General features: G+C 42.1%; 1 protein-coding gene across 2 annotated transcripts; it reads right to left on the bottom strand.

Annotated features, from left to right (window-relative positions):
* Nucleotides 1-41,895: 41,895 nt before the first annotated feature.
* ntrk3b (neurotrophic tyrosine kinase, receptor, type 3b) lies at nt 41,896-121,622 on the bottom strand. Of its 2 annotated transcripts, none has more exons than XM_067248934.1 (16): nt 121,378-121,622; nt 107,103-107,177; nt 104,581-104,652; nt 87,982-88,050; nt 83,118-83,272; nt 82,809-82,951; nt 82,308-82,449; nt 78,995-79,306; nt 77,609-77,664; nt 77,232-77,334; nt 58,760-58,948; nt 52,222-52,352; nt 49,708-49,880; nt 48,172-48,415; nt 43,165-43,323; nt 41,896-42,400 (listed from the first exon to the last, which is right to left on the bottom strand). In XM_067248934.1, exons 1-16 carry the CDS (start codon nt 121,620-121,622, stop codon nt 42,215-42,217), a joined length of 2,454 nt encoding a protein of 817 aa, XP_067105035.1. In that variant the 3' UTR covers nt 41,896-42,214. The 2 variants fall into 2 exon arrangements, with proteins under 2 accessions (XP_067105035.1, XP_067105036.1); XM_067248935.1 differs by having other exon boundaries at nt 79,001-79,306; nt 121,378-121,553.
* Nucleotides 121,623-140,318: the final 18,696 nt, after the last annotated feature.

Genomic DNA, 140,318 nt, shown 5'->3' with positions numbered 1-140,318 from the left:
ATTTTAGCACTGAGTATATGGCAAACACAATATGTTAAGTACTGAACCTCCCACCTCACAAAATTGTGTGCTACATTTCCCATTCCCCAGGGTTACAGTCAGATGTATTACAGCTTTGTTTGTGAAGGACTTTCAAATTGCAGCATTTCCTTTTATTTTGACACTGTCAACTACCTTATTTTTGCAAAGAGAAGGGTTTTTACAGAGTTCTGGTGGAGAGAGATAGAGTGGTAGTCACTGGACTTCTAGGGGGTCCTCATGGAATATGATGGTAATGATATACATCAACTGTCCTGTTTTTGTCTCTGTTATTGTTACCAGACAATGCTGCTAGCCATCAAATCTAATACATTTTGTGTACTTGTTCACTACAAGTGTACTTACTGTAAGTCGCTCTGGATAACAGCGTCTGCTAAATGACTAAATGTAATGTCTAAATGTAGAGTAAACAAGAAAAATAATAATACTGTAGAAAAAGAGAAAGAGATAGCCAATGAAAGATCTGTTCTTCCAAAAATGATCAGGAAAATGTAATATATGGGGAAGCAGGAAACCTGGTCTTGAAATCTATACTACACATACAATATTGCTGAATCCAGCTATTTACTAACCTTGACACCCTCAGACTAACAGCACTTCCTGTAAATGCCTTGCAGGCACATAGTACAAGACTGTCTTCCTCCTAGTCTACGTAATCACTTCTAAGACAAATGGTTGGCATTGAGACATTTTAGCTCCCTCATTAATTAAAAGACCCACTCTTATCCTGCTACAATAATTCAAGATGGGCGACAGGCAGTGTCTGGCTGAGCTTCTGGTCATCAAACTTAGTATGGTTTGTGAATTTCTTCATAGAAAAGTATTCAGAAATTCAGAAATAATTTGGCTCCATTTGAATGTATTAACCCTAAACCATAACAAGGCTCTAAAAGAGAGTTGACTTTGTTAAATAACATTAACAAAGTTTACAGAAGTAGTCAGTAAAAAGTATTGTTATTTTAACTTTTGATTGCATGCTTCACACTATTTACTTACCTTGAAGCTCTGGTGGTTCTTTAACATAAGTAATGGAGAGTTTTCTGTAGTAATTGATACCATAACCTCTTACTTCATTGAACCCCAAAACTTTTCGAATACCACATTTCCAGTTCATGTGGACTGTTGTAAACCATTTACTTTTTTCTGTTGTTCAAAGTGCCCTCTTGACCTCACCTTCCAGCCTCTAAGAGACTGAGCCAATTAGGAGTAAAAACAAGGTTAATATTTCATGTCCAGTCCCTGATAGGAATCCTGAACACACACGAACATGGCTGAGAATGTTTTCGCCACAAGATTTGAAGAAATGTATTTTTGGTGTTAAAAACAACAAAAACCTACTGCCATGTCAATCAAAGACACATTTGAATTATATGTCAAATACCTTAAAGCCCTGAGATTTTACTGGTTGTAGCTATATATTTAGTATTAAATTCTAGCTAATATAGGCATCTCTACATCACTGTGCATCACCATTCAATACCAAGGAGTGAGAACGTGTAATTTCCCGATCTGCTGCAGTGCTACAGTACATAAGTTTCAGCAGTCATTTACTTTAAAGTAAAGTGATCATATCCAATTACAATCCTTTTTACCCAAATCTAAAACCCCACACAGATCACACTAATATCAGAACCCCTTCATCCTTTTATCACAATGGCTGCAGGCTTTATTGTGTCCCCACATTGTAAAATTGCTCCCATTAAACTCAAAACCGCTTTGAGTAAAATACATCGAAGTGAAGGTTTATGAAGCCTATCAGTGTGGAGGAGGGGAGGGGGGCTTGCGGAGAGGCGGGGGGGGGGGGGGGTGAGAGGAGGTAGGGATGAGAATCCAATAATGTTTTACTCCTCCTGTCTGTCTCACTATTTGCTTTGTCATGAGAGTCGCTGGGTTGCTGCATTCATCATGTTGTTATGTGGCATTGATTATACGCACCTAGTTTCAGCTGTAAGACTGGGGGAAGGGGGGTGCTGAGACATCACTGGTGGGACATCTCAGGGGAATGTCGGCCTTTGAAGGAATGTCCTATGCCCACCTAAAGTGCACACATCATGATCTGTCACTCAACCTCCTCATACAGTGGGGCTTGTCAGAAGTTTAAACACAGGTGATATGGGCTTCTGTATACCTGCCATACCTGATAATGGTTTGGTATTGATATTAGTGAGGACCAGCTTACACTGATCTACAGAAATATGTTTTAGAAGTCAAGCTACTGAAACTTTAAACAAATTACTTGTTACACAGTGCTCCAAACCACCCAAAAAATAAATTCATATTTTTATTTCACAAAGGTCTGTGGTTACCAAAATTGTGGTAATTAATGGTCAGCCAAACTCTGAATTCTTACATTCAACATTATTACAGTCACGATCCTAGTCTCTACTCAAGCATCATGTTTACAGTAAACATGACATGGCACATTATCTTTCAGAAACTTTAATGACCAATAGCCATCTTGTATTTGTCAGTATATCTTGTATAAAGCTACAGATTAGCTAGCTATGGGGAGTGTTGTTGCAGCATGTCTTGCTCTGGCATGTTTTTTGGTAGAAGACTGGAACCAGGTTAAAATGAAAGGAGGAGGACCCTGCGGACCCGGTGCTGCTACTGTGGAGCAGGCAGCTGCTACTGTGTCTCCTGTATCCCCAGAATGTGTGTGAGTGTGTCTGTGAGTGTGAGGATGGTCCCAGGCGCTGTTGTCTAAAGGCCCATGATGATGGATGTGAGAGGCCTGGGGAGGGGAGAGGAGGGGCACGCTGACCAAGCTGTTCCTGGGCACGGCTGTGTGTGTGTGTGGTGTTGAGAGGGTGAATGTGTGGGGGGTAGTTGTGTGTTTGTGTGTGTGTGTATGTGTGTGGGGGGGGGGGGGAGGTAGGCCATAGCACCCAGCTCCCATCCTCTTCATCAGGCTGATTAATACTGAGGGGAGCCAGCTGCCCCACTCTCCCACAAGAGAGTCTAGGCATATGGTGTACAGGGGGAGCAGAGCCCTGGAATTATCATATCAAACCTGGTTCCCCCTTTAACACTCTGGGGAACAAGCACTGCACCCAACGCTCCCCAAAAAAGGGCAACATTTTGATGATCAACGGCTCTGGAGGTCTCCGACAACCACGCTTAACTTTGAGAATACAGAGGTTTTCACAACCACCATTATGTCTTACAAAGCCTTTTATCTCTGTTCAGAGTCCAGATACTGTCTCAGCATGACTTACAGTTGGGGAATCTATTTATCCATTTTGTTTGCCTTTCTAACTAAGGAGTCAGGTGGCTGAGCGGTTAGGGAATTGGGCTAGTAATCCGAAGGTTGCTGGTTCAATTCCTGGCAGTGAAAAATAACGTTGTGTCCTTGGGCAAGGCACTTAACCCTACTTGCATCGGGGAGAATGTCTCTGTACTTACTGTAAGTCGCTCTGGATAAGAGCGTCGGCTTAATGACTAAATGTAAATGTAATCTATAATGTTCTACTACCACCTGTTTTAAAGGACATTATTAATAAATAAGTGCATTGATATATCCGATAATTCAGTCAAATTGTTGAGGTAGATGTTATTTATGAAAAGTTTATGAAGGGGGAAAAAGGAGGGTGTGTGTGAAATTCTAAAGGCTTATTTTTCGGGAATTAATCATTAATTACCAAATAAAACTGTTTATTTACCAAGTTTACAAGCAGAAGATCAACATGTACCAGACAGTCTACCCCAGTGGTATCCTCCACCTGATCTAATTTGTTCCTTGCAATATGGGGAGTCAGGTGGTTAGGGAATCGGGTTAGTAATCTGAAGGTTGCCAGTTTGATTCCCAGCTCTGCCAAAATGACATTGTGTCCTTGGGCAAGGCACTTCACCCTACTTTCCTCGGGGGAATGTCCCTGTACTTACTGTAAGTCGCTCTGGATAAGAGCGTCTGCTAAATGTAAATGTAATGTAATATCGCACCAGATTTTCCACAGTTACAAACTTGCCTTCGGACATTGTAAATTAATTAATGATCCAAAACTTTTATGAGCTTTCGCAAGGCACAAAATTCCTCTATAATCAGAGATGGAATCCTCTCAGTTGTGGTTGCTAATTACACTCTTTTTTTTTGCATTACTGGGAAGGGTTATGGCATCTGTGCCAGAAATTTCTTTTGACCTCTGGTCTCTGCTTTGGGGGAAGCAGACATTCCTGTTTGTATCAGTGTAATGACATGCATCTGATCAGGGACACTGTGCTTGTTAAACTGTTGTAGACTCTCCCTTTTCTTCTGCTTATTTCTGACAAGATAGGGCATTTGATCTGAGCAGAAAAAAGGGTGTGGGGGGGAGAGAAATACATGGAGATACATGGAACATGAGGATGAGAGAGGATAAAATCAGTCCAAGGTAGCTAGTCTAATCACAATGGCACTTGGGGGGGTATTTTTCGTTGTTCCTTGTTGGGAGAAACACACTTAATGTTTCAGTTTGTTTGGGCAGGTTTGTCCCTGGAGGTCCAATTTAGAATGAAGCATTCTGATTAGCTGAGCTCCCCGGGAGTAGCGTCCCTTGGGGTCTGAGGCCCAGGGCATTGCTTGAATTCTAATCAGACTATGCACAGTCCTTTCCTCTTACGAGGAGAAGAAGCTCAAAGATGTTTTCGTAATCTTGCATGCTTGCACCAGTTTCATAAATGCTGAAGTCCCTGCTACCACATAATCAGGCCCTGTATGCAGAGACATTATCATAACATAGTGATAGCACACAGTAGCATAGCATAACATGGCATAGCATTGCACACAGTAGCACAACACAACAGACTGTAATACAACATAATACAACAACTTGACTCAGTGTTTTGCATACCTGTGAAGACTATGACACTATTTTGACATTCACAATCCTACTTCTGACTTTGTCTGTAGTGTTCCAGAAACAACCAGCAACCCTTGATTTGAACCCCGAGGGCTATGGTATTATGTATTGGGTTGTTAGACCTCCAGTTTCTCGCTTGAAGTGTGACTAGATAAACTAGCTTGGCACAAACAGAATGGACAAAAGCAAGAGTATTTGTCTGACTAGATCATAGTTTGAACACCTTTCAAAGTTTCTGTAAAGTTTTCAAACATTTTCAGCTTTTAATCAATCTATTATTTTGTGACTGTCACTCCCAGGCAGACAAAGACTGACATGATGAAGTACTGTGTGAAGGTAGTGTGACATGTGGAATACAGGGTTGTCATTCATCATGGATCCCAATAATGATGTGTCTCATCAAAGCTGCACATCATATTGCAGAGTTTTTGTCTTGATGACAGAGTCTTTGTTTGTTTGCTATGCACTCGTAAACAGGAACTACACTGCTAGTGTGATATTTGTTTTGTTTCCTTATTTGGCATGTCAGTGTAAATCAGTTAACCGTGTAACAACTGTGTCTACAGCATGGATTGTGGTGCTGTGCATAGTGTCTTTAGATGCGCTCTCATGGTTTCCTTCTGTCTCCTGTGCTCACACACACACACACACACACACACACACACACACACACACACACACACACACATACACACACACACAAGCACACACTACCATCTTCACTTTTCCACCTGTGATTGGAATATAAATGATCAATTTTCCAAGCTCAAGTAGAAATACTCGTAGAGGAAAATTAAATCCCATGCCTGGGGCAGATGTGATATTTATCTCTCCCATTTGATCTGCTCCTCTCTTCTGCACCTTTTCCATCAGTCACTTTCTCCTTCAGTCAATTGCTCCATATGTACCCTGGCACAGATACTTCCCATCTTATTTCAAGGCAGAGGTTATAATTTGATAAATGCACTTTGGGACCAAAAGGGATAACCACAGTTTCACACATCTTTTTTTTTTTTCAGTGCTGAAAGCCTATATGGAACATGTACGCAAAGACATCATTTTCATACTGTGGTAAACACAGACGTGTCCAACCATAACTCTTCATTTGCTTGTGACACAACATGACTGGTGTACAAGTTCAAAGCGGGTAGACTGTTCCCATGATGCTGGTTCTTCTGAGACCTACCCTGCTCTACTTGCACTCTGCTCATGTCTAAAGCTAATCAATATCTGCCTGCCCCACTGTCATCCGCCCATCCTTTGTGTGTGATTGTACAGTGCCAAAGGAAAGCATGGAGTCAGGCCTCCATAAACTCTGCTGCTCTCTTTGTATCCTCAGTACAAGTCAAGTGGAGGGGGAACGGTCTAGTGGCTCGGGAACAGAGTCAGTCTCAATCCAGGAGAGACTGATTGTTTATTTTGAGAGGAGATAACTAGCACCCGTCAATACAGACAAGTCTCGACGGAGCACCAAAAACCTATTTCTCCCTCTTCCTCTTCCAAGCCTTCTGTCAATAATGAGCTGTATCGACAGCCTCCGGTTGTGTCAGGGAGAAACTGCGGTAGCCTGTGACTCAGGAGTGATAGTTGGATTCAGCACCGGGCGCACTTTCCACAGCCCTCTGATCTCGTCTGACAATTGGGCTGTCAGAAGACCGGAGCGGTGCTGGGCTGGTAATCAATGATACCCTAAGTGATGCATGACTCCTCAGGGGCAGCTCTCCTCAGGAATCACCTGCATCACCTGTTCTACAGTACATAGGTTACAGCTGTCATATATATATCTATATTTATAGTTTACATATATTATTTGTATTAAATAAATATAGTTTATTTTAGGTATGACGGCTTGTTTGATACTGTGAGAATGCATAACGTATCAATACATTCATGTTTAGCTTACAAGCTAAGGTGTTTAAAGGGTCTTAAAACTAATCGGATCAAACATTTTGGTTGGTATTTGCTTCAGTGGAAACTGTTAGTTAAATGATATTACCTGGAATCAAAAAAGGTTCTCACAATGATCTTAATGTCAGAACTTAAGGTTCTCCCACGTTCCCCTAACCCCTAATGATTAAGTACCACAGCAACAAATTGTAAAAAATAATTCTAACATGTTAACTTCAACAACCTTGGTGTTGGTGTTAAAAAGGCCTCAAAAAGGTAAATGAGAATAATAAGTTTAAAGTGATACCTTTTCAATTAAATTGTAAACGGAAACCCATATCCAAGAGCAAATGTATGAAAGTATGAAACAAATGTTTGCACCCCCTTTTATGTGATCCAGTCATTTGTGTGAATGTAAATATAACTCAAGTCAATCCAATCGTATTCTGGATCCCAAGAGATATTTGAAGTTCAAGAGGATTGTCCTTACAATATCCTTAGTGATCACTCAGGATGACAGTGAGTTTGCATGTCTGGACAATTGAATGGCAGAGCACAATTCTCTGTATTACGTTTGACCTAACAACCATTGATTCCAAGAACTTCACACCAGAGGTTGGATCTTTATATTCTTATTCATCTGTTTGCGAGGGAACACTAGCTTCTAATATCACTTTGATGCAATGCAACAAACAACAAGCTACCTTCTAGCTCAGCAAGCCACAACCAGCCATGGTCTCTACAATAATGCTCTGTGATCTGTACTCCCTGAGATAAACATAATGATCCAGTCAGTTCCAGAAGGTGTGTTCTGGCCTAACAAGTCAGTACTATGTCTCCCACTGTGCCCGGCCTCTTGGCCCTGGGAGGCCCTGCTAGTCTGCTGGTGTGGATTCACAAACCCTCCACCCATCTGCCTCCCAGATGCTGTGGTACAACTGATGCTGTGGTACAACTGATGTTGTGGTAACAGGGCTGGTCCTGAATCCCAGCAGCTCCACAAGGTGATAAAAAAAAGAAAAGAAATATATACATAATAATAAAAACTCTCACAAAGAAAACAAAGAGATTACCTGTATCTGTATGCGTAATGGCCCCCGGGGTCACTCAGAAACAGTGCTTTGATTATGTGGTCCAAAAACACAGTCCGAGTTTCCGTGACAAACTGAAAGTAGTGTAGCTTCCGTTAGTTTCTACAGCGCTTTTGCTCCTTAAACCCAAGAGACCTACAGTACTGACTGTTTCTGCGTTGATCATGTGCTTAACGACCTAGTGGGCGCAGACTAGTTTCCTTTGCCCTTGCTTCTGAGTGTAGGGATTAGAACGCCAGTCCATCCGCCATCTTGGCCTCTTAATAAACACATGCTGTGTCGCTGCAGTGAGTCAATGTGCTGGATCACTGTGTCCAATCTTGTACGAAATTGAATTCTATTAATATTCCATGGGCCGTTGTCAGAGAGTGATAATGCCCTTCATTTGTGTGTGTGTGTGTTTGTGTTTTTGGAAGGGTTGGGGGAATGATAGGTTTGTTGTTTCATTTACTGTAGCTGATGAAAAGCGTTGAAGGCACTTTATTGAAGTAAAGCAGTAAAGAGAAGTCTTGCTGATTGGATGGCCACAGGGACAACAGGTAGACGGTGTCTGGGGCTGTTTCTTAATCTGTCTTGTGGCTTGATATCTTGTTGACTCATTTTTTAAACTCTCCATCAGTCTGTGTAAGTGAAAGTGCCCACCCTTCAGCTGGAAATCATCAGCTGGCAGCCATCACACGTTTTTGTCTGCTTAACGCAACCTAAGAACACGTTGTCATAAAATCACATTCTTACTGAAGGCTAAAAAACCAGTGCAGGTGTTGAACATTGAGTCCAAAAGTCATCGTGACATTCAATGGGTGGAACTCAAAGAGAGGTATAATCTTACCTCTGTGCACTGAGTGAGTATGACAAGCATCTTGAAGCTTCAAAAAAAAAAACAAGAGCATTGTAGCCTTCCAGAAAAAAAGTTAAACTAGGATATGTTTTCTCTTTGCAGTTTATATTGTGGCATTAATGTTGACATTTCTATACCACCAATATACTAAATGATGGCTATGGTACATAGAGGTGTCGTAAGACAACGGGCCAGTTGAGTATAGCCTAAATGGACAAGCTGGCTTTCTCTGCTAAGTTCCAAGGCAACCTAGCTTCACAATTAAGGCATGCTGGAATCGTGAAAAATTTGTTCGTTTTAGTGCTTATGTATTTTATGATTGCAATCCCCAGATTTATGTTCATGACTTATCTTTAAGTGCTTGAGTGGCCGTGTTCTATTTTACTGTCATGAAAGGGATCATTGAGCTCATGAAATATAAAAATGGTCAAGAAGAGAAAAAGGCAACAAATTCGATTGATTTACAGTACCTTGAGACAAGCGTGGGCATAGTTGTATCCGGCCCGATCATAAGCTGTCAGTCGTTCAGCTTTTTATAAACTGGTTTGCAAAGTATTATTAAAGAAAAATACATTAAATCTTGGGCAAGTTAATCTTCTAAAGCATTCACGATGCTATGAAAAGAAGCAACTTTCTCGCTATTGATCGGAAGGAACACCGGACAAAAGGGCAAGGGCAACGATGCATGAAGAAGCAGGGTGAGCTCACAGTAACTATATGGAAACATTCTGTTCCATTCTCTACCATCTTGCATGCAACATTGACATATCGTGGCACTCCCTGTTGGCATCAGAATGGACACTTAGATGACAAACGGCCTAGTGTGTCGGACAACAGCTGTTATTTATCATCCGTGCTGGTCTGGCAGTGCCCGCTGCCAACCCCCCCTGCCGGGCCACTGCCTGGCACTGGCACAGGTGACTGCCTCCTTTAAAGACCCAGGCGGCACAGCTTACCCAGATGAAGAAGTAGGACCGATTAACAACTTCCTTTTATTACCTCTAACCTTCACCCCTGCCAGCACTCTTCAGAGTGTATCCCACAATTGATCACAACAATAATTTCTGAGCCTTATATTGAGGTAAAAGTTCATTAACAAATGGTCACAAGTGGAGTCATTTATGTTATTATAATTATGTTACCAAATCTTTCCCTAACTAAATGTTGGAATTGGGATTTGTTGATAGAAAGCTGTTCTATAAATGATCATAATAATGTTCTGGATAAGAGTGTCTGCTAAATGACACTTAAACACTTACAATTAAGTGTACAGGCTTAATGGAGCACAGATTTGAAATGCACTTGTGTTCCTCTCTGCCGGATGCCATTGGTGTGGATATGTTTACCAGAGAGCAGAGTTCCTCAAGGTCAAAAGGACTAGGTGTTTTGGTTTTCTTCCATACATTCAGTAATGTTTTGCAGTTGTGATGATTATTGATTGCGGAAAGCGGCAGAATGGGGATTGTTATCTGCAAAATCCATTCATTTCTAATGTTTTTATAATATTCTCAATGTTGTTATCTGGAAATCAGTTTTCCTTGGGCAGAATAGTGCACTGTACTGTAGAATAAAAAGACCTGTACAGAATGTAAATCCCAGACAATACACTTATTTCCTGAGCGACCTACTGTACAGTCTCAATGTAAAAAATCCTTGAAAATATCAAGTCTCTAATACTTAGAGGCTACAGGGGCTATTTTTTCCTATCAATGCTGGGTAATCATAGCAGCCCAACATGGATTGGAGCAGAGAGTTCCAGGGTATTAAGTTACATCCCAGCAAATCCCATGTGGGGTTATGGCCAGTGATCAGCTCACAGTTCTATCTGTCAGCCTGTCTGTTCTCTCACATTCCAGCAGAGGCGCAGCATAATGCTGCTTACCCATTTGTTGGAGCTGCAGCAGAAAGGATGCACCCCTACCTCCCTTTCTGTTCTCTCTCTCTCTCTCTCTCTCTCTCTCTCTCTCTCTCTCTCTCTCTCTCTCTCTCTCTCTCTCTCTCTCTCTCTCTCTCTCTCTGTGTTTGTCTCTCGCTCTCTCTCTCTCTCTGTGTTTCTCTCTCTCTCTCTGTTTCTCTCTCTGTTTCTGTGTATCTGTGCCTCTATCTCTCTGTCTACCCCTCGCTTTATCTTTCTCTCTCATCTTTTTCTCTCTATCTCTATCTATCTCTTTCTCTCTCTCTCACTGTCATTCTTCCTTTTACAAACGCAAACAGTATATGTGAACACACATATAAACAACATGTGCACACAGTGTGTGTGCTTATGCTTACACGTGGTCCCTTTCCCTCGTTCTCTGTCCCTCCTTGTCTCTCTCTATCTCTCTCTCTCTCTATGACACACACACACAAATACGCCCACACACACAAAACACACTGCCTGTCTGCCTGTAGTCATGTGGCGTGTCTTCTCCCATGGCCCCTTATCAGCCATGCTGCTGCAGCTGTGCTGATGAGCACCAAGCCCCCTGTGCCACACGTACATCTCTCTACGTCTCTCTCTCTCTCTCTCTCTCTCTCTCTCTCTCTCTCTCTCTCTCTCTCTCTCTCTCTCTCACACACACACACACACACCCATTCCAACACACACACACAGTCCAACACACACACACACTTATGGAGACATTGGCAAATGTAGTCATGCATACACACTTACACATAGACAAACACGTTCATTTTCTTGTATGCCTCAACCTGCCCATGCTGCCACCTCAGAGACACCACCCAGCATTTAGATGGGTCGAGAATTAATTGTATCATAAAGCCAATCTCTGTCAGTGAACTAGGGGACTCTGTGTCTTTCTCTCCTTCTCTCAATCCCTCTCTCTCTCTGCTTTTTACGTAATAAGTGATTTCTCAACGCAGTCCTAATTACAGATTTGATATGAGTAATTAAATGCTAGGCAAATCTCAGCTGACTGGGCTCCAGGGGTAGTGATGCACCTCACTTGTTATTGATATACTCAGCAGTACCACCAAGTAAAGTTCATGTCTTGCATATCAGAATTGTTTTCTACCTCCACTTATTATAATGGTTCATACATTTTATCTGTTTAGCGTGCATGTTTCACTTCTACCTTTTACCACTTGCCAGTACACTGCATGGGTAACCAAGTAGCACTGAAATGTTTGTGGTACATGTACATGAAATGTATGTACCTAATGAGACATCAGTCATGTAATAATAATGCTACGGTCACACCTCACAGACTCTGTCAGTGTTTCACTGGATGGCTCTGCACTGTCTCGTTGAATTACTTGGTGTTTATACAATACTTCTAATAAATATATCATAGTATCAGATTTGAGCAGCATCCCACTATGACAAGTAAATAAACAACAGCCATGTATTTAGGATCTTTGTGTTTGTTCACCTTGGGTATGTAGAGGAATCCTGTCACTGTGTTCTCTCCACAGATAGCATGTCATCATGTCTCATGAAGACACGTTCGGCTGCAATCCAACGTTGACACCACCACAACAAACATTATTTGACAAGCCTGCCATGTTTCACCGCCATCGGGGTTTTCCACTCTATCTCCACGTCTATCTGCTAACTGCAGCCCCATCTCCGTGAAACACTCGGAAATTCCCTTTTCAAACTCAGAGCTCCAAGGAGAACTGAACGGAGCCGTGTTTATTTGACCCTTCTGTTTGTATCTACAGATGATACAGTGCTGAAGCTCGTTCCTCTGCTTTGAAATGTCCCCTGTGTACCTTTTCCACTCTTGGTGATGAAGTTAGTGGTACAGACACAGCAGGAAGGACATATGTCAATTAAAAATCTGAAGTCCTAGAGAAGCCTGCAGGCCTTGATAGGTCAAATATGTAAATTAATTCAGTGTCTTATGTGTCTTAGTTAAACCGGAGAGGAGTAGAAACCATCTAATTTTCTTCTCCCAAGACTTGATTATGTGTGTGCGTATGTGTGTGTGTGTGTGTGTGTGTGTGCGCGCACGTGTGCACACGTAAATATTTCTGGGTCAAAAACAAGGAAGTCATTTTTAATATAAAGCAACTGAGCCAAAGAGATGTCTTTATTCACAGTTTGAGCCAGTGATGTGATAAACATCAGCTTTTGTTAGGATAATTGAAATTTGAATAATGAAATTACTCCCTTTGTGGGCATTGAGATGAAAAGTCTTAAATGTCAACCGACCAAAACATGTCTCATATTTTTCTCCTGTGCTTTGAGTCTCTTTTCTCTTTCTCTGCTTCGAAAGTGCCCCCGTTTCAGATACTTCTGATCTGTAATATCCAGCGGCCTCTGGCGATACATATTTTTTACTTGAACCTGTGGCAGAAAACTCATTAAATGCACCACTTAGCATTGCTGAAGTGCAGTTCAGTGACACCAGGTATGACCCAAAAAGGTAGACATCATAATTAGACACACAAGATTCAGGGCAGAGAGGGCAGAGCTGACTTTTCCTCATTTCAGTCTCCTTCAAATTAATGACAGGCCGGATGTCTTCAAATAATTAATTCACCCCTCCCGACAAAAGTTAAAAGGAAGGACTGATATGAGCAGGAAGTAGGTGCAGGAATATCACAGCATTATATAATCTGGAGATTCTGTCAGTTATAGAGTTACAAGGCTGGTACAAGGCTAGAATACCAAGTAATATTACTGTTCTGTGCTTATATGGTCTATCTCCCAGGCCTTACTGTGTGGAGTTTGCATGTTTTCCCCGACCAACAGATTTCTCTTCTGCCCATGTCCCTAGTTAGCACTTGGACTTCGTTCCTGGTTGCCTTGACATGGCTGATCACTGTTCCAGGCTGCCCTTGGAGGAAGGACTGCAGGAAGGGAGAGCAGAGAGGGAATTTCATCTGTAGACACTCATGCATGTATGTACTCTCCCTGCACATGTGTGTCACATCACATGATCAATAAATATTCTTCTAATAGTCCTTTCTCGCTTTTCCTTAGAGGAATACATATGGTGGGGACAATACCGAGTGCCTCCCCTACTTTCCTGCAATGATGTTTCACAACTAATGTGAACAAGTAGCAGATGGACTGAAAGGAGACAACTGTTCTGCAATGAGATTTTACTTAACTGTACTTTGATATCCAAGTCAAGTCAGTTTATTTATAAAGCACATTTGAAAACAGCCAACCCCGACCAAAGTGCTGTACAACATTAACTAATAAGGCAAACACCAATAAATAGAAACAACAGACAAACCAGGAGTAACGTGAGATACAGGAGATCATTCTAAATAAATTCTGGGTCCTATTTGATGACTGACATGGACCTACAGTATGTGTCTCAGTAAAGTAAAAATTGTATTGACCAAAACCCCAATCCTTAAATCTAAAATTCTCACAAACCTTTTTACTTCCACAGTGTCATTATCGATAGTCAGTCACGTTATGCCAGTGCACAATTATTTTTATGAATGACACTGGTAAATGACAGTATTTGGAGTACAAGAAGAAAATACATGCGGTTGGAACATGTGGGAGTTATCAGAAGAGTCATTAGCCTTAATCTTTGTAGAAACAGCCTTCTCTGCGACAGATCACAATCAAAACATTCTGAATAACAAGAGGAGACAGGATATCACAATGCTAATTGCTTCATTGTGTTCTTCTATGGTTTCATTTCCCAACATAGAAACAGGCCCAGAGGACCCCTCGGCAGTGATCATACAGAATCTGGCAGATGAGCAGGGGAGCTTCGCTTCTCTCTTCTCTGAGCCTGAGTGACAGTTGGAGATGATGGGTTGTCCAGTCACCAGGCCTTGTCTGAGCATGTCTCTGTGTGTGTCCCAGCCGTATATGACGAGGCTGCCTTTTTGACCCTTCGTTGCGTTGTCTCAGGCAAGCAGCAGCTGGTCTTATCTGAGTGGAGATCCCTGATAAGGGTAAGTGAGACCTTTGTAACTGAGAACCAGTGAAAAGTTCTGCACCATCAGCACAGGGATGAAGAAACCACCTTTAATCCAGGAAAACTGAGAAAGTATGTGTCATTCCCAATACATCACTGTGCACCTCAAAAGGCACTAAGGAATAGCAGGGAGTTGTTTGGCCTTGTGCTGTACTGCACTCTGAATGTACAACAGGTTTTAGGACATGGTAACAGTTTGCTACTCCATCGTGATATTTCTTATCTTCATTGTCCGCTGAGTTGCGAACAAAGTCAAGAGTTTTTTTGTGTTGCGAACATCCCACACAATGGGGAGCTTTCAATATGCACATGCATATTCAGGCGGAGATACTCCCTTCCTCCTCAATGCCAGCTAATTGTTCTTATGCTCAGTCAAGCGGTGATCCCTTAAGTCACCGTGCTCTCACATATCTCTGCAGCAACACAGCCAGGGGCTAGCTGCAGACTTAGCTACACTACTCACAAATGCTTGGTCCCAGGTACACTGTGGTTTTCTGTCTGCTTTGCTTTGAGACCAACTGTGCAGAGAAAGTGTAGGCAAATAGAGTAGGGCGAGAGAGGGCACCTGGCACACAGAGAAGCTGCAAATGACTCCAGCTCAGTGGAGCAGAGCAGGGTTGGGGGGTCAGCAAGGGAACGAGACAGGGCTCTAAAGGGATGCTGAATGCCGTACAAAGAGACTGCCAACGATGACAAATCACCTGTAATCTGGAGTGGAGGCTTTTCAAGGGAGGTGCAGATAGAACATTACCTCCATTTTGGGGTGTCACTGGGGTTGGCGTCTACTTTTATTTTTGATGGATTTTAGGGGCGGAGATGGACAGCTCATTGGTGTTAGGTACTGCTTAGGTTCTGACTCTAAAAAGGTGTGCATATTTGCTTTAGTACAACGATAAAAAGGCAGATGAATCATGAGAAATAAAACATGTTTATCCGTAAAAAAAAAAAAGAGTAGCATAATCAAAATCATAGAGCTAGATTTCCGGTTTTCTGTGATGTTTGTTTCGTCAGGCATGCCATGTCTATGTGCTTACTGTAGTTCAGTGGGCCTGGCCACATTTTCCCTCTCGCTATACCGCCTTGAAGGTTATATTCTGAGTAAAGTGTCAGAGCCAATCAGTTCCACACGTTGCTCTCAGTGGAGGTGACACATCATTACCATCCTGCACAATGACACCCATATCCTGGTGCACAACTTAATTAGACAAAAAAAACAAGCTGTGCTCACGCAGGCACTGTGCAGTGTGCATCCAGCAACCTGCATCTAAAACTGTGCCAACTCTTGCCTGTTCAATGTGATTTTCTTTCTTCTAAAAATATTTCATCTTTTAAGATGGCAAAAACGTAGTGTGAACTGTCTCTTTTTATTAAGAGAAGCAGGGTCACATAAAACATGGCTCTGGGCAAGGTGTGATAGAAAGACGAAGAGATAGTCCTCTATATAGGAGGTACCTGGAGCTGTGAGGCTGATTGAATTAAAAACTGCCACTGTACTGCAATCCCGCAGGCCCACTTCCCTTGAGACAATCGGGCCACTCACATTATTGATTGCCCACCTTCTGATAGTGACTCAAAATCACTCTAAAGCAGATTCTCAAAGATCAGGAGATTTATTGCATGGCATCGAGCAACATTAGCTCTATAAGGATGTAATCAAAGGCTGTGCTTTGAGGATCATTGGAAAAATATTCTCTTTAAGAGCTTGGTCTCCGGAGAATAACGCTTTAGATAAAAAACATTTGTAGTGTCATAGAAGAGTCATTGTGTTACAGGAGTCACAGAAGTGTTATGCTGTGTGAAACACATACTGTATGTTTTCTTTGTGATTCAGACACTGAGATATGAGTTGTGGTCAATATGATGCTTCTGTCAACTCTTTAGTTTTCAACTTTAAGAAACATACAGATCAAACAAATGAACCCTAAACCTAACCCTAACCCGACCATTAGTTCAATGAATTAATCAGCTGTAAGGCTTTCTGTAATGGGCAATGGGGTGACCACTCATAAATGCGCTGGGAATAGCCTCATCATAACCCACTGTCACAATCATAAACCAGCACAATAACAAACCAGTAGGACCAGTGGTTGTTCTCACACATTTTACATCATTTCATCTTCACTCACCCAGATTGAGTCACCAGTCTGAGCAGTGTGGGTCCATCCTGTCCAGCCGTGTGCCAGGGCTTTCTTGAGCTCAACAGCTTGTGCCTGAGTTTCCGGGTGGATGGACCAGAGCCTGATTGGGCTGTGTTTGGCCAGAAGCCTCTTCACAGACGCCGCACAGCTCCGTTTTTGATCCAGGACCTTGGCCAACGTGAACCATGCTTCCCCACAGTCCAATCCAATCTAGTCTGCCTTGAGGTTCAACATGTTTTCTTCTTTATGGGGCTTTGGAGTTGGGAAATGAAATAGCTATTTAGTCATGCTTGACATGGAATTAAATATGGCTTTTATTGGATCATACAGCCAGCCTCGAATGTTGTAAAGTTGTTAATCGACATTAAGAGGTCCATTGGTCTGTGATTCTGTTGCTCTTCGCTCATTACCATGCTAATAAAAGCAAAGATATCCCTTTTCACTCCAAGTCTGAAATCTTTCTTAATACATGCAATTGAAAATGGTATTGTAGTTTGGTTTTGTTTGTATAGGGGCAGACAAATGCTATTCTCAGGGACTTATACAGACACATTCTCTGACGGACATGTTTAAGAATGTTTCTGATTAGCGATGAAACAGACTTCCTTGATCCTCAGTCATAAACGGCAGATAAGTTGCCAGCATGTTGGGGCTCATATGTAACTCCTGGTCCAAGCTGTCAGAAGAGCAATGTCAGAGACAGCCCGTGCAATGTTTTGTCAAGTGTGATACAGTAGTGTTGCCTAATGCTCGACTCTCAACTGGATGACAGTGAAAAATATTTATCTCCCTCTTTAAAATTTAATTTGGAATAATACTGTCACTCTGGATTCCTCACTGGATTCCATTGAGTGGTTTAAAGATCTCAATCAAGCATGTACTTTAACACAAATTTCAGCTTTTCAATTAATACATTAAATGAAACGCTAAATTGCTTTTGGCCATGAATTTACATGGTGATTACAAGGTGGATAAGACTTTTAAAATCTAAACGTTTGAACACATATAGTATTGAGCTTCTCATTTTACACTTGGCTGCTTTGATATGTCCTTAATGAGATGTTTTCTTCCTTCATAAAAGACAGGCGCACCATTTGAATTAAACTTTTATGCTAATCACACTTTTATACAACATTTATACAACATTTCCCTTGTCTTTAGCCCTATTTGATATCACATATTTTAAACATTTCCTGTGACATGTCAGTTTTCTCTCTTGTTTCTGCCCACATTGGCAGTAGTCTCCAGCCTCCTGTATGGCCATACGGCCAGGGCAGGAGGTGTGACAACTTATTCTAAGAACATTAAGAAACAGATTAGGTTAGTCGAGGACAGGTGGCCCACACAGATGTTTGGCTCATGTGTGTTAAGGTTAAGGTGTATTGAGCAATAAGCTACATTTCTTTGATTACAAAGTTTGTATACTTTCCATTCTAGATATCTAAGAAGCCTGGACAATGATCAGTCTGCAAAGTAAATTAAAATAAATTACATGTGGCCTTTAACATGCTTCCTAACACTGTCCAATTTCCACTTATCAGGATTTACTGCTGATCTACTTATTAGGAGGTGATTCTTGTTCAAAATGCAGCAGAGATTTGGTATTCTCATGTTTTTGTTTATAAATGGGCATTGTCCATGGTATTCCAGAGCAGTTCTTTGAACAGATGTACCTTTAAGATATAGAACAAAGCCACGGTGACTGGGAGAGAACACTACACAGTAACAACATATAAAGGAGTAAAGGGCATGATTGCACAGTTTTTCTTAGTCAGGCTGTTTCAAAGGAAGACAGCATCAGTTCAATATTTTGTGAGCTTTCCCTCCAGTGTTTTCCATCACATTACGCTCATGGCTCTAACCCATGGGACTAGGATGGACTTCAAACGGAGCCACTGTGAAGGTCAATCCTTTGCCACTGAGGTTCCTTTTCATACAATATTCATCAAGGCCTAATAACTGATGAAAAGACATGACATAAAGTTCTTAGTGTAGGGAATGTCAAATATGAGCCCATGAACAAAACCGTTTCCCCAGGGAACATCGTGTCGTGGGTTGTACTCCTCAGGGCTATGTAGTATATACACACCGAGTCTTAATCTGAAAGAATTGTGTTTTAATCCCCCAGACTGAGAACATGGGATCTTTTTCTATGTATTGTTTCAATCAGAACAAATTTCTTCTACGGTTTTTTAGAATAACACATTCAACATCATTGATTCAACATCAAACAGCCCCTCCTTAATACATCTTGTATGAGTATACATTGGCACAAATCATACAGATTACAGATTATGACTGCTCTGAAGTCTCATTTTATGTTTGGGTTTTGTATATCTACCAGTACAGTTCTTAGGATTTGGAAGTCTGAATACATTCTTCATAGCTAACGTTGCTGAAAAACATGATAGTTTGTCTCCTGCAGACCTATTTATTTGGAATATCAACACGGTGCCATGTCTTATAGACGTCATTCCCCCTTTGCTCATGACCTCTTCTTTGAGGAAATGCATGAAGAAAATGATTGCTATTCTCATTTCACAACTGATACAGCACAGCGCATGACATTCATCCCATGTAGATATAATGTTTTTAGAAGCTGATGTGACATTACAGAATGACACATAAACAACTGCTAATACTGAGGGAAATACTAAATCATACATCATCAATACAACCCTTCAGTTGTAATAACAGGGTTCTTTAAACCCAGTGGAATATGGTGAGAATGTAAAAAGAAGGCTGTCAGGCTTGATTTTAATTTCTTGTTTGAGGTTGGGTAGTGCATTTAGACTAAAGTAAATACCCTATGGTCCTGAGCCATTCAAGCTCTGATGAGCACATTTCCTCTCCAAGCTAATATTCAGTGGTATAGAAAGGTTATTTTGCAAATGAAATTTTCCCAGCGCGTGAGGTGCTAGCTGTCGAGAGAGATTGAGGTAATTTTGAGCTGTGATTGCAAAGGTGGATGCAGTCCTGTACATTTTCATTTTTTCCCATTAATATTTACAGTCAATCTCGAAGGACTAAACACTACAGATCAACATGGTGAGTGCCTTACCTCATGTTTACCAGACAGCCTCGGCCTTGATTCTGATTGCCTCAAAGCGGCCAGCTGGTGGCCCTGTTGATCATCTGCAGTTGTCAAAATACCTGTTGGGTGCTAAAGGAAGCGTCCATGATAGATCCCCTTTCATATAATATAGACAATGTTGTGTTGCCAATCCAATGCATTCTAAACCCCAAATCAATGCAGACGGACCACAAATAATCAGACCACTCTTAGTTGTCAGTCCTCATTTGAAACGTGAAAGCCAAAAAGACCAGGGAGTGCATCAGAGAGGAAGCAGCAGAGCAAGAGGTGCGTATTCAACCCTTTGTGTTGCTGTGGAGCACTGTGTGCGGCGCCTCGCTCACTGACGAAACTGTCTCCACATTTGCTGCTTTTGAGACAGATAAAGAACGACCTGAGAGCTGAGTCAGGAGATCTGACCGTATGAAATTCAGGTATTCAAATGTTACGCCAGCCATTTCAGTGTGTGTCTGGTGTCAGGCTTTTCCCTCCTTTTTCCCCCTCCTTCCCTATTTATTCTTGCATTACTTTCACAGATGCTGAATCAAGCTTTTGCATTGAGAACTGCCTTCTGTGTGAATGAGAAGAGGAATCTTCGATGGCACACCTGCAGCTTAAAAAGTTTTGAGCAAACTGTAGCAGCACTTCAACATTTTGAAAAGTAAAAAGTAAACCATTTACTGACTATGCCCCCATATTACTTATTGAGAGACCATGGACAGGCGGACTCAGGAGGGGCCATGTGTGAAATGATCCTATAGTAAAGGATGTTATAATCCTCAAAAAAAATATGTTTTAACAGCGTGGGTACAAATAGGAGTATTTGGACACAGACAAGGAATGTGTTGTGTTTGCACAACTAGCAAGGACATTTTACTCTGTCTTCACTTTAATATTGCAAAGGCCTCCATTTTGTTTCCTCCCTGAAGATTGCTGGGGATCAGAGGGAGAAACAGCCTCTACACACTCACTCTGCAGAGTTCATTAATTGTTGCTTTGCCAAAGGCAGTGTTGTATCACATTCTCAATTTCTAATTTGGTTTAGCCTTTGCAACTGCTCTTAGCCACTCTTATCATCCTGTTTCCAAATCGAATTAAAGTTGGCAAAGAAATGAGGAAATGTAATAATCGGAGTCATCAGGATGAAAATAAGAATGCAAATGTGCAGATCAATCTCTAGGCATGTTCAGAGCACCTTGTTTCTTGTGTTAGTCAGGTACGAAATATCACACTTATAACACAATTGTCACACATTTTGCTATCAGTGTCCCATAATTTGTTATATATAAATAGTTACACGCTTGTGATATTACGTTGGTTTTACAATATTAATCACATTCCTATTCAGCATGCTGTGTCTCATCACTCTTGAGGAGTAGGTTATGCTGCTCTAACAATAAAATACTCTAACCTGTAAAGAGCTCAGTGTTTTGGTGTATACCATATTATAAATGTATTAAATCTACAGTTAGGTACTGGACTGTATCGTGAACTTTCAGCTGTAAAGCACATTCCACAAGCGGGACTGTGAGGATTGTAGTATTGCTGCCACAGTGAAGCAATGTAAAAAGTAGGTCTTTGAAAAGTAAGATGTGAAAGTGCTAGGAAGTTAGAAAGTGAGCACTCGCGAGAATAACTGGTTCACTGAATTCAGTATTGTATATTCAGAGCTATTGCTCTACTGGGGCTCTGCCAATATAAATGACAGCCATCCCTTTGCTGTCAGCCTTCATCTGCCATCATGAGGATGGCATACAGTATGGTGTTAAACCTTGGGGCACTTCATTATGAGCCATAACACAGTCATGATTCTCTTTGAGACTGTGTAATCTGTATATTACGAATGTAATTTGCTTCAACCATAATTTTACTCACATTAATTATCAGCCATTGCTGGTGTTAGTGTTATTACAGGATACTTTATCAGCTAAATTAGTGTTAACAACAAGGTCTGAGGACAAATAAATATATATTTATGTATTCAGCTATTATCCAATAAGGAGTCATTTTCCAAACATTCACCTCTTGTTGGAGGGATGAAGTCAAAACGGATCAACTCCAAGAAGAGAAACTCTCCCCTCCTGTTGGAGATATGAAGAAGGACCAGATCAATCCCAGACAGAGAAACTCTCATGTCAGAAGACAACAAAGTTCTTTCGCCAGGGGGAATGTTAATTACAAAGGGAGCCATCGACATAAAACACTTGTATTATTTTGTTGGATCTCTCAGTATCTCTCCTCTTCCACCGAATGCTGATTAAATTCCTCGGGGAAATAGATCCACCCAACGGCCTACAGATGAGACTAAACAACACACTGCTTTGTTCCAATGTCAGTGTCCCCTAGAGAGAGACGGGATGGAGGAGAGATAGGGGAAAGTAATGGAGCCATAGAGTTTGTTGTAATTAAACTAGACAATGATTGAAGTTGTTAATCAGGCAGATGAGTGCCTCTCTGTGCTCGCGCTGTCTGCCAGGATGGCTGCTTCACAACACACCCTCCAGGGTTAGCAGGTGAGATATATCTGTACAGTACTCGGGCCATTATTGTTTCTTGCATGGGCAGTGGGTATTCGTCACACAGCGTGGTTGCTTTTAGCATTTTCTTCTTCTTCAAAAGAACATATATGAGATACTTACTGGGAACGCTTTACATTAAGGTTAAGTAACAATACCAATAATAACCACATAGTAGTTACACAGGAAATGCTATGTAGTTACACTTCATTAGAGTTTAGGGGTATTACGCAAGTGAAACTTGATATGTAGGAGGGAACACAACCTTCAACTGTCAATTTTCAACGTCCACTCACCTCTTACACCCTGCCTCATACTGTGCCTTCTTATACTTTTGAAACAACCTGTACTGCTAAGACTTAATACAATTTAATACCCATGTTCGTACAATGTTATTACTATAGGTCTCACTATGTAGTTACACAGTACTGTAGTTAATGCAACCGTAATGCTGCCTTTATTTATATGTATATTTAGAAAGAATATACCTATGTCTTTAAATTACTAAGTCTACAGGCAAGAAGAGAATTAACCAGTCGTGTTTCTGTATATATTCTCCTAAAAGATCTGTTATATGCCAGTGAACATGTGTGACAAGCTAATTTGATATTTTTCTTTGATACCTGATGTGTGTCGGAAGGGCTAATGATTATCTGTCTGAAAGAGACTCATGGTGTCCTTTTGGCTAAGTTCGGCAAACAAATGAGGGCTGAGAGTGTTGTTAGAGAGATGGCTTAATTAGAACAGAAGCAGGAGAGGGAGTCAAATGGTAATCCATTTCATCAACACTGGCTACGCAGATTGCCCAATGAGTGGTCTCTCCACTCAGGTTATTGATGCCTTTGCCCTTTCCAATGCCCACCCTTTCATGATGTCATATCCGGTTGACATCCCTATAAGACATCTCCATCATGCATTGGCAACAACAGTGTTGAACGACAAACTGAACAATTTTAAGTTCTAAGTTGACACCAGAAAATGTCTCTTCTCCTTATATATACACAAACACTCATGGAGAGAATATGAAATAATTTGAAGAAGCCCTGATTGGGGCGAGAGAGAATGAAAAGAAGAGAGAGAGGGGGAGTAAGAGAGAGAAGGAGGGAGCGAGAGAGGAGAGAGAGAGAGAGAGAGAGAGAGAGAGAGAGAGAGAGAGAGAGAGAGAGAGAGAGAGAGAGAGAGAGAGAGAGAGAGAGAGAGAGAGAGACATCTAGTGATCAACGTGCAGGTCACATCCTCATCCCTCCGGATCCATGTTTTTTAATCTAATTAGTTGGGCAGGGCTTTGTGTTGACTGTCAATCAAGAGCAGGCTGCCTGAAGGTCAAATCCTTCTTCAGAGGTCTAGCTAGCAGATTGACAAGCGTAAACATAACTCCTGTTGCTATTAAATTACAGCTTAGCCTGCCCCTCACCCTGTAACTCACACCCCCCTGAGTCCCCTAACAGAAAACCCGATGGAGTTTACTTATGCACTGGCAACACTAAGACAGTGTTATGTGTAATTTCTTTCCGTTACAGACCTACGTTTCATAATGTAATATGTGTTTCAGTCCAGGTGATGTGCCAATCATGCAATTGCCATTTGTCAGGGAAGAATTCACTGGGTATTGGTGTGCATTAACTGAACATGATGAAAATGAATGATTGAAAATGTTTCTGTCCACACTATACTGCCGCTGATTGATAGATAGACTTATTGATTGGTTAAATCATTGATTGACAGACATATTGACCAGTTGGATACAGCATATTCAGGTTAAAGACATTATGTATTATTATTATAATTTGTTCTTTTATTTTTACTAAAATGATGACAAGACAGTAACACAGGTAGCTGTGTGGAAGATGAATAATGTACATCAGACAAACTGTACAGGAAACATCCCAGGGATTATATTTACTGTCACTGTTCAAGTAGTGTAAACAGCCCTCCTCAACTCCCAAGGCCATCTTGTTTCATAATGACACCAGGGGGAACACAATGTTTATGCACACACGCAACGAGCATTTGGCTTGACAGTGGTGTGAACTGCAGCTCTGCTGGCAGGGGGCCAGCACAGAAGACAGCTGTACTGTAGGAAAGAGACAGAGAGAGAAACAAAGACAGAGAGTGAGAGAGATAAAGAGAAGACAGAGTGAAACAGAAAGAGAAAAAGAGAGCAAGAGAGAGAGAGTCAGGTCACCACATTACACAGAAATCTCTCTTCAAATCCCTGTTCAGTCTCCTCTCTGCAGACCAAGGCAGCGTAAACAACAGGATGAAATGGATTCTCATTTAGCAGCTCCTCCAGGAAAGACCTCACTGATAGCTGCTCAGCCTGGCTTAGTCTGCTTTCCACTCCTCCCGTCTCAAACTGTCCTACCGTCCTGACCTCCAAGGAAGAGTACTGTAGCTCTCATAATCTCACCACTCTCATAATAGTATATTGTACCATGTCAGGAACAAGTTTTTACATGTTTAGATTTGTTGAAATGTGAAGGTAACTAGATCCTGAGCAGCTGGTAGGCAATCTGTGTAGATGCCCAGCTGGGTACCTATTGACAGAAAGGAAATAGTTGATCAATGTTCTAACTTTCTGATCGCATTAAAGAAGATGAATGAAGGTGAAGGAAAGTCAGGGATTCTTCTGACTCATAACTTTGGAAAGCAGAGGAGGCTACAATGCTATAGGCACTGACGTGCCTCATAATAAAGACGTCCTCTGCTAAAGCTTTATGCTAAAATGTTTGGAAACACACATGCTCCTAGAGTAAGGCAAGGGTGAATGGACACCTAGAGTGTGCTAGGCCATAACCTAAGCATTTCTGGTGTGTTGAAATATGGTAGTTATTCAACTTTTGGCCAGGTTCATGATATTTGATTAAATATATATGGGAATTCTTTTGAAGGCATATTTCTTGAGGAGCAGTTTTAAGGTTATTTTCTCTCGCTAACTCTTGGTTATAATCTAAATGTCCTTTCAGAACATTTACAAATAAGAGATGTGTGATTATGTTTTAATTATGTTGCAAAATGTGATTAACAAAATCCTTATTTTTAAATGCCATTAGAGTTGAGAAGTGTCATCATCTATTTAATCATTGGTAATGTATAAGACTAAATTAGCCTCACAGGAGTCTTCGTAATACATTTAAAAAAAATCTGTCCATTGCTACATTCTGTAAGAAGTCCTGAAAACACATATATCTCTAATAGTCAAACAACCTTCATGTACTAACATGTCCGTTTGGTTTCTATCTTTCCACAATTACATCACAAATCTATAAAGGACCCTGCAAACACAGACAGAGCTTCATTGAGGATGCTGTTAGTATTGCTGAATGCACATCAAGCATAATAATGTGTGATGTCTAAGACTGTAGGCACACCATATGGATAGCCATCTTAACAGAACAAGAGGTCCTTGAAAACTGTACTAAACTGTACTCATTCAACAGTCCTCTCATTTTGCACAGTTATCAGTCTTGCATTTTATTTCACACAGCATATCTTATCCCTACTGTTAAACATAATTTTTAAATGTTAAACATAAAAAAAAGCCTTAATCTCATCAGTTTCTCTGTTGTTGCGCTGACGTTGTGTAATGTTGCAAAGTGTCATACACGTACTCTTGCAAAACAAATGAATTGCATTTCAATTATAATCATATTCTCCCATTTGGGAGATGAGTGAAATATAGGGGAAAGTCGATGTCCCAAACAGGTAGCATTGGCTTCATTTGAATGCTACAGGCATGAGGCGGTTCACACATCACTGCATTTCTTAATTAGTGTCTCACTCGAATCACTCTGCTTCAACTCTCTAAAGGATCAGATCAGTGTGCTATTACCAGCCAAGCCAGCCAGTCTGGAACCACACAAAGAACCTCACTTTGTTGGCCCTGCAATAATTGCTCAACAACTTTTCTTTTCACTAGTTGATAGTACATAATGCATATTCATTAGTCATTTCTCCTGCCATTATCAATATGTGGTAATGTGTACATTTGTAGTACAGTTTTGGCACTCATGCTGTGTAGGTATGGCATGTACTTATATGAGGTATGACAATGACTATTTTATACTGGATGCAAGGAGATTCTAACAAGTTGTAATGTTTTGTAATTGTAAAATCTTAACGTAACTAAGCGGCCATCTATAGGCAACTCAAAATGACAGCAATCCGGTATGAACATTACTGATGTTGAGGTACTTACACAGGACCACTTAAAGTTCAAAAACTTTTATTGCACATTGATGTCTTTATTAATATCTTAAGCCAACCCATTATACCAAAAGCTTGTATCCGTCCCTATTTTCAGCTACCATTATGCTTTATTCATGTCACACTATGAAGTCTTACTGTTTCAGATGTATAAAATTCATATTAAGATAAAATTGTTGGTTCATCCAATTAAACATTAAACCAGTATTGGCTAAAAATGAGCATACTGAAAAAGGATCAGGAATTCCAGTACACAGGTCTACACTATGCATTGTTATGAATAAAATATCCATACCTTTCTTGGACTTCACATCTGCAGTTTTTTTCCTCAGTACTGGTGACAGTTATCTGTCAAAGCAGTGGAGACTCACTTTTGCTCATGCATACAGGTAGTACTCATCACTGAAAAGTGGAACAGCCAACACATTTAAAAATAGGTGCAGACTACTTTATGATAGCTTTTTTTACACAGAACTTCACTTTCATTCACAGTAACCTTTAGTTTGGTGGTTACAAGCCAGAAAGGGTAATTGAAAAGTATGTACATTGTCCCGGTCTTAAAGAAGTTGTGAATTCCATTATGCAAATCCAATAAAGCTCATCTGTCCTCATATGACCGATATTAATGGGATGTAACAGGGGATTTGTACAATTCACATTCGGTCCCAATGACAGGCTTTCATCAGCAATAATAACCAACATTCATCAATAGTTTCCTGCCTCTCACCCCTCACATTTGTCTCAGGGGATCCATTAAGGATAAAACCATTAGACAGTTTCAACAAATAGCTCTGTCACGGATGTACTAGCAAACAGCTTGTCAATGTAAGAAGCAGAAGCCTCTAATGCTATGATGAGGAAGTTCCTAGATTTGAATGTGAACAGACACACAACGACAACTCACAATGCCCCCATGTGGAGAGAAAATCACGAGGACATGTGCCATGCCATCTCACATCCTCATTCTGCCATGATAAAGTCTTTCTGACATCCTGAAGCATTGCTCAGTTGTCCCACTATCTGGCAAAGCCCATAGTTCTAGGTCAGACCGTGCTGTGCTTGTTCAGGGTATTAGTCATTTGGGGGCCTGTGTCCTTCAGCTACCAAGGAAAACCCACAGGAGAGTAGCACCACATGGAGTGGCACTTCCCTGGACTCTCTGGGAGTGGAGAGGAGCGGGCTGGGAGTTGGTCTCATGCACACCACGTCGGGGGAGCGTGAGCTCCCCAGAACAGGAGCTCCAAAGTAGGAAGTCTCCGTCTGTTTCCTATTGGAAGCTCAAACTGCCAACGAAACATGAAATTAAATTAGCATCTAAGGCTCTGTGGTTCCGAGGGCAAGTCTACCCACTGAGAGGCAGGCTTTTCTTTCCCAATGTCTCTAATAAAATGTTTTTGTTATATATTTATGTCTGAGTCTTTATCTCGTAGCCATATCCACTCCTCCTACACTCTCCAATTTTGGACTGCTGCAAGATAATTATTATTAGAATTATAGATATATGTTATTTACATTATTGTACAGTAATATTATGAAACCCCCATTTGTGCAACAGTATAAAAATAATAATAATTAAGACAAAATGTAAGTGGTGTAGACTTTTAAAATCTTATTTATCTACACTACACCATTTAGAATAGCATTCTTTCCTGATTTACAAAAATGTATTTTATGCTTGTTTGTATGTATGTTTCTCCTGATACTGGTATGGGGTAAATCTGTACTAAATAGTGACTCGTCCATTTGAACACCTTACTTTGTTGAGAACATCTTAATTCACAGACAGACAGATTTTGGTGCCCTCTTTAAAGTTATTTGAAGACACTTTTTTGATGACTTATCAAGATTTTGCATTATTGATGAAGCTTATCTATGTGAGGCTATGAAAGACAAGATAACACTTTGAAATAAATGGTAAGAAAGCATCATCAAAAGAATGTGATTTATAAATCCTCACTTAGTAATGTTCATAAATGCAGAAAAATGTACATTGTGCATCCCAAATCAGATGAGCACAGATGCTAAAATCCTCTTAAGAGGATCGTCACAATTTGTTTAACTGAGGTCTTAGGTAGAATTTTAGAGTATGAGGAGGGAAATCAATTATGCTCCATGTCTAAGAAACAAATGACAGATGACATGCACAAGTTGGAAAAGTTAAACTAGGATTTGAATCATTACTAGAGTATATTGTCACCGATTTTGAAATTCTTCATGCATTTATTTTTTGAATTCCCAGAGTTGTTGCCAGGATTGGAATAGGCTAATGGCAAATGCCCAAGATTTGTGATTGCACAACCCCCACACAAGTGTGCACACATACATGCTCACATGCTCACACACGTATGCACACACACACACACACACACATGCACACAAACTCACACAATAGAAACAAACACACATACACATGCACACACAAATACGCGCATGTATCTTAAGTGATAATGATGTACAGTACTGTAAAATGAAATTAGGTTCTTTCAAAATAATGTATAAAGATTGCATTGTACTGTACCATATACATGTCTTACCTGAGTTGCTTGTTGGTCAAAGTCATTTATCTAATTGTCACTTGTCAGGTCTCATCTTGACCTGCATTCACACTCTGTACAGTAGTTCATTTGTAATTAATTTCTGGTTAATGCAGTGTGACTGCCTCGACTGGCCTCAAAGGACCCAAAGACTGATTGGATGACCTTTCCAGGCCAGGGTCATATGACTATTAAAAAGTCATGCAGGTTTGAGAGGGTGTCATTTCTAAATATTAATTATTGATACATAAGACACTATGCAATCTAATGACAATTAAAAATAAGCATTTTAATGATCACATCATTTGTAAACAAATGTAATAATATATTCCATCTCTTCTTTCTAAATATGGTGAAATATCTTTGAGATTATAACCATGAGTTAACCAGCGAGATTGACCTTACTCTGGAAATATGCCTTCAAAAGAATCCTCATACATATTTTATCAAATATTATGACCCTTTTCAAAAGTTGAAAAAGTTCAATATTTCATGCCAGCAAAAATGCATGACTGTGAGACATGTTGCCGCTTTGCTTTGAGCTTTGGGGTGGAAGTCCATTTCGAAGCAGTAATTTTTCCCTTTCTTTGAGAGCAGGTTACCCATAACCTGCCTGTCAGATTGCTAGGAAATCCTCAGCAGGGGATTGCTGGCTGTAAAATGTGCATTAAATAGATCTATCACTGAGGACGATCACTCCCTGGAGCTGACAGGGCCTGTTTCTGTACAATCTCCTTTCTCCCCTTTTAACACACGTTCTTGCTGGCTTTTAAGTGTCAGGCAAACCTCAATGGTGTTTTGGAGCAGACTATAATTTTCTCAGAGATGGGAAGTAACAATATGTCAGAGCCCATCCTTCTTTACTTTAATTTGAGTGAAAAGGTTTAGTCAGTACTTCAACTTTTATCAGAGTTCTTTTAAACATAAATATTTCTGTACTTCTACTTGAGTGAAGGATGTGTATACTTTCAACATACTTTATTGACACATAGCATTACTGTTGGAATTTGAGTTAGCAGTAAATACATTTGGTCAGATGTAGAAGTGTGTCACAATTTCAAGGCTACTGTGTACTTTGCAATAGTGTACCCTCAATAAAGTCATGTAATTCATATAGCCAGAAGAACAAACAATGCAGATATGTGAAAAGGTCAAAGGCTCTAGAAACAGCATGCTGACTCACCATTGTATTGAGACTCTTCTAGTTTTGTGTCAACACCGAATGGGGTGTGTTGTGATAATAATAATAATAATAAAAAAACACCTTTTCAAGGTCAAGATACTCTCCTTCAACATCCTCATGGAAGGTGGGAGCAGGGGGGGGGGATGTTGGTGCTTCTCCAGGAGAAAGACAGATGAAATGTCAAGAACAGATTGCCTGGGAAGGGATATCCTAATTAACTGGCACCAGGGTGAATACGTTTCCGTGCCTCGACCGTGCCGTGTGTGTCTGATCTTTTATCTACTTCCACCACCTCAGCTCCAACAGTACAAGGAGAAGTCGTCTCTTATAAAGTCAATGAGGACATGCCTGGCTGGCTGGGGGGTGGTGGGTTATGGTGCAATGCAAAGGTCAGGACATTTTTGAATTGAGTGGTGGTTTGTCCCCGAGGGCTAGTCCTAACAGGGGTGCTTTAACCGCAAAATTTAATTTTCTGGGACAAAAATCCCAAGCACTGACAGGTCAAAAACGCCTCAACACTGTTGTTGTGTCTGTTGTGTTGTGCCTTGCAGGGAGTATGTGATATGGTGTTTGGTGTAAAATCTGAGGCCTGTGGTAAGTGTTTCTCCAAGGCTTGGACCACAGGCTGCCTGGAGGGGGGGCGTCTTATCACGACCCCTGGGGGGAATCTGAAAGATGGATTGGCTCTCGAGCAACCCCCTGCAGTGTTCAAGGATCAAAGCAACCAATTATACGAGTACCCACTCTTTTTTTGATTTTTAGAAGATGAATACAATGATTTGAATATAGGGCCTACTGCATTGCTAGGTTTCTGTCTCAATGTTGACAAATAATTTAACATGAGTTGTCAATTCAACAAACCCATCAAATTTTTCAGAGCTCAGTATACTGAGGCAATGAGTATTGATTTGCAGTATTTATAAAGGTCAACTGTTCGATTAGATGCATTGAGATGAGAAGAAGTTATCCATCAGCTGGTCTGTGTGTGACAGGCATGTTCACATGAACACGTGCCATTCATTATGCCATGAGAACAGTTTATTGATGATATGGTATGTCTGCATATTCTTGTAAAAACACTTCACTTACAGAGCTAATTTAAAAACATCATAGTGTCATTGCATATATGTCATTGCTTTGTCTCACACAAATGCCTTTGTTTTATAAACATAGACACTCAAGGTATTGTCTTTATTTATTTGTATGTCCTATTACCAAACTGCAATGATGTGGTTGTTATGGTGTAGGTTGGTCTTTAGAAACTGCAGGCTATTAAAAAGAGAAAAACACTGGTCAGATAAAGCACAGCCTGTCTTATTGTAGCTTCAAGGAGCACTTGATTCAATGAGACCCTCTCTCCAACTATAATAAGGTTTCTATCTGATGTTTATCATTCAACATATGAACCCTTAAAGTCAGACAGGGGAGGGAATGGTTTTAAATTATTTGATTTAGTGATTGGACCATGCATTTCCCGACTTTAAAATTGCATTTCCTGTAACCAAGAATACTTCATCAAACTCTTGTCATTCAATTTATGTCAAAGCCCACTGTTCTGTTATATAAATTCTCCAAATCTGCAATTTTCTCTCAAATCTGAAGTAGCAGGATGTTAGGCCCTCTGTAAATAAACACCACATGTGTGCTGGGAGGATATGGGTTGTAAGGACTGCTTTGGATTCATATCAGATTCAGTATAGACAGCTGTTTTTGTAGATTTATGGCTTCAATGGATGTGCGTCACTTTCCTCACTTACTGTATTTCCTCACAAACTGCAATTTTAATACAGTTATACACATAAACTTTCTGCTAACTGGTTCTATACTTCATTGCACATATATTGTTTCACCCTGCTATGTAGGTACAGTAGAAAGTGTTTGTATACAACAACCACATGTTCTGTGGTGAGGAGAACCTGGGAGACCGCTTACATGTCAGACAAACGTGTGGTGGATTACCATAAGCCCATACCGTATCCGCATCAGGGCTCTTTGAAGGATTCACAAGCAGGATGTAGAGCACAAACAGCGAGTCCACATTATATATGGCAAAAAATGCAAATACAAGAGTACCCAGTGTAAAAGCAGCGAGAACTCTGAGTTCACTGAGGTGAATATCCCACTATATGAACTCTATGCCCCATTTTAAACAATCCTCGCCTCTTCTCCATCATTCGACAGAACCTGTCTAAGCTTACCTGCTTACCTGTCTTCATCTCCGCTCCACTTTTTACTCTCAGCTGGGGGTCCCCGGCTTAAAAATCTGCACTGAGGACCTTAGATATCATTGTTTTCTCAGACAATTCACTCCTACCTTTCATCTCTCTCCCTGCGTTTGGGTTTATCATGACTGAAGTCTTCCTGTGCTGCTGTGAAGGAGAGGTGAGGTGTTTATGTATTCTACAGATTTTGAAAACACTTTTCATGGCCACCTAACATCTGTTGTCATTGGAGGCAGAGGATTGTGTGAAGTTGCACACATCCATGCCATTCAGGGAAACCACACAATCTTTTTGACCACCATCCATGTCTCAATGGCGATGATTAGATTTGAACCTTTAGCTTTTTTTCCAGTCACCCGTGACATCATCAATGGAGCCCTTACAGTAAAGGATGAAATATGTGTGCTTATCATACAGGGATTATTATCAGGATCATGGGGATAAGAAGACTTAACAAATCTCAACAAAACAATCTCTTCTTGAAAGCGAATGAGAGAAAATTATGGAAAACCTTTAAAGCTTTATTTGAGGATTCCTGGATCCATGTACAGGAGCTTACAATCTTTATATTGATAGGTAATATCCTAATTCAATGCTTAACTAACATGCCTGTATTGTCATAGTGCTTTGAGGCTAACATTCATTTGTATCTGTTTACTTTATCTCCGCCATCACCTGCCCCTATCTGTCCTGGAGTTTTACTATGTAATGAAATATTATAATCAAACCAGGAAAGTATTCATGCCTGGGAGTTCGACTGAGAGTATAGACATAGAGTTTGTGCTAGGGTGTTTGAGGAGAAGGACAAAAAAATGGCCACCAGGTAATATTGAGCAAATGACAAGGGTAGATTTCTCAGCAGTTGGTTACCACAGTGGTTGTATACTTTTCTCTGTCTAATAAGCAGGAGAAGGTATTTCACTGTGTACATGTTGCAGTGGCTCTTTTGCTTAGAACCATCTGAGCCAGCCTGTCCCTTTGAGGACTATGTGAAGTCCTTCCATCACATACCCACCATACAAGAAAACTGAGGCAATTTTTCCCCAACAGATGTTACTGTAGATCTGATATCCTGCTAGCCAGATCCAGAGCTCTTTTCTGCGCCAAGCCGATTATCTTTCCTTCACAAACTGGGAGAGTGGTGCATACATGTCCAGTAAACCCCAGTCTCCAATGGTGCAGTGTTACACGGAGTTGTTCTAGGAAATCCAGCATCAACAAGTCAACAGAAGTCCTTGTGAAAGTGACATCTTTTGACACAAGACATGGTGTTGACAAGCTGTAAGCAGGGCTCCATAGAGCTGTCAGTGGAGCCAAGGCTGTCAGTTGGTCCAAAGGCCCCCCCAGTCATGACCCTGTCACTGCCCTTTGTGGCTCATCTCAAAACAGAGGGTGCGATAACAGAGACCTTCGCTTTGAAGTGCGTGTAAACGTCTATCTCTGCTGCACACTTCTTGGTCTACTGTATCTCCAAGAACAACATGTATATTCATGACACGAGTACACTCTGTGGCACATCAAGAGGCAGCCTGAGCAAGAGTGACATGGCGATATGAATTACCATGCAGACAACATGTCAGACTCACAGGCAGAGGAATAAGTGTCTGAATTCAACTGTTCAACAAAGCTGCGGTTTGTGATATGAAACGCAGACCCGAGACGTAACACTGTTTTCTCGCTCACAAACAAACCAGGTGCTGGATTGAAATCTGAGAGAAAAACTAACTTGAGATTTCCTTCCTCATGTTGTCCAAAGATGTCCTCTCAACGGCCATATGATAAAAATGCAGATTGAGGTGACGAGTCACTGGGAATGAGTCAATACCAAAAAAGATCAAAGTACTGAAGCCTAACAGTTATTACCTGGTGCTTGTCAGTATTTGTTATGGGAATTGAATCTGGGCCTGAAGACTTACAAACACATGTAACCACCTCCTTATTCCATAAAAGACTGTTGATTGAGAGTCCAAGTGGGCAGTATTTATACTAGGAACCATGTCAACTTGGCTCATAGAGCTAAAGTTTATCCTTGACTATTTAGACTGTTTAGGTTACCTTCCCTCTAATGTGCAAAAAGAGACTGGAAAATTAACTGCAGGAAATGAAACCATCTAAGACAAACTTGTGAGCGTGCTACCATGTGACTCACAGAAGCCGTTGCCTCACCCCCCTTCACTGCTATGTTGGTCCTACGTGTGAACATAAAGCACTGTGGAAATGGAGCCTCACAAACGGTAATGGGCCTAAGGTTATACATCTTGAATAAATCATATGGAGAAAGGAATACCAGCCAGCTTAGGGGGGGAGCCTATATATATAATTCACTTAACCGTGGAGACAAAACACAGATTCCTTTACTGCAGAAGGTGCTGTCAGTTTGCTGCATACCATTCATTTAAAGTTAACTTTGTGATCTGAGGAGCTGCAGTTTACGAAAAAGGACAGTTATGTTGCATTTCTATTGACCATGCTTTGTAAAGGTAATGTAAATGGTTTGTTCACCATTTGCTAATGCTTACTATACCAGCTCATGTACCACTAACACTTTTTAAACTACTGGTTTGCAACTATATTAACAAGCTGTCTATAAAGTATGATTATGCAGTTATCAAACACCTTATGAATTGTATTATGAATAAAATCCATAATTTTTAACAGTGTTTATTAATGATCAACATAGTGTTTAATAATAAGCTTATTAACTATTTAATAATGTATTGTTAATGTTTCAAAATGTTTTATAAAGGATTAACTAACTATTAGTTAACACTTTGTAAATGCCAAAAAGCGTTCACTTATTATAAAGTGTTACCAATAAATCTTATCATAGCCATGTCTTTTTACCATTGTTTAAATCTTTGTCTATCTCTCTGAATCTAAAACATAATCTTAAATACACACACCCACGCAAAGTACACACAGATATGGAGTTAACAATTGGAAATACTGGAAGATGTTAAGCGGTTTGAATTTAAAGCTTTGTTCCCCCTTATGGGTATATCACCTATAAAAGAAGAAATCTATTTTTGGGAATGACATTTTTACTGCATGTAGAGGGAATAATGTGTAGTAAATGCCTTCAAGCAAGTTGGGAAATTATGTGTTTGGAAAATCTTACTGTTCTAATGGTCTATAGATTTTGAAAAAATAAATCCATAGGCATATGTGGAAACTCGGCTCACGATTCAGGCAGGTCAATCACTGTTCTGTACTTATCACCTAATTGCACTCGAGGTCTGACATCTTCATCATCACTCACACCGCGCATAAACTAATTGGGACTTAATTCTTACATCAAATATACATCTTCCAAATCTAAAAGCCATTATGGGCAAGCTGTTTAACATATTATCACATATCCATGATTAGTCTGTCTCCTAATTTAAACTCAACTAGTGAAACAGGCTGCTGTCAAATGCTCACACTGTGCTCACACACATTTGATTTAAACCTTGGATTCACTGTACAAACCACTAAGGGACTGCCTAAGTGTTTGTGTACATATTGACAGAATACTTGATGGACTGTGCTGTAAGTATATCGCATCCTTCTCTTACTTGACTTTGCGGACACGTATAGAAGGTTTGAATTGAATTTCTTCACTAACAGCATGTGAAACAAGATAGAATAATGTGTGTGTGGACAAACAATTCCCCTCATATACACTGAGAAACAATATCCGGAACTTTGAGGGGGAAAATTATGTAGAGGATAATATCTCAAAATCATGCCCACGAAACCTGTTATGATAGGCTATAATACTTTATCTCCATTACTATTGAATAAACGGGAATACACATTATTGTCCTGTCTTATCAGAATTTAGTACCGTCCTCCACTAAAACACCCTTTGCCAAAGTTGCTATGGCAACAAGTTGCATAATTTTCTCCATGAGACTTTGGAGGAGTAGAATACAAATCAGAATTCACAAGTAACAAGCTTAATGTCAGTGCTCATGAAATGTTGGATAAACATTTGAATTGGGGTTAATTAACGGACATATGGTCAGGTTGTACGGAGGAAAAAAACCACAACAACAACCTGAGATTCTCCCGGGATCTGCTGACGGGCTGTTATACAAAAGATGCACAAAAGTGACTGTGGGGACAGAAATCAACATGTTCTTGTCACTCTGTAGGAGGTATGAAACAGGACTTGTCAGAGCAACACAAGGACACTAAATCTGAACTTGTGTGCTGAAATGCTAAACAGTCACTAACATGTTAGGCCTGTGTTAGCAAAGAAACTAGATCTTCAGAAAATGGATAAGTGATGGATATTAACATTAGATTACCTGCAGTTTAGTTAATTATTTTCTTGGTGGTTTTTTGAGAATGTATTTATGTGAGTTCATAGCATGAAATGTGACACAGTGATGGTTTGTAGGAGCTGAGCTTGGAGAACCTGAATAACAAGTCCAAGTCAGTCTGAGAGGAAACAGCTTAAACAATAATGCCCCCCCATCCCCACACACACACACACACACACACACACACACACACACACACACACACACACACACACACACACACCCCATCCCCACACACACACACACTCCATCCCCCAGTACATCTGTGAGGCCTGGGGAACAGGCCAGGACATGAGATGATGACTCACCACATGTTGCAGGCCTCTACCTCCTTTTCCCACGTCCCCCAAAACGGAGCTCAGGCTCCTGTCAGATCTGCGGCCGAGGGCTGATTGACAGACCATCGCAGAGCGCTGGGCCTGTGAGGGTTCCAGCCGTGGGATTGGAGGAAAGTTGCCCCTGTGCATTCCAATGAGCCTGGCTACTACAGAGGACTACTACTCCCAGCAGCCCAAGGTTAATCTAGATGTCAACACCTGCTGACAGTGCAGCAGATTGCTCCGGGGTGACATCCCCTCTTCGATTCCCTCCTGAAAACTTAATGCAGCAGTTGATTCCATCCTCCCTCGAGGAGATCAAGCGGGGTTAGCGTTTTTGGTGAGGTCGTGCATGACTGTACCTCGAAGCACTCTGCCTGCTCACTCACTCGCTCCCCAATTTTCTAGAATCCTCCTACATTCTCAGTCATGTTCATGAAAGCAGCTCCATCAATGTACTGCCTGCTGCTGTGCATGAGACGGATCTTGTGCTCATGTCACAATGAAAACCAAACTCAGACACACACAACCTTTTAAGCAAAAATATACAGATCCAGTTCTGTTCCAAGATCCTGTTCAAGATCTTTATCTTTCAGTAGTAGTGCCATTGCATTGGGACATTTGGTGCAGTCAAAGGTTCAATTGTTAATAGTTATTGTATTGCAATGATGCAATAGGCAAACATCTAACCCTTACCAAGGCGTACCAGCCTTTATAACCTTCACCAATTACTAAGACGGCCCATCATATTTAGAAGAAACCTGAAGCTTAGAAAACTCATTTCAGAGGCAATTTTCACCCATTCTCAAACAGTGGAGTCACTTAACCTACAGAAACCTCTGTCCCCACTGTCACAATCTCTTTTGTTTAATACTCCAACTTCCCACCTCTTCTAAATTCTTTTGTCAAAATTCATTTATTGTTCTTGCAAATTGACCTAATTGAGAGAAAAGGTTTCCACGAAAATACATCTTTATTGCTGTCACCATTAATATTATATTCTTAATCTGGGTCATTGAGCACTGATTGGCTGCATGGTAAATGAAGTGGAAATTCACAATTTTGTCGGCCTTTCAAATTTCAAGCACATCCCCACCAGGGAATTAGCGTGCATATTCGAAGAGGTAAACAGTTATAACAGGTCTGTTTGCAAAACACCTTGTTCTTCTGGAGACTCGCAGAGAAAAAACGGTACATATAAATAGCATCGGGCAAAGATAAAGGTTATACTGGCTTTCAGGAACTGGAGGCTCAATTCCATCACAACAGATAACAATGCCTAGGGGGATACATTGGAAGCGCTCCTTGTGTGCAAACAAGAATTCATGTTCAGAATCAGGCACACAACCTAAAGTATGTTTACCAAGCTAAATGCTAACTAAAGCTGAAGTTTTAAAAAGTAAAGGAAGAAATAGAGAAAGTAAGTCATTCAAACCTGTCAAACCAACTGTTAGGAAATAACTTTTGTCTTGAAATATTGGATTGGAGGAGCTCAGAGGAACGTTTTAGTAATGAACAAACAACACATTTTGTTCTTCTGTCCTTGGATGAGAAAATACCCATGCATGCTGTTACGTGACAAGCCTCCTCTTCAATTTCATCCCTCTCTTTTTCTTTCTCTCTCACTTTTTCTCTCCAGTCTCTCAAACACAACGTGTGCTCTCGTCCTCCTCATTTCTGCATCAAAGAACAAAGCCACAGAGAGTACCCTCTGCCTACGCACTTGCGCTATTCACATATCCTGCAAAGTCACTTCATCATCCCCAATACCTGTTATGAAAAGATTACTCGATGCAGCCCAGACCCCTGTTCATGATTTTGACAGTATTTCTTCGGTCTCATACTTTATGTATTATATTTTTCGAGTCGTGCAGCACTATAGACAGTCAAGACCCTTCATACTTTGTTAGAAATTGAAATTATGTCAAAATATGTGTTGGTACACTGTTTCTAAGAGTTTAGATGTCTGGTTTCTGACACCGTTTTGTGATACTTAAGCTTAGCACATAACAATTATGTTATTTTCTATGTGACTGTGTCTAAACAAATTATTGTTTATACAAATATCTAATTTCTCAGGGGAGGATTTGAGCTTAGGGTCGGGCTGGGTGGTCTCTCTTCAATTAGCACCTAATTCACCATGAAGACAGTCTAACCAAATCCATTCAAGCGTGCAATAAAAAGACCTACATTTGGAGCTATAACAATCAGTGATCATCTTGTTAAAGGCTATCCCTGTAATTTTCTCTCCACATTTAGTGAAGCCAAGCATGGACAACAGGTTAGGTCAAGCCTGGTAAACTTTGACCATCTCCAAATATATCTTTGCACTGGAGACTACATACTGGATGTGAGTGGGGCCATTTTCCTACAGATTAACACGTACAAACAAACACATGCAACATCATCAAAAGCAATGTCATGCTTCCGCTGTATGAAGCTGAAGGTGTGTGGGTGGGTGAGTATTTACTGTATGTACAGTACACAGTACATATTTAACTGGAATTTTCACCTGCTGCTTGAATGGTTACCTATTGCTGGAATGGACTGTGTGTTTCCTTGTCAGTGAAAGGTCATTGTAGAGTATGGATTGCTCAGGACTATGTTTTACAATTGATGGTATTTGCATGGTTATTTCAGTGTACAGAAAAAGGTGTACTTCAAAAAGAGAAACAATTCTGGGTTGTAATGACTGTGTACATTGTGATGTTGCATATTTTACATGTTGCAATACAATTTGTAAGAGAGAGATTAGGATAAGACGGGGTTTCTCAAACTCACACATTTTTATAACACAAGACAAAGTGAAAAACAAGATGATCTGATTGTTTGAAGACATTTTCTTAAGAGTCACATTAATACAAAGATCTATCATGTAATACCAGTCTTTTTATATACTGCATTTTTATACCACGTTTTATATACTGTACGTAACATGTGTACATGATAATATGTCAATTTTGTTTCAAAACGGAGAAAAAAAGTGTTCAGTTAGTTCATTCAAGAAAAGAAAATAAGCACAATTAACTTTTGAAACAATATTCAACTCACTGTGATGAAATGATTACAATACCCTGCAGATATTGTCTGTCATTGTCAGAATGTCCTATATTCTTTACCACAGGGAATTTTACAAAACTCTTTAATTTGGGTAACTCAATGACAAAAAGTTTGTTTAAAGGCAGAGTAGGTAAGTATTGCGAACCTAGCAGTTTGAAAGGATTCAATGTCCTTCCCTTCAAAACCACTCCTCCAAATCACACGAACTCACTGCCTGACTACTGCTGGGAGGTAGGTAAGTAGACAGACAAGTATCCTGTCCAATCATTGCATTCGGTCCGAATGTAATGATTGTGTTTATTACAGTCCTACAACACCCGCAGATATCGGACTTAGTTAATTTTACTCTCAAACCTTTAGATGTATTGGTTTCTATCAGGATGTGAAGTTTATTTCAGCAAACATGACAAAAATGCTTCTCAACAACATTACCTACCCCGCCTTTAAGCTCTGCATTTGACACTATACAACTCATCACTGTAGCATGTTCATTTGGCATGTAACGTAAAATTGCAGAGTAACTCAGTATCAGGCCTATGAAGTATGGAACTGTGATCAGTGTATAAGCTTTAACATACCACAGATTTTAAATGCACAAAACAGAACGAAAATAAACTAAACTTATAGGGTAAAAAGCTTAAATTAACCTCCAATTAGGTGAACATGCAAAGGTCACAGGAACAGGATGAGCGTTCGAGGGCATGAGAGTCATACATTATTAAATTATTAATAAATATAAATGAGAAATACTTTGGAATATAAAATCATGTATCCAATCAAAAAACAAGCATCCAATACAGCTCTTACTGGATGAAGATTATGTCATGTGAGACTGTGAAAATGTTTATCTAAAATGACAGTATCTATTTTTCCTCATAGTATTGTGAGTCTTTATGCTGTGTAAGTTACACATGTCTAAAATTCATCATTAATATTCTCTGATACGAAATGTGTTTTCTTAAGAATTGATCTGGACAGTTTTACACTACATAGCATGGAAGTGACAACAACAAAAAATCAAAGTGTGTATGTATGTTTGGAGGTCCAGTATGAGTATGAGTGGCATGAAAGACAGTACTTATCATCGCATTATTCTAATCTTAAAAAGCAAATGAACTGGAAAGTTAATATAAGATTTTATCACCTCTTGGCAAAACATAATTTGGAGTAAAGGCTCGGCATACTCCACACTCTACATTGTCCTACGTCCTCCACTGTATTATCGTTCTCTGTTTAAGTTACAGTCAAAAAACTATCAACATTAACATATATTCTCCCTTTTTCATGATTTAAAACATATATTTCATATAATATTTAGAAAACCCAGTCCATGTTCCCCACTGTTTCAGAAAAATAACTAAAATAACCCAAAAAAGAAAATAAGTTAACATAACACACATTGAAATTTACATTATGTACATTCATTTAAATTAAAATCGATTTGTTGATTGATTGGGTAGTTTCACAATTTTTTTACTGATTCCTTTTTAACCATCCAATGTTTGTCCTTCATCGGCATAATAGATTGGTCTCAGCCAATCAAACAGCAGTAAGGCTTTCTTCATCAAGTCCCTGCCAGCCATTTGTCATTATTAGAGGGCATTCCTCACACAGGGACAAGCCCTTATCGACAGACATGGCAGACTTTTTGACACCTTGAAAAAAAACTAAATAAATAGAAAATATACTGTATGTAATATCTATGTATATTTATAAAATGAAATACAGGAAATATTCTTCCCCTGTCGTGCTGTCGCCATACCAAGAGCAAACATCACTGTCTTCCCTTTTTTTACATTTAAATTTTTTGTTTATTTTTTGCAGTTTTTCAGAAACTGTATAACTATACATCATATATGTAAGTAAACAAAATGTAAAAGTGCGTCTTTTTGATACTTTTTATCCAGTATATCGAAAAGTGTTGCAGGCACTTAAGTCCTTCCCAAACTTGTAGGTGTTTTGACAGTGGCGCAGTAAGGTACAGGTTGTTTGGTTATTCCTGGTTTGTGTTTGTCAGTCAGTCAGTGTGTCTGTCTGTCTGGCGAGGAACAAACAAGTCTGACTAGTGCTAGCCAAGGATATCCAGATAGACAGGTGTGGCTTTGCCCATGGCGAAGAGGACCTTCTGAATGTCCTTTATGTTAAGTCGCTGTTGGGGTTCCCTCTGCCAGCACCCTAGCATGATGTCATACACCTCCTTGGGACAAACACGAGGTCTCTCCAGGACACGACCCTGTGTTATACACTCAATGACCTGGGAAACAGAACGGACATAGGTCAGGTAATGTAGCAATTTTTAAGCACAAATACAGTCTGTAGCTGTATAGATAACAATAAAAAAATATTTTTTTTTCTGATGAAAGAACAAATACAGAAGCAATCACACAAAACCACCATTTCAGCAAAGCACGTCTGGAATATCCAAACACTTCACCTATGCTACTGTCATATACAGTATTTTTGAGGGGCACTATGAAAATTGGTACATTTCTATTTATGTCAAGATCAAAAGACTATCGATGTTTCAATTCCATGACTTACGAGTGTGATGCGTGCCACTTGCCAGGTAATTTTTTAAGGTCAATTTAATTTTCTTAATACGCTTGCTTTACAAGAGTAATCCTAATTGAATCCCATTGATTCTGTCCCACCCCATCCAATGAAAAAGCAAACCAATCATGGAAATTATGTAATAGTGCATCATCTCATGGCACAGCATCAATACATCATCCCAGTGGGTTGGACTGGTTCAGGAATAAGTGAGAAGCGATAGCTAGCTTTAGATTAAGTCCTAAATGACCAGTTTTAATCAAAAGTGCCTCGACAATATTTATTGTATTACAGTTGCTTAGCGACATCAGCCAGATTCTTTACCCCTCCTGCTGAAACCCAGAAGCGCCTACACTTCCTCGTTTTTAGATTTGATTAATTAGGGTAAAAGGTAGTCGGAAAATTTGAAGAAAACATCCAAATACCAGACAGTCCTACCAATCCACTCAATCGATAGAAGGAGCATACCTCGTTGTTAGCCAGCTGAAACCAAGGCTGCTTTCCGTAGGTGAAGATCTCCCACATGATGACCCCAAAGCTCCACACATCACTCTCTGTGGTGAACTTCCGGTACATGATGCTTTCAGGAGGCATCCAGCGGATGGGTAGCATGGTGTGTCCTCCCACCTGTCAGAGATAAACTCATCAGGACAACTCAGAGGATGACTGTCCCTCTACCTGGAACTGATATTACACTTAACATAAATGTCCATTGTACTATCAGAACTGGCATTAATGAAATGCAGAATCCCACTTTATCCTGACTGGCACCTGTCCCTGAAGGTTTATGCATGCTCCTTCTGGTTGAATGACAGTAATAAACAAGGCCTAATACAACTGAAAAAACATGTACAGAACAATTGAAATATCAACAAAGTATCTCAGTATGAAAGACTCAAGACACTGCTCCCACACATGGTCAGTCAGTACAAAAACAACGTTATTGGTTTACTGAACCTTAAGTTAACTGGTTTGACAAGTGTATCAGTGTCCTGAGGGAGATTTTTAGTATGGGAGCTATCAATTCTGTGATAGTTGACATCTTTAAACCAAGCTGTGCCTGTAATGAAGTCTCTTTCACTGTAAATCCTCTGAAGCTAGATATTAATCGATTAAACAATCAACCATTAATCATCCCAGCTCTCAGCTTTCATTAGCCGGGATTGTTTTAAAATCTATTTCCTATTCATGTCAATGGCTCTGCTTTAATCATACCCATGACAGACTGAACAAGACTGATGTTGCAGTGAGCTGCAGGATATTGCGACTCTCTTCTGCAAGAGAGTGCTAACCAGCACCCTGTATTAATTACAAGGCTCATTGTGCAGCATACACCCGGGGTCAAAGTACAGTATTGACCGAAAATGTAAATAATAAGACTTTTTATTTCACACACCGCTAGAGACACAGCCTATTTAGAAACTGCATTTAGCTTGAAGCTTTTTTGAGGGAATATGGACCAATGGGGGGATAGTGAATCCATTAGCTTTCTGTTGCCTTTTAGTGCTGGCCTTGTCAACAGCAGACAGATCACTCTTAGCTACAGCATATATACCTCAGCCCAAAATGATATTTTTGGCTGTATAAAAGAGTAAATAAATCCATAAACGCTCCCAATTGCACAGGGAAGTCTATTGTCTGTTTTTGAGGACAAACCTATTTACTAAGGTTTATGGACAAAACAGGCCTCAGCCATGAATACAGCTATTATCACTATAAAACCTAAATAAATAGCAGCATTCAGTCTTAAGTTGCTCGTCTTTCTACACTCTTGGCAACACTGCAATCACGTTCATTTATAGTCATAAGTTCTATTCCCTGATTCCACTGAACAGCTTTGGCATCTGTGTGAGTGTTGTATAGCATTTTAAGTACCACAAAAAGATCAACTCAAGTCTTGCTAATTACCTCCCAGTCTCATAGCACATTTCCTTTGAATGTCAAACACATCCCCCTCTCAATCTGACACAGGGTGTAAAGAATCTGTATGTTTTAAAGAAACATTAGTTCTGTCAATCTGCCAACAGCAACTCCTCCCTTGAATGTAAAATATAAATGCGCTCACATTTTTTGCTCAAAATAAACCTGCTAATTCCCAGATCTTGATGGTTTATAAAAGTGAGAATTTGGTAGGTACCACAAAGTGTTACATGATGTAATATTTATGCACATGGCCTGAAGGTCAACCTAGCCACCAGTATTTACCACAGTGTGCCTCTTACACAGCCATAGATTACATATAGCCTACTATTATTGTTATAAAACATAGCCGTTTTACTATCAATGTCTCCATAGTATTCACATAGCCTGACTGCATGAACAGGGTCTTTAGATTTGCCATGGAGAGAAAAACATTTGTGACAAACAAAGTTTAAATCGATGTCAAGGTGGAACTATCAAGTTGGTGCACAGCAGTTGCAGGAGCATGTCCTTCCCCTTGTTAAACCTCCCTTCCACCTTACACACCCTAGCCTTGCCTAAATGAACACCAAATTAGCTAGATGCATCTCAGATAGCCATGAATGGGAGGCCAGTGCCTTAGTCCTCAAGCAGCAAGGAGATAAGAAAACATGGCGGCAATCAAGGCAAACCTAAATGAGGGACGTGATGTTCTGTATCTCAGAATCTAGATCCTTATAACACTCTAGTCAGTCTTTATCTCAATGGCACAGCTCTTGTCCTTCAAGACATTTAAGGCAATTGCATTTTTCTAGCTGTTCGTTGTATTTCTTGTATGGCCAATCAACTTCATTTCCCAGGATGCACCTGAATGCTTATGGTCATAGTGGCGCTTAAGCATCACCTGGACTCATTTAACACAAGACGTTTTAGTATTGTACACATCATTAGGCTAATGCTGACATTAAAAGCACTGTGGGTTACGTGTTAAAATCACTGGGCCGAAGTCAAGACCGATAGGTGGGCTTAAAAGAGGTGATTGAGCTGGCATGGGCTGTATACCCATGCGTCCCCTTGTGAAGGTTTAGAAAGATTAAGCAAATTAATTAAGTTCCTGTTAGTCTAAATGACTTATCTGAGGTCTACACTGCCCACTAAACGCAAGGGTAAACCTCCACAGATGCATGCAAATGATCCCAACGCCTCTGCGGGAAGGTGGGAATTAAAATTGAAGGTGCATCCTCCCTGAGAAAGACACCGCACCTTGGGCTTGGTGGCAAGGCCGTAGCAATTAACCAGCGTGGTGAAGGGGAAAAATGTAATAAATACATTATAAAAATATAATAATTGCCCCCTTAATTATCCACATATTTCCCATTCAATGTCATATCTCTCGCCATGCACGCCTCTCGGGGAGAGAGGGAGGAGTCAGGCATTTTTTTTTGTGGTGTGCAAACTGGATTAGTGGCCTGCCTGTCCCACCGTGGCAGGGAAATGATTGGATTAGCAGCGCGGAGAGCAGAGCGCCATGGCAGGGGATGGATTACGGGCCCAGTAGGACTCCTTCACTGGGCGCTTTACGGCCCACAGAGAGCCCAGGAGGAGCCTGTAGATATCTTAAGGGCCACCGATAACCATCTATACACTCTCTCACTCTTTCTATCCATCTCCCTCTCTCTTTCAACCCTCCATCCACGGAATATCTCCAAGCTCAGACGTTTGCAAACACAAATTCACTTTTAGAGTCTATGAGGCCCATTAGGGTAGAACCTGCTGAGTTGCTGCCAGGAGCAGATAAAGTGGGACTGTAGCTGCACCACACTACGGAAGTGTGTTGCTAAACTTTCCATGGTATTTTTCTTCTTTTTTCTATTGGTCGACAGTAAATAAATGTTGTCTGTGTGCTCGTCAGCACAGAGTTTTTCCCAGCCCTGTTCCTGTTGGTGTAATAAATTATGCAGGGGCATGCTTGAGCTACAGTAGTTTGGTGTCTACTGAAAAATCTGGCACCTCTTATCTTCAAAGGGAAACATAAGTTAAAGGATCTGAGATACTAAAAGCATCTGAGATGCTAGCAAAGGACATCATGCTCTTATTTTTTTATTGCTGCAGTGACTATGGGATTTTCAGTTTGTAAATAATCAAGTTAGTTTGCATGAAAACCTACTCTGGTATTCACAGAGATGTCTGTTAGATCGTTGGGTAACAAACTGAAATAAGTAAGGCACTTGGACATGTTTCATTAATACTGTAGATATAAATAACACAATCTGTCTTCCATTTCATGTTGACAGAAAGCAGTTTCTCATTGACAACGCACCACACCAGAGATATCTGATAGGCTGAAGACACACCTGTCCCCTTACAAACAGATTACATAAGAGATTGGCAGTTGGTGAAATGTCTTGAATCTCATCTCATCTCTGTTTCTCAGTACTTTCCTTTGGTGAGACAGTGTCTCCGGAGCCCTAGAGTACAGCAGACGTCAATATGAATAGTCAGCGATGTGAGGATTGTGTAGTTGGCATGGTCCCCTCTTCATAATCACTCCACACAGGGAATGTGTCCAATACTGTTAGGGCCTTCTAATCTCTAGACTCTGTCAATATTCTTCTCTGTGTAGTCTAGCAGAGATGCTATCAGAACCCTACCCTACCCGCCCCTCCCCTGCCTGGCAAACACCCCCACATCCAACTGCCATCAGGGATAGTCATAGTCGGTACTTGGCTTCCTCTGCTAAGATCTCTCTTCCGTTTGTTTATTGTTTGTCTGGACAATAGCAACTCTACAGTTTTAGAATGTGTTTGAATTTGTCCCCAAGTAATACTTTTTTATATAAATAAAACTATATACAAAAACTACTGTTCCATTTCATCCAACATCAGTGTGAAAGTTTAGATGAATGTGAAAATGGACTGTAATCATGAAATAGTTCAATAGAAGCCATTGAAACACATATTGTGGATTCAATGCAGTTCGGAGCACGGTTGCATGTGAGAACATAAATGCTGTAATATGATTATAATGATGATCATTACCTTGTTTGGGGAACAATCCACTTGTTTGATTTATGCATTTTGAGTAATTTATTAAAGAAAAGAGAGAACGTCAAACAATATTGTCTTCGTTCTTCCTGGATTTGATTACCTTTTCACCATCCTGATGCATTTAAAGGATGAAATGGGCAAAAGTTTTTCAGGTGCCAACACAGAGTATACATTTCAAAAAATATTATTTTATCTCAACTCCCTCACTCTGTGATGGGTTGGCATGTAAACATTTATAAATCATCCAATGCATGTGCATATTGAAGTGTATTTATTCGACCATGCAGAAAAAAACACAGAAAATACGAAATAAACAGACCTGGGTTCAAACACCATTTGTTGTCCCTCAACTACTTTAGGTACGCTTAATTTCGCTTACACAGCACTTACCCAGCCAGTGGCATAATGTCCAAATCTGCCCACCTGTCACACCGGGCAAACCAAATCAAAGACACCTAAAGCAACTGACTGATCACAAATAGCATTTCCCCTCAGGCCTTTAACCCAACATCCCTATTCCCAGCCTTACCCGGTAGTAGTCAGTGCTGTAGATATCTCTGGACATCCCAAAGTCTCCAATCTTCACCAGCAAACCGTTGCCCACCAGACAGTTGCGCGTGGCCAGGTCCCGGTGGACGAAGTGCTGGGAGGCCAAGTACACCATCCCGGAGGCAATCTGTGTCCCGATGTGAAGCATCTGAGAGAGGCCCAGCTCCCCATTGGACTGCAGCGGCTGGCCATCCACTAGGATCATGGCGTCAGGCCCATGAGCTCTGCAACAGGAAACCCCAATCACAAATCACAAACATTCACCTTTTATTGGGGACGCTCACTTGGTCCCTTGTTTATAAAAGATAAAATAATACTAGATTATTTACAGTAGTTTCTATTCACCGCAGTTCACAAACTGTTAACCATCCGGGTAAAATGTTACCAAGTTCTTTCTCATAACATAAACTAATCTTATCTGAATAAGTACATGGTTCAAGCAGAAAAAAACTGTTGTTAGCCATGCGTGGACAAGCTTTAGATCAAAAAACGTAGTCACTTCTAAATAAATTCCACTTCTAGTACCTGGAAAGCAATCATTTCAACATTTCAAAATAACCGTATTGGAATAACAAAATATCTCTGTACCACTTTCACATACTTTTCTCTCTGTTCATGGATGAAAACAAGCAAGATTTCTCTCAGGAATTACACGCTAGTACTCTTTTGTCCTCATCAACACTGAGAGAATAGAGCCTTTGGCTGATTGCAGAAGTGGCACCATGGGGTGACTGCTCGCTAGTTTTCTCTATCCCCTCTTTCTTTTCTATCCTTCTCTCTCACTTTCCTTCTTCCATTTTCCTTTTCTCTCAATTTCTCTCTCCACCTCTACCTCTCTCACTGCTGGGTGTCTCAATTCATGCCTTAAATTGTTCTCTTTCTGTCATTCTCTGTGTCTTTCTCTCTTTATACATACACACACACATGTATATATTATATGTATCAATGTATCTATCTATCTATCTATCTAGGGGCACTACTGTTTTGTATTGAGGTAAAATAATCAAGAGTGAAAATGACATGTCAAATACATCATCACTATTTAGGTGTTGAGACTGGACTGTTATTGTCTGCATATGGATTAATTGAATACGGGATCAACAAAATACGGTTCTAGAATACCAGAAAAAAAGATTTGTGGTGTCTTGCTCGTTTAATGAAATAATTTCAGCATTCAAGGGATTGCTTTTCAATTCAGAAAAGATTCATAAAACATTTATAATTACAATTTAAATAAATAAATAACAAAAAATAATAAAACAGTATCGCAGTAAGGGACACACAAACTCAATCATAACATCAGTCTTCTTTTCAATTATTTCCGTCACAGACATCAAACCCAAAACCCCCAAAGACTTACGTAGTGTATTCTGGTTCTAGCGAATACTAGCAAATTCACTCTTTTACCTTTCACTTGTACTGACTATTATGTTAAATAACAAGTAACAAATAGCTATATGTTAAGGAAACATGCAAGTATTTTTGTAATTCTATTTTAGTGTGTGTACGTGTGTACCTCAAGAACTTGTTAAGGTCTCCGTGCTTCATGTACTCAAACACCATGATGAGCGGGTCTCCATCCACACACACGCCGTAGAACTTAACGATGTGCTCGTGTTGCAGGTTGGTAAGGAGCTCCGCCTCCCTCTGGAAGTCCTTCCTGGCTGACAGGTTGGGATCTTTCAGGGTCTAAAAGGAAGGAAGCATTTTGTTGTATTCATGTACTGTATTCACTTGTCTTGTTCCATGCATGGACTATACAGTACTGTATTTAGACTAAGAGGTATTTGGTGACAGTGACTGTAAAATTGTACGTGCTGTATGATTTGACAGATTATAAATCAATTATCTGTCATCCTTAACCTTTACTTGGTATTGTAGTATGTAGATATACTATATACATCCAGCATAACATGAGTAAGACAATAAATTATTTAAGAAGAATATACTACAGGAGTTGTAATTCCTGGGATTTACGGTACTGAAGGTGCAATCTTAATAGTCCTGTCATATACTATCTAGTCACACATCACTGCCATCTGCCTGAAGGCAGGACAGTCACAACTTTCCAGTATAAAAAAAGACTTGATTTGTAATAGGATAAAGCAGATAGAGCATGTATCCCTTTGAAGTGGAGTACATTTAAAATATAAAATCCTGATGGGTTGTCATCATTGCCTGCCTGCACCACAGTGTCCCCAGCAGAAAATCAAAAATTTATAATAACATGATAATAACATGTTTGATTCTCCATGAAAAACTCTTGACACTGTGTCACGGAACAAAAAATACATAAGTTCTCTCACTTGATCTTTTCTGCCCTTGACTACCACTCTCTTAAGATACCACTTTCATTACTATTGGGCTTGGCCTTCTGAAATGCCTTTACTATACAGTATACATGCTCTTCCTCTGCATCTCTCAAGGATACTGGTGATAAACAGTACTGTAAGTAAAAGCTAATAAAATTCTATTATAAAAATCGACTGGTAGTCAAACGAAATGTTTCATCTCTGGGCGCTACTCCAAAATAATAACTCCGAGTGCTCCACCAAAGCAAATTGGAGGAGCACTGATGACTCTTTTTCTCTTTACTGACCTTAAGAATGTATTCCGTGCACACCCTCTGAGAAGATGCACACGGATATGGAAAGGTTAGAAAGCAAGCACAAACAGAATCTTAAATTGAGAGTGAGAGAGAAAGAGAGAAAAGGAGCAAGAGAGTGAGAGAGAGAAATAAAGAGAGGATGTACAAGGTGGTGGTTGTGAGGTAGACTCAACCTCTGCACAACTTGAAGATATGAAGAGCAGAAAGGAATTGAAGTGATTTTACCTTGAGGGTTTCATTGGGTGATATGATGAAAGTATGATGAGATATGCATGGTCGAACACACAATGCCCTCCACAGATACTGTATACACTCAGTACAAAGACTCCCATCATGGCTGTTCTGAACTGAGACATTCGCAGCTTGGTCTATGAAAGTAAAGGTCAAGGTTGTAGCTTTCCTACCATTAGGAATGTGGATGATCCACAAATCGCATATTATCTCCACCCCAAAACCGTGTGTGACCTTTTCACGCGCGTTATGTCACGGTGGGCTTTCAAGAGACTGTTACAGCTTTTACTGTATAATGATGTCCAAGCAGCATGTGGTCTTCTCCCTTCCTAATTACACCAGCCGGCCCAGGAACCTCTCCTTTGAACCACATGATCCACCACCTCTGGGGGGAGTGGGCATAGCTGAGGGATCCACCTCCAGGGGGGTGGGGGGTTTAGACAGATGGACATGTCTGGAGGGCTGCAGCCCGTAGAAGGGTTGCGTATATGTGCCTCTCTGGGACTCTTCATTAGCCCCCTGTTGTTTACTAGCCCACCCTCTTCAGTCAACTTCTCTTGTGGTGGATGCTAGATCTCCGTTCCCTAGAGACCTTGACAACACCACCTGACTTGAGGAATTCCGTTCCCGCCAACATTTAAAGTTGTGCACGCACTGATGAAGAGGGATGATGTGGATGATGGTGGTGCCATCATGATGAAGAGACTCTTAATTTGTCATGAATGTGAACCAATACTCCTTAGACACAGCTCTTGAAATACTATTTGTCACAGAATGTATCAAGACTCTTACTTGCAAGTCTCATTTTACGAGTCAAAAAAGCTTCCTGAGAGTGATGGCTCACCATTCACCCTTCCTGAAGTATTACAACTTGGCGTGATATTCACTCTCACGGACATTTCTCAATCTATCTCTTCTGAGAATTTGACGCATGTTTTTCAGTACAATGCCCCATTAGGTGTTATCTACTTTCTGAGATAAGGGTGAACACATGGTGAAAGGCAGACCTGGAAAGACACTACTGTGTCTAATTGAGGGATCATCATTTACCTTGACAGCCACCAAATTCATGTCCTGAGAAGAGAGGAGCGGAGGGGAGATGGTAGGAAAGGAAATAACAAGAAAAGCAGAGAAGAGGAGAGAAGAGAAGAGGAAAAGAGGAGGAAAATAAGTGAGGTCCATCTCTAATACCTTGACAGCCACCAGCATCTTGTCCTTGGTTGGGCTCAGGTTGTAGCACTCCGCCAGGAAGACCTTCCCGAATGCCCCCTCTCCCAACTCACGCTTCAGGATGATGTCACGTCGTTTTATGTGCTGTACGTCTGCAGTGGAGAGAGAGATGGGGGGGCCAGCACAGATGGAGAGAGTGGTAGGGGGAAAAGAGAGAGAGAGAGAAGGACAGAGGTGCAGAGGGGGGTGAAGAAAGAAAGTCAAATGGAGAGAGAAAGTGGGTGGGAGAGAGAGACAGAGAGAGGGGCAGGGGAGAGGATAGACAGACACGGGACACAGGGTTTGAATATGAGCCACCAGAGAATGTGCTTACTTCTGTTCAATGACATATAAGAGGATGCTGTGAAATCCATTGGAATGGAACAGCCAGGCCACGTTTGCCCAGATGGGACACTAACAAGATGCGCCCGATGCTGGAGCATGTAATGATCGTTGTTGTCTCAATTGCCTTATTGATACAGAGAGGGCCTAGAAACTCTTGCCCAAAACACTGCAGCTAGATAAGACACCCATGGACTTTTTGTAAAGATTGAAACTAAAATAGATAGGCTGAGAGGTATTGCAAAATGTTTTCTTTTTATGAGATTGAGTCTCTGGCACACAGTTGGTGTAATTGCGATCTGGGCTTTGCCACATTGCATTTATGTGCTTTTGAAAAATCCACCAGAGAATTGAAGGGATGGAGAATAACATGAAAGGGCATTGGGAAGGTAAATAATCAGTTTGCTCTGCACCTGTTCAGAATTCTTGCTAGCATTCGTTTGGGAGGAGTATATTCCATATGGCTAGCTGGCATTCTAAGAGGCAGCAAGTACTGGTGAGAACTCTTGTTGAGGCCTCCTTGAGGTTTCTTCACTGACTGCAGTCCTGTTACCTGATTTATTACCTAGATAATTCTCAGTACATTCTCATCTGAGTTTGTTAGCCAGTCATTCACTTGCCTCCAAAGATTCAAACTTAAAACATCTTGCATTATGATTACACAACTTTCATATTTCTGATGAATTAATTGTTGAAGTTTAGCATCTACACATTTTCTGTGTTTAGTTTAGTGTCTGAGGATGCACTGAAAGTTAGCTGTTACTTACCCACCCGCTTGGATTTCTTAACACTTATCATTTGGCCTTTGAATAAAATACTTTTACTGGACAAAAATTAAAGCTTGTGACTCCTTAAAATGCAGTGCTAGCTCAAGAAACAAAAGTTCACTTCAACAGCTGGTGAGGGCTAGGTAGGTGGGTGAGAAAGTAACTAGCTACAGTACACTGTAAGTACCTCAGTTCTCCCAGCACAAAAAAAATGACAGGTGGTGCATTTAACATGGGTAGAATCAGTGAAAAAGTAGGGAGCTGAATGTTTTTCTAATTTAAGTTTGTTGGATATACATTATTTTATGATGACCACACTTGAGTCTTAATCGATTTTTTCAATTATAGCACAGATTATTTATGAAATAAACAGTGCCTCTATATGAAAGAAGTTAAAGTACAACATAGTGTATTTCCTTTTCATGCTGACTCAAGAGGTATTTGAAAAGCTGCACAACACTTATACCTCATGATTAAACTACAGTATGAAGACTTCTTACAAGATGCAATAACAAAGGTGAGGACTGCCCACTCTGTGCAGAGGAAACAGCTAGGGGACCACCTAGCTAGGGATACAGCCCTCTCAATCAGCATGCTCCCTGCAGACATACACACACACGCCTCCATGCTCTCAAACACACACATAGACGCACACACACATACCTACGTGGACGTACGTACCCCTGAGCACAAGCACACACACTCCAGCACACCTCCACGCGCACTTAGCATACTCCCACCACTCTCTCAACTCAGGTGTTCCAGGTTTCCATCAAATACAAATAACAATAATGCAAATGTGATTCCTATCCAAAAGCCCTGCTTTGTCTGCATGCCATCTGTGAGGGATCCACCTGGGGCCACAGTCCCCACCCCCTCCCCCCACGCTTCATCTTTTTTTTTCATTTAATCCACAGCCACGATCGTGCATCCCAAGCAGAAAGATCGGTCCCTGTACACACAGAGAGCTGATAAACAATAGTCAGCGAGCGCTGGTGCATTGAGCCATGGGTGGCTGTTGAAGGGGAAGACGATTTGGGGGATTCAGGCAATTATCCATTGAAAAAAGGTGTGTGGATGAAAAGGTTAGGGGTAATAAGCCTAATTAAATCATTCAGCGTGTACATTTGTAGCACAACACTCAGTCAATGGAATTCTTGGAGAAAAAAAAAGGTTTCATGAGACCTTCTGACAACCTTCATACTGGACTGTTTGCACTGTATACGATTGCGCTACAGCAAAGTCATGCTATGTTAACTATGTTGTGGGTATGTTTTAGGTTCCATGGCAAACTCTTGAAAGTGATCCACTTGCATCATCTGAATGTAGACATGGCCTCCATATTCTGATGTCCAGTGCCGTCCTGACTCAGGCCCAGAGCATCAGCATCAGATCTAACACACTCAGCATGACCTTCCGTCAAGAGGCAGCAGGCCCAGCTGCTCTGCTGGAGACCCCAGCCTCTCTTGGTTTAAACATCTCATCTGTATTCACTTATTCTGTCCACTAAGTGGTGTGTGGCTCGGTTTTTTGCTGCCATCTCTCTTGCCCCTCAGACAGCCATTACAGGTTGAGCTGCCGTCGTAGACTAGGACATGCTACTCTAACCTTCAGCTTCCCTCTGCAGGCCCTCTCAAGCTGCATCCAGCAACCTATTTACACAGAGCGGCTGGGTAGAAAGCCCTGAGATTAAAGCCACTGTCCCCGGGCTCATTCATTTATCCTCCCTCACCTGAGACCCCCCCCCCCCTCCCCCCTCGTACTCCCCAGTGGCTTAGAGGGGAAATAAAAGGACGTGCGGGTGAGATTTACACAGGTGATCAGGTTAGTGTGTATACGTGTGTGTGTATGTGTGTGTGTGCATGTGTGCGCGTCTGTCTACGTACAGTGCTGTATTCCTGAAGGAGAGTGTGTGCGTGTGTGTGTGTTAGCCATCATCTGTGAGACCAGATTGATGCACAGAAGCCCAGCCTGTCTCTGAATGTGAGAGTGTAACTGTGTGGGTTGGGGGGATGGGCGGGGGGAAGATGTTGAGAGTGCTTTGTGCCCCGTCTCCTCTCATACGCCGTCATTGACAACATGCCAGGGTCGTCTGCAATGCTGCAGACGGCAGTGACCCCTGGCCACAGATAAGCTAGCTGTGAGGATCTTCTAAGTCATTTCATTCTAGCCACTACCGGTAATGTCGAATAATTGGACTTGTATTGTGCACCAAGAGACACTGACATCGAGGCTCAAAATATTCTATTGCCTCCCTATTCTAAGATATTCATAAAATCCCACTTCTAGCAAAAGCCTTTTCAAACGCGTAGAGCCCTCATACATTTATGTGTCCTTTAAATTGTCAAATGAGTCACTGGTGCCTCAGTAGGAAACATTTTCATCTTCAAAATATTACCTTGAGGTTCATTAAGGTTACATCATTTAAAAAGGCAGAGTGGACAAAGAAAGGTCTGTACTGGCCACGCCTGCATATCACTACTCAGGCTATTAACATGCGTATAATGGAAAGGGCTTGCTCTCTCCTCCAACATCAAAAGGTATTGTCTAATTCCGCCTGGCAGGACGTGACAAATCCATAATTAAAATAGCAGAGTGAGTGATAAAACAAAAGAAAGTTGCTCGGAGACAGAAGAGTTAGTTTGATAGGGATCTGTCATTAGGGCTGAGGAATTGTCCTGCCATTCTCTCCTTATCTTCTTAATAAGGCTACATTTCCCTTGGTTTGGCCCGTTAAATTTCACTTGGGGGAAAAAACCTCTGCTGATTCCACACGTTATTTTAATCATACAGGATTTCCTGTTTACAGATTTGTGGCATATAGGAATTTGGCTCATCCAGAGTTCCTCTTTTGGACGACAGGCTTGTTTTCTAACATACGGGCATGTTTTCACATCCACGTTGCAAGAATGACTGTTTTTACTTTTTACATCTGGCAGCTTGGCCGAGTCCAGCTTTGACAGAACGAATCTGTTATAAAACTCACATTTTTATGTTAGAGGATATGTCAGAATTCCTCTCTGATTCATATTTTAATGAGCACCCTGGCTTCAACAATAGCAGTCAAGACATGTGTACCTTGGGCCTTTTCAGGGACCTACTGTGCTACCTAATGGGAGGATCCCTAATGGTGTGAATGCAGCCCAGCAGTGCACAGGGTCAGGGGCAAGGTCCAAGGACATTAGAATTGTAGATTGCTGGCCCTCAACAGAGACATGTGGCCTGACTGAGAGAGCCTGTCATGTGTGAGCTTCTCTTCCCCCTTATGTAGTCCCCTACTCCCACAAGGCTCTGAGGATACTTTGTTTGAGTGACACCCCGCATTCTGTGGAATGCTGATGTGCTAAACTGTGATGGACATAAGTAATGTCCAGGGCATGTTGTGGGGGGGGGGGGGGGGGGGGGGGGTGGAGTAGGGAGTGTGTACGTGTGTGTGTACGTGTGTGTGCGTGCGTGCACCCACATGGAGGGTTGAGAGCACATGCATTTCCGACCCCTCAGCACAAGCCCTCCAGGCAACAGGATAAGAAGCTTTCAAGTAAATGAATGAATAAATTATAGATCCATGGCCCAACATCAATAATTAAACCATATTTTACCATTTGAGTGGCTAAAAAAGGTTGCAGTTTGACACAGAGCATTGTCCATGGAGGTCTGGAACTATCAGGGAGAGTGAGTGGCAGGGCTGGGGGCTGGGAGGCAGAAGGACAGGCCTCCAGTAGTGGCCAAGGCCCCAGGGCATGCCCTTAGGCAGTGTAAGTGAAGTGATTTATCAAACGGAAAGTAGAGTAGAGCCAGAAGGCTGGCCAACGTGCCCTGTTCTCCATGTCATCTCCCCTCCAAGCTCTCACAAGCACCTTGGGGGTTGAGGAGGGCTCCCAGGTCCATATTTCATGTGCAGCAAAACGGACATGTGCTACAGGCCACGGCTGGGGCCCTTTGATTTTCATCCTTACAGGATGTCGTTCTTGACAACTTGACCTTGTTCTCCACCCAATGATGAGATCAGAGGTCAAGTTATTTATCGTTCCATAAATATCTGGATGCGCATGTGAAGTACCTTCAAACAAAAGAATATTATCCATATTACTGATGTCAATTTTAGAAATGTTTGGCTCGCAGGCTGCAAAACTGGTGTTTTAGGCCTCATCTGACTTTCAATTCCAGGTGCATGACAATGGCAAAAAGTTCCATTTGAGCCAACTGTCATTTATTCATTAGTTCCCAAACAGATCTCCTGTGGCAGGCATGACGGGATATAAATCAGTCGTTGCCTGAATATTAAGAATTCATGCCATTCATAATACATAAGTAGACTCATTTATTTATCACCTCTAAATGGGATTTCCTTCCCTCTCATTGGCTCCCTTCTTAAAGACACGTCCTGTATTTAGACGAATGGCCATTTTGAGTTGCCAGTCAAAGCGTAAACAATGTTCAATCAAAACAAACCATGGATAGTTAACATCCAGAAAATGCAAAGGCTTGCTCGAAACCATGAGGAAAAAATGATAAGACGTATCGTTCAAGTTCTCCGTACTTGACTTGTTAGTTTTGAAGGCAGTAACAGACATCCGACTTTCCTGATTGTTGGCTGGCACTGCTGTTTCTAATGTTTCTCTTGAGCAGTTGATGTAATTGTGAGTAATTAGGCCTTAAACTGATCTTGTCTTTCTCCAACCTGGAACATGAGTCCCAAGGGGGCCTGTCTGAATGCCTGGAGCTGGCTCACAAAAGCCTGTTTTTGTCTAAACAGATCAAACATAAAGTGCCTGGTCTTTTTGCAACCAGATGCGAACGCCATATGATCACTTTGCCTCTGTAGATGACTTTAAATTTTACATTGCCCGAGGGCCAGAGCACGTCCTTAGATAGGGCACTTAACCACGGAACAAGACAAAACCCAATAAAATCATCTTTAAAACAATATTCCCTCCTCCTTTCATGAAAGGCTTCTATTTTTACATCTATTTTTCAATTAATTACAATCAAAATGGAGGCCGGCAGCTTAACAAGATCTCTTTTAAAGCTGATGCAGAGAGATTAAAGTGTGGCGGGGATCAATAAGCACCCCATTTTGGTCTTCAAACATCACATTACTAAAGAGTGAAAAGGGAGGATATCTGAAAGTCAGAAGTAGAATCAGATAGAAATAAGTGGCAGAGCACTATAACTGCAGAGAAGTTTATACTTATCAGACCGCTCCAAAAAAACAGTCAGTCTAATTATGTTAGAAGTATATCAAAAGGTTTCACATACAGTAACAACATGTTAACTTGTCCGCCACTGCAGCATTCCTTTTTATATATTTGTCCTCGCTAAAATCATTGAGTATTTACAATAATGATGATTGCTGGGTACAATGTTTAAAAAAACAGCGCATCTTAGTGAAACTCTATTTTGCTACTTACAGGTGGCAGGCTTGTTGCAGTTATGTCCGTGCCGGAAGTACTGAGGATTCTCTATGACTGGGATACGGGTCATCCCTATGACAACCGCATCAGGACCAGCATCCAGGGTGCAGGGGGTGATGATGCCGTGGTTGACATGATGAAGGGGACTGGCAGAGTCTTCCTCACCACTGATCACTGCCACTGGTCCTGAGAGGAAGGAAGGCCAACACGAACATTAGGTTACTGCTTCAACCCCTACGGATACTGAGCCTCTACAGCCAACAGAACAACCAACTGTAAACTGCTAAGGTCAGGCCTTGGGAGACTGTTATGGCAAGGGGATGTGTCGGTGGAATGTCATATTTAACGTGCTGGAGCAACTCTTCAGCAGATCATGTTCTATTGTCCACTCACCCACCTGCCCTCTCTGACCAACCAATCATAGCAGTATCAACTAAATGTGAATTTTGAGTTAACCCTGTAACAACCTAATTTGAACTTACTACACAGTACTTATGCTAACACCACAGCTTACTTTTACAGTTTCTGCCATCTCACATGATATTCTTGAGGTCATGAACCGATATTAGAGAACCATGATTTTTGGCTTCTCCTCCTCATTTGGTGGGTACTCAATAGTTTCCTAAGCACACTTCAAAAAACAAAGTCAGGAATATGCATCCACAGTTCAGCTAATACTTTACAGAAGCAAGTCCTTGGCTCACCAGTGTGTCAAAGTCAACATCAAGTTTTCTGACAAGCTCAATCTTCAGAAATGTTAGGACTTAACTAAGAGACAGAAAGTCAACAGTTCTGGGTCAACAGTGTTGATTTAGTAACAGTGTGTTGGGGGAGCTATTTACCCACAAAGTTGAGACTCCTGCTCACCTTGACAACACAGTAAATAACAATCAATATCCAGTCATATTAAATTATAGTTCCACGGTTGGAACAGGCAGCCAGAGAAACTGAGAAGGAACAGACACACCACACACACACTCACACACCCAAGAATACTCACTCACAGTACACATGCAAACAAACACACACACACTTACACACTATCACACACACATACACACACCCACACAAACACCCACAAACCTAAACAATTACAAAGTCAGTTATGTGATGTGAAGTCCTTCCTTACCCCTTGGGACTGTGTTTGAAACATCAGCCCAGATTGTCTTGAAATGAGTTATGCCCAACAGAGCGGCACTATGAACTGTGATAAAAACACTTTCTGCAGTATCTGAGAGTGGCAAATGAAGAGACACCTCAAAGGATGCTTGTATTGTGATCTCCCTTTTAATGCCACATGAAATGAAAGACAAGCGGATGTCATCGCCTGCCAGAGCCACTGAATGGATCCCCGTGGGCGTAGATGGCCTGGCTCCAATCCGGGCTGAGAACTACAACATTGGTGCAGAAGTCCCTGGGAAGTGAAGTTCACTGAAAAGGGAGGATATTATTGTTGGTGGCAGGGGCTGGGAGGGTAAGTAACAGGGCAAAGGGGGTTATTGTTGGTGGCGTGGGGTTAGGGCTGGGAGAGTGCCTCTTGACTGAGAACATCCAGAAAATTGCATATATGCCACCTGCCTGATGAAAACAGCGAACGATGTCTGAGAGGATTTTTTATCATCTGAAAAGGTTCCCCTGTCTGCGAACAGGCTTACAGACGGCAAGTCTCCTGATGAAAATCCATCAGAGCAAAGCTGGTAGATCAACTGATTTATTTAAGAGAAACTGCAAACTGAAAAACTTTCTTTCTTCCTCTCCCTCAAGTACCCAGCACAACTTCTAGTCAAACTAGTTTCAACATGAGGAACTCTTTCTCAGTGTTCCACTGTTTGTCAGTGACAAAGAAAGTGAATGCTTTGGTATGATGCAGGAGCCTACATTGAAGGTGCATTAGCTAATTCACAAATTCAATTGATCACAAGTGACATTTGTGTCATCTTTTTTTCCCAGAGTTTGGAGGTCAATCCAATTTATTATACAAGAACAGAGATGTAACATCATTCCACCTCCTTTGGGTTTTAAAATTGACTCATTCATTAAGATATTGTCAAGGTGTTGGCCAGGGGCATCAGTGTACTGTGGGGGAGTGATAAATTGGGGGAGAATGTGATTATGGATTCGGGGGACATTTTGATAGAGAACGAAATAGACGTTATGTTCCCTAAAAACAACTCAAACACACACCCTAACACAAGAGGAACCAAGAAAATGGCAGTTTTGTACCAGCACAAATCGACATATAAACTGAGTAGAAAATAACTAAGTCCATTTTAGCAATCAAATGGAGTAAAAGACGTTCTAGAGGAGGCAAAATACAATAAATCCCTGCTGAAACCCAAACTACCATCATACAACAGCACTACAGCAGGCTGCTTTTTTAGTCATGTTTCCATTACTTCAATGTTCAGAACCTCTGCAAAGGAAATTAGTGAAGGTAACACTCAGCAAAAAAAGAACAAAAAAAGAAAAGTGGTACCGCTGTAGGTTTTCCCTGTGGTCAGAAATAAATTGCGTAAAGCTTGATTGCTTCCGCTACACCCCCACATGGTAATTATCCCACAGATTCTTTTCAAAGGTAGTTAATTAGGATTTGAATTAAATTGAGGACATGCTAAATGAGCAAAGAACACTGCAATGATACATCACTGAGGCAAGGCCTCTGTAGTACTTTAGCCAGGACTTTTAAACAGGCTTAAATGAAACTACTGTAGGATCTAGAACAGGGGATAACTAATGTATAGACGGACTCATAGTAGAAAAAAACTAAAGAAACAGTAAGAATGTATGGTACTGCATCATTGCCTCTTCATAAATGTATCACAACCAATAATGTGGCGTTCAGCGTTCGGAGTGGGGCAATCACCATACGTCTCAGATCAGAAGAGATAGAGGCGGGAAGATTGCGCTCTCTTCAAACAGCAAGTCACCTAACGATCTTCAAACATAACTGACATCAAATGGCGTTCATCAACACCAGCCTTAACAAGGAAAGCCTCTGAGGGGATGACTAACATGAGATTTCAAATCTAGTGCTTTCAACTGAGAACTCACATCTTCAACTTTTATGGTAAGGGCCCAGGTATTTTTATCTAGTGGGCAAGCGTGATTATGAGCTCTGTAATGATGGCTAGAGTACAAGCTTGTTAGCTTGTTTTAGTATTTAGCTATTATGCTAACATAAGATGGTTTGAAGTTAAATGAAAAGTGTCATAGCATTTTGTGGTAAGGCACAGAGGAGAAATTAAGTGAAAGCCTGCCTTGACAGCATACATTTCTGGCATGCGTGCTGACTGTACTGAACGGCCAAGGTACTGTATTGTAGAACATATAGCAAATGTTGGTTAACCTCATTAACAGAGAGTGTGTGCCTCAGGGTATCTAAACACAAGGTGCGTTCAAGAACAAATCACCTCAGGACGCCAGTAGCTCTTCCTTCCTAGTTAGCTGTGTCCAACTATGACAAATGCTGAAAGCTAAGACAGTCGATATTTATGGTGCTTCCCAAAGTAGGCTATCGAGAATTTATAGTCGTCCCACAAAAGCCCAATGTGCATTTCCTTTATTGCTGCATAAAAATGGTGAAGACTGAAGTAGAAGGGCAGTGCGTGCGGGAGAGACGGAAATAAACCCAGTCCTGAAATGCTCTGTAAATCAATCTATTGGGAAGAGGAACCCAGAGATTTGTCACTTGTGTCACTTGAACCCCCTCTGGAAATACTAAACTTGCCTTTGTGTTTCACGGTGTGTTACTACTATTGACACTGCTCAGTCGTTCAATAACCAATTTTTGTCATAACCAGTGTTTGTCATGTTTACACTGACAGTTTTTTGACTCAATGTTGAAACCAAGCAAATTAGGCAGTTAGTGGATTTGTTGTCCCATTCAGTTCTCACTGCTTCCTATCATGTCTGCATCTCTTACATCACATTGCTACATAATCTCCCAGAAGAGAAAACAACCAATTTCGCTCAAGTTTCAAAATGATTTGGAATGACATGATTTCCAAAACAAGCATCTCAGGTCTATTTGTTTACTCATTATGAAGAGTGGTTCAGAGAATCAGGAGAAAAAAAACAAGTCTTGTCCTGCTAGGAAAATCCTAGAAATATCCCCAGAAATATCCCCATGAAAACATCACGTCAGTTTGAACATGTCAGTTTGTTTCTCATCCTTGATGAATTTCAGAAATCTAAAGCCATGAAAGAGAGAGACAGAGAGAAAGAGACAAAGAGAGAGAGAGAGAGAGAGAGAGAGAGAGAGAGAGAGAGAAAGGAGAATGAGAGAACAAGGGAAAAAGAAAAGGAGAAGTGGAGAGGGACACAGGAGAGCCTCACAGTAACTTCCGCACATCCTTGAAGCTTTCACTTCAGGTATAAATACTCTGCTTTATATCCCCACAGGGCTGAATGAGGACACTGCCTTTCTACTCAGCACTAACACTCAATGGTCATATTTCACATAGTAGCAGGAACGCTCCGGAGCGGCTCTCGAACGCAAAGCGCAGGCCGAGACGAGCATGTAAATCAGAGAGAGGCGTAAGAGCCTCATGCATCTCCTCCAGACACAAAATGGCCCCCTGATTGTGTGCATCAGCGCCGCTGTTTCCCTGTAGCACCAGGGCTTGATTTGGCCCTGCATGCTGATGTGAGCCGTCTATAGGCAGGAGAGACATCAGAACCAGTAGAGGGTGAGTTGTGTGCGTGTGTGTGTGTGTGTGTGTGTGTGTGTGTGTGTGTGTGTGTGTGTGTGTGTGTGTGTGTGTGTGTGTAGAGGGAGTTGGGGAGTGGGTTGATGGTGGGGGAAGGACGGGGGGGAGTAAAACAGGAGGGAGATTAAAATTGATAATACTGGATCATCCAGACAGCTGACTCTGAACTGTTATTGAGGCCATTACACATTTACCTTTGATGAACATGTGTGAGCAAACGTACAAATTCATGCACACACAGACGCACACAAACACACACACACACACACACACACACACACAATGTCAAAGAAAAAATAGGTGCTCTGCAGGCCTGCAGGGATAGCAATCAATCAGGTGTCAATGGAGCACTCTCTAGGCTCTCTCAAGACCCCTCCCCTCTCTAAACCCCAGCCCCTATCTGTCTGACTCGCCAGTCCTCCTTTCTCTCACACTCTCCACCTTTATGCTCTCATATCTCTCTCTCTCATACATCTCTATTAGTTTCTCTCTTCATTCACCACTCTGTCTCTCTTTTACCCCCCCCCTCCCTCTCATCATCCTTACCTCCCTACCTCTCCCATCCTCCCTCCCCTGCACCTTTCCCCTACATTTATCCCTTCCTACTATCCACTATCCCTCCTACCCCCCCCATCCCTCATTCCTTCTCCCTCTTGTTCCCTCCCCCTCAGGGGTTTGGGCTCCTTCCCCACCAACTATCATTCATAGTTGCTTCCCCCCACAGACGGGAGCTGGCCAAACGAGAACAGATTTTCAGCAAATTGTCTGTCTGTTTAGTGTGGGGCTGGAATGCTGGGGAGCAAGCTAATTAGATAGCTACGAGAGACACACGCATATGGATCACCATTCACACTCTGGATGAATGCTATCTGCCCCATACAAGGCATCATAGTCCTTGTACTTTAACTACTATCTACACAATACGCATGATTATTCCAAGTGATGGGGCCTACAGTACATTGAGAGATGTACCTATAGATTACAGCTTGGTGGCCACAAGTGCTGGAGTGTGTGGTGGAGAAAGCAATCAATTTACCACAGAGCTGCACAAGAAAACAGTGCCAACGGCACAATAACCGACTACAGCAGGATATCTAACCTATTGTGGTCCAGCTTGAGTGCAGTGTGTGCTGGATGTTCCCTGTAACCGCTAGAGCTACATGCTCTAACAGGAAGCAATCACAGCACTTACAGAGACTGTTGAGTCATTTTGCTCCAGAACACATGATTGAGAGGTCATCTCTACCTGTCCTTGTTCCATTGTACTGTAACTTCACATTGTACTGTACCATCACACAATCGTTCAACAGTAAATACAAGTATCAAATGTTCAAAGTCATGACGTCCCCAGTGAGCTGAATACTAAACCTCTCAGTATGGTATGGTGTCTTTCAACTGGCTTCTATACAGTCTGTTGTGGCAGTGGAGACGGTATTAGATGCCTGTACCAGCTTTGTGAAGACTACAGCTAAAAGCAACTCCTCACCATCTGAACTGCAGTTTTTTCCCATGTTGTTTAAGCTAGTTGTTTAAATTGCAAAACGAAGCTAATTCCACTGAGTGGATCCATGTCTCAGTCTGGCGGGGGCAGGGACAGAGGAGTAGAGTGATGGCAGACCTGCAGATTGTGGGCATGGCCACCATCCAAGGTTACCTGTTCCCAAGCTAACATCAATGGCCCTTCATTAGGTCCTGTCCTGCACCCAAGGAGATCCATCACCAGCATAAAGAGTCAGCAAACGGCCCGCTTCACTTCCTGCTCCGAGTCTAGTTCTGGAGAGAGGATGACGCTTTGCTATCCTGACAATAACCTGACATCCTCACTGTGTATAGAACAACAAAGTAGTTCTATACACGGTGAAACCATTTGTAACCTAGGAAGAAGTCTGTTCTCAGTTTGAAGCCGATTTGCTCCTTCACACGCGGTTTGGAACCAGACTTTTTTTGTTTTTTTTTCTGACCTGAAAAGGGTTCTAACTTTGTTATTTTTGTTACAAATGGTTCTATTTATGTATAGTCTGACAGGCCAATTTCACACTTAAAGCTGCACATACAAAGAGTGCTTGAGTCAGCTCTCCAGCCTGGCTTTCCTTTGTACATGCACCAACATCTCTTCATCTGACAAGCATAAACAATCACTGGATCCTTGTTGAAATCTATGATCTCTTTATAGGTCCAAACCAAAGACCTGAGTGGGGAACTACAGTATGGTACTCTACCAAAACTGGCACACAACACAGAAACGGAAGATGACATGAGGAAAGACCGGCAGCACTGCATCAAGATGAAAGACAGGCAAATATAGAGTGCATAATCCGGTTCACCATGACTGGAGGGGCGCTGAGGAAGGAGGGAGTCAAACCAACTAATGGGGCCAATTAAGCGCCCACCGTCCCCCCATCACACACGCACTCATACACACCCTACACATCCCCTTTTACCCGCTACATCAAAGTGCTGCCATAAGCATGTAGAAATGAAGGACCAGAGATAGCTCCTAAATGGTGTGGATGCAGACATAAGACGGGAGAAAGCAACTGTCAAATGATGTTCCGCTTCAAGTAGAAGAGAGCTTGGATTTGAAAATTTGACTGGCTGGCTGGCTGATTGGCTGGCTGGCCGGCTGACTATCTGACTAGCGGACTGTTGACTATCTGACTAGCTGACTGTTTGGCAAGAAAGAGTTATTGCCTACAGCTCAAACATAAGAATGGTAACATTGAAGTCAAATAGCTGCATTACCAAATATCGAGGTAAAAGGAATGGCAGGGTGGTTGAGCAATGGAACATCTACAGCAGATAAGAGGTTTCTTTCTCACAGTCCCACACTCTTAACCACGACAGGCTGCTGTGCCTTGTCGGAATGTTCTAGGCATGGCTACAATCACACAGTTGGAGAAGCAGAAATCATACGGTGCCCTTCGGCTCTCCTGGCGGTTTCTGTCAAGTCCCGTTGATACACGATTTAGCAAAAATGTTCAGAGCACAGAGTTGTTCTGAGCACAAAATTGGGAAGCACAAGCAGAGAACAACACCTCAATAGGAAGACAAGCTGGCAAGACAGGACTATTGTATATTTCAAGCTCCAGGTAACTTTATTTTGGACCAAAGAACTAGGGTATCCCATTACATGAAATGTATTTCACACAAATATCTTCTTTTACATTTTCTTCTTTCTTTCTTTCTTTCTCTCTCTTTCCTTTATCTGTCTCATTCAGACTTTTTTGCATACAGCATCGTTTCAGAAATCATCCCTCTTCTCGTCCCGTACCTTATTTTCATTCCAGTGCCCAGCTGCTTTGCCCCCTGCCAGGCTCCGCAACGGGACAACTTCCACAGCGATCTGAGACCCATTTAAATAAACATAAACAGAAGATGTCACATGGAGGGCTGTGAATATTGCCAGAGGCTTATCTGTTGTTTTGGAGAGAGAGAGAGAGAGAGAGAGAGAGAGAGAGAGAGAGAGAGAGAGAGAGAGAGAGAGAGAGAGAGAGAGAGAGAGAGAGAGAGAGAGAGAGAGAGAGAGAGAATACTGTGAGAGATTATTTTTTAAATGGGGAGGGGGAAAACCAAAAAAGCAAGCCGTTCTTTTTCTTTGCCAGATCCAATTCAATAAACACCATCTATCCATCACTCACTGTCTATCTGTCTTTGAATAGCCCAGACAGGCCCGCCAGCACAGAAGCATTCCCTATGGCACTCTAGGACACTCTGAGGTTCTGGACCTTTGATTAGCTAAGGCTGCTTGGGCCCAAAGGGATCGGCTGAGGTTGTGATCTGTGATTGGATGGGACTCCAACTGTCATGTGAATATGAGTCTGTATGACCATGGTCAGACCATGCTATGCCACACAAGCTAACTAGCATCCTAGCTAGCAACTCTCATCCCTATCCATCCTCTCATCACTTCTGCTTGTATTTGTCTCAGTTAAGATTTTGGCACAGGTTGTCCTTTAGTTTCATAAGTGTCAATTCCAGCCTCCCACCCACCACCCTTCACCTCCGGGATCAAAGCAACACCAGAAGTGAAGCTTTTAAACATGAGTGGTTACTGTTTACAGTGATAGGGCTGAGGACCGGGAGGAACCCTCGCTCTCCTGTCTGATTGACATAATCAGACTACTGCTTTCTGTTTGAACCCAGAGGAAAGCTGGGTAGAGAGGGGGCCCAAACATGTGCAGTATGATTCAGAATCAGATTCAGAATTGAGTTTAATCGCCAAGTAAGTGGTCACAAACAAGGAATTTACTTTGATGGGCAGGTGCAAACAGTGAACATTTAAATATAATGAACAAAAAGAATGTAGACAATGTACAACAAAATAAAATAAACTACTGGCAGAGCTATACAATATAATCTAAAATAAAAATACAATATAATCTAAAATAAAGTTACAATATATATAAAATAAAAAATACAATAATATAGAATACAAATAATACTGAATATGTTAAAGTGACAGAATGTGTAAGGTAAGTGACAGAGTGCCAGTTTGGGACAGTTTGAAATTAAGGGTGTGGGGGGTTGGAGGGGATGGGGTGTTAAAATGTGACTCTTTATCTACACGTGGGATTATCCAGATTGGAAAGTGTCTGTGGCAGGTCTGGGAGGAGGCAGTGAGGAGTGATATTTACATAGTCGCTAAGTCAGTGGAACTTCTAGTTAAATGAGTAGGCTTCTCTATGCCTCCTCTTTCCCTTCTTTCATGGTAAGCTACATATAAATAGGTTATAAACTGTATTGATTGATTCCAGAAAATGTCTTCTCTGACTGTTCTATGAGGCAAAGAGTCCTTTCTGTATTTAAATGAAAATGATCACGGCGGTACTGAATCACAAGGAGGGTGATGTCATGGTCTGTTAGGATTGAACACTTGGGGGAACGTACAGTAGGTTGCTGTTGAATTACATGTGGCATGTTTTTAATGGCTTCTGCACACTTTCCTCAGGGGAGTGTTAGACATTATTCAAACAACCTTTACATGTTTCATTCAGCGAGATTTTCCCATCCCCTCTTAACAGGCCGAGCTACAGTCAGAGGGAATATGTACGCACACTCCAAAGTGACAAAAAAACTTAAACTGGCAGGCGTTTCCTCTCATACCCCAATGACTTCAGGAATGATAATGCTGACGTTCGAACGTTGGCCTACGGAAATGATGTCTTTAGAAGCTTCAGCTAAAGCCATAGTTGATCCCAGCATCTCTGTTGCTTTCCACACAGCCGATCTCTGGGAGCCACCAACACACACACACACACAGTCAGACTGGGGTCGGAGGATAAGGGTGTAGGGGGACATCCTGGCCATCCCTCCCTCCGGTAATGGGGGTCAGACTGCGCTTTTCCGTGTTTCTCCCCACATTAGCATCTAGAGTTAATTGGCACCATTTGCTCAATGAGGTTCCTTGAGTTTGTAAATTACTTTTACAATTGTCACTAATTATCAAGCTCAACGAGTGGAATTGGCCCGATTGGACCCCAGTGGAGCAGAAAAACAACACAGAGTATTAGTCTACGGGCATCGGGGGAGAAAGAGGGCATGAAGGAGAAATGGCTGGCAGGAAATGGACATGCTAATCAATTTGTGGCTCAATGTGGATTATATAGTCTTCTCCCACTTTAAAACTGTAATTACCAAATGTACTGTAATTACCAAACTGTATTTACATTACTGAGAGAAAATACTTTACTACACAAAACACTTACACAAAAACAGAATCTTAGGCAGCCAACCTCTCCAAAGCTGGGGGTCAGAATAACAAGGGACAACCTGGTCTAAAGTGTGTTAGCAGCCGTGCAACAACACAGCACCAACTGCACCGTAAGCTTCAAAGTGTACCTGAAAACGTCATATGAAATATTCATTGTGAGCTTGACTGAGCTGGATAACAGTAGGCAAGGTACAATTGTGTGAGTCAGTTACTTCCCATTATGTACTAGATAGCTCAGACCCCAAAATGCCAAACTATTTTCGCTCCAAATGTCATGTTGTGAGAAGAGCAACATGACATAAAGGAAGGCCGGGCAATAGACAGACAAAAGCTAGGTTAAATATGTGACATATGCTATCAAACAATTACTTTCCAGCCACCCGAAAACATGACACTGAAAACACAATACAATAGAACTGCATGCACACTTTGCACTATCAGAATACACACAAAGATTAATACTAATCTCTCTCAAAAACATTAATCAATGATTAAAAAAGAACCCCTCATTTTTTGTTTTCTCTGCGGTTAGGAGGAAATTGGATTTTGCCCTCCTGCACAATGGCAACATCAGATTGTGACTACACCCGCATAAGCATCTTATCTACGCCCGCATGATTTGTCCAAAACATATTGCTGAATTTCTCCCAATGGAAAGAGGCTTACACGGCGCCTTTCTTGAGGTGCTGCTCAGGCTCTGGAGAGACACACTCTCATAAATCTCTGAGACGTCGCCAGTCACGTGGCTGAAAAAATTGCCTATGGTGGCATAGGAAAGGAATAGGATGTCTTAAATCAGAGCATCAAGGGGTCTAGGTTGGTTTAAATCAATGGTGGCCTCACGCCGCAAACAGATTCAGAGGATCAACATGTAGACAGGACACATCATTGATACAAAAGGAGGTGCCACTCCAGCCTCTGTTCCTGTGCAGCGTAGCGCCCATCGCCAGTGACAAGTGTAACAACTCACCGTGACCATTTCAGAAATTGCCTGTTATGACTGACGGCTCCACTGAACCTAACTCACCAAATGTTCCTGTTTCCCTGAAATCACTGGCACAGTCACTGTGACGCATTTTGAGACATGAGTCGCAGGGGTACACAACAACCATAACAGGCACACACACACATACAGACTACACTATACAATTTGTGTGTGTAAATGTGTGTTACTTTTAGTTAGTATAAACATATAGATCTCCACAAAAAAGATGTTTTATCACAGGTGACCTTCACAGGGATCTGGAGGACGAGTTTACACACAACACAAGAAGTTATCTAATGACAAAGGCCAAGTAAAGGTGGCCAAATGAGCAAGCAGAGCCAGCCAATAGCCAGTTATAGTCTATTTGCACAGGAGCCAATAAGCCCATTAGATAGTGCAGCTGCAGCCACCTCCAGTGAAGTTGCAAGCCTAGGCCCCATGGTATCCTCCTGTCAATGTGTGTGTGTGTGTGTGTGTATTTGTCTGTCTGTGAGTGTGTGTGTGTGTGTGTGTGTGTGTGTGTGTGTGTGTGTGTGTGTGTGTGTGTGTGTGTGTGCAGTAACACGTGCTCAGCATATTGGACTAGGGTAGCCTGCTAGCCTGTTTGTTTGGCTCTGATCAGCAATGCTCCCCTGGGCACGCAGTACGAGCTAAGTAGGCCTGATCTCCCTGGAGAATGCTTTGGCACGAAGGCAAACATAGAAAATAAAGCTATGTGCTGTTCAAAACACCAAAATTAGACATTACATTAATGAGCTACTGCAATGGAACGCTCAAATGTTTGTGAGGGGATTGTTCTAAATTATTGTCTTAACTTCATGCAGGATGAAGAAATAAATTGTGATTAAAACAAAACAATATATCTAATTCTTACATTGCAAGTGGAAGGAAAGTTGAGAAAGGTTGTTTTGTGTCTTCTAACATTTTGTGACATTTCCAAAATCGCTGCGACAAACTTTTAATTTAGTGAGAGAGATTATAAAATGACTCCTTCAGCACTCAAAGCGCTGCGAGTACCATGGTGCCATCTGGCTGGAGCCAGTCGATGCCAGCTACAACATTTCAGTTCATGCCCGTGAGTATCAAATTTTTAACGCACTCTTAAATTGCGTCACACTTTCCCCTGATGCATCTATTATTGGCTGTTAGGTGTTCCGGTGGTAAAAAATAAATAAATAAAAAATGGGCTGACCTGGGAGTGTGTGACCCGTGAAATTGACATAATCTGCTGCCTTTGAAGAGCCAATAATGACCCCTCATCTTGGTGTGACACACACTCCGTCTTCATTTCACACCCTCTTAGAGCAGCACAGATGGCCTTGGCATTTCCTTAACAGCCATCGCTCTCATGTCATTTTTATTATTATTATTTTTCATCAGCCAGTATGTGCCATGGGCCTTCACCACCAAGCTTACAGGATCTGGCTGGAGAGCCACAAGGTGGTGAGGGCAGCAGACTTTGCATTTCATGGCAGACCCCCGCCCTGTCTCCCCTGTCTCCCCCATTCCCCCACCCACACACACCATACCCCATGCCAGAATTTTCGCTGCTTGCATCATGCATTCATAATCAAGGCAGTCTATTGCAAATATCTTAAGTTGTATATTGTATTACACAAACTCGCAAATTTTAATGTGGATGCTGTCTTAAAGAGGACTGTTTTATCTTCACAGAGATGCAGATACACTCCCACATGGGCATAAATAACTACATTTACATTTAGTCATTTAGCAGACACTCTCATCCAGAGGGACTTACAGTAAGTACAGGGACATTCCCCCCGAGGCAAGTAGGGTGAAGTGCCTTGCCCAAGGACACAATGTCAGTTGGCATGACCAGGAATCGAACTGGCAACCTTCGGATTACTAGCCCGCTTCCCTCACCGCTCAGCCACCTGACTCCCACTCCCAACTATGTCACACTGATGTCACAGAATCCCTAGTTCTTTCAAATCATTTCATCAAATAAAACGGTGGTAATTGTTAAGCCTTTGGTGCTATAGTAACTTACCTTGGTTAGATATATTGCTATATTTCTAGACAGAGAGAGATGGAAGGGAGTCCCCGTACACTGTGCCGGTGGGAGATTTGAACAGGCCCCTCCAGAGAACCTTATGCTCCAACTGCCCCTGCCCACCCAGCCAGAGAATGCTGCTACCATGAATAATTAACTCTCTAGTTGTGATTACATAACAATTACTTTCCAGCCCTTAAAGTTTAACAGCGGATCTCATAAAAAATGGAAGACGGGTTGTCTATCTTTAATGCAAGGGCCCTGGTCTTCAAGTCCCATCAGTGTGTGTAGTGTAGGGCCAAGGAGGCCATTGGGATTCTCCTGGGCAATTTGTGTGTCTTTCTCCAGATACAGTGGGAGGGAGAAGGGTATGACCAGAAAACAAATGTATCCAGGTTCCTTCCATAGACCAGGGATGCATTTAGAATTACTAAGCTGGTGCAGCAAGATTTTTTCATATCAGAAACAGGTTGACTGAGCAGCATTTAAAATGCAGGGTTGAATTACTGTTGGAGCATATGGTAAAATTAGAATTTGTCAAAAAGATTTGGGCACTGCACATTCGTGGAATTACTATCATTTAAAAAATACTAGAAAATAAAATACAAAATTCCCATACCCAATGTCATTACTACACACCTATTTGCCCTAGTATTTAACAAGGGAGAAAAATTAGAGTACAAAATCACAAAATGCCAAACTTTTGGTGATGTATCTTAAATGAACTGTGGTATATTAGAGCGTCTGCTAAATGACTAAATGTAAATGTATATAACCTGCTTGATACATATTAGCTGGCACGGATGTAAAAATCACTCCATCATTTTGAGCCCTCCGTGTAGGAGTGAGTATATGGTGGCACTCCAGGTTCAACTGGTACATAACAAGCCCTTACATCTGTGTGTTAGCTCTACTTCACACTGAATTAACTAATGGTTACAGGTAGGGTAAAAGCCTTCCAAGCCAAAACCTTCTCTCTCTTTGAATCAAAGATTTCTACTATCCTCTCAGTGAGACAGTGCAACTGTGGGAGCAGCAGGCCATGCCTTCCTATTTACAATTGAATACATACTGGAGTTGAGCAATGCTACCGAAGGGAGAAGCTTAATACAGTATTTAAAGATGGCTGATACTTGGACTGTCTATCTCCCTGGATTCACATCCTGATCTTAGATCTTTGATGATGAGAGGAGAACCTTCCCTTTTCAAATTTCAGCCAGAGGCCCTTTATCTGTTATTCCCTTTTCATTAGCAGGCAATGTTAGGCCTCCCTTTTTCTCAATCACAACTGCTGTGCCATTAAAAGTATGTCATGGTGGAGTTGGGAAACTTAAAGCAGAAAATGATATTGTACCATTGCAATCTTGCCTAACTCTCCCAAGTCCTTGATGATGTGGAGCGTGTACTTATGAACATAGTTTAGAAGTCAAATACAATAAAGTATAGCAATCAATATGCAGTAAGTAAAATATAATAAATAAGAATATGAATCTCTCATTCAAATGGATCCAATCATAGCCTCTTATTAGCTCTAACGTGTTTCCCCGGCCAAAAGGAAACAGAGTGCCACGAAGAACAAACAATGAACAACAGTATTTAGATGTTTTGTTTTGAGCTAGCTAGCCTCCTCCCCATAGGACGCTGTTAGAGTGAAGCATCGGCAAGCCAAATATACCTTGCGCCGAAAACAGCACCCCAAGAGGAACCACGATAACAAACAGAGCTCTATGACGCAGCACTTATATCTGCCAGCATCTGCCAAGAAGCCTTGTAGGCTGTTTGCATCAGGCTCTTAGGATCACACAACACTGTCCCAAGCCTCCTCTCACCCATTCCTTAGTAGGCCTAAAATCTATATACAGCAGAGTGACAAAGACCAAAGACATGCTCCTGAGAAAGACAACTCATACAATTTTAAAGTGGATGAATAAATAAAAGAGATCTAGGACTCTTCTTTCTTTTTTTCCCACCAGGTGGAAAGGGTGTAAGGGGCGTTCAGGAGCATGTAGCTTGAGATGGTGCAGTGTTTTGAAATCCTCACAGACTCAACTTAGAGTGAGGGGTATTGTATCCGGGACACCAAGTGAGAGTGGGAGTTAAGGATAAACTTCTTGGAAACCGTCCTTGTTTCAACCCAAACAAAATGAATTTTGTTTGGGTTCTTCCTCTGGCTTGCCAGTCACTGCTCCTCAGCATCGCCCATCTGTCTGCGTCGCTAAGAAGAATGATTTAGCGCCAATTAGCACAGGCTGGTGCTGTACCAAGAGAACAGGGTAAACACATTTGGTGGAACGCAGACAGGAGGCTGCTGAAGCGGGGGTCTTTGTCGCTTGAGTTGTTTCTCTGTACAACAGCAGCGCTCTGTCATTTCTGAGGGCCTCAAGTCGCTGGTAGAGGCCAAGACAGTCAGTCATGCGTACGATTCTTGTGTTCTCTGGTGTGTGCTGATCATCCCTGGGCTATATTCAGGTAATGTAGCAGAGAGGAGGTTAAACCCCTGCGACAGAACGTGCCGGAATCATGGGTGGGAGTGTTTGGAGTGCACCTACACTGGCGTGCGAGTGTCCGTGTGTATGTGTGCCCGCTGATAATAGTGAATAGCAAAACCAGACAGGAATGGCTAAGTGAAGGTTCACTCCCAGGCACAAAGGCCCGGAGGTAACCTGTTACTCATACAACTATGGGAGACAGTAGTTGTGTCAGTATCATAATGAAATGCGCTCCATGCAGTATCATTTGCCTGGGGTGAAGCTTGCTGTGTGAGAGCACAAAAGTCTGCATTATCTACAGGAACCCCCTCCAAGAGAGGATGGTACATCCCAGAGGGGTTTTATCAACCTGTCAATCAAAATGTCAGAGAAGAAACATGGACGCCCACAGACAGACAGAAGAGAGAGCATGAGGCCATGCATTTGGATTCAGTTGCGGTGAATGGAGAGAGTGGATGGGAGCAGAATCCTCTCTGGCAAACAGCAAACTCTACCTCTAGAAACATATTTATCTTTCTCTTTTTTTTTTGGCTCTATGAAAGATGAGCCAACCAACAATCCCTATTGATCCCGGACATAAACCCTCTTACGAAATAGCCCGAACCTTAGCTAAAAGTGTGGAAGAAAAGAGGAGGCATGAATGTTTACACAGAGCTAAATGGACAAGGCATTGAAAAACAGGTTACAGGTCAGACTTTGCCCCCTCATCAAAATCAGGCTTTCTTTAGAAAGACTGTAATTGCTGAGAGAGAGAGAAAGAGAGAGAGAGAGAGAGAGAGAGAGAGAGAGAGAGAAAGAGAGAATGAGAGAATGAGAGAGAATGAGAGAGAATGAGAGAAAGAGGCTGAGTAAGAAGGAAAGGCTGAGTAAGAATAAAAAAACTGAATAAAAAATAAAGAAAGAGAGGGGACAAGAGCAGTGGGCCTGACTACATGGCAGTGGGGCCTGAAAGGCGAGTAAATCAACTGAATGTAGTAGGACACGCCACGGTGCTGCCTCTAATCGCAATCCCAGGCCCCCTTAAAGAAAAAAAACATCAGGATTTTATTGGATGCCCAAGAATAGTTGGTGATCAAACTACAACAGCCAAAGAGACGCAGTGATTTAGTGGAGTGAAAATCCAATATGCTTCATCCAAGGAAATGACTTCTTTAGGCTTCCAGCTGATTTTCAAAGTGGGGGTTGTGGGTGGGAGATGGTAGTGGAGTTATATAGGACAAATCAGTCTCCTGTGTTGGCTCTGCGCCTTGAAAGAGGCCACACTGGCATTTCTGTGAGTCTATTCTTCCGTATACAATTTCCGCCACTCACAATAACGGACAATAAGAAAATGCTTCACTTAAAGTAAATTGGCTCACCTTCTCCTGCTCTCGCAAGTGCAGGTCAGTGCAAACAAGAAGAATAAGGTACAGAGACGCAAGGTGTTACAAGTAATGACAGAGGCTTCTTGGAAAACACAGTCTTTGGTATGTGACAGTCGTGACGTGAGTTGTTAACAATATGTTGGAAAAAGCTCTCACCTTTTGAACTAGAAAATCACCTTTCTCTACATTTCTCCCAATTACCGGTCTGGAGTGTTAGCTTCGCCACAGACATTAGCATGTTTGTGTGTTTTGGGGCCATCAGAAAAACGACATGCAATACAGTGCGCAGGAAAGCTCATCAACTCCGCTCCAAAAATGTAAATTAACTACAAAGCGCATCGTTCATCAGAAGAGACTTTGGGGTGAAGCAATAATTGCCACCCATAAATGATTATGCCACAGGAATTCTTTATTGAGGTGACAAACCATTTATAATCCCAGTAAGCAGCTAATTACAGGGGTGGGGAGTGGGCTAACACTATACTAGGCTAACAAAAGAAATTGAATAACTTACAGAGAGTTAAAGAGCCTGCTATCAAAATGTACTCTGAGAAAACTAACAGAAAGCCAACTGGGACCTCTCCTCTAAATTGCCGGAGATAGGAGAGGAACACAGAAAACAACAACATCTAACATCTGGTTAAACTGAGTCAAAATCAGAGATTAGAATCTCAATCCCTTGCTGCAAGAGATCCGCCTATTTATGTCTGTAAAACCTCTAAACAAAGCATCTGCCAATGCACACGGCGTGCAGACGTTGGGGACCCAACAGTATCAACATCGGTGATAAGAACTGCTGCACAGGCTCCCTCCGCAGAGCGCCTTCCAAATCTGAGGCCCCCAGCTGCTTCACGCCCACACTATGCCAGAGCACCAAGATAAGCAGAACCTGGATCCGGTCCAAAATCAAAGCTTGCCCTGTGCACAAAAGCCATATTAATTCTGTTGAATTCCTCAGCATGATAAACAGACATGAAACTAATTAATTCAGGATCCCATCTGTGATAGCCCAATGCAGCCCACATTATCAGGACCAATGGCTGGTGTATTTCGGGGGTTTGTTTCGGTGGGGGGTGTGGAAGGGGGGGTAGGAGAAACCTGGCCAGAGGGCATGAATTATATCAGGTGATGCAATTGTCGGAAAGACCTAGACAAAGCTCAGTCCTGTATGAACAGCTGTACATCTGTGCCGACTCACCTTTCATTCCAAACTTGGAGCGGCGGCCATATTTGTTGATGAGGACGAACAGAACTATGAGCAGCACGCAAGCAAAGCCAGCCAGGCCCACTGCAATGGACACCTGTGGAGGGCAGCAGAGGAGGTGTTGCTACTGTTTTAGCTACGATAGCTACAAATCTATCTGTCTATCTACGATGGCTGTAAAAGTGAGCAAAGTATGTCTGTATAAAACAGGGATTCGAATCCTCATGAGTTGAAAAGAGAATTTTGGGATTTTTTGAGAGATGAAACTATCGCTTGATCTCAGCTTTCCTATTGCCACTGTAACTGTTGTGAGGTATTATATATTTTCATCAACATCCTTAGGGAGACTAAGATTTCCTTTTAAAACTCACGCCAAATGTATCCTCTTCTGGTCTGTTAGACTCATTGTCCGATGGTGTGGGGGCAACTGCAACACAGACAAACCCAATGTTAGAGAACTCACAGGAGACTCAAATCCAATTTCTTCAACATTACCCCACAAATCTCTTCAGCTATAAGTCTCTTCTTAAAAGTCTATAGAGATATGCTTGATGGTCCAAGAGAGTCTTTTGAATAGAATATCTCTTTAAAACAGGGGCATTTTGCACTGATAGCTCTGAAAAACAGGGACATTAAAAGGACAACCCAGAGCAAGTGCACTGAAGACAGATACACAACCATGAAATTGTCCCCCTCTCTTTCTCTCTCTGGCTGATGGGGGAATTTCAAGTCTGAAGGGCTGGAAAGTGGGAGATCAGAGAGTAATTGTGGCCAAATTAATGGGCCCATGGTAGACTAACTGCTACTGGCACAGCCGTAGAGTACAGTGGAGCAAAAGTGTGTGTGTGTGTGTGTACGTGTACTGCCCTCCCTCCCTTGCTCCCTCCCTCCCTCCCCTAGCACTGTAATAATTAGAAGCGCCTTGCCTCTCCAGCACTTTCATTGAACTCCACAATCCCCATGCACTACTGTTATGACAGTAGCTGTCTTTGGCTTTCACCACCCTCCCTCTGTGGCAAAGTCCAACCTTTTCTCCCTCCTTCTCCATCCCAGGGGTGCAAGTGTGTGGGGGTGTTTGGGTTTGTGGGGGTGAGAATCTGTGTGTGTGTGTGAGGAAGGGGCCCTATGAGAGCAGATCTATCGGGCTGTCCTCTAGCTAATGCGGGCAGGGTAGAGCAGAGCGGAACCGAGCCGGGTGGATCCACGGGGCCCCCGTGTCCTCAACCACAGCTCAGCCCTGCCCTCCTGCCATCCCACTTCATTTAAACCCAGACGTTTCCAATCCGTCAATGTCCACCTGCATATTCAGACTTCATAATCCATGGCAGATTGTAATGGATGGCCTCATATGTAGTGGTAGGGGAGGGCGGAGATGAAGGTCAGAGATTATGCTGTCTACTTTGTTTAAGCTCCTAAATGTGTGGGTTGGGACGCGTTAGGCTCGTCATGACACTGCTTACCAGGGACAGAGGACGTCACATGGTATTTGAGGGTATTGGAGAAACGGAAGGTTGTTTTGGTCAAAGGAAAAAACGATTTGAAGTGTCTGTAAAACTCAGATAATGGAATCAGTGCTACAGTGTGTTTATTATGGACAATGCAATGGATTGCTTATCCTTGATAGTAGACCCCAGTACCTAACCAAGGGGTCTTACCATAGACCCCAGCCTGTGATAAGCCGAAGGAGAAATACATTGATATTGAGGATAACCACCAAGATGAAGGTGTGGGACTGGCTGGAGCCAAAGCAGGAAGGCACTGACCGTTTTCTTCAAACGGAGGGGCCGCCAGGAAGTGTCCGTAGACTGTCTTGGTCACGGTTCCGAGGGCGTTACTGGCCTCCAGCGTGTAGTTGCCGTTGTCATAGTGAGTGGGGTTCTTGAAGGTCAGGCATCCCTCCAGGTAGTCCTGGTAGAACTCCATCTCCGTGCGGATGTAGGCATTCTGGAGGATCTCCTTCTGCTTGTGGTACCAGCGCAGCGTTGGGTGGGGGTAACCCCGCACCGTGAACTCTATACAGGTGTCATGGCGACGCTCTGGCTCCGCCAGTTTGAGGATGGTTGGTGGAACTGTGACAGGGGAAAAGGAAACTGTGAGACTCTGACACATCATGGTGCCGCTATCAGTTTGACAACTCTTCTTGTCATAGGAACACATACAGCATACAGAATAATAACTATTCACAACTTTGGGTGGGTACGCATGCATAGCTAAACTCAAAATGGTGTTAACACGTCAACAATTCATCAACTTAGTATTACCAGATGCATTTAATCAACTATTCTTGCAAACACTGTGTGTGTTTTATGAGTCATACTTGCAGCTGCAGCAGGGCAGAGCATTAGTTGGATCTACTGACAAGAGGCAGGTAATATCCCTGAGGTCCAGGTATCTATTCTTCAATTATTCCTCTCCCCCACCCCCCCAGCCCACCCCTAAAAACAAGATTAATGGGGAAATGCAGTGTGGTGCCATTTGTTTGTTTGCGTCTGAAACAGATTTTAATAAAGCTTTTAGTCTTTGGATTTCCTGGAGCTGTTGTTCCCGCTTTCCTTCTGTGTGGAGACGAGTGAAGGAGTTCTGATGATAAATCTTCCCAGTAGAAACAGCAAGGCACTCAGCCGCCAAAACAGATGACGCGCGTGTGTGTGAGCAGTGTGAGTGTGTGAGAGTGGGTAAAAAGAGCACGAGAAACAGAGAGAAAGAAAGAGAGGAAAAAAGAGAGCGATTGAGTGTGTGTGTTGTCTGTGTGCGTGTGTGTGTGTGTGGTCTTGCGTGTGCATGTGTTTGTGTGTCACATCAGCATGCTGCAGCACCCTTCCCCTGCCCTGCCTGCTCTCTCATCTCCAGCATGCCTGTCATTGAGCGAGCCCTGCAGCTGCCCGAGGCAAGCCCGGTCTGCAATGCAGTCCCTCTGAGACGGAGACAGGGAGGGGACAGAGAGCAGGGAGGGCGACTGATGGTGGTGTATTTGAGCATATCTGTGTGTGCGAGCGTGCGTGTGCATACGTCTCAGTGTGTCTCTCTCTGAGAGTGTGCGTGTGTGTGTGTGCGTGTCTGAAGGAGTTAGGAACTGAGGGAAGAGAGCGTGAGAAACATGGAGGGAGGGGGAATCACTGAGGGGAAAAGAAGAAGCAGAGGACGATCGAGGAGCTGGAGAGGATATAGAGAAAGAGTGCCCCCCCCCCCTCCTCCTCCTCCCCCACCCCCACCTACTCTGCTTTACTGATGGACACGTAGGGACAGATCCATTTTCTCCTCAATGTGCCGCTGTCATCACATCATTTCCCCGGGTCTCAGTCGATACAATAAGTCATTATAACCCTCCATGTTGGACAACAGCAACACTGTGTCCTGGTAATGTCAACATGAAGATAACTGGCTTTGATAAACTCCACGTCTTTGATGAGCGCCGACACGCCATACAAGCATACACTACTTTTCTAACGTTATCTAACGCTAACACATATCTTCTTTTCAAAGCGAATGAGGTTCCAACAAGTTGATGCTAGAATGTAGGCTGCAGGCGACAATGGGTTGCGATCTGCTCTGTTGTAGAAAATAACAAGTCAGACTGTTAGGCTGTCGAGTCCTTTCCCTGTGGAGTCCAGTATTCCAACCAGCACTGCATTTCATAGAGGTACGCCTGCTAACTCTTCACAACACGCCAATACAGTAATAAAAAGCAAGTTGACTTCAAAGATAAACCTGCATGAAATGTGAATGTGAAATAAATTAATAATTATAACAATTCCGGGACTTCCACCGTTCTCTTGGTGAGGAGAGAAAAGTTGTGCGCAGTTGGTAGAGGACAAAGTAGTGATCTATTGAAAACAGGAAGAAAGGTTCTGTGAAACTTGCATTGTGGATAATTGCAGACTCGCTAAACTTGCTCATTCTGACAACTGTCACACACGATGGAAGGCCGACTCATTTCTCAGTTCGTCATCCTCCATCCTCAGAACAGTAGAAGACCTATTTTATGACATTTCCTGAGACAATAGGCAGTTGCAGAGGAGGAGATGTAATTACCACAAAACATGTGGTGTAAAATTGATAAGTTAATCTGCAGCACCAAGAAAAGAAATGAACAAAAGCTATGAAGAAGTGTGTAGCGTACACTGGTAGAGAGGTACGACTGGTGAATATCTATAAATGTTAGTGTGTGGGCTAACGTCAATCTTATGTAATGACATAACAACAAAATACTCTCTAGTAAGTCAGTATCTCAGATTATACCAGAGCTCTCCACAACAGGTTGAAGAATTGCACTCTCTCACAATATGCACCTGTTAAATAGTATAAATATTTGGTTTTGAGTCAAATACTGAAGACAAAAGCCCTCTGATCAGAGCTGGCTTTTCATAAAGGTTGACACATGAGGCTGGGAGACATGCAGTATTCATGTGAACATGTTTCCTGATGGTGATCTAATTATTCATTTCATTACAGTGATGGCTGTTTCTCTTTTTTTCCTGCCTATTTCCACTTCCATATCTGCGGTGTGAGGTTTCACACAGGCTAGAGGGTGTATTCTCCCTAATTGGCGACATCAATTTCACTCCATTTAGAACCATGCAACACCTCATTGCATTCTAAATGTACCTGCAGAAATAGACGGTTTCATCTGATAATGGATGGATTTTCCCTTTATTGAGAGTGCAGGGCTGTAAATTATTCTCTGCACTTGTCAGTGACATTAATAATATATAAATATGTATTTCAAATCCTGATCATTCACTAACAAGACATCAAAACAAAGTAATACATGTATATCATTAGATGCGTCATAAAAGATGCATAAAACGTCAACAAACCTTGCACCCTACAAAACAGAGGCACACACAGCCATCCTTTGAAGTCGACAATACATCCGTTTTCCTTCTGCCTTCTTATTTGCTCATTAAATAACATCCCTGATTGGGCCTCAATCACCTGGCAGTTTAGCTCAGTTTCGAATCGGAGAGTAAGGAAGCAGGAAAGAAATCTCAGTCCCTGTATTTAAATAACCCTGTTCATTTCAAACATGCTGGATAGAACACAGATAACCTTAGACAAACCAGAACCTACACTGAACATTGAGCTGGATGGAAGAGTTGGTCATCCCCACCACATTCTCAGCGATGCATGTCAGCTGGAAGCAGTTGTCGTCACGGCTAACGTTGACCAGCGTCATGTTGATAGAGTGGATGTTGGGCCAGTACACGTTGGACTGCAGGAACAGAGCATGAGGGAGGAGAGAGAGAGAGAGAGAGAGAGAGAGAGAGAGAGAGAGAGAGAGAGAGAGAGAGAGAGAGAGAGAGAGAGAGAGAGAGAGAGAGGACAGGGGAAAAGAGGGAGGAAGAATTTGAGAGAAAGACAGAGAGAGGGAGAAAAAGAGAGAGTAGAGAGAGAGAGAGAGAGAGAGAGAGAGAGAGAGAGAGAGAGAGAGAGAGAGAGAGAGAGAGAGAGAGAGAGAGAGAGAGAGAGAGAGAGAGAGAGAGAGAGAGAGAGAGAGAGAGAGAGAGTTTAAACCAGACTGTGGACAACAGAGGAAGGAGGAGGAGATGGACAATGGTTGGTCAGACTCACCAGATGTGTGTTGATGGAGTGGAGACTACCAACAGCCCAGTCCACCTCTGGGAGGGGGGCTCCTGATCCATTGCAGCTTACTGTCACGTTCTCCCCCTCCATCACTGTCAGGTTAGAGTGGCTCACACTGATCTCAGGCAGGTCTGGAGAGGAGGAACACACATGCACACAAACAGAAACACACATATATCAAAACATAGCAGGCATCCAAGGACACGCACGGCCATGCAAACAGAAACACACAAACACACAGCGAGTGACACTTGTGACCCGTCACCCCGAGAACATGGGTGAGGCATGTACACCTACCACAGTTGCCAATGTACATGTGGCGGAGCTCGATCTTGGAGGCTCCGTTCCTGCAGTACAGCTGCTGGGTGTGCAGCCCTGCCTCCCCCCTCTGCTGCCACAGCTGGATCCAGCGGATGTCACAGCCGCACTCAAACACCACGCCATCCAGCCTACTGCAGAACACCAGGACAAACAACCACAACATCAGCAACAGCTACGGCAATCAGCCCCCATGAATACCAAACAACATAGTAGGTGGTTCAGATCAATCAGGCCGGCACAGTGCGGCCCATTTGAAGGAAGTTTTGAGCTTTGGTGTGGAAAGAAGAAGGATTACGGTTGAAACGAGGGAAGGTCACTGAGAGATATGTGATTGGGTGATCAATCCTGGGCGTGTTTTAGTGTAAGTCTGGTGTCATTCTATTTATGTACGTGTTGCTTGAGAGGATATGTTGTATAATGAAGAGACACATTATTCAACATTCCAGGAGTCAGTGTTTTACATATGCTAATGTATCTTCACCGATTGGCCAGTTTTATCAAGATGAATGACCATCCGAACGTCCTTGATAAGGGTCAACCTTACATCGCTGGTAATCATAAATTATGCATCATATCCACGGTTCTCTATAAAGTAATTTGATTGAAATATTTCACAGGTGGATCACAATTAGGCAGTCAGGCTCTTCTATCATATTCAAAACAAGCTGTGATACATTTTCATCATGCTAATGGTTAAAAAAAACTGGGTCAAAAGCAGTTCATGCCCAAACCACAACACCTTACAATAGCCAGTAACAGGTGACGCTCAACGCTTATTAAATTGCAAATAAATTAATCAGCATGGGTTGTAAACCAGTAATTATTTCCCCTCTGTTCCCCTGATACAGTACCAGAGTGGCAGCTATGTATTCTTCCTGTATAATGAGTCTGGGCCGTGCGAACCGGGGTCCCTAAACTGGGCTGCAGGGATCTCAGGGAGAAGGTTTTCATTAAACACTCGACTAGCAACACCTCATCTGAGACTGGCTCAGCCCTCACCGGGGCCTGCATGGCCAAGCACTCCCCCCGCCATGTAATTATCATCATTAATATAACCACTGGCTCCATACGCAGGTTTTTATTCATCTGTGAGGAGTTAACACAGACAGATATGCAGATATGCTGGGTTGGCGGGAGCGCTGGTGAGACTGGACGAAAGAATCCAAGTGGAAAAAGTGAAATGTTATGTTCTCAACATACAGTTTAACATGCAATTAGATGATTAATTGCTTGTTTGGGGGAATGCACACTGTTTCCTAATATGCCAAGAGTATCAGCAGCAGCAATGGCTTAAATGTGAACCATTTGCAGGAACTGTAAACATTGTTACACGACCCACAAAACAGAGCTTGCAGCGGGATTTTTGCTTGAAGCTAACAATCGGCTACGGCATTCAAGAAGGCCTAATGATCAACAACAGATGCTAGTTGACTGAAAAATCACACACAGGTGCCTGTGCAGAACTGAACTGGCATCCGTACAACAATAGGATATAGAGTAGGTTGTTACTCATGGGCTTTGATCTCAGCTTGAATAGTCTTCAATATCCCCTTTACCATGCATAGAATTATATTAGCTTTTAAATCCTGCTCATTTCCTAAATCCCCATCACCCCCCCCCCCACACACACACACACACACACTCCTATTTTACCCACATTTAACACAGGCAACATCGATTTTGTGTTTGGTATTTTGGTTTCTGATACTTGTTTTACTATTATTCTCTCTCTGTCTCTCTAGCTCTCTCTTTCTGTTTCTCTCTTCTATTTCTCTCTCTCTTTAAATCTCTCTATTTCTAGCTGTGTCGTTACTTCTGCCTTGTTCCAGGTACTCAACTTGTCAGTTTTTCAGTGTCACTTTTATTGGGTCCAGATGCTGGGTGGTTGGTGAGTGGAGGTGGAGGCCATGCATTTAAGGTGCTAGAGAGATAATGTAGCTGTCAAGTAGGCAGCCTGCCAGCCTGTTGCCACAGATTGCCTGCAGAAAGACCCATTCAAATAGCTCTTACCAGCAAAACAGGGCTCAATGTACAGTCGTTGTAAGAGCTTTCACGTGAGCGGCGGAAATGTTTCCCAGATTCAAGATTGCCTCGTATTACTTTCCAATGATAGATAAGGCCTACCATTTCCGATGTCTCACTGTCTAATGTCTGCTCTCCGGAGAATGTTATCAGAATAATGGACAATGTTTTCAGGTTAATGTGTTCAGCAATACAAAAACAAATATTGTGTGTCGTTCAGTCAATCAGAGCTCCGGCTTCCTCTGCTATGTTTTACCTATTCAGTGTTGCAAACACCTGGGTTAGCCAGACTCCCAGGGGCTCTCACAGTGGCTAGCTTTCTTAAATGACTATGGCATAATTTGGCTGGGGGAACCAGACCTTACTTGGCTTATCCACAACACCACCTGCACCGCAATCATTTAGACATTTAAGAAGTGGGAGCCAGGTCAGATGAGTATTTAGGAAGTAATAGTCAAACAAAGTTGCAGCTTATGAGGAACCTTTTTTCCTTCTCCAGAGTAGTTAATCTTTGGCTCTACAACCACCTTGGTGTTTTCAGATGTGTGAAGTACAATAACAAGACTCCAAGACTGCAGGTGCATATTAACAAACTTTAATTATCTCACCTCGTCTATCTCTTATTGGCTGCTCTGGTGGCCCCTGGGCTCCCTATAGAAATCCCTCTAATCCATGACAATACCCATCAAAAGCCTGGCAAGTTTTATCTTTCCATTTTAGTCAAACGGAAATCCCTTTCATGGAGAGACGCATAAATGTTTGGATTTGTAGAACCCTCTGCTTCATGGAGAGAGTAGGATTAAAGTAAAGTCAACAGAATAAAAGGATTGAGGATGCACACTGCCTCTGGCAAACGGGTTTAGTTGCAAACAGAAAAAAACCCTGATATATAAGTGATAGGAGGTGTGTGGTGTAGTGAATGAGCTTCCTTGACAGTGGATGTGCTACTCAGGCATCTCCAATCATCGTAGCCTTGGAGCAACAACAGCACATTTAGCATTAAGCAACCCTTCACCCTGATACGATTCACAGGCTTACGATGGGTCAGCGTATGTAGCAGGTCTGTAAACTCTCCTCATGAACCAGAAAAAAACAAAGAAATACACTCTGTCGTATTAACACTCAACTGGGTTAGACAATTAGCTCTTGATAACCAAAGTTGGATATTAGCGGTTGTAAATGAGACTAAAGTCAGGCAGATGCTTTCTTCTGAATCTCCAATGTTTCTCCTCTTTAGTTTTTCCCCAAGGTGTCTGGAACAGTATGCAGGAATAATGTAATTCACTGCAAACAGACAGCTCTCATACACTGTCAATTGATAGGCCTAAATCATGTTTTGCAAAGTACTTTAAAATCATGTTTCAAGAAAAATCTCCAACTCAAATGTTTGAGACCAAAATAAAACCAAATGAGACCAAAAGGCCAAGCCTTCTCATCATGGTGTGAAACATCAATTATTTCTGATGGTTTAATGTGTCTTTCTTGATATAAAATGGATGTGGTCTGAAGATCCCTGCTGGGACGCATTATTCAAATAATTACAGACTAAACATTCACACCACCTGGTAGATGTGCTTAATGTGGAGTGATTGACTTGCAGTGTTAATACATTTATATTAGAATGATTATTGCAGTAATGTGCCAGTGTCTCCATTGGATCCAGTGATTCATTTCCTGTTGGCTCAGCTTGATTCCACATGGCTTCTTTCTTATGTAACTCAGTGCCATGCCTCTGTGATCGTGTTGACACCAAATCATGCCCCTTATACCAAAACCCAAGCCTCAATCTCCTATTCGTGTAGAATATCAGATATGAAATGTTAAGTTGACCGGCAAATCCCCTGGCGTCCTTTGTCCTCCATGTGGAACGACGAAGAAAAAACTGGGAAACATCTAGAATGTAATTCATCGAGAGGGAGGCGTGGAGAGGAGAGAGGAAGTCTGGGGGAAGAGGGGGGGGGGGGGCGAGGTAGCAAAGGACATTGTGCAATGTGCACAGGCGCAAATATTCACCTAGAAAGTCCAATAGTCTGTTGGAGACAGTGTGACATTACCGTATGACCAGGCTTTCTCTTCTCACGTCCTTATCTATACAGTAGGACTACCCCGTTAGCATTATCACACCCAGTAGCCTCCCCCCTATCCCCACTCACCCCATCTTTCTTCTCAAAGGATCTGCCCTGCTTCTACCTCTGGAAATAGCACAATAAGGAGGGCTGCTTTAAATAGGCCTTCCCCCTACACACCCCATGTGACCACACCCTACAGCATGGTGTCATCAGGCTGGTTTAGAGTCTGCATTGGGCCGAGCAGGGAGGAGCCTGCCCCTCCACATGACAGGGCAGGTCCGCTGATGGACAGGGCTTCTATAATGATGTGCAAATTGCAACGCAGGTCTGGACTGAAATGTTCTCTTCGGTGGTGAAAGAGCAAACTCATTTTATAAACACACTGATTGCTCAAATATTCATGACAAACAAGAAAATGAGGTCAGACTCTCCCTTCTACAAAACCATTACGTTTCCTGTGCGTGTCTTAATTAAGTCGGGTGTAAATGACTTTGAAGATCACTGTGCCACGACACCGCATTTAAGTTGAAGCTGAGTCACCCTTCCGTTTTTTTTTATCCTCCATCTCAAACAAAGGAGAGGTTTTGCACAACCCAGACATGAATTATAATAGCATTTACTAAAAGCGATTATTGTTTGGGAAGAATTGTGTGTGAGAATGATGCTGATTGCTGATGCTGATCTAATCTAAACCACAACCTTTTTTTTTACCTTGGCAGGAGGCAGATTAAATAAAAGAGCAAACTTACAGCTCAGATAGTTGTAGGTTCTGAAACAGCTGCCATGACAGCGTGCTCAGGGGGTTCTTTGCCAGGTTTCTGCAGAGAAAGAGAGAGAAAAAGAAAGATAAAAAAAGAGTGAATGTTAACCACAGGCAAGTAAGGACAGACCTGGATGGAAATAGGGCAAGAAACTGCAAACGGCTATCGACAAACCAGAGGAAACAGGATCAGCTACAGAAATCGTGCGGTTCAGGCAACTCAATAAAAGAAACTTGGCCATTTTCAAGTCAACAAATTCAATTGACTTAAATAAACCCCCAGGGAGTGTAAAAGCCACCAAATTCAATAGGAATGGTTGGAAACCTCATAAGTGATCTGACCAGAACACTTGAGGTCATTTTTAATATAAAACAGACTTTATTTCAGATCTTATCTGAGGTTCGATGACGATGCTATATATACTGATGTGGCGGCCCACTATAAGACGGCCTTTTCAAACTCTCCTATCATACAGTTAGTATGAGCACTGACATAGATGAATAAAATTAGGGCAGAAGCAGAGAACAAATTGTATTACGTCATGAATATTTCATTTGGGTTCACTCTGCCAAAGCACAGCTTTTACAGTCTGCTTCAGTGCAATCTACATGGGCTGTTACGCATGATGCGCATGTTACATTTGATTTGACACATATGCATAGCAAAATTATAATACAAAAAAATAATATGAACCCACTATGCAATGTTTCAGAAAACAAGCAACGGTATCTTTTCACACCAGATAGTTGGTAGTAGCTCAAAGCATTGCATTGAATTTCAAAAAAAGAAAGGACTATGCAGGCCTTAAATGATGTTCATTAACATATATAAAGTGTATATATATATATATATATATATATATATATATATATATATATATATATATATATATATCCTTCTATACTGGTATATTGGAACATATTTCTCAACTCTCTAATTTACATACCTTTCAAAAAATACAAATATGCCTATCTTCCTCCACACTTTCAGTTACGAAGGACACACACATTTTATCAGTAACTAATGCAAACAGGCATCTGTGCCGTGGTTGCAGATGTTGCTCCACTGTTTGGCCTGCCTTTCCTCCCAGGCTTCTTTAGAAAGTCGTATAACAAGCAGCGCTCAGTGATAAGGCCTATTTCCATGGCAACAGGGAGCTAAGGATCCTGCAACCTTTCTCATTTCCTGTGATACTCGGGGAGGAGTTGTTGGTTCTGTGGGTTATCCGCTGTCAACGCATGAAGAGACCTGTGGGAAGTCTTAACACACACCCCCGGGTTCACACACACACCCACACACACCCGCACACACTCACGTGGAGACACAACAACACACCCATACTGACACAACACACACACACATCCAGTTTAAACAGAAGAAACACACAGACTGACACATGCAACAACACACATATCTGAGTCATCCTTCTTACTGTCTCAATGGAAGGCAGCCTCGAACAGTTTGGAAGAAGGTTTCAATACAGAAAACGGCTAAATGCTTAACAATAGCGTCTGCATTAATTCAAAAAAGTACAAATCCACTGCTCCCCCTGGTACATACACCCAGACTCAACAGAGAGAAGCAGAAATGTGTGAATACAGTATAGTATAATGAAACAGAATATTCACTGACATTCCCCATGAAAAAAAGTACTCCCAACGGGTACAGACTCGGTGCCACAGACTGAATAAATTAGGGAAATGTTACAGATTGAAAAGAAGCCCTTGCAGGTCCTCATTAAGCAGGGTGCAGCGCATTGCTACGGGGCAACACTATACGCTTGCACACACTTGTTCCATTTAATAGACGTGTGTTTTGTAGAGCTTTGGAAGCACCAGCACGTGTCCCTAAAGTGCCTGTATGTGTTTTAACGGACATGTTAAAAAGTTGTGTTTGTCACTGAGAGAGGGGGAGAGAATGAGAAAGAGATAGAGGGGAGAGAGATACAAAGAAATGAAGCGCCTATGTTGATTTCTAACCAGCAGACGTTAGTGTCAGTGTTAACCTTGAGTGGCACTGCAGTCAAAAGGCATACGGATGAACATCTGCACCTGAGACTGAGCTAGGACTGGTCTCTGGTCTGCTAGCTAGAGGCTAAAACAAATACATCAGTGATAGAGCATGAGCAGGGGAGAGAATCAGCTCCCTCTAAATGGAACAAGGACTCTACCCTTAAGTCTCAAGATAGCAGTTACACAAGGGCCAGCCTGAGCTATTTCCCTCTCTCTCTCTCTCTCTCTCTCTCTCTCTCTCTCTCTTTCTCTTTCTCTCATGGATGCTAGGTGGGCAGTGCTGCATGTATGTACTCAAACAAGAGGGGGAGGGTGTGAGCATATTCTGAGACCTCTCGCCCAAAGCTGGCAGGAAGTGTTCTTTTCTCAAAGGTCATCCTTCGCCACTGCAAGGAGAAATGTCAGCTAAAAATTGGATTCGGGGGGGGTGGGAGGGGGCCAAGGTAAGTAAATGAATAAGTAAATAAATAAACAAAGAAGCCAATAAGCCATCACAGCTAATGCAAGGCCAACAAGACTAACAGTGGGTGGAGAGGTGTTGATTATTAAACTGAAAAATTTGTAGTGTAGAAAATTAATGTGTTTACTTTATAGAGAGGTTGAACCCGTTTTTACATGTTTTGAAAGGACAACAACCCAGTAATCATCTCAGACAGTTTCCTATTACAGTAAGACAAAAACACTCAGGCGGAACTAAATCACTGGTTCCGGTTCATAAAACCATGCGTTCCACACGCTAGAAGCTAACTTCTTGCATAGACCTTTTTCCACATACTAGTTTCATAAAGTTGGAAAAGTGACGTGCAGTGCAGTTGGATCTACCTAGGAGGTTAATATTGATGGAAACCAGTCCCTGCATGGAGTGTGGGGGTGAATATCAAGCAGCAGCATCCTGTGTGTTAGCTCTCTTCCAGATGAAGACAGAGGCTCTGGGGGCTCTGGGGTCATGAGGGGCCTGGGCTTCTTCAATAATGCTCTTTAATCACATATGTCAATGGGAAACTGTGGCCACGTTCTGGAAGCAACGCTAATTAGAGCTGAAGCCCTGTAGTTATCCATTCTGTTGAGTGAACAGCACCAGAACATAACTTTACAGTGGATATCTGCTGAAGATGAACTGTTTTGGAATTGTGAGCATGGTTCGATTTCTCTAGCAACTTGCAGGTACAGTACCAGACCACAATAATCTAACTGGATCTGTATCCGTGGTTGTGTTGATCAGTGTGTTTGTATATTTTACAGTGAAGTGTCATGCCGTCGACAATCTTAATTCTCAAAACACACCGATTTTTTCCTGACACCAGAGTTAGAAGCTTTTTTTACTTACAATATCTCTCAATGTGACTGAAAGGTGAAAAAGTCCTGTCGTTTATTATCCAACAGGGATCAATGATAGCCATCGTAGCTATAGCAGCAGTACATGTTCAAGTTAGAAGGTGGCCATTTTAATTGTCTTTCACACCCGTTCTACAAGGTTGGAACAGGGATATCCCTGCAATCCTGACTGCATGGAAATGAAATGGATTGAAATGAAAAAAGGAATCGATTATTTTTTTCCTCAATGAATTTCATATTCTTGAAACGATTCTCATTTCCTGAGGTGAGCCAGCCGATATCCCTTTGTTTAAAAGAATCACTGTAACTAATGGCCTCCCTGTCTGAGGTCTGGATTGAATACAACGCAACGTTTTTCAGTGATAGACTCTCCTGGGGTTGAATCCTCTCTGTTCATATTCAATAGTATCTTATAAAATGACAGTCTTCGGTACAAAGTCTCCCACAACCTTTTCTGAAAACCCTGGAAATATCCCCTTGTTACTGGGTAAGAACAATTCCCTGTACCTCTGACCTTACCACTACAAGCTATGGATCAAGTATAAAGGTCATAGGTGGATCTCTCTATCAATCAATCTCTTCACCAATCAAAACAGCCATAGCATACAGGACAAGGATTGCATTCTATAGCTTCTCGTTGATGCTAACCTTCTTTTTTGTGTTCACTCAGCTCAGTGCTTCAGTCTGACTCACTCAGTCCATTATTCATGAATCCACCAGTTATACCGCATATTTCTCGACACTGTCCCCAAGGTTTTCAAAGCGCTTGTGTGTGTGAGGCGAGGGGTATGTAAACTCCATCCATCCCAACTATAGTGACATAAACCCCTCTATGAGCTCCGGGATCTTTGCATGCCCAGGAATTCTTTCTGAAGACATCTCAGAACTTCAGATTATCGTCTCATACAGCTGTTGAACATTTGACTTTTCAAAGGACAGCAGAGCCCTCGTAACGTCTGACACATCTATCATTCAAAGACAGGCTGGGTCTAAAGACGCATTGTGAATAATTCACTAATGTCTGATGGAGAGAAGAGCTGTGCTAACTTGCATGGGAGTTTTTGAGAACCAAACAGAAGTCATGGTGTGTTGGATTGTGTTCACACTAAGATCTCTCTTTATTTATTGATAAAGGATCAAAACTAATCTAGTTATATTACCTCTCGGGAAGAATCTATCACGATCAAAAGCAGGAAGTGCCGTAATATTAATTCATCACTGCATACAATTCAATTAGTGAAAACAGTGGAGGAAAAAACTTCAAACAGGCTTCACTTCATTAGAATAGAAGATATTGTTCACTATAAATCTGCACCAGTCCTAGGTATGGTGGGCTCTAGGGAGCAAGGCTAAAAATAAGGGATTCTTTTATCTCAACAAAGATTCTCTCAATGCCATATCTGTTCTTGTGTATCTCTGATCTTAAACTGGCGATTTCAAGAGCCATTAACCTCTTTGAGTTCCTCATTCCTCTGTGAGCAGTTAAACCAACGGAACGTCAATCACTCATACTCTTATAAAATAAATCGCTTTGTGGCCATGACAGATACAGTTTGTCAGTGAACAGTTCTAATAATTTAAAAAAGCTACATCTCTAGTTACACGCAACTACAAAGGAATAACTTAATAATGATGTGACGCAATACATGCAACTATACTCAAAGCGAATCAGAGTGGTCTACAGTTCACGTGTTGCCAGTGTTTTCTATATCTACTGTAGTTACACTACCACCATGAAATACACCTACTGTAAATGACTGTAACAAGACCTTAAGGCTTTGAAGTGCAAGGAGCTGAAGTCCCTGACCAGCTATACCAAGTCAACCTTCTCTGGGTTCCAGTTTTATGAAATGCTTTTTTTCCCAAGAAATCAATAAAGAGGTAGGAGTAGATTAAAGCAGCTATAAAGACACTGAGGCGTGCAGTATTGTACACCCACCCCCACTCCCTGACTCTCAACACCTCGTTACATAGCTTCTAGATTCCCATCACTAGCCTTGGATCTATCAGCACAGTTCTGGGATAAACTGTCTATAGAAGGTTGGTGAACTGATCTAACGCACAGAAAATTGTGCTTTTAAGTATTCTTTGGTCAGATGGTATGTAAACACTTTACATTTAGTCATTTAGTCACTTTATCATATGATAGAGAATCTTAGATCCACTATGTTAGCCTACAAACAGCACAAAGTCTGTGAACGACAGCCAATCAGAGTGTGAACTAGCAGACATCAATCTGAAAATGAGTCGTAGTGATGGCGTAGTGGAAATGTACTGGCTTGAGGTTGATGAAATTGGTAGCATGCGTTTCACACCTCGTCTAACATCAGCTCTCGGTAAATCCTTTGGTATAAGCAGAACCAGGGGTTCCACAGTCAACATGCTAACCCCAGGCTTGGTCTGCAGGTCTGGAGCACGGAGACTATACCTGTGGCTCAACTTAAATCAAGCCAGGCGACTTCCAGCATGCCTGCAGGGCTGGGAGCCAGTAGAGAACACAGACCAAAAACAAACCCAGAATTCTTTGTTTGTTTTTGTCCATCAGCTCCGCATCACACAGACTGGATTGAACATTGTTTGAGTAATTAAAAAGTGTCCACGGAGCCATCAGCTGGTGTTAGGTTTTTGTCTTTGCACAATGAGTTTTTTCTCACAGCCAAATATTCTGACAAAAACTTGGGACTGCAGCTGTCCCAAAGAATGGACACAACTCTTTTCATCAAAAGAGCTGCATGTGCCAAGTCTACAATTTACTAAACTTTATGTGGAGAGGCGGAATAATTTTCAGAGGTCAACGCCTGTAACATCCCACGTTCAATATAATGTCACAAAACATTACACTAAGGGCAACATGAGGAAAATGACAACAGTTGACTGTTTGCAATCAAGGAGAAAACATATGTATTGCCAGTAGTGTGTGTGTGTGTGTGTGTGTGTGTGTGTGTGTGTGTGTGTGTGTGTGTGTGTGTGTGTGTGTGTGTGTGTGTGTGTGTGTGTGTGTGTGTGTGTGTGTGCGTGCATGTATGTGTTTGTGGTCTTCAGTATCCTTCTGCATTACATTTCTGTCTCCATGGAAACAGCCAGAGCGATACAATTGCGGCAAGCGGGGAAATACATCTAATTGTACATTAATCAAGTTATTGAAGAGGCTAGGTAATTTATACAGAAGAGGAAAACGCTCACATGCATCCATTGTCATCAGATCCAGTTCCCTGTTCTGGAGGCGGGGGTTATGTGGCTGTCTTCAGCTCATGCCTTTCACAAGTCGCCATTCAGATGCAAAGCAAAGGTCATCAGCGTTCATCATCCAAATACTGTTGTTCAATGTCTTTTAACTGTTATACGGCCACAAGAAACATGTTATAAAGCCATGTTGACATCTTCTGTTCAGCACCTCTGCTAACACATTCGTTGTTTACAGCTGTTAGTATACTGTCACATGTAGCATGTGCATTCATACCCATCCAAGTTTGTAGAAAAGTTCAAACATTACTTTAACACTGCCTGACAGATGTTGAGTTTTCAAGACCTGTAGTAGGTAGTGTAACTGATGCTAATTATTTACATTCAGTTGGGTGCCGTACAGAGTAATGTTATCTCAAAATCTGTGGTTTTCTCCTTGACGGCGCAGTAACAATGGTTCAAGGACACTCGACTGACTCCAGAACAACACAGGCTGGCGCAACGATGATGCAAATTTATGGAAATTTGGAACGAGGTGTTGGTGTGAGGAAGATTTACTGTCTAAGCATCTTCAGAGAATATGTTATTGAAAAAAAAGATTGGCCTGAAACCTTGATAGATGCTGCATGCGCAGTGCACACTTGGCGTGAGACACAGGAAGTCAGCCATGTATGGCCGATGCCTTGGGCAGGCCTGCCAGCCCTCACCAGTGTAGCGTGAGACTACCGCTGTGTGTCTCTGCATGCACTGAGATGGAGATGTTCTTGGTCAGTAACAGTATTGTATATTAGCACATGTTGGAGCACAAGTGTGCATGTCAAGATGAAATCCCACGCCGGTCAGCTGGTCAAAGTCAGCAACTATGGTCTGTGTTCGTGTTGACTCTTACAAGGTCAGAGGATATGCACATTCTGCTGAACTGAACCCGTTGACAGACATCTTGAGAAGTCAAGGCCCTGAAAAAACATGGCAGTGTCTGTATTTGTTTGCCATCGAAATGGAAACTCAAACTTGACTATAGAGCTATCATAAAGTTGTCTGACACACAATCCAAGTTGTGTGCTTCATACTTCCTGAAATACAACTCTTGCATTACCTAAAAATACACATCATTATTTCAAGCATGCACAGTGCACAGTTGGAATTTGATTTGAAATGTGCAATAATATTAATCAAACGAGGGGCGTTTTTTTAAACGCAACAGGGTTCTGACTCAAACCGTATTATATATTCTAGAGCCAGTCGATTGTAAGTAATTACTTAAACAACTCACACCATAATGTCGGCAATTGCCCATAAAAGCACAATAGTAGCACTTTAACTTGGTGTGTTCGCTACTTCTGTATTCCTCTCACTCTATCAAACCAATATATCAAAAGTGAGTAGGTCTCAGAAGCATTTGAATGTATCACATTAGGGTAGGCATAGAGACCAAGTGAGTCCCCCCAGTTTCGCTGGTCTCCCAGTGTTGACAGGAGCTCATCTCTAATGTCCACCACTGATTGCCTTGTCTTTGATTCATCCTCATTGTGAGTTGAACGACCATAATGAATTCAGGGGGCCAGACCTCATGCCTCATACCCATAATCCTGGAAGGTGACAGCCGACTCATTCTCCCTCTATGCTAGGAGAAATGAGGAGGACCACATTCCAAACATGAAAACGCCGCCACCCCCGGCCAGCCCGAATCAAACAGTGCTCGCTCTAGTGCTTTTACAGCTGACACCACTCAGTAAGACTGTTTTCTGTGCTGCCTTCCTTCTCAGTCTCCCCTTATTAGACTAGAAGATCCATTTATCCTTTCATCACGTAGCACTCCTGCACCAATAACACAATCATTGTCTGTGCATCATGTGTCTGGTCTGTTTTGGAGAGGTGATGCTCTTCTGGTCCCCCGGTAATCGCTTTGCCCCTTTAAAGGGAGGAGGCCGGCGGGATGGGGGTGCAGGGCCGTTAATCACACCAGCGTACAGCAGGCACTTGGTGGCTTGATGGCCTTTCCTGGTCGAAGTGAGGTGTGAGCGGGTGCTGATGTCGGAAGCGGTGGGAGAGGGAAAAGAGAGAGTTGGGTTGGGGATAGAGCGACTGGTGGGCTGGCGGTGGGTTATTAGCTTCAGCCCGGGCCCCGGCTGGCTGATAGCCACCTCTGCATCGTATCTCCCAGCAACCCCCTCTGCTACGGCTGTCATGCACTGCCACCTGGGGCGGCCATCTTGACTTGTTCAGACGGGCACTGCCAGGACTGAGCCGCCGGAGAAAAGAGGGGGGCAGCAGCAGATGGTCCTGTAAAACTGGCAGGGGTGACACGGTTGGCAAAGAGCCAGGCACCCCTGTGAATCTCAAAGCAGCAGGATCCTACCTTGACCCAATGGGTACTGCCAGTTCCTAATTCCCCTCTCCCCTTTACAGACCAAAGACCAAGCCGTTGAGACAAAGGGGCAGGATTGAAGGTGGCCAGAAAGGCCTGTCTCCCAATAACCCGCTGGTTGTTGCAGCACACTCAGCCAACTGCCCCATTAGAAATATTTTTATACATCTTCGCTCTGCTTGCCAACGGTGGCAGCAACAGCAGTAACCTCGTGGCTAACCTTACAAATGTGCACATGAATGAGAGCAGACAGCACAGGGAGATGGTCAAAGACCGTGCCAGCAAAATGACAAACAAAAATCTCGCAAATGGTGCTTAGTATCCCTCCGGTGACTAGGCATAAGTATGCCTACTTGTCAAAAATTGACTTCAAAGGACATCAGCTTTAAAAGTCACATTTTACAGCTAGAGAATGCATATTTTTCACAGATGTGTATAACATCCATCCACATTTGACCCTCTACATCTAAAATACACTTTGTGTATTTTAATCTTTCTGACTTTTATGTTTTCTATCATGACATCTATTGGCTGATGGAACAAGCCATGGTTCCACTGTCCTGTGACCTGTGGTTTTCTGTGGTAAATACAACAAGGAAACTGGATGAAGTTCCAGTTCGACTATTGGGAAAGCATGCATCACATCTAGAAACAGCAGAGAAGGGACATGTATTCTTCCAGTGGCCATGAGCTGACCTGCAGTATTCCATTTACAGTTTCCGCTCCTTCACATCCTCAGAGGTTTGTGAAAGAAAGTCTTCCCAGACTTTTTGTCTTCCACACACACAGACACACAATAAAAGAGGATTAAAGTGTTCAGCATCTATAGGATTAGGGAAGGAGCATGGATGAAAGTGGGTGCAAGCTGTGGTAGAAAAAAACAGAGACATGTTCTTGTAATCAGGCGGGGCACTGTTCAAAACCAAGGCTGTGTAAGCTGCATTGTCGATATGCTCCAAGCTAATGTGCAACACAAAGGCAATCCTGTGAGTTAGCCAGTTAGCCAGTTAGAAGAGCCAAAAAATGCTATGTCAATGTTTTAATGTCCTCTGACATCACTTAATGAAAGTGCCATAGCCTTTCTTTAACTTCCTCTGTTTTAATTAGATCATTAGCTGAATAGATTTAATTACAGCTCAGAGCAGAATGGTTTGTATTAAAATTGCACCTGGCAATCTTGGTCACCAAAAACCCCCACAAAAAGCAAAACAAGAGAGGGACCTGTTTTTCAAGGACAGGCTGCACATTAGGCCAGTCAGTTCTGCCTTGACTGTCCAGACTTATTGCTGCAAACATATACATCCCTGAGGACTATCCCCTCTGTCAAACATGGACACTTTTCGAAGAGCATTCCTCTGATTACTCATGAGCAGACATTTGTGGTGCAAAAAAAACTAAAAACATTCTATCAATTCAAAAATTTGCCTTGAGGATTTGAGTGCTGGAGACACTTGGGAACAAAATGTCACTGCTGCTAGAATATGAGTGTTGAAATATTATTTTAATATATCTTCATGACTGTTTTCAAAGACCTATGACTCCAACTGTAAACACAGCTTGTATCCAGAGGATGCTTCCACACTTGATTGGCAGTGGACATGAGACAAAGTAATAAGGAATGGAGTATTCAACACAAAAAAAGTATTTATTTTAGACCGAAAGCCTCCACAATAGGATTTCTGTGCATAAACTTGCCACGGGGCAGCTTGACAATGTGACAGTAGCTAACTGAGGCATCCCACTGCCAAAGAGAGACATCTCATTGGCACCCGCCTCCACAAAAACCGTAACCCCCTCCCCCCTTCCTGTGCCTCACCCCCGCACTACCCTCATCCCCCATCTTGCACCACAGGTAAAAAAACAACAACATTGAGCCGTCTCTTTCTGTCTCTGTCACAGTCGAATCAGCCAGCTGACAGCATTGCTGGGTGCCACCGGCAAAGCAGGGTGGGCCGCCCCTACAGTGGATACCACCGGGGCGAGGTGTGAAGAGAATATCTCCATCCAATCCCAGAGCGGCACGGTAAATAGCAATCTGTGAAGGCAGAGCAATCCCCATCCTCTTGTCCAAACAGATCTGGGTGGTTTCTCACTCCCCAAACCTTGATTGACAAGCCCGGCCGTTGCTAGCACCCTGGCTGTGTACACAGAGTGTCAGGCCTCCGCCAGACTGCTGTCTGTCAACGGACAGGTTTTGGCATCGGGATGGAGGTATAGGGGGATGAAGGGAGGAGGGCAGAACAGGAGGCCGATGGGGGCTGATGTTCCATGGAGATGAAAGAGCTTTATCTGACCAGCAGCAACTCCTGAGCTGGCGTTTCCTCGATTTGTTTTGGTAAAATATTAGGCACAATTCACTCATGTCAGGATTGTACTCACATTGCTGCCTCCCACTAATCACTATGTTGCTGGGCAGTACCCTTATACTGCATTTGGCAGACCATACACACAAATGCCCCACTTAAATAAAAGCATTGCTTCTGCTGGATAAACAACAGTTATTTTAGTTGTGCCGGCAGTTTTATGACAAAAAAAACAAAAACATCATCTGGGAAAAAATGCTACACGAAAAGAAGAGAACGCGTCTGTATCTGAGCCCTTTAGAATTGTGTCAAGGTAATGCGAACAGACGGGGTCACGCTTCCCTGAACTCTCTGTGTGAGAGTTGAACTTGAGGCTGCAGAAAACAGCTCTGTATTGCAACCGATATTGATCTGGGAGCCCTGTGTGAGGCTGGTTGACAGGGAGCCCCCTGGGTGTCAGGCCGCCGTGTCCTGCTCTGCAGTGTAACCACGGCGATTAGCCCAGCACCCGGACTCACTCTGAGAACAGAACGAGCGTCATGAAGTATTAGGATCAGTTAGAGTGCGATGATTATGGATCTAAAGATGGGCCTGGTCTGGCCTTGCCAGGCCTGCATGCCAGTGTGGGGCTGTGTCTTTGTCAGTCTGTCTTTCACAGTCTCTGTCTTTCTCTCTCTCTCCCTCCTCTGTTTCTCAAGCAATCTTTGTGTTTTTATGTTTTCACAAAAGTTATGCATACACATAACACACATTCTTCCGCAAACACACACTCGGAGAGTTATACCTCAAAGGTATATGGAAAAAGAATGATTCCTAATGATTCATGCAAAATGTTCATGTGAGATATGTTAAAGAACTCCTCCCACCATGCATCACACACTCCATTGTTCACATTAACATGTACTGTGTGGAAATAACTGTAATTAAGATGGCCTTAAGTGACAGTTTCCACACCCACACAGTCGACTTCATTTAACATAATTCATTTGTCAGGAAATATACTCAGAGAATATCACGCTGAATTTCATGTCCTAGCAATTAACTCATCTGTAATGATGATACTGTTTCCATTGCAGTTCTTCCAACACAACTCAGGGTAACTGTTTCTATGTTGACCTACATACGTATTTGCTGTATATATATATAAAATATATTTTATTGCTCACATAAACCCATCAAGGTTTTCATTGAATGTTTTTAATCTAAACAATTCCCCATTTTACTCTTCCAATTTCTCAACAACTATCTGCTATGCAACAAACTGTTTGTTAGAAATGCCCTTTTGGAAGGACCTTTCCTTGCTAATATCTTGTAGTCTCACTCTACAAAATATCATCTTTAGTGGGTTCAACCCCTGTATTTCATATTCACTCAAACAGCCTCACATTTACTGTATGTCCAGATTTAGATTCACTACAATATTACAGGCTCTGCCTGGAGATAAGCTCCGCATACTCTACAGGGCAGTGACATCTCCATTCAAAACCACTGGTGTCTACTCAGACTGTGGGCATCGGACCCTAAAACCTGCCGGCTTGTCTGGCAGATATCATGCTTCGTAGCCCAAGTATCTGGTCCAAGCCGGCCATGTTTACGATGAGATTAGCCCAGAGCAGCCAAACATGCTGGAGAGGGATGGAAAGTAAATAGAAACTCAGTATGATATTCATGAACGTGTTTATTCAATTTGGGCATCCTGTTTGTTCTTCCAAACTTCCATGCACTGCAGTTGAATAGCCTCCAACTGTGCCCACTTATGTCTGTTTCTAATTTTGTATCTGTTACGGGCAGCTTATCAACATATCTTTAATAGTGACAATGAAATAAGTGGAATAGATTTGGCTTGAGACTCAATCTATTTGAGGTTACAAGCGTGTCTAAAGGATGTCTATGTAACACAGAAAAGAGATAAGAAAGCACACTGCCAAGACAGAAGAGATCGTTTACCATTTCCAAAGCTAAAAAGTGACTGGTGTGATGCATTGTGGGTGGGAAAGGTTTTCAAACAGCGGGGGCGGAGTGGTCTACCATCAGAGGAGAATCCTAAAGTACCCTTCAACCCCCAATCATCCTCCACATCCACACGGGGCTCTGGCTAAACCCTGGAGCGGATCAAGCTAACTGTTGCAGAAACAGCCTGGTCTGTGGGAGTACATTAGTAGATTGCCAACGGGACCACACAACCTTTATCCACAGAATAACGCCAACTTTCAATTTGACAGACTCTGAATCACCACAGCACCCACACAGAACGGGAACTAGTGTGAGCGTGAGGTGAATAACTGTTGAATCATTAGTTGAAAATGAGTGTGTGTGTGCGGAAACATGAACATTTACTCACACACTTACTGACCAAATCGAATTAAAATCACACAAATAAACACACATAAACTGAGATGACTCAGGTGAGAAAGAGCTGTCTAAATCATATCCTCATAACCATATCGCCACAGATGTCAGGAGTAAAATCAATGGTGTGCATGCCGTTACATAGAGTATGGCACAAGCACATCTAAATCTATAGTTTTGACATTTATCCATGCTCTATGTGTAAAGCAGCATCCCTAAGGCGGTTTACACAGCATGACAGACTGCTGCAGTGCAACAAGATACAACAGAGCAGACTAGATGAGCAGTGTATTCACAACCAAGGACATTTGTTCGGTGGAAGGCACAGTCTTATTGCAATCCCAACATGTAGGCGGATCATGTCGTTCTGGAAGCAATAGCATTCTTTGTGCAAACGGAGCATTCTGTGTCTACCACATACTCTTCAATTTCAACAAGGTGAGTCCTGTACAAGGTCCTACAGGACCTTCAGATTCACTCATCTATTTGTGCTTTACCGTAAAAGCATCCAGCCCAAAAAAAACACCACTTCAAAATTCCTTGCCAAACCAAACAAACGCCATCACAGCCTCTATATTAACTCATTCCCCCAAGACCTCAATAACTGACGTGGGTCCCCACACGAATTTCAGGAGCCTCACGTCAGACGAATTCCTCCAAAATTAGGGTTTTTACATCCAGACTGCACAAACATAGAATAATCAGGTCTTAATTGAAGACAGGCTCATTCCGGAAGACAGCCGGTGTTAAAGTGACATTTCCATCTAGAACGTGAAAGAGACGGAGATTTAATGAGAGACACTTCCTACTTCGTTCCTCCCCTGGACCAGCTGACCTTTACTACTGCCCTTGTGACAACAGCCCCTCCCGATTTATTGGGTCTCTCCGTCATATGTGGAATAGAGTGGTGTGTTGTCTGGCCATCCAGACAGACAGTAACCTTTAATTTGCCGCACACACACCCACACGTACGCACACACACACTCTCACTCAAACGGGGACACACAGGACGCACATTAAAGCCGGTGCCAGACCTCCGGCATTAAAAGAACCGGGTCGGGGGGAGCAAACAAGTTGAAAGCCAGAGACCTTGTTTTGGATCTCTTTGTTGTTTAAACCAATTTCCATAGGTGCTTTGACCAAGCGATGGGTGAAGGAGTGAGAGCTGAATGGCTTGGGAGGATGATAGACCCTTGGTTGTTTGTAGTCCCAGACAAAGGAGGGATCAGAGAGAGAAAAGAGACAGACTCAGTGTAGTATGTTATTTCATAACCAGGGGGATTGTTTACCGGAATTATGACTATGGATTTTTAGTAGGCTAATTGTGGATTGATCCTGGTCTGCAGCATGGTCTTGCAAGGCACAAAAATTGATGCTATGCCGATGAAAGAAGGTTCTAGGTTGATTGTTTGTCCCCTGAGCATTCAGCCTCTCGGTGGAGTAGATCTCCAGACAGAATGGCTTCAAAAACTAAACAGAATGGATGGAATGATGGAATCAGATGTCTCTTGAGGTCTCTAAGCTTGTACGCTTTTAACAAGTAAGGGAATTGGCCACGTACTTCAAACATTATCATCCATCATTAGAGAAGCAAAACATGTACAGAAACCATTCTGAAAGCCTAAGAAAAGACTGCACTGAAGAAACAAACTCATAAATAACTGATTGAGTTCTTCAGACTCCATGCAAACCGTGATGACAGCCTTTCCTCCCCAAGTAGGCTGTCAGCTCCCGAATAGAATCTTTACCAGAGCTTCGTCTTCCCTCTTAGAGGATCTGCTTCCAGCCCTCAGCACAGGAGTCTCCTCCCCTTTCAAACCCACAGTCCCAAGGAAGACATAAACCATCATCGTCTTTGTCACAGAACACCCATTCCCATTTTTAATGAGTCCACAATTAGCATGTCCATCTGCTCCATTTGTGACTCAAGTGAAGGCAGCCTTTTAATGACTTTTATCCCATTCATTAAATGTTGATGAGCTACTTCGGCTGAGCCAGTCGACTCGCTAGGCAGAGCGAGTGGTTCCACCCACTCCTTGTGGAAAAGCACACACATGCATATAGAGTACCTTTTCAAACACAAGAGGGCCGAATGTCCTAGTCAAATAAATAACCCTTTACAGAAATACCTTAAGTACACCAACAACATTTGGGGTGCTTAAACTAAAAAGATTACACCCTTATGCACACACACATATATCTACTATATTTACACTGTAAATGTAAGTCTGTGAATTTGGCTCTGGCAGATAGTTGATATAGTAACTGTGGTCTGTTCAGGTTAGGGTTAGAGATTCACTTTCTCTTCATGTTTACTCCCACTAAAGTTAAGAAAACATAAAGTCATACATTTTTGATTCAATTTTGATGAGTTACTTTCTGCACAAAAAAACTGAGCAAATAGGATCTCAATTATCTGTGTCATAAAATGGTGCTGTAATTTACTATGTGACATGGTGAAAATTTAGAAATAACAATGACAATGTTGCACAGCCTAATATCAGTACCATCAAGTCTCCTATGACTACAATTCAACAGGCAACTTGTACCGGTAATCACCTTGCCAGCAAGTTCAGAGGAGTTGTTTTCAACATAGCAGATAGTCAAAAACAAGGTTAGAGTCAAAAAACAAGTTCCAAGTTACTTGTTACTTGGATAACTGAGTCTATGCTGTGTTACAGCATTCTTCCACTTCACAATATATTGTGGTCTAACATACAACGTAGAGCTGATTCAATTACTATTTGCAAATAATTAGATTTCTTCGTAATCCAATACCTGGTTAAGGATAGCTTGTTTGCCACTGCAAACAAAAAACTATGGTCTGAACATTTTTAACTGTGAAACAAATCAAGCGTATCTCAATTAATTTCTAAGAGTGTCATTGATGTCTGAAATTGGCCCAGGTACAATATAGACCAATAAGAAAGCAACTGCTCAAATGTGTAATCTCCCAGAAACAGATCATTTCGAGGCTGGGCGGTGACACTTTTAAACCAAGGAAGGGCAGTGATCACAGTTCAAAGTATGTACTTACATGTAGCGTAGATGAGGGTTCTGAGCAAACGCCCTTGGCTGAATCACCCGCAGATTACAGTTCATTATCGTTCTGAAAGAGACATATACACACTCAGTTTAAGGTTTCAGCATTAGTTATTATCTTAATTTTACTTTTAAAATATTCAGTATTCATGGGATGCTGAAAATCATTACTTCAAAAGAATCTATGCATTGGCCCTATTCAGCTTGAAGGATCCTCCTCATATATGCAATGTTTAAAATTATTGGGGTTGGTAGTTACTAGCTATCCAGTTTAGCAGCATGCTAATCCAACATACTTAACTGTCAATCAATACCTTTAAATAGGATCATGGATTGCTATTTACCTAAGCATTTAAATTAACTGTAATTTACTGTTTGGTAACTAAGAGGCCTGTGCCAACGATAATATACTTTTGTATATGTGCTGTTGGGGACAATAATGCTGGCCTAGCTAATGCACTATTGGATAACTCACTAGTGCTTGGCTAAGAATGATGCTAACCTAGCTAATGAACTGTTGTATGTGCTAGACACTATTCTATGTGATAGCCTATAAGTAATGCTAGGCCAGTAATGACATCTAATCTGCTCATCTCCATGTACCATTTTCTCTTGAAGAAGTCATTGACATCATCGGGAGGCCCTGTAACACAGTATGCCCATCTACTTTAGCTGCTGGTGCCAATTATCGTTTCTCCTCTGATCACTGCTGTTCTGCACTGATCTCGAGCCATTCATTACTGAAATGGGATGTAAAAACTGATTACTGTTAATACACTTTCTGTTGTTCACTGAATAGTGAACACCCAGCGACAGCCCACACACAGTGAGCTATTTCAACATATTCTTGGTGTACTTTACAATTCACAATAGCTGGGAGGGTTTATTTAAAATAGATCAGGCCATATATGGCAAGCAGCATTATAAATTAAAATGCCTGTTGGCTAAATTGTTTGTGTGAACCCAATCACCAAACCTCTAACTGATGGAAAAACCAAATATGCATTATTTTGCATTTGTAGGGATTTCTAGACCGAGCATTTGTATAGCTAGCAATGTGATTTTAAGCTTGAATAAGCCTATAGTAACGACATGACACGGTTTCAGTGGCTACATGGTCAGATTGAGCACCTATTATAAAAAGTGCTCCCCAACAGTGAAAACAGATTAGTGGTCAAGGACAGTGACACAGATAGCACAGGGCCTACCAAACTCTGACAGCCTCTGTGAGAGAATTAACACCGGCCCTATGGCCTTGTCACATGTCCCTGCAGTTGGTTATATTCAAATGTCGCTCTCTCTGAAAGAAGAGGAGATTTGAGCGGGGCCACGTTCGGCTGACCGACCTTGGTGGCCCCTGCCAACGCCACGGAAGGTCTGGGTAGCCAGAACGGCATCTCCAGGCGTAGGAGGGGAGTGTCCCGATGAGAGGCGGCAGGTGAGAGGAGATGGTAATGAGAAAAATGCTAATTTATCTGTGGGGATATTGCACTTGGCCTCCCTGATGAGGGATCAAGGAGAGCGGGGGAAGAGGCCAGCTTTGTCTTCAGGGTGCAGGAAAGGAAGAGACGGATGTTCTTCACAGGGGAAAGGGAGTGGGAGGTAGAGAGGAGGGACATGGATGGAGGAGGGTGTAAGGACACAGTGTGTGGGTAGAGAGGAGGGACATGGATGGAGGAGGGTGTAAGGACACAGTGTGTGGGTAGAGAGGAGGGACATGAATGGAAGAGAGTGTAAGGACACAGTGTGTGGGTAGAGAGGGAAGGAAAGAAGACAGGGTAACATTGCTTTAAGAAAAAAAAACACGGAAAGAGAAGAAAAAAAAGCAACGCAGAAGCAAGGGCCTCCTTAATTCAATTTTACCCGCTGCTTTTTAGCATTATTTGATCAGTGGCAAAGCAAAGCGAGGGGGATGTTCTGCCTGCGTGTGACTGGGTGAGAATTAAAAGCTTGTTTAAAGATCAGCTTGTATTAGCATCAGTTATACAGTCACAAACCCTCCTCCCCTCTCGCCTCGCCTGCAGACTAACACCTTGTCATCTCCTGAAAGAATTAGCCTGGAAAAAATACTGGCCATTAAATCCTGATGTCTTGCTTGTGATGCAACAGCCACATGTGCTTATTCCTATGGCTGCTTCGCTGTTTCCCTGTGGGCAGCAAATATTCAGCTCTCTACTGCAGTCAGCTTGATCGCAAACACTGATAAGGCACAAAGCAGGTTACAATGGCACTTCCCACTTCCCTGGGCTGCCTGCACCACTGTGAGTGCAATGCAGTGAAGTATTCATCACCCTGGCACTATCCAAAACCAGCTCACATCCACGAACTCGCCAACTACTCCCTCAACACTTTTGTAGATCTGAAAGCCTGGAAAGATCTAGGCAAGCTGGTAATGGGCCTCTTTCTCCCTCCGATGGGCTAGATTAAATCTATCTCCCAAATTGTTTAGAGCTATCCAAAACAAACAACTAGGAATAAACACAAGGGCCCTTAGAGGGCTTCAGTAGTTACACTCACAGTCTCTGTAGTCCAGTGTAGAGCTCCATATCCACATCTTTAAGAGTCTGGAGGCCCGTCCAGTTCTCTATATGTCTGCAACAAGGAAAAAAGAGTATATTAAAAGTCATTTTTATTCATCTGTGAAGAAAAACTAAAATATGTAGTAGAAATAGCAGCATAGCAGAGATTTTTTTCTCTCTTTATGTTGCTAAGTACCATGCAAGGGTATATTCAAAGTTTTGTGAATCCATACTCATTTAAATAGCTAGTTCTGACAGAGCATGCTCTGTTGGCTTCTGATAGATTTAAGAAGGTCTCTGAAGCTTTATATAAGTGTGGGGGGAAAATTACAACTGCAGACAACTTAACTTATACAGACACTACAGTATCAGCCCCCCACAGAGGACCCTATAACTTAATTGTCATGGGAGACTAACATGAAAGGCAGTGCCTCCAACTGTGTGCATACGCTTGCAAATTAGCTTCAAGGTAAGAGAGTATTTGTAAATGATTTGTGTATAAAAGCACAAAAATAGCATTGAGTTGGAAGAGGTAACCAGGGGGGTCTTGATGATACCGAAGTCATAGTGACTGCTTTATTGTCAATAGAGTGAGAGAAAGAGACACAGAGAGAGAGAGAGAGAGAGAGAGAGAGAGACAGACAGACAGACAGACAGACAGACAGACAGACAGACAGACAGACAGACAGACAGACAGACAGACAGACAGAAAAGAGAGAGTGAGAAATGATTAAAAGCCAGAAATGCACCTCTATTTCACACGTTCAATCCTAAATATCATATGTCAAATCAATCTCTTTAACCCATGTCAAAACACTGAGTAATTTACATTCACCAAATGTCAGGCCAAGCTGCCTGAGCTGATTGTCTATTCAGAAGGAATCTGGTAGCTGCCAAGCAAGACATACACATCCAGAGGACATCTGAAAGGTGTTCAAAACCAAAGGCCTCCCAAGATCACCACCATCTTTAAACAATACCCAGCAAGGTAACAACTACAGTATCCTTGTTACTTTCAGCTTATTCACACATAAGCCACACACAAACGCAGACACACAAACACACACCAGTCCAGTGCTGCAATGTTTCGATGAATGTTATTGAAGACAGTCGGTCCTGAGAGAGCAGTGATCTTGTGGCGAGTAGCTGAGCAGTGATGTGGTACACCATGAAAAAGGGCTAGGGGTTTTTCCCATACTCCTTTTTGGTTTCTCACAGCATTGGAGGGATCCTGATTTCCCAGCAGAACACAACAGAGGGGTTGGTTGGCTGCAGCACTGCAGTTGCCACAGACCAATGCACACAAGAAATGAAGCCTGCACATTGGGAGCTCATCCGTAGAGCACAGAGAAAGGGTCTGTACACGTGTGTTTGTGCAATTCGTACGAGCATGATATATTAGAATTGTTTTGGTATGCGGTGTATAGATTTCACAGGGAAACTTGAGGCTTTGTTGTGACAAAGTAAATGCACCAAATGACACAGATGTAAATGAAACACTGCCACTGAAAGAATCCAGACTCGATTGTTATCTCTATAAAAATATGAACTTGCTTATGAACTCAACTTGAATTTTCTACTTCAGAATACTGTTCAATGGGGCTGTCGTTACTGGTGGCGAGACACTTTGGCTACTTCCCAAATCTGATTCCTAATTAATAGCCAACTAATACTGTAATATGTGCTGTGAATTGACAACAACGCCTTGAAGATTTTTTTTTATAGGAGTACCCTTTTCCAACATGAAAACCTTGAAGATATAAACAGCACATATCAAGATCAATGCGATCAGAGATAAAAAGCCCAAGACGGCTGTTATGCAGTAAAACAAACCAGAAACCACGGAAACTCCAATTAACGAGGGAGCTGGGAAACGTGGGGAATGAGTTTGATAATGCCTTTACCAGATATGTTCCTTCAGAAGACATATATTCAAGTTAGAGAATAACGACAAATACAACAGAAACAGAAGAGCATCCCCACTCCAGCCAGCTCAGAGGAACACATTTGATGCACAGGGTGGCAACACATGGTGAATCTATTTCAAAATCTTGTCAAGAGACTCTCTACACAAACATCGAAGAGGCCCCAAATTGTTTTTCCCGTAATCTCCCCTGATTCCCCCCATTGTTTCCAATACTGCTGTCTCTCCGTGATTTACGACTCTGTTGGAATGATGTACAACAGTTGTACTCCTTCCTTAATGGGAAAATGTTTAATAAAATAGAATGTCTTGGGAGTGCTCTCGGGACATTGATCTACATTCTTTTCTCCCTTTGCTGTTTTCATAAAGGCTAGAAGCAGTGAAACACTCCTTCAGTGTGGGTGGATGGTAGTGAAGCTCCAATCTAGATTAAAATACAACCGCTAGCATCAATCAGACCACCCATTGTTCTTCGAACTCGCTTTACTATAGAACCATGGTAAACACAGTCTGAGGTAGACATTCTGATTATGTAAAAGAAGGCCATTGAGAAGCAAGTTGTGACAGGACCAGGGCCGTTAGTGGGAGGGTGGCTAGCGTGTCTAGGTCTACAGATTACAGTGTGTTTGATGCGTTGGAACAAGTCATCCTCCAAACCAATCATGAGGTACATTAGGCATTCACAACTTGTAAATGGGAGTCAAGTATTACACTGATTCTTTCGTTTTCTCTCTCTCTGTGTGTCCTCCACAAAAGACAAACGCATGGCCTGTTGCATCTTCATTATGCAAATGCAATCACACCCTCACACATACACACACAGACAGATGCACGGGCTTCCTTTCTAATGCATGTGCCTATGAAATGATATCTGCCTCCCATCTGTTAGCAAAATCAGGTTGGAAAATGGCCTCCAACATTCCCATTAATATACAAATTCAACTGGGACCCCTGTTCACATATGAATGAGAGGAGCTCAATCCAGCTCTCAGTGCTGTGGATCCACATGCTACATGATGCCAGGCAGCTTCTGGAGGAAGGTGTCAGGTCTCACAGAGGGCTGTTCCATGATCATTGATATTTGACACCAGGCAGAATATGGTTTAGGACTTGTTGACATGTATTTTGTAACATGACAAAGGGACAAGAACAGACGATGATGTATATGGGTGCCTGAAACAACCCCCACCACACAAACAGGTTTTAGACACTCATCATCAGACACACCTTATATGGGAAAATATAGACTGAAAAAATATTAACGAGACACATTTAAGAAAAGTATGAAAAACTGACCATGCGAGCTGTAAGAATTCTTCTCAATTGCTATATCAGTAGGCACTGCTGGGTGAGGAATATGATATCGATATCAAAGTGACAGTCAAAATTGACCAAATTACGACTACATTAGAAATGATTCCACCCTCAGAAGCTATGGATTCAGCACTTAAGATAATGCCCCAAATTCACCAGCAATTGAGGTTGAAAAAGTGAGGCAACTGTGGAATAGAGAGAAAGAACCACAACAAAGAGATTTGAATCAATACCAACAGAAATGAAAAATGCTGAGAATGAAATTTCAATTGATTGGTTAGCTCCATTGCAGGTCTCTAAGGGAACTATCCAATGGGGGACAAGTACTCAATTGGTCAAGTCCACTGACCAATGGACCCACTGACCAATCAAATTGTTTGCGTGGAGTTATATGTACTACCGGTAATCCAGAACAATTTTACATTCTAGTATATTTTATGTGTACCGATCAAGATGTCTACATCTATACTATAGATTTTATAATATTATTATAAAGTAGGCTTCTCAGCACTCTGTACAGCAGGACTGAAAACACGTTACTTGTTGTATTTCTGGGATGCCACCTGTTGGTTTGGTCATATCACATGACAGACAGATCTCAGCCTGCCAATTCACATCAGCTAAATGCCCTTTGACCTTCCTTCCCTGCAGCAACTCTGGATGCTGCCAACACTAACTGTGTGGTCTCGGCATCATGGCACCATTGTAACATGGAACTCTCTACACAAAATAGTCAATGTACTATACAGTCAAGCGACCGAGTACAATACAGTTTGTCATATCACAGCCATGGTGTTTGTTGATGTAAGGAGACGGTCATATGTATGGTATTGTGTGAAAATCCACATGTACAGCAGTTTCCTCGCCAATTCAAAGTCTGATCATTTGGGGGGGGGAAATTCCTGTTTCTTTGAATGCATACTCTGAGATTTAATTGTGAAGCAATGGAAAAATCACAAAAAGTGTCTTAATAAATCAAATGTGTTGTCATCGTCCTTTGGTTGGCCCAAAAGCTTCTGTCATTGGTTTACAGATTGGGATTTTGGTGTAAATACTTAAACCCCTGAGCGTCACCCTCAGAGCAGGCTCATTCAATCGTGAGGGTAAACTTGGCAGTGCTAAACGTAGATGCGGCGAGGCGTGCTCTGAAATGTATCTACACTCTGCACATGACTAAGCACTCGTTTCTGCCCAAAATGAAAATGACTATAATTAGCTTCCAATTTGCCAGGAGTCATCAGACTATGATCCCCCCGCCCGCCGGCTTGCCCCACCCCACCCCCCGCTAAAGCTTTGACATACTGAAACACAAACTACTTTACATCTTAAACACTTCTACTATACTGCTTCAATAGACACTGACTACACATTAAGCCAGTTCAGAGGAGCATTACCTAAACAGATGATCAATGATCTCACTAGTCAGTCAAATCAAATTGTATGTGAATAATATAACTGCAGGTTAAAAAACAATACGGCAACCACAACTAATCGCTCCCTGAAGCATCCTTCCTTGAGGAAGAATGGGTATAGGCTTGTTTTGTTTACATGAGTTACACAGTCAGCATGTGTGGCTGGGCCAAACCCCTCTGACAGAGTGTTGTAGCGCTATATTCTTGTTAACACTACTAATTTTATTTGCTGTCATGAAGCAAACTCTTAATCATATTGGGCACACTCTGCCCCTGAAAACAGGGCCCAGGAGCTTGGCTTCACATCCACTGGTTTCCCAGGCCCGAGACGTCCCTTCTAATTATCCATCGCAGGGTTATGGTGAGGATAAAAATAAGGAGTTGCATTGTGGTGGCAGTGTTTATCAGGTTACCATGCAGAAGAGTTTCCATGATTTTAACTGTCAAGGCTCGGTGCCAGGAAATTAGAACTATTGTGGAGAGCCCTCCTCTGCCAGCCAGTTTTACTGTAATAAACCTAAATACTTATGTTGGCAATCAGAACCCTCTCATTCTCAGTAACATCATTTGATTGCTTCTGGATTCCTGAAGAATATTATAGATTTTTGCTTGTCTTACCAAGAAAGTCAATTTCAAACAAATCGTATTTATTAAGATGGCCTAGAGAGGTCGACTCGCTCATAATAGTGGGACAGGGGTGAGGAAAGAAGATGCCTCAAACATCATATTACTTTAGTCTACATTTGTATTAATTTGTGTTCTCAATCAGCAAAGTGACCGACTAAGAAAATACATTTTAAATACTTAAGGCTCTCTACATTTAGTATGTTTATTGATGGATTAGATTTCTTAATTTAAAAGTCAAGACTTTCAAAGTAGTCTGCAGGAAATCCCAGTATTGGAGAAAAACAGGAATTATTCTAGTATTCATTAGTGAGCCTCTGATCTGGTGAATGAACCAATCCAAAGACCTTGACATTTGTCAAACTGCCATTATTACTTTGAGGGTTCATTGACCATGCCAACGTAATTGGATGATTGAGGGCAAGTTTTCCAATCCGTGACCAAAACAAAAACATAACAAGATTAATCAGGTTTTTCTGCTGTTGTCAACGTTTTCATGTCAACTCTCCTTCAGACCATGTCCTGCATACTGCTGTAAGCTACATTTTAATTAAATAAGTGATTCTATTGTTCTGGATTCCTGCCAAAATTGTCATGCAGCATGCAAATCTGTAACCTTTAACCAAGGATATAAAATGTGTTTAAAAGACCTTCCAGCTGGTTGGACTAATGATTGAACGCAAATGGATAAAACATTGTACAGAAGCCAATCAGAGGGTTCAAATATATGAAGTTGTCAAATAAACGTGATAAAAGATTTATCCTTTAGTTATTGAATAGAATAAAGTTGAACACAATCCCTTGGATAATATGCTTTGATTTTATACTTAGGATTAAACTACTGTATAGCACCTATCAAACTATTTGCTTATAATTCCATATTTCAAATTATATTTCAGTACAAACGAAAGATTCAACTTCCGCATGATCTTCCGCTGTCTGAAGTATATAAGGATCGTTTTTTCACTTCCTAAGGATGCAAATGCCAACCTTGTGTCATCAATCACTAGCAAGTTTTATCGTCACCCTGGCTGTCTTGCTCCAAATTATGTGTCTGCTGACGCACTTAGATCCCTGATTCATCTGTTTGTAAGCAGTCAATCTGGTTAGTAAACCAGCATTTTGTCTGTCCTGACACACTTTTGTCTTTGCTTTGCGAAAGAAGTAAACACTTATGGCGAGAAACAAAATTAAAAGAAGGGCAGAGTTATGTCCAAAGCCATTACTCACTATTAAATAGAAAGAAACGGCCTGTATACTATCCTTGATATTTAAGGGTAAAGTAGTGGACACATTTCTGATTTCAAATGACAAGAAGCAATCATGTCCATTTGCTAAATAAGCCTCACTGCACTTGTACCAGGTGAAGAAAAAAAACTGGAAATGCATCTTCACAAGGTAGAGACTAGATTGAGAAGGTGTGCTATTAGGTGCATTAGGAAGGAAATGGTGCAGACAACAATGCAAACAGCTTCAAAAGGAGGTCATACAGTCCAGGGCTGAGGTATTTGGTATTGTGCTGTGTGCAGCGTCTGCTCCCGTTCACCCTCACCTAATACTGCAGTACAAAGCACATATTTAAAAAAGGCTGCGGAACACAATGGGATCACACAATCCTGGCTTGATTTTCCCAGGAAGAACGAAGGACCATGCATTACCACATCACAGATGACTTCCTGAGTGCAGCGCAGCTTCTTCACATAACTAGTCTCCCCCAATTTCAGGATATGATCAATTTACAGCTATGGGGTATCTCTCCTGGGGATTTCAATTAGGTTAAAAAAGAGCAGGATCACAGAGATATTATGGAACTGATCAGAGAGGTGCTCAGTAATGAGCTCTGCTACCTTCCATACACTGATGAGATTAATTTGACAACCAAGGAGTTGGCTCTTAGTTCTGAAGTCTTAACTTTTAAAAGCTGTCATTACAGTATATTGTGTGTGTGTTATTGGGGGGGGGGGGGTACAATGAGTAGAACATGTAGTCCTTAAGTGCTTTGGGGTTGGTTTGAAATATGAGTACAGTTTTGCAGAATGCAGAGAAAAGATTTGGCAGACCTTGACATTCAACACACCTGCCAGTGTGTCTGACCTTTTAGATCGTCTGATCTTACACTCCTGGCTGGAGATGATATGCTTCGGACACCCTTCTGCAATCAACGCCCCCACCAAGTACACTTACAGTATTTAGGAACTCCTTTATGGTTACAATATCCATTTCAGATCCAAGTGTATTGATGACTCATGAATTGAAGTCATGTATTGTGCACCTCAATTTATGTTGTATGACTCTCCATGTCAGCACGTCAAAACCAACCCTGTGGCTAATTTTTTGGTCCCCATAGCCTTAAGTTGTGTATCTAACATTAATGCCAACTCATACTTCTCACACTGTTCCCAGACAAGCCTTCATTTTCCACCTTGAAGAAACTCTGCATAGAATGGCAGTGATATAGTAGGAGTCAGCTTAGATGTATAATTCATGCAGTCGAAGACCACAGGGACAACACTGCAAAACAGACAATAATGTTTTAAGGCAAGAACTTGTCGATCTGACATCTTATCCAAACAAATTATACATACAGTTCATGTGGATATTATCCAACTCAAAGATACAGCAGCATACCAAAATCAAAAATGAAGTTATTAAGAATGTCTCTAAACCCAACATATACTGTACATTGGGTCTAAACAAAATCTTCTGAAACTTGGTGCTCTGAAGGGCTACAAAACACCACTGCTTCAAACATGGAGTGTTGTTGTGTTATTTTTATGTGGACTACAATCTAGGCTTGGGGGAAATCAAAGTGAAAGGTTAAACAGAATCTTGTGTGTATCACTCCAGCACCTGAGTACTCATATCTAATTAAACCACTAATTAATTAGCATATTCATGTTGACTGAAAAATATGACCAGAGACATTTTACACCTGCAGGAGAAGGAGGGGTTTGAGTTGAAAATGTGTTTTGAATTTGACTGTATTTATAGTGATGTCAAAATAGTAGCTGTTTATTTCAATGCAAATGCCAACACTTAGGTTATGGAAAGTGGGCTTTGTTTCCAAAAACTGCTTCCTTCTTCCTGCTTCCAACTAGTTACATCCTCCCCCACTACCAACATAATGTGAACAGCACTTCCTCAAACACCAGAATGGGACGATATTACGTAGAATAGCCCCCAAAAAGATCAAAGACTTTTTTGTCCAAGGACTTAGTGTTCAATATTTCACAAAAGAGAAGGTCCTAAAAAAAAGAAAAAGAAGAAAAAAAAATAGGGGTTGCAGGTGCGGTCTCAACAGTAAGTGCTCTGCTATGGTGTCCTTTCATCACTGCCCCAATGCACTCTGGGTATATTGCAGCAATAAAGACTCAGTGAAGGTTACATCTCCATAATCCCATTTCCTAGTGCAAATCAATGCACCTCAACTCTCCAGGTTTACTGGGACACAAGCAGAAAATAGACATGGAGAAGGTGGTGGGGGGTGGGGGGTGGGGCAGTGGATTTTCTGCATTGTAGGCTTGAGTAGGATTAAGCCTAACTGGGTTTTTAGAAAATGCACCCAACATTTTTGTATTTGTTTTCTTGGCAACGATGTGGAATACTACAACACCTTCTCATCACACTGTATTCACATCCAATAGTAAACTGTCAACCAATTACCTTAGAGAGGGATCTCAGAGCCTGCAGGTCTGTAGAGGTATATTTGTTTGGCAGTTCTCTCTCTGACATGCAACAATGCACACACCACACACAGGTACACACATGCATGCATACACAGGCACACACACCTGCATGTGTACATTCACACAAAACTAAAGCACAACCAATGTACCAAACATACGTATACACACACAAAGCTATTCATCAAATTCAGCGTATCTAACCTGTTGCTACAACAAACAATCATGCATGAGTTCCAAAGCACAAGACTCGTCTGCTCATCATTCAAGCTACACTCAAAGTGACAAGTGAGTTGGCAGCAATCCTGGCACACTGGATCTTCTGACACTATGGAGCAATTCAACACGCACAAACATTTCATGTAGTCTCTCACTGTGCAGTCAATGTTGTAGTTTTTGTCTTTAAGCCACTGTACACCAAATGACTACAGGAAGTGGCCTGTTTGGAAAGGAGAAGGCATCATATCTCACGCTGACAGAGCCAGACAGCTGTCGAGGCCGGCCACTGTATATGATTGATCAACCATGCCGCGGTTCCATCAAGGACTAGTCAAAACAGAAAACAAGGAACTATGTTTTGTAATTTGTCAAAGTATTCAGCTGACAACTTTCACAAACAGTGCATCTGTAATATTTGATCAAATAACTCCTTCCCTTGGCCTTATCCACTAAAACAAATTAATGCCCTGTCAGAGTCTCACAAAATATTCAAGACCCCCTCAAACTCTCCAGTCTTTCCCACTTAGCAAAAATATTTCTGTGTACGCCCAAATTGTCCCCCACTCAAACTGTACCCCAATAAAATACCATATCAAGTGTTGAAACACTCAGCCTGAATTCAGGACAATAACAGCATTGTTCCTGAGCAGTTCCTGAAAATTATAGAATAATCATTGAATATGGTTGAGTGGCCCATCACCCCGACCGTGTGAAGGTTAAGTCAAACGTATGCCAATACAAGACAGAGCAGAACAAGAATCTAAATCAGAAACCGTCTCTAAGAAATCAATAGAAATGTGTTCTGATGCACCCTGTCACTGTAACAGGGCTGAGAAACAGAAGTTGTATTTACGCCAAGATGGGTCATATGTCCTTAGTGACCCAGTCATTGATTATGTTACCCGTCGGAATCAGGTCGGGTCCATTACCTTTATCAGGCCTGTTTACCACCAGAACCATTACTACTCACCCCATCGATATACAACACACACATACTCGCACACACTCACTCAAACAAATTGCCTTAATACATCCACAGCCTCACCATCCATGAATGCACGCAAACCCACAAAAAACCCACACATGCAAACACACATCATTGACACTCACTTTTAGTGCCCTAAAGCCAGAGTCTAGAGAGGAGGAGTGAGATGTGGACCCATAACTGATGTCCATTGCCCTGCTTTCACTAAATAAATCTATAATATCACATTAGTAAGAGGGTTGTAGCAGCAATCCACCCAGGGCTATTCCAATAGCAGGGGACATTATTCATATTATTGAAAATGATAATGCATAGTAACTTGTGTGAGAGCTCACACAGGGCATCCTACTGGACAGTGAGTGCACTCCAGACACAATGACAGCTGTCATTCAAGGTCACTAAGGATAGAGGACCATTCCGGCCTTTATAATGTTAACAGCAATGCACAAAATCTAGTGAGAGCTCTTTAGTCGTGGTAATGTAATTGATAAAGACACATAGACCATATACTCGTGTTGTACCTTTCTGAAATGTAAAAGGAAAATCCACATTGTCCAAACTATGCACTCACACTCTACAGACACAGAGGGGTATGATTCATCATAATTGCTAATGCCCGATGATTGATATTTTCAAATGACAAAAACATATGAATAGTAATTGAGGTTTGAACAGGCATGAGGATGGAGAAGGAGACAGAGTGTCATGCACTATTTAAGTGTATGCTGATAAAGGCTATCATGTGGGCGCCGGTGGAGTGATTCATACTTGGAAGGTCACCCACACATTCTCAGCTTCAGGGGAGGTTATCTTGCAGGAAATTAAAGGTGATAACAAAGGTCTCCAACCATAATTTATCTCCAATGAAACCCTATACAGTGTGTTATCTCTCTATAGTCAATGCAATTAGGGGTGAGTGAAGAGTAGCTGAACGGTTTGTGTTGCAGAATAGTCTCTGTGGTTTTATGTAGGTCTTGAATTGTAGAATTAACCAAAATCAGAAGACATTATAGGGTTACAAATCCAAGATTTTTTTATTTATTTCCAAATATTCAAATAAAAAAAAAATCAACAAGCTAAGATAGAAGTTCACTGATCAGATTTGATGCATTTCCTAATGAGGATATCTTAAAGGGATTGTCTAATCCTCTCTCAAACAGTGTGGCCTTGGGGCGCCTGCTAGGTTTCTCACCCCGTGGATCCTCAATGCATCTTTTGATTGTTTAAGGAGAGTTGCTTCATTAGTATGCTCCTTTAAAGCAGAGGAGCACTGCAGATGCAGAGGGTGCGTGGGAGAAAGCCGGGTCAGTCACATGGCCAGGCCTTTTCATTGCGTCTCTGCATGCCAGGGATCCAAAACTAACACACTCCTCCTAATTCTCTGATGGCGGCCCTGACCTACTTACCACAAAGACAGGCTCATGCAAACTTGATGATATGCTTATGACAAGAAGAACCTTCAGTGCCTGAGTAACATTATGCCTAGCACAGTCGTAGAGAAGGTCCACCCCATGTCCAGCTACGCCAAACAATATGGCTGACATTCAGGGCTGCATGCTAGAGACATCTCCAGCGAACTCGGACCATGGGGGGTTGTGTTCCCCTGATTGTCCAAATCTTGGTCTTGGTTCCCTTTTGTCCCAAGAATTAGAGCAGAAACAAAGAATATTTGTGGGAGAGTCTGTAGACTAGTCAGTGTTTTGTGCTTGCTTTGAAAACAGGAAGATGAATGATAAATGAACTAAAACAGCATAGGATTGATTAGAGCTTATGGGTACAGTAACAACAAATAACAAAAAAAATAAACTATACTACATATTTCAATCATCCAACTGATGTGTAAGTGGTTGAAAACTGAGCAAAACAACCAATTTATTGTTTTCATCTGTCCATCAAATGAAAACCATACCTTCGACATTACACATAAATCTTTAATGTTTCTACACGACAAAGAAGATAATCTCCAAAAGGTAACTTTGACAAATAGATTTTCCTCCAAGCACAAATCTCCTTCTCCAGTTAAGGTTCAACCTCTAAGCCCAATGAATGGATAACTGCAATGGAGACGTCACTTCACAATGTGCTTCAAAAAATAGGAATTATTCCCATGATTTCATCCTCATAGAGTCCCCTTTGTACCGGATGCCTCTGTAATAAGCAACGGGTTCAGTTGTGCAGCATTACAGAACTAATAGAAAAGGCCTGAACTTCACTACAGGGATGTGAAAAGAAAATATGAGATATTTTCATTAGATTAATAAACCAACCACACCTGCAGTCACACTCATGTGGAATGAGACTCGAATGTCAAATATTTCAACAGCCTTCACTTTCTATTCCATTCCAGTTGTCATTGGTACTATTTCACACACACACGCAGATCACTCAATTCATGACAAATTCATTGTAATTGTGAAAATTGAAAATTATTATCAGACGTGAAATAGAGTTGTCTCTATAATCCTGTAGCAACCATGTTGTATTCACGCCAATTGTCACTCTCTCGATTACCCTCAAAGAGAAGGAAAAAGCCTTGATGGCTTCAGTGGCACAGTTCAAGGGCGCTGGAAAATGTATGCATCCAAACCAGAAAGGGAAGTTAATGGGGGAGAGAGAGAGAGAGAGAGAGAGAGAGAGAGAGAGAGAGAGAGAGAGAGAGAGAGAGAGAGAGAGAGAGAGAGAGAGAGAGAGAGAGAGGGAGAGAGAGAGAGAGAGAGAGAGAGAGAGAGAGAGAGAGAGAGAGAGAGAGAGAGAGAGAGAGAGAGAGAGAGAGAGAGAGAGAGAGAGAGAGAGAGAGAGAGAGAGAGAGAGAGACTAATCCTGCTGTTCATGGGGCCCGGTGCTGCAGACTGCCCAAATGCGAGGCCGTTCCGCCGTCTCACCGGGAGCTGTCCAGCAGACATGGTGCTGACAAGCAAGACGTTCTTCCTGCGCGCAAGCTGCAGGTGCCAACACGATAAGTAAGGGACTGAGCCAACGGCCACGCAAACAAGTAAAACAGCGTGGGTTGCTTAGCTGTTGACACGGTCATTAGATACACAATTAATCTTTGGTCAATTACGTTAGAATAGCTTCAGGCAAGGACAAGCCATGGCACGATTTCACGCATTTTCACAGATGTAGAATTCTACATCTACTTTATACTGAATGTTTGCCATTACAAACTACCATGGTACCCTCTACTGGCCCGGGTAAGCAATGATTAAACCACACACACAACTAGTTGTCCATTAAAATAAAGACGAGGTTAGTGATGGCTACCACAAGCGGCGGAATGATCAGATGTCATGCGAGAAAAAGCCGCAACCTTCAGTAGGCCTAATGCAGAAACGAAATTGTCACAATTTGCTTATGCAATTGTAAAAGAAACCAGTGTACGCCGTCAGCTTATGTCTACATCGCATGAGAAAACATGCGATAGGGCTAATTAGCTACTTTTAAAGAAAGAGCTCTGTGATGTTGGTTGGCAGGAGGGTCAAGGCCAGCGCGCCGCTCAAACGCATCATACAAGAGCGGAGGAGCAAGGCAATGCAGAGATGGTGAGGCAGCGTGAAAATACACTTCTGGAGGGGAAAGCCTTCGAGAGAAATTCACGTCATCAGTGCTGTGCTCTATTTAAAACATACCATTATTTTAGGAAATACTACCTGGATATAAACGGGGGGCAGATTAATCTTTAACCATATTTCTATCTTACATGGGTGCCTTTTTATTCCTTTTTTATTAATATATCTTGAAGTAAGCTATTCATATGAAAATGTTTGTTGAAAAAATTGCTGTAGATTCATATAATTTATTGTTTCTTAGATAAAGTTTGTCTGGTCACGTTCAAGCTCATCAAAGCATAAATGTTGGCATTTCAGGCACAAGTCGCCTTTAAAAATTCCGACCACAAACCTTTAAGATGTATCTTTAATATATAATTGTATTTACCCAAAGATGTGTATGGAAATCATTTGTGGTTTTTATAGTAGCTAATAGCATTGAATTGTTGTGAGTTTACTGTTGGTTTTCTTGCAGGTGTATTCAGCCAGTTTTTGTTACCCTTATATTTACAGCAAATGAAGGACTTTCATATGCATTGAGACTCCACACACAATTCCCATACTTACATGGACGTGATATTCTTGAACAAGTCTTCTATATCGACACTTGTATTGCCACTGCTTCCTGTATCTTGAAGAGCAAGCAAAGGGAAGAATTTCCCATTGTCGGACTTATTGCAATATATCTCTGTTGGTGAGCAGCTGCAGGTTGGCGGGCAGTCCAGCATTGAGCTCAAATAGTCTTGGAAGATGCTCATGAGAAACAATACCCTCCACCAGCAAATTCGGGTCGAACAGAACCATAGATCCATGTCTCGATCCAAAAAGGTTGACGTCCTTCTTCGTAAAATAAAGATATGTTATTAGTGTGTTTGAGATTATGTTTTTAATGTGACCGCGCGAATACGTGACTGTGCTTGTGAAGGTATGACTTGCTATAGATGCTAGTGTCCTTGTATCAGAAAATCTAATGTTAAGGAAAAGGAAAAAAAACGTTAAAGATAGGCTATATCAGCGTAAAATTCTCAGCCTCCGCTCGCTTTTTCACTTTCAACTGCATTGTAGGATCCGCTACCGTGTCCACTGAATTCCAAGTTGATGTCGTCGCGCCAAGAAGGACTAGGGCGACTGGCACTCGAATGGGAAAAGCTCAAACGAGAAGTTTGCGCGGAGCATCAAGTCCCTCCTACACAGCATTATCATATCTTCGATCGGTAACTACCTGCGAAAGCTATTGACATAATCCACACTGACCATATAAAGACAACGTCATCTCTTGCACTGAATGAAATGAAATGAAATTGCGTAGGCTACATATTTTCGAAGACGCTATATCCAAATAGCTTGGCAAATTACTTCGACGTTCGAGATAGGCTAGTCCATGATCTAAAGACACATTTTACTTTCACCTTTAAAGTAAACTACTGTCGATGTTTATTCTGTCTTGAGGAGATTTGTTGTCTGTCAAACTGAATTTAAAAGACAGATAATATGTGTCTAGCATTTAGTCTGTGTGTCCGATTACATTTAATACAATTTAATATTTTATTCCTACATTCCTTAAGTTATACTGCATGCCCAATCTGCGTTTGAATAGTGATCCTTAAATCTTGTGCATGGAGATTTCCAGAGGAGATCACTTTTAACTGATGAAAATGTGTTCCCACACAATTCCTGCCAGTAAAAAGTCTCCACAGTTTCAATGAATAGGCCCATAGTCCTTTTACCTCATTACATTATGACGTCAGTATCACTTACTTAGAAGTTTCCCTCATGACAACCACCTGTCATGGACTTTTCTCTGTTTGAATTTTTTTCCAACTAAACATAGATCAAAATCCCTACATATTCTTTTCAAGCATCATTCACACAGCCCCCCACCCCCGACCCCCACCAAAAAAAACTGTGATTGGTCTGTCAGAAATCATCCCTTCCTTGAAGTTTCATTCTTCTTCTTTGTGAGATAGTCCATTAATCAAGTTGGAGAAACTCATGAAAGATAGTATCAGGCACATCTCATACTTCCATCTCAGTCAAATAAGAATGAGAGAGGAGACGCCAGTCTGGTCCTTTCAACTCGTCTCGGCTATCAGGGCCTTCAGAATCTCCGGGGCTTGCTGTCCATCTTCACTTACCATTTCAAACACTCTGTCATGTGAACGTTTGTCACCTAGTGAACACCCCCCTCTTTGGGACTGCCAAGCCAAACCGTTCCCTGTCATCAGGTGTATCCCTGTTATCCAGATCCTTCCGCCTAACTGTCTACGTCTCAATCAATTATTTTTCTTTTCATCTCATCAGTCCAATCAAAGTCTCTCAAACTGTTTGGTGTGCAGAGATCCACCACTCTACTTGAAAGCCCAAGTTGTTTGCAGAGTGGACCAATCAAAACACCCCTGTACTTATTGGCCATTCAAAAGATGGAGTGCAGTCATAACAGGTTGCTGGTGGAAATTAATTAAGCAGAAGGGATTTTCAGTCACCTGTCCAACAATTGAGGATAGATACGACTTCTCCTCTCTCTCTTACACAGAGACAACACACTATAACCTTGTTTCAGACAAGACATTATAGGCAGTGACAGTGAGTGTGATACTTCAAATGGCTGATCCTATTATATACTGTGATTGGACACATGGCCTGTGTACTGTGGCCTCCTGTGTATCGACAACCCCAGGTAAACGTTCTAAAGAAATGGGAAAAGCAATCAATTCAGATGGGCTTCACAGACATATTTAAGAATGTGCCTAGTTGAAATTGATGGGATCTAATGACATAAATAGTTTCCACTGTGTGTGAAAATCTGCAATCATCAAGTACAGGTTTTCCTGCATTCTCTAAATTGGCTTTTTGGGCCTTTGACTGAATAATTTAGTATCTTTGATGCTTGTATGTAACTCCTGGTGTATTTGTGTGGGAATCCTTGGTGTCTCATAGGTAGTCATCAGACTGAAATCCAGTAGCTTGTCTTCCCCCTGACCCCTTGTATCCTGTAGACACATAACACTCCTGGCCTTTTAATTCACCCCAACTCAAGAAAACTACATATGTCAGTACAGGTGGAGAGGTGAATAGAGAACATCACAAACATTTTAAGAAGTCAGCAAAACAGGAGATGTTTACCCACCAATTCCCTAACACTAATGTTGTGCAGTGACATGAATAAAAGAGAGGCTCATAAAAGAATGAAAGACAACTGACTCAACTGTGAAAAAGGTGTCCAAAGCTTTTTTTGTTGGCTTTGTCAGAAGATAAGATATTATTGTACCTTGGACTTGAGCCTTGAGGATCTCACTGTCCCTTCGTTGTTGTAACCTTCCCTCTAGGTCTGACTACCACTATAGCAATGTGTGTCCCATCACTTGAACTACTCCCACAAATAACACATCAGTATTCTGGAACTGGTTAAAAAATATAGCCTATAGTGTTTGGAGGAACAATTTTATTCAGTGCTTGAGGAACTGGTGTAGTCTGAAAACCCACTGCCATGGACAAGCTTATGTTATTGAAAATCATAACAATAGAGGGCTTCAGAACAGAAAAGAGGGTTCAAGACTTTTCCTCAGTGCTCAGGAGGACTGTTACCTCCTTACAGTATACGACACTACACTTTAGTCTATCTCTGAGAGAACTGTGTTTGATGAGTAAACCTCACCACACATTTACGTTACTTGGGCACTCAGGCTGAGACAGGCTAGAGTGAATGGAACGGAAGAGATGTTCTATGTAAAAGCTGCTTTTGAAGGACAGCGCATGTCCATGCTCTTTGAAAACCAGGGGAGCAGGAATGCGGTTTGCCATCCGCCCCCACAGTGTAGGAGAGGCGCCACACTCCTGAGAGTGACAGAGTGGGAGAGAAACGTGACAGCCACCGAGGCAGAGAGCGTGTATCTGGCGAGATCAAGGTTTTGTTCTCTAAACAATTCATCTACCAGCCATCCCGGCTGTATTGAGATTCCACACCCACTCTAACGTTGAGGATCCTGTCTCTCGCAGTAAGCTGTCAATAGATAGTCAGACCCCCTACACCCAACCCCACCGCCTACCTCCGCCACACACAACCCCCCCAGCCCACTCCACCTCCAGGAAGCCCAAAATGTTTTTAGGTTTTCAGATGCATTCCGTTTTTTTGTTCTCCTCCCAACGCTATTCAAAATCCTATACTCAATTAGTCAAGGCAGATTACACATTACCATTCTGACCCGAGTATTAAACCGCACACGGTTTCCTTTGCTGTCACAGGATGGGGATGTAATCCCTGGATGATAATGCAGATTCATTTTTGCTCTTCTTATTTATTCATGAATGTGAGATTTTTGCACGTTGCAGACTGACAAGACATCACTGTTGCCTATTCATACTCCTCAGATTTCCGCTTAAGAAACCTTGAAAATGTCTTAGGCTGCTTGATACAATGAGAACTCAGCCGTCAAGACCACAGAAGCATACAGATCTTCCGGAAGACATCTGAGGTCTTGAAGGCTAATTTATTGTTTTCTAGGATTGTGTCACTCTTGGGCTTGTGTACAGAAGACCTGTGTGAGATTCCACTCTTATGTTCTCTCATACACCCCCCCCCCCCAAATAAAAATGCAACAAAAGGCCTCTTCTATTTTCTCCTTCTCTTTTCACAGACTATCCTCTTTCAAACCATGACTCCAGCACAGAGGACACCGGGGACTGTGTGGATGACTTACATTTATAACAATAATACATTCTCCTGACTGGCCCCCTCCAGAAAAAGCAGTCCGTAATGCGGGGAAATTGTATCTTACTCTCCAACATTATTTTGAAAGGAGCCTAGCAGTTTTATGGTGCCCATTTCTCAGATAGATAAACGCAGAGCAGTCTGCTTGGTTACACTGTGAAATGGATGTCCCACCACCAGTATGTTTCCCATAATGATACACAGACCCTGGAGGGGGATAGGGAGATAGTTTGATAGATCGTCCGTCCACCCTTCTATCCTTTAAAGTCAAGCTGGTGCATCAGATGGGTATTGAAACATTATAAAAAAGAGAAAAAGCTATTTTTATGGCCCAAGTCAACTTAAACTCTCCCGTGATTGCAGTCAAATCTCAGGTGACCTTCACGTGTCCTGTGCATGTCATTACAACTTGTTGTCTGAATCTTGATGGAGGGGACCTTGGCCGGAGTTCACAGCGGCTTTAGACGTCATCTTCGGTTGAATGAAACATCAAGGGATACCCCTGTCAGCATTGATTAAAAATGGATTAATCAGGTTTTGATTTGCAACAGAACAGTGGAGAGATTTAATTCATCATCCAGAGTCTATTTAAAATGTAATTAAATAACCGCCCTGTCTGATAGATTTGAACAAGGCACAAAGGTTTTAGGATGTTTCAAATTAGCACATCCCCTCAAACATGAAGTCATTTTGTGTCTTTTTATTTCTCTCTCTCTCTATCTCTCTCTGTCTCTTTCTTTATTCCTTCTCTTCTGTCTCTCTTTTCTTGTGAAAACAGCTGTGTCCTTGCCGGTATATCTGTGTTCTGATGGGAGGTGCCACCTGCCTATTAGGGCCCGAGACAGGACGACAGGGCAGAACACTGCAGCGCTACACTCCACAGGTGTTCCACATCTCCTCGTTAGACAAGATGACCGAAAATAGCAGCGGCCGTGAGCGTTTACAGCGCATGCAAGTGGGCTTGTTACAGTGGTTTAGTTTGGAGAAACAGGGATTGTGGTGTATGCCTGGAAAGAAAACATCCACCAAGCCATATCTCTGTTGTGTCTCGTGGGACAAAGATGATTGACAGAAAGCTGGGATGTGGAGATTGCGAAGCGGAGTGTGTTGATATCCATCACATGTGTATCTGCCAACTGCTAGTCACGAATGTTGAAGATGCTTTACACTGATACCTACAGTTTTTACAGTGTAAACTGTAAATCTATTTTGCAACCAATTTTACAAGGTTTGGGCCTCATTTTATGAGACAAAACAAAGGGTATACTGTTAGATGAATAATGTGGACTCATTCTCACTGGGGATATTATGTGTATTTTCATTGTCTTATTAATTATTCATTTCACATATTTCTTTGCAGGGAAACATCTTTTTTATGTTTGAATATTTTATTCTTCTTTTCATCTTTCATTGAGATCTTTATATGACGGTGTAAAATTTTCACAAACCTTTTTTGCTATCTCACTGAAAAAAAAATGCAAAAACACATCAAGGCATTCCTCAGGCAATGATATGAACAGATCAATGCCTTCTTATCATTAAATAGATCTGAGACACAACACTGTTAATGAAGCCTTCCTCTCATCACAGAGAGAATGTGGGGCTATCCTTGCTCTGTCATGGCCAGAGAATAAAGTTGGAGTTGGCCTATTGTGTTGCTGTGACAGGCCAGGCGGGCGGGCAGACAGCAGAGGATCACTGCTGGATCCCCTCGGGCCGAGGGACAACCCGGGTCAGTCCTACAGAACCCCAGAGAAAATAAAGGAGTCAGACTTCATTTGTTTTGGCCCTCTCCTCCCCTGGGGAATCAAAGGAGAAGACGTTTCCAGCCGTCTCGGCTGACTGAGTCTGATTCAGTTAAGAAGTCCTTTTTCCTCCGCCACACACCCTCTCCACCCCCCGTGAGCTTTGTTCACATCTCCAAGACGTGGCACTCCGGACAGAGGAGGAAAAGACCCAGTGAGCACTTCATGGGGTTTTCAGGCTGGTTATGTTGGAAGGGGTGAGAGTAGGGGAGGTTGGTGCTTCTTGCCAGGGTGTCAGCAGAGAAGCCAGCTCCTCTCCGAACAGTGCTGTGGAGAGATGAGAGGACTCATTATGAGGGGTTTAGATGGAGCATAGGACCTTTTTTGTTTCAGCTGTGAAAGCATTGGCTGCTGTGGGCTTTGCACGCGTGTGTGTGTCTGTGTGCGTGTGTGTGTGTGTGCGTGCGTGTAGTTCAGGATTGTTGGATGTGTGAGTGTGCATGCATGCATGCCTGTGTGCATTTACATGACTTATAAAAACATGCAAGAATCAGTGTTAAGATTCTGCAGCGCCACTGCACCTCTCACACCTGTTGCCAAAAGACCTGAGGCCTGTATTCACAAACAAAATCTCCATAATCCAAAATGAAAAAACTGATGTTGATGGGATTCACACCAGATGGTCAGTGTTTTCATCCTGCCATAAGCTGAAGTCTTGCGATGCATTTTTGAAAGACAAAATGCATGAGATTAACCAACACACATCCAACCTGGCGTGACCTTACAGGGCTGAAATTAAAACTGTACGACAACGCAGGAAGATGGAAAATTCTGGCGACAAATTCCAATATGCCAACTGGATTCGTATTAAGATCAAGTGATTATTTCACGGCATAGGGGATGTATTGTATATACAACCACAAGCGGATGTTTATAAAATGCATTAGAGTTTTTATCCCGCCTCAGAGTAAACAGTATCTAACAAACCATTCATCACCGGACAGAATTCCAAGGGGGTTTAAAGTAATTCAGCAGATTTGCAAAAAGAAAAAGGGAAAAACTGTTATTTCTGACATGATAAATCCACTACCCCATTATATAAGTCACATTCTATATAAAAAAGATGCAGTTTCTTATTTGTGCTGCAGTGCCTATCTCAGAGAGGTGCTTGTTCAGCAAGAAGAGCCAGGAAGGAATTGGCCTGCGACATGCAGACGAGGAGACAAGGTGTAATCCATAGATAAACACTGTCAAGGAGTGCACACACAAGAAACCTGGATGACTGGAGCGCTTGGGAGGGGGGGTTGTAAGGGGGTAGGGGGGAACGTGGGGGAACGTGGGGGAACGTGGGGGAACGTGGGGGAACATGGAGGAAGGGAAACTGGTAAACCAGGACAGCTCCTGAATTTCATTTCAGTTCATTGATACTGAAAGGGCATGCAACAAATTCCCCTTGATCATACAAAATACACTGAAGCTCAGCATCAAATGTTTATGATGCATCGTATAGCTCTACCCTAGGCGTACATCATTGTACATCATTCCATATTGTTCCTCCCAGCAGATGCCTTACAAGGGGCTTAAGGAGTGTGATGTCATGAAGTCATTCTGCCAGAAATACTAATGTGTATGAACAGCAAAGTACAGTCAGATAATGAGGTTATGTAGAGGTTATGCAGAGCTATCCTGATCGTACATAACTAAATGCAGTATTACGACAACTTTATCATTTTAATTTTTCTCACATACTTTCAACACTAATACTTAGTAACCACCATCCTCTTCCCGTTAAAAAAGACCTACCCTGGTCTGCATATTTTTGGGGCTAAACGCGGATATTCACACAACCCCGGCAACTCTTCCTCCTCTTCGATACGATCAGGCAATGAGGATATGCAGAGGTGTGGCTGGGCTGATCCCAGGCCTGCCGAGTGCATTAATAACTAATTAATATCTCATCCCAGGGTTCCCGGGTTAAGCTGCTCAGAACAGGCAGTGTGAGGAGCCACAGTGACACTCAGCCATCGTCATTTGAAAGAGCTTCGCAGAAAGACAAACTAATGGACCTTCCGATGGCTACTGCAGAGCACAAGATGGCTTATTATCCCAGCAAAGCTAGACAGTTGTATTATACTTATATGTATACTAATTATCTATATTGGGGGTTTCCATCAGTATCTATCAATGTACATGCATGGTCACAGAAGGACTGTGAAATAATGTTGTAGCCCACACTGCAGCAATATGACAATTGATTTGAACTGTTCTAGTGTGCTGAGGGAAAGGGAAATTATAGTTACTTCCTACCCCCAAAAAAACAAGTTTTGACAAATTTATTTTTTGGGGGGGAGTGAAGCTGTAAGACTGATTTGGGAACGCAAGCGAGTTTCCACACACTGTGGGGGGACTATTACTGGATAAGCCAATCACATCACGCCAAGCGGATTACATTCTTTATCATATCTCCGCCACCAGTCAGGTTAAGTATGCTGGCACTTTGTAACTCTTTTTAATAAAGCGCGATTTTAAATCAAGATTTTGGTAAAGCCACCCACTCAGTTAATTGGTTTCTATTATATCAGGGTGGGATTGCATGGCAGCTAACTCAGTGGGGTTCGGGGCTAAAGGAAGACTTGCAGATGCTGAGTCACTTACACAGTCCTCACACACAGGTCCCACTTTCAGCATCATTTCAATGTGATTTGTGTCGCAGCCAGATGACTGTGGAAAGTCAGAGAGACAGGCTTAGTGAATTCAATATCATTATTTGGCTCACAGCAATCTCTTCATGCTTCAGTTTGTATTTATTTATCCAGTTTCTATGACCTATATCAATACAGGTGATCTGAAGAAAAGACCAGCAGAGTTTAATGAATCGTTCACTTAAAAATGCAAATCAATCACCCAAATGACCAGAGGGGTCATCAACAATCCTCGTCATCAGCAGCAGCAGCAACAGCATTCTCATCATCACTTTCGACGGATCTGTTCCTGTGTTGATCTGATAAGGGAACTCTACACGTTTCATAAACGGTTTCCTCTTCCTCCTCCATATTTGATGGAATGCAAGGAGCTTACATAATTCCAGTGAGTCAGAAAACCAAGGCTTGTGATTCATAGCTGTGTGGAGCTGATCTTAGCTCCCCCTCGCCCCTCCAGTCAGACTGCAGGTTGCTCTAAAGTGGGCACGTCTATTCACGGTGTGTCACTCTTCTTTAGACCAGACAATTCCAAGGTCTGTTTTGCTATTTTGAGCCACGTTACATAGAATATATCCAAAAATCTAAAAAACCTTCTGTATTTTTTTAAATAAATAACAAAAACATTGAATGGACAGAAATGGTAAATCAGGGAGAAACATTATTGTCTGACTTCTTCTAGAAGGTGTGGAGATGTGGAGAAGTGGCGTAATTGTCTCTCCTGGCAAGAAATTTATCAATGTCAAGAACAAGAGTGAGTTGGGGAGGTTATAGGATACTGACTAACCTTCAAACATCTTGTTCAAGTCACACATAGTATGTCTGACTCATCAAATTGGGGGGGAGGGTCTCAGAGGAAGGGAGGAAGTGACACGTGTTTCTGCTAGGCTGCTCAGGAGTTCCTGAGACAAGGTGTCCTGAATAAAAAGGCTATACTTGGGTCCAAATACAGAGTGGAATTGTTTCAGTTAGATATCTGTGCTCGATTGCTCTAGCCTGGAACAATTGAATCAATAACTTTGTCCCAAAAATCCAAACTACAAGACATCTATTTCTCCAGTGGTCCATCCTTTCCACACAATTTAGTGTGGTGAATACTATATACACACATTCTAAATACAGTAGTACGGTAGTATGGTCATGGTTATGATTATGGCTATGGTAGACACACCGCCAGGTATACTGAAGAATTAGAAAGGACGTTTTTCCTGCATTTCCGCTTAGATCTGACGGTAGTCTGAATATATTTCTGGGAGGTCAATGGCTCCTAACCACTGTGATGGTGGTGTTTGTGATACATGATTACATATTGTAACTGTATATAGTCTGTTGTATTGCTATTGAACATGATGTGTTGTTTATGACTTGTTTCCTTTTATGAACTTTAAATAGAGCACACGGTAGAGACTTTAGTGAATGTTCTCCCAGGGTACTTTGATGTGGGATGATCCCAGTAAGCATGTGGGTGGATTTCAAATGTGTTCTCTGCACACAGTCAGGATGACTAAAGCAGGAGTTTTCATCTGGATAAGAAGGAACACCATCAGTGATTTATCACAGTAATAAGGATTAGGAAAAGAGTAGCATCGTTTTAACTTAATAAGGGTTGTAAATGATTTTGCTGGGTAATATCTGGTCTGCTTTGGGAAAGTTTGTGCTCAAGGTCTGAGTCAAAAAGTGCAATTTAGATATTTGTCCCAAAGTACAGTATTTGCTGCTGTTAGGTGTGATTCTTTAGTTATACCCACTAGGCAGGTCTGAAGGGAACTAGACCTGGGGCTATTGATTCAACAATCCACCGCAACTTTATCTCTGCAGTCTACTGCTTTCATTTTGTCCTGGGAAGAACAGAGAAATGAGAAAGCTCTCAGAGGACATTGCAAAAATCCGTCTTCTGGCCGAATCACATCAGCAACAGTATTACTCTGCCCAGAGATGACAGCTACGGCAGGAGAAAAGGCTTGTTAAGGGGAGCTTATCTGATCATAATCTATTCTGTGCCCTTCCTATCTCCCTCATCCAAAATGATGGAGGGAGGGAGGTAGGGAAGGAGTGAGTGAGGGAGGGGAGCAGGATCTGGTGCAGTCTGAACATAGCTGCACAAGCCCCAATTAGAGTAATGCAGAAACAAAGGAGGTCCTGGAGAAGGTGTAAACGAGGTCACTCTCTCACTCCCTTTTTTCACTCTCTCTTTTTGTGCCCCCTCCCCCTTCTCTCGTTCCTCTTTCTTTCTCTCTCTGCCTCTCTCTCTCTCTCTCTCTCTCTCTCTCTCTCTCTCTGAGATATTTACTGCACGGTCAGTGACAGGCTAAAAAGAATGGACTTCCTATTTGGTGAGTGCTGAGTTGACAAAAACTTCTGTCGCTTACAAGTGTCAGAGAGCAGCTCACCCCAGATGCATCACCTGAGCTGAGGGAGATATTAAAAAGTCCTGACGCCTTACGGTCCAGGAGATGATTATCATATTTCTGCATTAAATAGCCTCTACTTCTCTCCACCAAAGATCTAAAGTGACCCAAAACCTTGACTTTCCCATCTCTCCGTCTTCCTCCTTTCTCTCGTGGAGTACACACAGGGTGTGTTGGGAGTGTTTGCAGGGATCGCAGTCTCCTCTGGTAAAAGGGAGCCTTTGATGTGGTGACAGAGCTGTTTTAATGAGACTTGTGACAGGGGATCCCTCCCATGGCAGATTCCAGGTATCATCACGAACCTCTCTGAACACAGAGAGGACTGTTGTCGAATGTTGTACATTTTTTGTATATATGGCTTTTAATAAAGTATGGCTTTCAGAGGACACGGCACTTGAACTGCATAAAAGGGTCTATTCTATTCTACAACAACAACAATCTTCAAAATTGGTCAATTGTAAGAATAGAAACACATTTTATAGTTTCCTTCAAATACAGTAAGTCTGTTCTGCCTTGAGAAGTACTGTGATGAGGCTATTAGAGCTAAGAAAATCATGGCAGGTCTGTGGAGCTCGATTGTGTGGTGTGGGTTAAGGAGACGCGACATGGACTCCATCCTCTGTGCTGTGTGCTAGGGCAGAGTGGAGACACCAAGAGGTCCAGGTGTACACAAACACAATTATATGTACACACATTCACAAACACGCACACACATAGGCAGACACACACACAACAGGCAGACACGCAAGCACACACACACAGCAGGCAGGTGAGAATGAGAGTGAGGCAGCTGAGAAATGCACCATGCAGGTGAGAGGTCAAAGAGTGCCAGCCTTGTCGGGATAAAAAGCTGACCCTCAACATCCCTCTCTGATTCAAATTGCTCTACATCCCCCATTTGTAGTGTGTTTGTGTGTGTGGGGGTGTGTTTAAACATCACCTAAGATATACAGGACACGTATGACTCGTAACACCTATGACTCGTAATGCCAGCAAAGGTCATCAAATTATACAAGTTAATGTTGCTTTTTCAAATATGATGAATGTACAGTATGTAACTATTGTACATGAGGACACTCCTGCAGCCTTGAACAGCAATCAATTCGCTGGGCTATTATGTGGACTCTGAGGCTGCATTAACCAACGTGCAATACACTACAGGATGTAGTCCCCAAACAACCATTAAGCTTTTAACCCATAAAGTTCTTCACCATTCATAAATAATGCAAAATGTTTTAAGCATTTGCATTGTTAAGTATTCCATTGTTGGCCCACTTTTCTTAATGAATAGTTCTGAACACAGAGCCATCACTGAGAGGAAGTTCCATTTAAATGTCCTCTTGTCTGACATTGGTTAAGCAAGATTGTTGTATGGTAACGTCGAGCCTAGCTTGCTGCTACACTCAGCCTGTCTGACATCATGTTTTTCAAGCCCGGTAAATTGTGTTGAAATTGCTCCCCAGAGAAGCATGAACATGACAAGGGTCTGTGGGTTGTGAGCACTCGTACAATGACAACCGTGTACGGGCTAGATCGCCTGCTTCCTTTGAATAAGGAATTCATTATTCATACGCTGGAAGCAGGGAGAGCAAAGATAGTAGACGTACAAAAAGCCAGAGAGGAAATCTTCTCTGGGTATTACCAGAGGCAGGAATGAACGCAAGATATTAGAAGATCAAAAAAAGTGTGAAGAAAATAGACAGGACTGTGTCTTTATTTAAACCTAAAATGCCCTCTCATCCTACTCGATTCAGGACCCACATCAAAGCTGGCCCCAAAATATAAGATCTGTTATAGAGCGTAGAAATTGACAACAGCCCCCCCCTTCCCTCCCCCATTACGACAACAGGCTGTATCAGATCAGCTCTCTGTCAGCTATTAGCTATAGCTGTTAGCCACATCATTTATTTCACTGTGGGGCTAAACAGCCAGAGGCTACACAGTTATTTTGTTATCATCGTCCTCCATGAGCCATCACCCCCCATGAGTCTCGCTCCTCCCCCCTCACAAAGCCCCTCCCCCCCTCCCCCGCCCAAGCACGCCTGCAGTCAGTTGACAGGAAGCAGTGAGCAGCCAGCTGTGCTGGCGACAAACAGCTTCAAACCCCCTACCTGGCCCTCGGAGCGGGACGCCATTGACCTCAGGCAAAGGGGAGGGGGGCCAGGGGGGCCAATGAGTGGGTGTCCAGAGCTCTGATAGGGGGATCATCCGAGGTGTGGAAGCTTAGGAGGGGAGAGGAATTACACAGCAAGGAGCGGAAGAGGGGGGATATAAATACGTACTGCCGGCTGACTCAGTGGGCAACCTACAGCCAGGTTCCAAGTCGTTTCCATAGCAGTAAATGCCATTTATCTAATGTATTGGCCCATTACGACCTCTCCTTTATACGACACTGCTGAGGGAGCCCCTGCAGTTTCCCAGCAGGCCGCGGCACAACGATTGATTGGGGAGCTGTTCTATTTCTGCCGACGGACCCTTACTCATGCCACGGCTGCTCTCTCTTTCCCCTCACCCTCCTCTCTCTTTCTCTTAGTCTTTATCTCGATCTCTCTTTGTCTGTCTTTTTCCCTTTCCAAAAAAACTGCAAATGACAATTTTCCCTCACTGTCCTTTTCTCTCACTCTCTTTCTTTCTCTCTCAACTCTGTCCCTCTCAGGGCCAACAACAAACGCCATTGTCGGGCCGCACCTCCAGATCGATAATATCATTCTAACTCAAGCTGAAATCAAAGGCAAGGGCTCGGGCAACCTATTTCTCTAAGGACTATCATAAACCCATGTTTTTCCCCACCGTTTATTCTGTTACTTTGGTCATTTCGATTACCTTTGGAGTGTTCCTCTACTTTTCAATCGCACCTATTGGAAAAACAATTGTTCAATTGTTAATATGACAACACTAAACCTAATGACATTAGAACATGTTTGTGCCGTTGAATGTCAATTTAGCTATCTATAGTAGTATAACCAACTGGACTCAAATGTAAATCTACCCTTCACTAAGCTAAGATATGTAATAGGCTATATTAAGTAGCTTGCTGGTCTCTGACGGGTCTTTCTAAAACAACAAGAAAGAAAGATGAGAAACCCAACTCAGAAGTGCATTAAGTCACTGTGTTTATTCCATTACAAACCTAGTACAAGCATCCCCCTAATAGAATGATAGAATGTCTTCACCAGAGTTTCCGTTCCCTGTGGCTACACCTAACGACTAATGTTGTTCCTACAGTTGGACCAAAAAAACACGTCAGCACTTTTTGGCTAATCAAGCCATTACGCCAAATGTTAATTCTCAAAATGGGTCTGCAAGAATTGGTTTTAGACTGCAGGGCAACACTCTCCTGCGCTGTTAATGTGGAGCTTTGATCAGGTTAGCTGTGCTTAAGATACTTTGTGGTTTGTTATTCACTCTTTGCTGGTTGTAGTTGGATTACATGATGTCCTCATGCAACACTGGGAGCTGTTGTTTTCTTTATAATGGAAACATGTCTGCCATAATTCCTGGACCAAGCAATCAATTGGGGTCATTTTGGGTATGGGTGGGTGGTGTACAGGGGGAGTGTGGAGGGGGATGTTGTAATGGGGGTTCTAAGGTGATTATAAATGCTCTCCTTTGTCCTTGGGCTTTGGACCTTGAAGTCCAAGCTCTTAACCCAAGGATCAATCCAGAAGGGTGATGTCTTAACGATTTGGTCCAACTACACTGCACACCTCAACTGTGGCCATGATGCCTCTCACGCATTTCCCATTACTGAAACAGACCTGTCACTTACACATCTAAAATAACTAATACGTGAAGACACGAGAGGAAATGTTTTTTTCCAATACCTGTTACTCTCAGCAGGGCATACCATGGTAATACATAGTATTCACCTGACCCAACACACAAAATGACCACCAAACATTAGTTTTCTAGACTATGTATCTTTATAGATTAATGCAATTAATGTAATTTGATTATTGATTGAAGCAGAAGCCGTGTCCAGCCAAATCTATCCAGTTGTCTGCAATAACCACTTCAGCTAATGAGGTCCTGGTAGCAACAGGTTAACTAGCATTAGCTCAATGCCAAACAAGCAATTAATCATAGACAGCCCTGCTCAAATACACTAATACGTAAACATTAAGGGGGGTTGGGGGTTTAATCAAGGGTTTAGTTAATGAAAATATTGTAGTTCTACAGTAAAAGTTCTTCTCACCGACTGTTAGATGACTCTGAATGTACATGTACCAAAGCTTTCCTATACGTTCTCTCAGAAATGGCATGAGGTTTTGGCTCCTATTACTGACACCAAAACATAACCTTTACTTTTACAGGGTAGCCGTCTCTTATCATTACTGAAGTGGAACATGCACGCTGTCCCTTCTTCCCACACATCTAAAGTTGACTAAATCATGGACATAATCTCCAAATGTGTCAACCAGGACAGACACATCGTTAATATTTAATCCCAGGTAATTTATGTGGTGAGGTGAGATGTCTCTTTAATGATTGTAACAATACCCATCCCCTGGTCCATCCATCATGTACTGTCCTCCATCTCTCTCTCCATCTCTCTATTTCTCCATCTCTCCATCTATATCTCTCCATCTCTCTATCCCTCTCTATCCCTCTCTATCTCCCTTCCCCCCCCCCTCTCTCTCTCTCTCTCTCTCTCTCTCTCTGTCTGTCTCTCTCTCTCTCTCTCTCTCTCTCTCTCTCTCTCTCTCTCTCTCTCTCTCTCTCTCTCTCTCTCTCTGTCCTCTCTCTCTCTCTGTGGGCCACCACCCTCCTCCTCTGACACCTTCCTTGTTAACCTGAGAACCCTGCTGCTACACCAGTGGCCCCTCTTTTAATTAGCAGAGACAGGCCCCTGTCCTCTTCTCCATCTTATCCCTCTCTTTTGTCACCACATCAAATTTGTCTTCAGTTTTATTTGCCCTAGGGGATGTATCCAATGCCATTGAAAAATGTAAAACAACCCGCAGCCCTGCACATTAAGAAAATTAAGGCAGAACTTTAGTTTTTTAGTTTTCTTAACTACTTGCAACTACTGCCGTTTGGTCATGAACAGTCCTGGTGTGCCAAAGTGTTTGACAAAACACGTGCTCCTTTTCCTATCCTTTATTGCAATCGCAATTTCTTGTTTCTGTAATTGCAGTTATTATGCTGTGATTGCGTTATGTAGATTACACACCTGTTATAGGCCCCCTACAGGCAATTTGAATTTGACTGAGAGCAGGAAATTATACAGCAACCTTCATTCAACAAGCTTGGGTTTGGTTTATTTAAACTTTAGTGTAATCACAGAGAGAAATAGATTGACATCCAAATCTTCTGTTTAGACATCAAGAGGGCAGAAGCCGTGCTTGCTGAAAAGAAAAGAGCAACTATATGAATCAAATGTGTAAATGTAGTTACCTTCTGATGGAGGATCAGTGCATGCCGTAAGAACACACTAGCTGGTTTGACTTAATGTGTTCTGATAATACCTCATGATAATGACTCATAATAATGACTCACGATAACGACTATAAATAAACCAAATATGTTCTCAGAAAATGAGCCGTTCAATCAAGATAATCTATCAGATTCCATCCGTGCTGAGGCCAGAAGGTCATAAATGAACGGTCTGCAGCTGATGTGTCAAAGCCTAGCGTGTGAAGTCATTAGCACTGAGGTCAGAGCATCAGCTCTGCTGAGGCCACTCCCACACTGAGCCCTAATCAGCAGTGGCCTAGCCACAGGAGTCCTACCTCACTTCCTCTGTTGAGCTTTTCCTCACACAGACTCAGAGAGAGTTCAGAGAAAGAGAAATCATGGTACCATGGCACTAGCTATGTTTATGCTCAATGCCGAGAGGGCATGATGAAATATTGAAGTATTGAACCAGATATTTCGCATCGCCAAAAGGCTGTTATCTGTGGAGACCCTGTTCCCAGTAATGGGGCCCGCACTGTTGCAACATGTACTAAACAGGATGTCGAAATTATATCTGCTACAAGAAGCTGGGCACTAGCTATAGAATGAAAAGATTGGAATGCGGTATTTTGAATGTTGAGCCTTGTGCATGCTCACTAAGCCATTGACAAACTGCCCTTCAGAATAGGGAATAGCTTCAGTATAACATTCAAAGGACAGTATAACATTCAGTCCTGCTGTCTGCAGGCATCAAAGCAAGGCTAATTTAGAGGGACTAAACTTAAAGGTTTTCATAGAAGACATGGGTGGTGGTCTGACTTTTATCTTTTCACAACGGTCGAAAGTTTGAAGGGAAACTACTCCTGTGTTCTGCACAGGGGTCACGTTGTTCAAGTGTGCCGTCGGAGTTGCATAAGCCATCTATCTCGATTCTGTCTCTTCCCTTTTTTGTGTTCCATCTCTCTTTCTCTCTGTCTGATGATAATAATGATCATTGTGAGCTTAATTGCAGAAGATGCATTTGCAACCACAAGTGCATAATCGCAGCTGATTATCGTCAGCGAGAGCGGCGAAGGTCTGCGAGTGTAGGGAACAGTGAACATTTGCATAATGTCCTGGAGCATCTGACTCAGGTGAAGAGCCTAGTCATTTAAAATGGACAGCACTGCAGTGGAGCTGCCACTCACCAGAGCCTTTGGAGTGTTGGGCCAGATTGTTACAGACGCAAGGAGAGAAGAAGTGAAGGCTCAGTAGGTCATGAGTTTCTCCTCTGCACTGTCATTGGCCAGCGAACACAATGGCACTGGCAGAAATCTGACACCTCTCTTTCTTCCCTTGGCAGGAAAAACAGCAGCTTCTGCGAAATCTGTCAAGTACACATCTCTCCTCCTTCAATGCAACAGTGCAGAATGAGAAAAGGCCTGCATATATTTATATCTGTTGCCAGTCTATGATGTCTGTACTAATACAAAGACATTCACAAAAACGTTCACACATAACATCACGGTGTAGTGATCCCCTTAAACCCCATACTGTACCAACAGTCTGTACCATCTGTCTCTAACACTTCACTGTCTGGCACAGCCTACAGGACTATCGGATTTTGGGGAGCAGTAAACATCCTTGCTTAAACAGGCCATAGATTCAAGGTGATTTGCTCTGCGGTGAGCTGTGACCAAACAAGCCCACCATGAGAACACAGCTCAGTATATGTGGTTGACCACATATGCTGAGCCTGCTGCACTCCAACAAACAACCACCTGACTTTTAATATGAAATGTTCAGTTCATAACCTTGAAAGGGGTGAAAAAAAGCCTGTGAAGAGTTCAGAGGGAGCAAGGCGAGTCCTTGGAGAGAGGTATCCCGCCTGGTCCACAATCTCTCTCATCTACAGCAATCTATCGATCCACAAAGCTTGTCCAATCAATAGAGGAGAAGAGAAAATAGGAAACAACATTAGGGGAGAAAATAGCCTGTTTAAGAAGCTCAAAAGGGCAATGTCTGGACACCATTGTGGAAAATTCTAGATAGGCCAGGTGTATTCTAGGCATGAACATCAACAGCGGTGAGAGGAAACCTTCAGAGCAAGCTGTCCATAATATTTTAAAGTTCCTTCCATTGATAAATATATACATCCCTTTCGTAAATTCTTTACAGTTTTTAAAGTGGAAGCCAGGTGATGTATTGAGGAGTTGGTTAAGATGAAATATGAGCAATGCCATAAAGCATAGACTTTATGGAGAGGCTGTGTCATTAATGGTTAAGTGGACATTACACTTTTTTTCAGTTAGCTAGCTCTGTCCATTGATCAGCATGGAGTGCTGCATGTAGTAACACACATTGAAACATAATGTACACTTTGGCAGATTTGTGATGAAACCAGTCTTAACCTCACGGTCTCTGTCCCCAACACGAAATTAAAGATTAATTAATATATGGGATGTTGCGTGAGGTGATGGGATCTATATTATGTTTGAATCATTATGAGGATAAAGCAGGCTTGAGGGCATTACATGTTGTTGTGCGAGGTTTTCTTAACGCTATGTAAACC

This window comes from Osmerus mordax, chromosome 13 (assembly GCF_038355195.1).
Source record: "Osmerus mordax isolate fOsmMor3 chromosome 13, fOsmMor3.pri, whole genome shotgun sequence".
NCBI classification, from domain to species: domain Eukaryota; kingdom Metazoa; phylum Chordata; class Actinopteri; order Osmeriformes; family Osmeridae; genus Osmerus; species Osmerus mordax.
Note: the sequence above shows the minus strand (reverse complement) of the source record. Positions and strands in the feature narration are given on the sequence as shown.

Excerpts from the sequence above, each read along its gene's own strand:
- ntrk3b (XM_067248934.1), bottom strand. The coding sequence starts at position 121,622 with ATGGATCTATGGTTCTGTTCGACCCGAATTTGCTGGTGGAGGGTATTG. Across the intron at positions 82,450-82,808 it reads ACTCCATCAACACACATCTG|TCCAACGTGTACTGGCCCAA; the intron begins GTGAGTCTGACC and ends CTGTTCCTGCAG. Across the intron at positions 58,949-77,231 it reads CTCCAAGTTTGGAATGAAAG|GACCAGTGGCAGTGATCAGT; the intron begins GTGAGTCGGCAC and ends CCTTCCTCTCAG.